Below are 144179 nucleotides of genomic sequence, written 5' to 3'. Positions count from 1 at the left end.
TCGGAGAGGTATCTCTGGGCCCTCTCGGTAATGCACATCACTATGAGCCTTGCAAGCAATGTGAAAAAATAATTAGTTGCGGGATGATGCATTATGGAATGAGTAAAGAGACTTGCCAGTAATGAGATTGAACTAGGTATGCTGATACCGATGATCGAATCTCGGGCAAGTAACATACCGATGATAAAGGGAAAAACGTATGTTGTTATGCGGTTTGACCGATAAAGATCTTTGTAGAATATGTGGGATCCAATATGAACATCTAGGTTCCGCAATTGGTTATTGAATGGAGATGAGTCTCGTTCATGTCTACATAGTTCTCGAACCCATAGGGTCCGCACGCTTAACGTTCGATGACGATCGGTATTATGGGTTTATGTGTTTTGATGTACCGAAGGTAGTTTGGAGTCCCGGATGAGATCACAGACATGATAATGAGTCTCGAAATGGTTGATACATAAAGATTGATATATTGGAAGACTATATTCGGACACCGGAATAGTTCCGAGGTGTATCGGGTATTTTCCGGAATACCAGGGGGTTACCGGAACCCCCTGGGGGGTTATTGGGCCTCATGGGCATGTTGGTGGAAGAGAGGAGGCAGGCCAAGGCAGGGCCCCCCTAGCCCAAACCGAATTGGACTAGGGGGGCTAGCCCACCTTTCCTGCTCTCCTCCCTCACCTCCCCCCTTCTCCTTGTTGGAATAGGGGGGATCCTACTTGGAGTAGGATTGCCCCCCCCCCCATGGCACGCCTCCTCCCCTTGGCCAGCCTCCTCCTCCCTCCCCCCTTTATATACGTGGTAAGGGGGCACCCCAAAGGCACACCAAAGTTTCTCTTAGCCATGTGTGGTGCCCCCCTCCACAGAAACACACCTCGGTCATAAGGTTGCAGTGCTTAGGCGAAGCCCTGCGTCGGTAACTTCATCATCACCATCACCACGCCGTCATGCTGATGAAACTCTCCCTCGGCCTCAGCTAGATCAATAGTTCGAGGGACATCACCGAGCTGAACATGTGCAGATCGCGGAGGTGTCGTACGTTCGGTACTTGATCGGTTGGACCGCGAAGATGTTCGACTACATCAACCGCGTTGCTTAATGCTTCCGGTTTCGGTCTACGAGGGTATATAGACACACTCCCCCCTCTCGTTGATATGCATCTCCTATATAGATCTTGTGTGATCGTAGGAATTTTTTTGAAATACTGCCTTCCCCAACATTTAGTTGGTCTTCACCAACAATAGTACCACCAACCTTATCGAGCTGGAAAATTTTCTTTTTCTTATGTTTACCATTGGTGATGAGTTGGAAATATTTGGTGTTTCCCCCTTCTAGACATCTCACACCTTGGCACGCTTGAATCCATTTAGTTTCCTACTGGTGCATAAGCTTGGCAAAAGCCATATGCCTCTCTCTTAGCGGCACATTGCTTGATTGAGGGGAGCAGTCTCTGCCTTCACATCTAAGGCATCAATTAGAGCGATGACCCTATCTTTCTCTTGCTTATACTCACCAAACTCACGTTTACCCCAACCTTCTAGGAATTGTCTCAAGTGGTGGATCTTATTGTGTCATATTTCAATGTGAGTGCATCCTTAATTTTCCTTCACCCTCTCCGCAGCGACTCTTCTTTGTGAAACCATGAAAGTTTGAAAGAAAACGATGACTTATTGCCCACATGAGCGGCTGCTGCTAAGTCCATCAGGAGAGGTGTGTGATCAGAAAGTCCCCTACTGTAACTAGGGGAAACTTATGTTCCCACTCGACACTTGTAAGAACCCTATCAAATTTCTCATATGTGGTTGCTGAAAGATTATAGCCAAAGTAAATTGACGCCCTAAGAGAGCAATTTCCCTCAAGTCAAGATTTTCAATCATAGCATTAGAAATAAAGGGCCACCTAGCATCAAAATTATCATTGTTCTTCTCTTCTTGGTGTCTAATAATATTGAAATCTCCCCTACAAACATAGCGAGAGTTTCCGAAGAACAAATGTGAACAAGTTCTGCTAAAAGGGCGGGTTTGAGTTCTATTTAGCATCCCCATAGACCGACTTAAGTAACCATTCAAAACTATCATGCTTAGAACAAACTTGGAATTTAACACAAAAATCCCCATCATCAATCCCTTGGACATGGAGAAAACGTTCGTTGACACCCAACATAATTCCCTCACATTCGTCGTGAGGAGGAAGACAATACCCAACAAAATCAAGACCACCATAGAGGTGACTCAAAAAGGGGGCTGCCAAATTAGTTTTACAATCACTAACAAGGCAATAAAGTCCAAATTTTTCTCAGAAAAAAATTCTGCTAAAAATGATGCTCAACCATGTCCCCAAGACCATTGCTATTCCATAAAATGCCTCGTATTAGCCAAACTTTTCCTGCAAGCGATGACATTTGTTGTGGCCTATCACATACATATCATACTATTTTAGTTGGCTTTGGCGATATCTTAACAAAGTGTGACACCCCAAAAATTTGGCCTTGTTTTAATGAATTAAAAATTTTGCCAGGAATTAAAACCTTGAATTTCTAAGCTCCATTTTGATTTTTAAATCATTTCCTTCCCTGTTATGATGAGTTTTTCCCAAAGAGAAAACTTTTCAAATATGTCATTGGACATATTTAACCTCTCAAGAAAAACTTTTCTTTCATCAGTATAACTAATTACCTAATTAAATTGCTTGATCTTTATTTTCTTGAAAAATGGTTTTTCAAGGTTATATGGCCATATTTGAACTACAACCATTTGATAGATTCACTTAAAATTCCCACAAAAATTTGGAGGTGTCATGTGATGTTATTCAATAACTTTTGTGCAAAAACATCTTTATTTTATGAAATATTTTGAGCTCTGCATCAATTTTTCCTTCTCTGGTCCAGAGTGCAATTTGCACTACAACCCATTTAAATAATTCTTTCTAGCCTCCACCAAAATTATGGGATGATGGTAGTAGCATATGATTCAACATTATGCAAAAACCTAGTGCTGTTCTTTGAAAAATTTGAGTGAATCAACCTCATTTTCATTCTGGACCAACTTGATGGTTTGTGCTGCAACCATATTTTTGTTTGCTCTTTAACCCTTGATTCTTTCTCCTACTTGTAGTCCTCCATGTCAAACCCTTAAGTCCAGGAGCATGCATCTTTTGGATCATTTTTGGTTCATGAAATAATGCCATTTATTTCCTGTCCAGAATTGAAGTTTTGTAAAACTTGCACTAACAAGTTGCTGCAATTGACCAACTAACCTCACCACCCCCTTGTTCATCTAAGGAGACCTTGATCTGGAAATTTTGGCCACCCCAAGACTTGCCTAAGTGCCCTTGGCATTTTATCAAACACCCTGTAGGCATGACCAGTTTTGACATGAGCTTTGGCATTGCACTGTGAGCTTGCACCTTGGATCAATCTAACCTGTCCACTATATTCCCAGTTTCTCCTAACCTCGATCTGGTAAACCCCAACCTCACCTGCGACCTGTAGCATGCTGCGGCATTGTGTCGAACATCTCCCGTGCGTGCACTAGACGCGCCCAGAGCGCGCGTATTGCACGATGCCGCGCCCGAGCCGACACGCTGGCCCCCTGGCTTTGGCCCACACGGCAGCACCTCGCCACGCACTCCCCGCCTCGCAGCAACGCGCCAAGCCACCCTGGCATGCTACAGCGCCGCCGCCAGGGCATTTTGGCGGCACACCGGCGTCCGCAGCGGCTCCTGCCACGGGCAGCGCCGCCCAAGCCCCTCCCGCTCACCATCTGGCCCCTGGAGCAGCGCGAGCTCATCCGCAGCCTTGTCCGCTAGCGCTCGTTGCCGCCACGATGCTCTGCAGCTACAGAAAGACGGTCGCCAACGAGCTCATCCACGGCCGCCGCTGAACCGCCTCGACTCGCCTATTTAAGGAGCCCCGAGCTCATCTCCGCACGCAGGCAGTCCCAAGCCACCTCCCGAGGACCCCCATTGGCAACCAATCGACCCGGGGAGGCCTCCTTCCTCATCTCCGGCAGCCGCAGCCGCCGCCACTGCCCCGGCCATTCCGGCACCACCAGTGCCTCCCCCTCTCCATTCTCTTCGCCAGACACTTCCTCATCCTCCCGTGAACCCATCCCCCTACTCAATCTTGATCGGGAACCACCATAGCCCCAAATCCATCTTGCACCCGAAGCTTCCCTCCGCCGTGGAGCTCGCCGCCGGCGATATCCTCCACCTCCGACGACCCCACGACTACCGGAGTGACCACCTCGGCCCCCTGAATCCGCTGGTGGCCTCAGCTTTCCGAACGGAGCCACCGTTCGCCGGCGATGATCGCCGGAGCCCCGCTCCACTCGGGCAGAGGAGGGAGACGACGCGGGCGACTGGTCAAACCTGACCAGTGGGCCAGGCGGGCCCACCGTCAGAGACCCAACGCCGGTCCACGTGGTTAAGTGAAGGCGTAAAGGGCATGAATACGTTTTCTCTGCACCTAAAGCGTAATCTCGTATGAAACGTTTTCTTTTCTGTTTTAATTTAAAAACAGATTTTGACCAAATCTTTGACTGGCTATAACTTTTTAAATATAACTCCAAATGAATTAATTCTTTTTCCTACATCTCTTAAATATTGTCTAGTTTATTTTAAGATTTATTTGAAAATTTTCCAAACAACTTTTTTGTACTGTTTTTGAAATGTGTGTTAATTCAAATATATTTTAAAATAGGATTTTGGAGAGAGAGAAGAAACTTTCAAAAGTTTTGGAGAGCACCTCACCCCTCCACAACTTAAAGGCAAGCATTTCTGAACCCTGGTATAATGTTTTTGGTGTGTTATTTGACACGTTTATAACACCACCTTATATCGGAGGACTTGTTATTTCATGTGACATGATCATATGCATGGAAGCATATTAGTGATTTCCTTGCTGTTGGAAATGAATATAATTGTGATGGTAATCATCCTCATGTGCCTTGCATGCATGCCGGAAAGGAATCCGGGAAAGCCTCGGCCTTGGGTAGGCGTGAGCTTGTTGCCGGTCCCCGTCGGGACGGTTATGTCCGGTATGGCATGGTAAGGTATATTGAGTGGTGATTTTGTTGATTGAAATATATTTGTTTACATGTCATGCAGGGAACTTATAAACCTCCTGAGTCGACCGTAGACCGAGTCCTGTTTCCAGTAACCCCCATACTTGCTATGTACTACCACTTGTCCCTGCCGCAGGTACGGTATGGTTCAGTAAGTCGTCAACCCCTTTCAAGCACACACCGTACAGAGAGGCCATGGTGGAAGATATCGGTTGTAGCCGGTAGGCATGCCACCTGGTCCGGGGGCATGGGTGTTTTCCGGTTGGGACCGAGAGGGGAGGCCACCCCTTAGAGCGCGCGATATAAATTTGATCCCATGCTACGCGAGGTTGTAGCCTCCCCACTTAGAGTTTTGCTTAACAAGTGTCGTGGGTGATTCCAGACACCGATGAGTTAAGCTGGTGTGTGCAAGTTAGGCGTGTTTTCTACTAAAAGACCGTAGACGGAATTAGTCCCGATGGACTAAAGGAACCCGTTACTCGTGGGTAAAGAGTACACCCACTGCAGAGATTAAACCTATTCGAATAGCCGTGTCCATGGTTAAGGATTACAGTCTGGGATGGGTCAAGTGTTGGTCTTAGTGTCGGTCTTCGGAGGAGATATTGTTAAACCAAACTTGGATATCGACTGATTACTTGTGAGAACCATGATTATTATTTTATGATGGACTAACCCGTTGCATTATTGTATTGTTGAGTATCCCTGGGACGGTTCTACCTCCTGGATATTCATTGTGATTATTCTTTTAAAGCCCTTTATGTGGTGTCGCTCAGACGCCCGACTGTGGCATTTCTTTTAAAGCCCTTTATGTGGTGTCGCTCAGACGCCCGACTGTGGCATTTCTTTTAAAGCCCTTTATGTGGTGTCGCTCAGACGCCCGACTGTGGCATTTCTTTTAAATCCCTTTATGTGGTGTCGCTCAGACGCCCGACTGTGGTATTTCTTTTAAGCCCTTTATGTGGTATCGCTTAGACGCCCAACTGTGGCATTTCTTTTTAAGCCCTTTATGTGGTGTCGCTCAGACGCCCGACTGTGGCATTGTTTGTTATTTATTTATTTACTACGGCATATTATTTCTCACTCCATTATTGCTTATTCATGTTGCATGATAATAACCTGCTTGCATGCATAAAAGATGTTTTATTTGTGACTGACGATGTGATCATAGAATATTTCAGTGCATGATTATCAATTATATTATACCTGTGTTCTTAATGTTTGCGAGTACATTCAAAGTACTCACTGGCTTGTCCCTGGCTATTGTCTTGGCCAGATTGCTTGCTTGGAGAGGAGCGTGGCGATTGACAGCCTCGAGACCTAAGCAATGGTGATAGCAGCCTCGCGAAGATAGGAGTTAACCTGGTCAGTTGTTCCTGTGGGAAATGGAGTCCCATAGATATTGATGTCTCACAAACCGCTTCCGCCATCAACCACTAGAAAACCATTTGATGTACTCATAGGCCACAATGGTCTTGTACTACACATTTTGTACTTTTGCTTGGAATTTCTGTAACAAGTTGGTGCCTCATCAGCTAACAGTAATCCTGGGGCTGGTGAGCACAACGGCCATTTTCTGGAAATTTATGTCCGGAAAACCCGGTCGTGACAGACTTGGTATCAGAGCCAGGCTGACCATTGGCTAATCCTATCTTAGCCGGGTCTGTAAACTTAGGCAAACCGACCCACCAAACCATAACCAAACCCCAGCCAAGCTCCTCATGCAAGATAGCCACACAGTGACCCAACACCTTTTTGGCAGTCGGTGCCCATCCTATCAACCTAACCTGTCACTCATGCGCCAGTGACCGGCCCCTAAATAGTCCTTTCTCGCAAGCATGCGAAGGAAGACTCCGTCCCCTTTTCTTATAAAAAGGGGCACACTAGTCCCAACACAGCACAGCACAGCCTCTACCCCAAACCAAGCCACAATGCCTGGCCCTGTCGTGCACAATGAGACCATAGCAACCAACCTTGGAGGTTTTGTGACCATACTCGCAAACCTCACCCGCCGTGCCTATGCGTTAGAAGAGCCCCCAGAATATGTTGTATACCAAGGACCCATGAGCGGTGAGAGCCGTCAATTCTGGGCCACTGTACACATCTACGGTAGGGGTCTAGAGCCCGAGCGCCCCTACAGGTTCACCGGAAGAACAACTTCCTTTGAGCTTCAAGCCATCCAACTAGCTGCTCGAGAGGCTATAGTTCATCTCCGGCACTTGTCGCCCAGAGTTAACTGTCGCTCGTTCCACTACTACCCCAGACATGAAGGGTATGGTAGACCACCCCGAGTTGCCAACGGAGATCACGAGACGGATCCTGCATTGTTGCACCTAGTGCGCTATGTAAGTGCACTAGAGGAACTGTGCGATCAAATCACTATTGATCTAATCGCAGCTCGTGGAGAGCTGGTTCGTCGAGCCCCGGCGAGAGAAGAAAACGAGCCCAACGCCGACAACCCAGTCGTACTGTTTGGACACCCGATCGAGTCCCTGAGGCCTGCCCCAGCCATAAGCTAAGGTGCTGCGATAACCCCAGAGGTGCTTCGTCGCATATTGGGAGCACACTCCAACAGGATTGTGGCCAACAATCCCCGAGATGGTCCTCATCGCTACCCCGAACCTGCAGCCCCTCAACCCACTCCAGCTAATTCCGACGACGAGACCCGTGGAGGAGCCTCAAGGCACGCCCGCTTGGATGTAAACGAGGTAGACTAAGTCACCCGAGTTGTATCGAGTTCCAGTGTACCCTCGCCTTGTAATCGTGTGGCCTTGTAAGTAAGCGCCGCCTGTTGTCGTGCCTCTGTTCTAATGGTAGCCTTGCCTGGATACGCCAGTATGCGGTAAAAGATTCCTATCCCGGACACAGTTACCAAAAATCACCCCGTCAACCCCACAGTAACACATCACTATAGTGAAATGTTGAGTCTGTGACTTGACTCTGACCCTTGGAACAGAACTGAAAATTTTCTTTACCATTCACCACGGTAAAAATGACCCAGCTCCGGTGCTATAAAAAGGCCACCGCGTGACCTTGCCAAGCACCCCCACCTTGTGCACCACCCTCACAACCATTTCCTAGCCATGACGAGCCCTAGCATTTATCTGAGAACCCCAGATGCAAGCCCAGGTAGTTTCGTCAAGATATTGCGGGATTTTACCTGCAGTACCATGGGCGCTACCCAGCCACCCCAGTACGAGCTGTTCAAATCGAGGATTACCCCTTCCACCTCAAGATATTGGGCAGCAGTACACATCCATCCCGTAAACTCAAACCAAGATCCAACGGAAGTCTCCTTCGTGGGGAAATCTATGCCAACCCCACATATGGCCATAGAAGCTGTTGCATACGAAGCGCTTGCTCACGTTCGATTCGCGGTACCCTATGCCAGCGAACGAGGGTATTATTACTTCCCGAGCCGTGCAACACCCGGAGGAGTGACATCTTTTCCCGGTGGACGCATTGAGAGAGACCCAGTCCTGGCCAACCTTGTCCAGTATGTCATCGCTCAAGAGCATTTATCCCAACGTGTGATGGGTTATCTCCAGAGCCTTGCAGATTTAAATCCTCAGATCGCCATCGGCAGAGCACTAAGGCCCGACCAGGAGAGACACGTGCATCGACTGGTCAATCCACTTCCCCCGATAGAAGAGGAGTGTATCCCAGTACCAGAAACGTTTTCTAGGGACCCCGTCCAGTTACCGTTTCCATTTTAGAACATCGCTACGGTGTTCATTATTGCAACATTTATTTATGTGTGTGACTTATGCGTGCTATCCTGAGTTTGTACGACGAGTCAATTAATTGGTTTCTACTAATGTGTGTAGTTTTTGTTGTGGTTTATGCTCTTTTAAAATTAACTGTTTTCCCTCGCAAAATCCCGGAGTGAGATTTCTTTTCCCTGAGTTGCTACATCTACACTTTCTCACGACATGGATTATTTAATTTCACACAGCACCACGTCAGCAGACTCACAACCATAATCTTTCAAACACATACACTGTTTGCAAAACTTTGCAACAGTGTTGCATCCAGCTAATCACCCCCTAACAACGGTTAGCACCCGGCACACCTCACCTACTCCTCGTGATCACCACCATCGCGGAGAGCCAACCCCCGAGCAACAGCGTCGCGACGCTCATCGAGGATCATCGCGCACAGGAGCACGGAGAGCCCCAGCAGTGTCGCCAGCCCTACGCATATCAGGATCGCAAACCAGTCCGGCATCGCCTCCGCCATTAGAGCCTCACCCGAGCTTCTGTAAGCGGTAATGGAGGAAGAAGGAGGAGGAGAAGTGAGGCCAGGTGTGAGGAAGAAGAGGAGAACACCCCGGCCGTTTTATAGCTCGAGCTCGGTGTACGGTGGGCGAAGTCCACCAACGCCGCTCATCGCCGATCGCCGGTGTTCGGAGTCGAATCCGCGAGCAGTGCCGACAGCGCGCTGGCCCGCGAGGTGAGTGCACGCTGCACCGGCAGCTAGCACGCCGCGCACTACCGCGGTACGGCCTAGATGCCCTACGCGCTAGGCGTCACCGGTGGAGAAAGTGCGCGGGAGAGAGGAAGAAGAGAGAACCAGAGGGAGAAGAAGAGACTGGTAGTGGACCCCGGGTCCACCTGTCAGCCAGAGAGAGCATTGTGCTCTCGGGTACGACCAGCGTATATTTAAAATTTAGAAATTATTCTAAATTTATATCTAGCGTAGAATCTCACGATTTTGTCCTGGACCGTAGACTTTTCCACGCAGCACCAGTTTTCACAATGTGGTTTTTCACCACTTATTGCCCTCTCATTGTAGCCACATTTTTATTGCGTATAGTTTTTCTTAAAACAGCTTTTAACAAATCTCGAGGACGAGATTTTTCTTAAGGGGGGTAGTGTTGTGACACCCCAAAAATTTGGCCTTGTTTTAATGAATTAAAAATTTTGCCAGGAATTAAAACCTTGAATTTCTGAGCTCCATTTTGATTTTTAAATCATTTCCTTCCCTGTTATGATGAGTTTTTCCCAAAGAGAAAACTTTTCAAATATGTCATTGGACATATTTAATCTCTCAAGAAAAACTTTTCTTTTATCAGTATAACTAATTACCTAATTAAATTGCTTGATCTTTATTTTCTTGAAAAATGGTTTTTCAAGGTTATATGGCCATATTTGAACTACAACCATTTGATAGATTCACTTAAAATTCCCACAAAAATTTGGAGGTGTCATGTGATGTTATTCAATAACTTTTGTGCAAAAACATCCTTATTTTATGAAATATTTTGAGCTCTGCATCAATTTTTCCTTCTCTGGTCCAGAGTGCAATTTGCACTACAACCCATTTAAATAATTCTTTCTAGCCTCCACCAAAATTATGGGATGATGGTAGTAGCATATGATTCAACATTATGCAAAAACCTAGTGTTGTTCTTTGAAAAATTTGAGTGAATCAACCTCATTTTCATTCTGGACCAACTTGATGGTTTGTGCTGCAACCATATTTTTGTTTGCTCTTTAACCCTTGATTCTTTCTCCTACTTGTAGTCCTCCATGTCAAACCCTTAAGTCCAGGAGCATGCATCTTTTGGATCATTTTTGGTTCATGAAATAATGCCATTTATTTCCTGTCCAGAATTGAAGTTTTGTAAAACTTGCACTAACAAGTTGCTGCATTTGACCAACTAACCTCACCACCCCCTTGTTCATCTAAGGAGACCTTGATCTGGAAATTTTGGCCACCCCAAGACTTGCCTAAGTTCCCTTGGCATTTTATCAAACACCCTGTAGGCATGACCAGTTTTGACATGAGCTTTGGCATTGCACTGTGAGCTTGCACCTTGGATCAATCTAACCTGTCCACTATATTCCCAGTTGCTCCTAACCTCGATCTGGTAAACCCCAACCTCACCTGCGACCTGTAGCATGCTGCGGCATTGTGTCGAACATCTCCCGTGCGTGCACTAGACGCGCCCAGAGCGCGCGTATTGCACGATGCCGCGCCCGAGCCGACACGCTGGCCCCCTGGCTTTGGCCCACACGGCAGCACCTCGCCACGCACTCCCCGCCTCGCAGCAACGCGCCAAGCCACCCTGGCACGCTACAGCGCCGCCGCCAGGGCATTTTGGCGGCACACCGGCGTCCGCAGCGGCTCCTGCCACGGGCAGCGCCGCCCAAGCCCCTCCCGCTCGCCACCTGGCCCCTGGAGCAGCGCGAGCTCATCCGCAGCCTTGTCCGCTAGCGCTCGTCGCCGCCACGATGCTCTGCAGCTACAGAAAGACGGTCGCCGACGAGCTCATCCACGGCCGCCGCTGAACCGCCTCGACTCGCCTATTTAAGGAGCCCCGAGCTCATCTCCGCACGCAGGCAGTCCCAAGCCACCTCCCGAGGACCCCCATTGGCAACCAATCGACCCGGGGAGGCCTCCTTCCTCATCTTCGGCAGCCGCAGCCGCCGCCACTGCCCCGGCCATTCCGGCACCACCAGTGCCTCCCCCTCTCCATTCTCTTCGCCAGACACTTCCTCATCCTCCCGTGAACCCATCCCCCTACTCAATCTTGATCGGGAACCACCATAGCCCCAAATCCATCTTGCACCCGAAGCTTCCCTCCGCCGTGGAGCTCGCCGCCGGCGATATCCTCCACCTCCGACGACCCCACGACTACCGGAGTGACCACCTCGGCCCCCTGAATCCGCTGGTGGCCTCAGCTTTCCGAACGGAGCCACCGTTCGCTGGCGATGATCGCCGGAGCCCCGCTCCACTCGGGCAGAGGAGGGAGACGACGCGGGCGACTGGTCAAACCTGACCAGTGGGCCAGGCGGGCCCACCGTCAGAGACCCAACGCCGGTCCACGTGGTTAAGTGAAGGCGTAAAGGGCATGAATACGTTTTCTCTGCACCTAAAGCGTAATCTCGTATGAAACGTTTTCTTTTCTGTTTTAATTTAAAAACAGATTTTGACCAAATCTTTGACTGGCTATAACTTTTTAAATATAACTCCAAATGAATTAATTCTTTTTCCTACATCTCTTAAATATTGTCTAGTTTATTTTAAGATTTATTTGAAAATTTTCCAAACAACTTTTTTGTACTGTTTTTGAAATGTGTGTTAATTCAAATATATTTTAAAATAGGATTTTGGAGAGAGAGAAGAAACTTTCAAAAGTTTTGGAGAGCACCTCACCCCTCCACAACTTAAAGGCAAGCATTTCTGAACCCTGGTATAATGTTTTTGGTGTGTTATTTGACACGTTTATAACACCACCTTATATCGGAGGACTTGTTATTTCATGTGACATGATCATATGCATGGAAGCATATTAGTGATTTCCTTGCTGTTGGAAATGAATATAATTGTGATGGTAATCATCCTCATGTGCCTTGCATGCATGCCGGAAAGGAATCCGGGAAAGCCTCGGCCTTGGGTAGGCGTGAGCTTGTTGCCGGTCCCCGTCGGGACGGTTATGTCCGGTATGGCATGGTAAGGTATATTGAGTGGTGATTTTGTTGATTGAAATATATTTGTTTACATGTCATGCAGGGAACTTATAAACCTCCTGAGTCGACCGTAGACCGAGTCCTGTTTCCAGTAACCCCCATACTTGCTATGTACTACCACTTGTCCCTGCCGCAGGTACGGTATGGTTCAGTAAGTCGTCAACCCCTTTCAAGCACACACCGTACAGAGAGGCCATGGTGGAAGATATCGGTTGTAGCCGGTAGGCATGCCACCTGGTCCGGGGGCATGGGTGTTTTCCGGTTGGGACCGAGAGGGGAGGCCACCCCTTAGAGCGCGCGCTATAAATTTGATCCCATGCTACGCGAGGTTGTAGCCTCCCCACTTAGAGTTTTGCTTAACAAGTGTCGTGGGTGATTCCAGACACCGATGAGTTAAGCTGGTGTGTGCAAGTTAGGCGTGTTTTCTACTAAAAGACCGTAGACGGAATTAGTCCCGATGGACTAAAGGAACCCGTTACTCGTGGGTAAAGAGTACACCCACTGCAGAGATTAAACCTATTCGAATAGTCGTGTCCATGGTTAAGGATTACAGTCTGGGATGGGTCAAGTGTTGGTCTTAGTGTCGGTCTTCGGAGGAGATATTGTTAAACCAAACTTGGATATCGACTGATTACTTGTGAGAACCATGATTATTATTTTATGATGGACTAACCCGTTGCATTATTGTATTGTTGAGTATCCCTGGGACGGTTCTACCTCCTGGATATTCATTGTGATTATTCTTTTAAAGCCCTTTATGTGGTGTCGCTCAGATGCCCGACTGTGGCATTTCTTTTAAAGCCCTTTATGTGGTGTCGCTCAGACGCCCGACTGTGGCATTTCTTTTAAAGCCCTTTATGTGGTGTCGCTCAGACGCCCGACTGTGGCATTTCTTTTAAAGCCCTTTATGTGGTGTCGCTCAGACGCCTGACTGTGGCATTTCTTTTAAAGCCCTTTATGTGGTGTCGCTCAGACGCCCGACTGTGGTATTTCTTTTAAGCCCTTTATGTGGTGTCGCTTAGACGCCCGACTGTGGCATTTTTTTAAGCCCTTTATGTGGTGTCGCTCAGACGCCCGACTGTGGCATTGTTTGTTATTTATTTATTTACTACGGCATATTATTTCTCACTCCATTATTGCTTATTCATGTTGCATGATAATAACCTGCTTGCATGCATAAAAGATGTTTTATTTGTGACTGACGATGTGATCATAGAATATTTCAGTGCATGATTATCAATTATATTATACCTGTGTTCTTAATGTTTGCGAGTACATTCAAAGTACTCACTGGCTTGTCCCTAGCTATTGTCTTGGCCAGATTGCTTGCTTGGAGAGGAGCGTGGCGATTGACAGCCTCGAGACCTAAGCAATGGTGATAGCAGCCTCGCGAAGATAGGAGTTAACCTGGTCAGTTGTTCCTGTGGGAAATGGAGTCCCATAGATACTGATGTCTCACAAACCGCTTCCGCCATCAACCACTAGAAAACCATTTGATGTACTCATAGGCCACAATGGTCTTGTACTACACATTTTGTACTTTTTCTTGGAATTTCTGTAACAAGTTGGTGCCTCATCAGCTAACAGTAATCCTGGGGCTGGTGAGCACAACGGCCATTTTCTGGAAATTTATGTCTGGAAAACCCGGTCGTGACACAAAGCCCTCTGGATTTTTTTTGAAAAGGAGGATGTACCCCCGGCCTCTGCATCTGCACGATGCATGCAATCATATTATTAATTATTCCCAAAGACCTTACAAGGTAATACATCAATAAGCCTGAAGCCACCATCTTAGCAATGCCTGTTGCTACTCCTATCCCTTGATGAAGGGGTACCGAATGGACATCGCTCCAAGGCCTAACATCTAAAGCCAGATGCCCCATCCAAGCCACTACCTAGACTGGGTCACACACCGGTCAGGCATACTCCCAGTGAGCATGGCACGCTGCAAGGGTCCACTACTAGAGAAACAATTATTAACGATGATGGAAAAAAACTATTGGTCGTTAAAAGAACTAAAGCAAACCCCGCACGATAAAATCAGGCTACCAAATACTATACTCGTAACAGCCACCGAACTACTCGTGGCTTAAAAATCTCCTTTAATTATCTCTCCTTCCTAACGTGACCTTATCTCGTTTCATCTCCCACATGACCCGCCGGCTCTCTCTCGTTTCCTCTTCCACCCAATCCGCCGCCGCGAGCATGACCTCCACCTTCTGTGTTGCGCCTCGTCCATCCAGCCTCATCAAGATGCGACACATCCATGTCCTCCCCCATCCACGGCCATCGGAGAGCAGGAGAGGTAATAGCTAACCCTCGACCGGCCTCCCGCATGGTGTAGAGGCTGAGGTGAGGAGGATGGAGAGGCGGCGGGTGGAGGGGATGAGTGGTCTTCCCTAGGATGTGCACGGGGAGAAGGATGCGCATGTGTTGCCGCAGCAGGAAGGAAGTCCCCACCCTGAAGATGTTCCTTGCTGCAGATTTATGGATAGATGTGAATTAGGGAGAGCGGTGAGTACAAGCTCTTATTTACATGTTTTTCTTTTATGATCTTTCTCCAATTAAGGTATTTTAGGAAGGTAAAAATCGCTTAAGTTGTTTTCTTCAGAGAAGATGGTTCCGCATTTGCCTGTTTGCTCTTGAATCAGTTCCAACAAAGATGGTGCTGATTTTGTTCTTTTTGTTTCTACATGTTCGAATACTACCATCAGAAAAATATATTTGAGAATCACAGTTTTTTCTGGTCTCAAAAAATGTATTAAGTTCAATCTGAACTTTATTTTCAGAGAAGATGGTGTTTGTTTCCTGCAGACCGTCTGCCAATACCCGAGGTATCATCTATGCCCAAATTGGTTTATAGGATACATAAGATAGTATGGTGATCCATGGAAAGGTTAAGTTTACATTGCCGGGTGTAGGCAATAGGATGTACTTATATGCAGAGGAGTTGGTATAAGAGAACAAGCAGCTTGATTCCTGCCCCAGACTGTTTGAAGCAATGCATTACAAAGTTAGCATCAAGTTAATTGATTCTAGCCTGATGAAACACACACGTACAAAGCTCCTGATATATCTTTGCATTGATCGATCCTCACGGCTGAAAACATACTAGTACACGTGCACACACAAAACGGCATATTGCTACATGCTTGTATCAAGCCTGGTTCTTTTCGTTTATTTCCTCTCACTATTAAATGTTTACAAATGGATATACATACGTATATGTAGCAGCTAGGATTAACACAAGCTAACCTACTTGGTTACAAGTTCTGATCCTAAAATACTAGCTCATTGTTCTGTATTTCCAGCATATACTCTTTGTGTACTTTAATTAGCTTTAGCAAAACAAAAAACAAAACAAAACATTTTTGGCACCACGGTGGTTCCTTGTTTCATTATATATTGTGTTTCTAGCTGCTCCCGACAGTAGGTGCTATTGTCTGATTTGAATAAGAGCTGTGGATGTTTGCATTTGAATTCTGTTACGATCATTCATATTAGTTCATATTGATGCTCTCTATGCCTATAACCATTGATGCCTTCTAATTACGCTCAAGTTAGTTGTTTTCGTACACTGATTTTATCTGGTATTATACTTTGTGCCAACTTATTTACATTGACTGACTTTCAGAAATTTCCCAACATTTTTTAGGACTGATGATCAAGCTTATAGTATATAGAAGAACGAGGAGGCATTGTAATCGCTGCTGAAGAATTATATCCATTCAAACAAGGATGGTGCCTCTCGATTGAAGATTTAGAAATATTATCACATTTTCCAATTAGAAATGAGGTAGTACCGTGGTCATGTAAAGAGTGATTTTCACCCAAATTTCTTAAATGGTATACTAATTGTAGAATTGTATGGTGGAATTTTGTCAATTTCTCTCTTGTCTATTAATAAAAGAGGCTTTTGTCAATTCAAATGTTGGATGTCGCATAATGTGATCATTTGCGATTCTAAGGTGGTTGATCGGAAACGGTATATAACGTGGTATGATGCTTTGATCACCATGAAAAATTAGCGATCACCATTCGAACATTATTAGCGACGAAAAAAATGGCCGTTAATACTATAATTGTGGTTGTTATTGACTTGGGATTTACGACAACACATCATCCCGTCGTTACGAGAATAACGACCACGAAAGCTATGTGGTCGTTATACTTTTAATGATGGAGCCTACTACGACCAGTAGACTGTGGTCGTTAATGAACTTAACGACCACGATCTGACTTTTAACGACTGCATATACCATCGTTAAAAACCGTTTTCCTAGTAGTGGTCGTCATCTCCATCTTCCATCGATCCATCCTCAGAGCAGAACTGATGCATCGATCTTACCAGGCCTCTCTGTCATCGACGCCATCACGACACCAGACAGCATCGCCCTCCTGCACGAGTCTGTCAACCCACATCGGACGTCAAGCCTCCACTGCGCCACGCGGCCAAGACCTGCCATCATCGATGTAGAAGATGAAACCCCGCTCCGCCTCTAGGCCCTTCCAATCAGCACCTTCTCGAAAATGATGCCCTCAAGAGGCAAACGGCACCATAGTTTCCATCATCATCCGATCTGGGAGACCTAGATCCAAGGTTTCCCCCGAAGCAGATGCCTCCTGGAGGAAGAGGGGCACGCCAACTGCAGCTGCCCATGAACACGAGTTGTGCCCATGACCACTTAGCTCTCTCGATGGCGCCTTCAAGAAGGACATGATGTCATGAGCGCCGTCGCCGCCCTAGGGTTTTCATCCGAGAAACCGTGGAGTGGGAAAAGGTGGGGAGAACCCGAACAACGTCTCCAGGAGGAGAAACGACACCCTCGGGCGTCGCCGCCGTCACGGCCGACAGGAGCCTACCAGGGAATTATCCCAATCCGAATCCCCACCTCCCTCTCCGCCCCACCCGGTGACTGCCAAGCAGCGCAGCCATGTCCGTTATGATGGAGTGCACAATACAAGTATTGGAGGAAGAAGCAGCTCGACGTCGTTGGCCGCCGAGGCAACAAGCCGCGACACCAACCCACCGGTGGATCGCCGGCCATCCGACCTGATCCCCGGCAGCCCGCTCGCCCCGCCACGCCACCCGACAGGAAGGCCAACCTCTTGGTCACCGCCTCGGATCCAAGGCCCTCCTCCCTAGACCGGGAGGAGCAGCGCCAACACTGCCACCACATCCGCCAATAGGACACCGGCTAGCCGCCACACCGCTAAAGTCCAGATCTGGGCCGTCATGAACCAGATCGACGCCGCCACAGCCCAAATCGGGGTCACACCCTCGAGCGAGGGAGCCTCGCGTCACCCTTTGACCCGCGAGAGGGAGGAGTGCCTCCACCGCCGCTGGCACACGCAGAGGCTAAGCCCGGCACCTACCACCGGCAGCGATGGAAGGGAGGGAGAGGAAGGAATGGTGACCCGGCGGCTAGGGGTGGAGCCCCTCAGTCGCCCGCGCGGGGAGCGACGGAGGGCAGGGAGAGGGGAGATCGATGGAGGCCACAGTTTTTTCCCCTAGTTCCGTAGTAGGGTTACTTGACTAGGACATATGTCGGTCCCCACAAGGCCCTCCGGATAGTCCATCTGGCTGTTTGAAGGCCCGGCTTCGCATCGAAAAGAGTTTCCTCAGGTGCAAGGCCATCACGACAACCTTGCAGTGAGGGTACTGATGGGCCATTAGAACCTTCATCCTCCATGAGCATCGCAAATGCAATTTGTTTAAGAATAATAATCACTCTATCTAACTTTGTTATACTTTGTTTTTATTTTGGTTCACTAACAGTATGAAGTATAAGGCCCCTCCCAATGCTCCATCTTGTATAGGTGCTAAGCCTTCCACATAGGCAAAAAATCTGATGTGGCGTATTATTAAAGAAGAGAGAGATGAGTGTGGTGACCCCAGGAAGAAACGATGCTAAGCACGTGAACCTAGGAAAAATATTTAAAGGAAGGAATCCCACCAATACATGAAGAGCTTTAGTTGCTAAATCATTAAATGAAACAAGCTTAGCAACCATAAGCTAAGAACCTATGCATTGGGGAGTATTGTTGCCAAGCTATTTAATGTGCTTAGCACCTCATCTAAGCACCCATGCATTGGCAGCAGCCTAACAGGGGTTAGCTATCCTGAGACAGGCAAGGCAGGTTGTATGTCTGCGTGGTTTATTTAGCCAACACAAACTTTGTGCTCTATCTTCCTTTTCCTGTGCTACATTCACCAATGGAGGCATGGTTAATTAAGTGATGAGATTCTGGTGTGAGAGCATTAGGACCAAAACCTGAATATTCGGTTCAGCATGGTCCTACAATGTTTAACTAAAAGGCTAAGACACTGGTATGCTGATTTGGTCATTTTACAAAACCTAGTGGTAGCTCCCTAGCTTCAAGTTCTTCTCCTGAAATCTGAATATAATGCTTAGATATTTACTATACATAACTGATCAACTATACAGCAGCGTCATGGTTCAGTTTAGTATTTTCTTTATTGTACACTTTACACAGCCAAGCATGTAATCAGAGCACCAATTCACAAACCGAAAGATCTGTTCTTTGCTATCAGAAGTAAGGTATATTTATTTTATTTTTATAGATTTGCATGTGAACTTATTCAGCCATCCAACACTAATCTAGGCACTGACAGGGAGTGCACGGGTCACAAATCGTGCATCTCTACAGAACATTGCAGTTTCTTTCTAAGACTGCGGTTTCTTTCTCTCTGTTTTGAGAATAGCATGGTTCAGCCTATCATTTATTTACAAAGCAAACACAGTACCACTTCCATACTACCAAGAATTGAGTGCTCAATATAATTCTTGGTTTGTGTATTTATGTATTGGCCTAACCTGCATCTGCACATAGGCTTCACAGAATATATGCAATGTGTTTGCTTGTTTTGAAGTTGTCATGATGAAGGGCTCTGAACCTGTTGCTCTGGTTAGAATGTGTTGTTGCAAATACAGTAAAAGTACTACTGTGGCCGATAAGTTAGACGTGCCACAAGATACAAGGTTGCCACAAGATACTTCCACCCATAAAGCAAAACAGAATATCAGTTCAGATATATGCATGCATACATTATTCAGTAAATCAATCACCGCAATAATTTGTTGTGGAAAGAGACAGAATGAATGGAAATCATTCCCTTTGCTTTAACCATTTGACAAATGCTTTAACCGTTCGACAAACAGATCTGACATTAACTTAAATTTGATGGGATCTGTTGATCCAGTGGGCATGGGGATTCTGGTAGTGGTATGGGAGTATTACCTTTTCCTTGTGGCTCGAGGAGCCACCGGTGCCGGCCATGGTGACGGTGGCCGGTGATGGCAGAGAGTAGTGGGCGAGGTGGTGGCGGCGCTTCCCATCAGCACTGCACTAACCCTAGATGGGTAGGGGATTAGGTGGGGTGTACCGCATTGCGACGAACCTCGTGGTGCAAGCCGCTGACCCCCATCTCTTTATATAGTGCAGGTGACAGGGGGCCGTCAACCATAGTGGGTTGAGCGCCCCCGATTAGGGCGCGGATCTAAGGGCTCGGTGGGCCATTGGTCCCACACGGTGGAGATCATCCTAACATTCTCCCCCTTGATCTCAACTTTTACTTTTGACCTTATACTTTTACTTTACTCGTTTCATAACAGATCAATACATAGAACATGTTTCATTGTCACAGCTCAATTGCCGATAGAATCAGACAGCCACAACGTACCTCTCTATTTTGAAACAAATTCTTTAACCTTGGGCCCTTTATTGTCTGGAAATCTTAGACTATACCATAAAACCCATGTTGACTGTGTGTCCTCCGAACACACTAGGCGGTAAGCCTTTAATAAGCAGATCTACAAACACTTATCTGTTTCTTTTATGCTTCAAGCATTACTACATAATTCCGGACTTTCTCCTTTACAACGCATAACTCTATGTCAGTGTGTTTGGCATCAACACTTGACTTGTTGTCATAGGAGCGAAAAACTTAAAATGGTTATCGTTGTTATCAACCATTATCAACTCCGGGTACAGGTCTTCATAACCATTTTGCCTGTCCCTCAGCCTCATATCATGCTATAACATATATTTGAATCACATTGATGATAGTTGTTTCATTCTTTGGAGCATTTCCACACCAAAACTCCAAGTGTGGAAGTTAGCAACAATTGTCGATTTTGCTATACATTTCACAAGTCCTGTCTTTGTACTCACAATATTTTGAGAGCACTTATTTCTTTCAGCATGAGGCCGATATCTTTGACTCCATTCCAGTGGTCTATATATGGACTGGACATTGCCAAAACAACCCGGATACGTGAACTACGTTAGGGTAAAATCATACTTTTGCATTCATTAAACTTCCAACAGCTGAAGCATATGGTACCATATCCGTTTTCAATCTTTTCTCATCAACTTTTGGAACACCATAGTTTCCAGTTCCATTACCCTTGACTATAAGAACGGGCGTAGGTTTTCTCGCATGCATACTTTAGAGACCTTTCTTAGAATGTCCATGCGACATTCCGAATACCCCCTTTTATTCTTTTCTTGGTGAATCTCGATAATTATAACGAGAGACACTCTACCGAGAACATTGTTTTGAACTTTGAGGACAAGAACTTCTTTTTTCCTCCTGCAGTAGATTGACATGACCACTAGCAAGTATGACACCATCCACATGCACAGGATTAGGATGAATTTCCTATTCTATAACTTTCCATGAATACAATTGTCCTCTCATTTTCTTTAACCCAAAATAACATCTGATTCTTTTAACTTTAAATGCCACTGTCTAGAGACATGCTCTAGTCCATAAAAACTTCTTGAAGTAGTATCCCTTATGTTCTTTACTTTCATCTGATGTAACTCAGATCATGATGTCGATCATGATGTGCCACTAACACTCATTGTAATCTATTCATTCTCTTTGCACAAAATCTTTCCTTTGGAAACACATTGACCTTGTAGACCTTTTATAGCCTACTGTTTATGCACCATTGGAAATTACTTATGAGTCCCAAACATCGTTGGGATTCACCAATTTTATTTCATCTCATATAGTCTCTTATCATTTAGACAAACATACACTTCTCAAAGATCGATTGAGCACTTTAAATGAGGTGGAATCAATCTCCATTTGAATTTCGCTAACATAGACTTTATAGTAATCAGAAGTATCTGATTTTCTCATTCCTTGAGACCATCTGTGTCTCAGGTACTGGCACTTCTTTCATATGTGGTTGTTGTTGCTCTGTCATTGCCAAGAGGCAAATTTATTCTATAGTCTTTGGTATTTTCATACCATGCTCCCCCAGATTACTCCATCTTCACTAAAATGGGGTATCTTTAAACTTTATTATTTGGGTTTATTCTGTTAAAACTTTCTTCTTTATGGCACTTTTAAGCACCGTCTTAGTATTCCTTAGTCTGCTGTCGAAACTATAAAAGATCCATGAATACAGCTATTTCTGTTCTTTAGGGGTATTATTACGACCGTCGTACTCCCCCAGATGATCACATTCTTCATTAATGGATCACTTTAGATGCATAATGTGCATCACATCATCTAAAGTATAGGGGAGTTTCATCATTCTTAATTTATCTAATATTTCTTTCTCCCCCTCAAAATGTGGCAAGCAATTTTCTGCCACAATTTCGAAAACCATTCATAACTTTTGTGAATTGAGGAAACTTCAATATATTTCATTCATCTAATTACTTCATGCGAAATGAAGTTATCTGTTAACTGATATGGGAGTACTTTTTCCTCATTCCATTTTAGAAACTCAACAGAGTTCTTTATTATTAGTACTTTTGCAAGTCACACTTGCATATCAATCTTATCTTTAGGTTCGACTCTCACTTTTATTCTCTTTGGATTTATTGAGTGGTTAACGACCGTTACACATAAGGTGTACAGTCGATACTAGGAAAGCATAATAGCTACTCCATACTTTTCTCCCGGAGTGGGACACATTAAAAGCACATGAGTCATCATATCTTTCTCCTGTCATACAGGATAAGTCCTTTGCCAGAATTTCTCCCTCCATAAGAGATTTTGACATAATATTATGTCAACTTTACCCCGTTACACACGTATTTTCCCAGACTTTTCCCGCCATGCGGGTTTTATCATAATCATGTTTTTCCGCCATGTGGGTAATTCCCTGTAAGGGACATAAATGCCAGAATTGGCTCTTTTGACTGCATTATTCAATCATCAAATTTAGGAATAAATCCTAATGCTCTTTGACACACATGCTTGATCCGACGTTGGTCAAATTAAACATGCATGTTGCTTGTTTTATCTGAAATCATAAAGAGTACATGAAAGACATTCGTCAACCAAGACTCTCAATGATCTATCTCTTTTCTTTTGAAACCATTCTTTAGAGAGAACATACTATCTCACGTTATGACCTTTCTTGATCATCTTTCGGGTCACAAGTACCCAACCATTCGCTTTCATGAATGAAAGCATGGAAAACTTTTAGTCTGAGAGAACTTAGCCAATAATCAACAATAATGAGCATAAAAATAACCCTATGTAACATCCCAAATTTTCAATTTGGAATTTTATACATTAGATCATCTATGCATATCATATTTTATTTTGCATTTTGGTTGATCCTAGAAATTCTACGCAACTCAAGGACCCACGGAGAGAGTTGGGGATTTCGTTATTTTCGTATTTGAGTTTTCTCAAATTTTGAGCATAGGATAATTTGATTTTATTTATTTTATCATCAATTATTTCTATTACAAAAATATAAGAGAGGGAATAAAATGACTTTCCCAAAATAAAGAAATATTGAGGATTTAATAATAAAATCAAATAAGATTTTATTTTGGAGTTTTTCGTTATTTTATTTGAATTTAGGAAAAATGTGCGTTTTTCAAAATTGCATTTAGGCCCTAAATAAATGTTCACCTTGTGCGGCTTGATTTTAGAAGCCCCTGAAAATTTATTTCGGAATTTTTAGAGTCCGTTTAGTATTTCTTTTTATTTTTTTCCTTCTGCGCGTAATATATAAAAAACGATCCGACCTAGGGTCGTGTCCGACTAGGACTCCCGGCCCGTTAGGATATATAAGCCGGGGCGGGAGAGGCCCAGCCCCAGCCAAACCCTAGCCGCCCCAGCGCCGCCCGCCACCCCAGCACCCGCCGCCGCCAGACGCCGCCGCCGCCGCACGCCGCCCGAGGTCTGCCGCCGCCTCATTTTCCATGCCGTTTTTTTTGTTTTTTTTCAAAAAACCATTCGGTTTTTCCATCGGTTTTTCGTCGGTTTTTTTGTTTCGGTTTTTTTAAATAGATCGGTTTTTTCGGTTTATTTAAATAGCAAGCGTTCGTCCGTTCGTTCGTTCTAGCGAACGTTCGTCATTTTTCTTTTCTCTGATTTAATCCGCGATTTTTCTGATCGCGATTCCTGATCCGATTTTCTTTTTAGTATAACTTTTCGCTCGTTTATCAGAATCAGGCGATTCAAGCGCCTGGAGTTTCGTCTTGAAACCCTCTATCCATTTAATCAACTTAAACAAGTTTTTGCTACTGTAAAATTTTCCCTAGATCCAGATTAGTAGAACGAAGTTGTTTTCTTTCGCCGTTTGACTTTCGTTGCTTCGTTCGATTTGATTCTTTTTGCAAACCGGAGTTCTTAAGTTGAACCTTCTGGTTAGATATCTTATTTGAGTTTTACCCGTGCATTAGATGAGTACTTATTGTATGCTTGTTTGTTTGTTTGCGATAGAGTACCCGGAGTGCGCCGCTTGTTATTTCGAATCGCTAGGTTTCCCGGATCATCAGCAAGGCAAGTAACACTTTGATCATACCTTTCCTACTACCCAGTTTTATTGCATTAGATCCATTCTCACACATTGCATGATTCGGATCTAATTAAATTGTGGGGTGGGAAGTAGTTGAGGTAGTACCTATTACCTGTTTATTATCAAACCTTTGGGAGTTGCTTCTACCTTTGCTTATTATGCCATGCTATGCTAGTAGACGTGGATTGGGTGAGTGATATCCATGATAGATGTGAGATTGTTAATTAATGGTTTATCTAAGGTGGCAACTTAAACACACATCTGGGTGGATTGAGGCACCTGGGTATTCCAGGACTTGCCTGTTTTCTTTTGGACCGCCACCCAGGCTCAAAGGGATCATGAGACTATTCATACTAGAAATTTCTGTGTGCAGCCACAAGCTATTATGGGCTCTAGCATAGTTGACTAAGTCATGCGAACTCTTAAAGTGGTAGACTAGTAGATGTAGGGGATGTAGGTGGTAAGGTCTACCCGATCGTAAGGTGCTAGCGCTTCTGAAAGACTATGTCTCGGTCATTCGTCTTCTCAAACACCATGTAGTGCGAGAAACCAAACGGAGGCGATCGAGTCTTGTGAGGAAAAGTGCGCAAACCTCTGCAGAGTGTAATAAACTAATCATGGTTAGCCATGTCCCCGGTTATGGACATCTTGAGTATCTAGTACCTGGATTTTCATGTGAATCTCAACATTTTACCCTAAATTAATTTTGCTGGGCTTTGTTTAATGATGATGCTTAATTGGGATTGAGAATGCTGTCAACCATTCTCAATGTTTAACAACCACCATGATAGTAATTAAATTTATTCCTTTGTAGTAGGGAAAATTTGGCTTTTCGCAAAACTGTAACCATAGAGCTTTCCACCAGCCAAATATGCATATAGTATAGTTGTTTCATTCCATTATTCTCTATGTGTTATCTTGCCAGCATATTCCATGTGCTGACCCATTTTGGGCTGCAACATTAATGTTGCAGACTTTTCAGACGACGATTAAGGAGTTTTTAGGTCGTGGTTCTATACTCAGTGATGCCGTTGGAGTTGATGGACTCACTTATCTTCCAAGCCTTTCGCTGTTATCGTTATAGATGGCCTTAAGCCATATTTATTGTAATAAGTTATCTATGGAGACACTCGATGTAATAAGTGTGTGATTGATACTCTGTTATAAATCCTCCGAGTACTGTGTGGTGTCAGCATTACTGATCCAGGGATGACACCACAGCACAGAGATCAGACTGTTTGAGGTATGGTTGCTACAGAGATGGTATCAGAGCACACGCTGACTGTAGGACACGACCACTAAGCTAAAGACCTAGAACACTATTCACCCTCTTCTCTTCTGACTCCTCATCTTTTCTACTCTTTTAGGATGGCGGATGCAAGGAACAAGTTCACGCAACCGGATGAAGATACACCCTTTGGACGACACTTGAAGGAAGTCACTAGATACCTGAACATAGGAGTACCAAGCTTCACCAGAACCTACAACGCCACTTTACCTGAAGAAGAGCGCTGGATGATTCAAGTTCAAGTTCCAGGAAGGATGTGCATGCCAGTCACTGAGCCCATAGAGTTTTCTTTTGATGCACCAACTTGGAGTCTAGGAAAGAGCATGGCAGCTCACATCGCCATGGGACGCATTGGAGAAGTCTACAGCAATGATCTCAAGGATACTATCTACCAGATTTATGGACGCCGAGATGAGCACTGGGAGATGATCAGCACCCGGAAGGATAGATCAATTGCTACTTTTATCCAGGAGTTAAACCATCACATTCGACGACTGGTGCGCCGACATGATAGATCTGAAGAAGGCTAAGACAAGAATCAAGGAACTGGAGGAAGAACTCAAGGCTACACGTGAAAATTATGAAGATGAAATTGAAGTATTGGTGGATAAGAATGCCGACCTAACAAAGAAGATCGGGATATTTATGGGAGGCCCTACACCAGTAGATGAAGATGAAGAACCCAAGGAGATTCGCTCAGAAGACTACATCATCATCGATGACACAGAATTCAAATCCAGACGATAGCGATGATGATTATGTTGATGAAGCTGGAGCAGATATCATGGAGTCTGCAACCGAAGAATATTTCTAGTAGACCACCTCATCAGTAGTAGTAGTCCACCATGTAAATATAGTAGTCCGAGCACTTTTGCGATAGTTAGATCGATTGTATGCCCTTGTTTGATTGAATGAAGTGAATTGTTTGCTTTTGCCTCATGTGCATATGGGTAGTGTTTTCTCTTTAGACCCCTCTATTCTTATATCTCATCTTTTCTAAACCCTCAGATGCCTCCGAGACATGACCCTGGATTTGCCTTTCCACCGGAGCTCACCCAGTTGATCCAGCAGCAGAACACATTGATGCAGTTGCTAGTCCAGAATCAGAATCAGGGGAACAACAACAACAACCCACCACCACCACCACCACCTGTTGATCACTTAGCGCGTTTTCTTAGGCTGAATCCGCCGGTGTTTTCCAGTAGCACCGAGCCGATAGTAGCAGATGATTGGCTCCGCAAGACAGCTAGAGATTTGACCACAGTAGGATGCACGGATGCGGAGAAGGTGAAGTTTGCCGCACATCAGCTTGAAGGACCCGCAGCATCATGGTGGGAGAATTTCACAGCCACTTTCCCTGTCGACACTATCACATGGGACCAGTTTCAGCAGGCCTTTCGTACTGCCCATGTTTCAGCAGGAGCTATGGCCATGAAGAAGCATGAGTTTCACAACTTGCGCCAAGGAGGACGGACAGTTGGCCAGTATGTGGAGGACTTTAGTAAGTTAGCACGTTATGCCCCAGATGACGTTGCTACGGATGCAGCGAAGCAGGAGAAGTTTCTAGAAGGACTGAATGATGAGTTGAGCATGCAGTTGATGGTAGCAACCTTCAACAACTATCAGGAGTTGGTAGATCATGCTCTTATGATTGAAGGCAAGCAGCAGCAAATTGAGAACCGCAAGAGGAAGTATGGACAAGGGAAATACAATTCAGGAGCTCAGCAGAAGCCACGTTTTACCCCTAGACCGGGAGGACATTTTCAGCATACCCATGGAGGAGGTAGCTCGCACAATCACAATGGCACCAGGAATGGTAATGGTAATGGAGGAAGCAACGGCCAGAATCGCACCAACCCATCAACCCCAGCCAAGAAAGACCTGAGCCAAGTCACTTGCTTTAAGTGTTCGAAGATCGGACATTATGCCAATGAATGTCCTGAATTACAAAATGGAAATGGCAATGGAAGCTCTGGGAAGAAGCCGAACCCTTTCAATAGGGGACATGTGAACCACGTTAATGTGGAGGAGGTTGAAGCTCAGCCTGATGCAGTAATAGGTAAGTTTTTGGTTAAGTCATTTACTGCACTCGTTCTTTTTGATACTGGCGCATTGCATTCATACATCTCAAGGGGATTTGTGGATAAGTATAGACTGTCAACCCAAGCCCTTAGGTCACCCATGTTAGTAACCTCGCCTGGAGCGGAGTATATGGCTAGTCGATGGTGTGATCGGTTACCATTAAGGATAGGTAACTATGTTTTTCCCTCAGACCTAATAGTATTGGAATCCCAAGGATTGGATGTGATATTAGGCATGGATTGGTTATCAAAGTATGAAGGGAATATTGAATGTGCTAGTAAGTCAATTTTGCTTACCACACCAGAAGGGAGAAGGATCAAGTATGTATCCCGACATGTGCCAAAGAGGACACAAGTAAATTGCTTAACAGGAGCTGTGCAGGAGGAAGTACCAGTGGTAAGGGATTTCCCTGAAGTATTTCCAGAAGAGTTGCCAGGCATCCCACCGGATAGAGATATTGAGTTTTTGATTGAGCTATTGCCAGGCACAGGGCCAATATCAAAGAGACCATATAGGATGCCAGCAAAGGATTTGATGGAAATTAAGAAGCAGATTAAGGAGTTACTGGATAAAGGATATATTCGCCCAAGTTCTTCGCCTTGGGGATCGCCAGTACTTCTAGTGGAGAAGAAGGATGGATCGTTAAGGATGGTTGTTGATTATCGAGGATTGAATGAAGTAACGATCAAGAACAAGTACCCACTACCAATGATCAATGATCTGTTTGATCGATTGCAAGGAGCTAAGGTATTTTCCAAGATCGATTTGCGATCAGGGTACCACCAATTGAAGATTCAAGAAGAGGATATTCCTAAGACAGCTTTTACCACCAGGTATGGGCTGTACGAGTATACTGTTATGTCATTTTGTCTGACTAACGGACCTGCATATTTTATGAACATGATGAACAAAGTGTTTATGGAGTTTTTGGATAAGTTCGTCATGGTGTTCATTGATGATATCCTGGTTTACTCGAAGAATGAAGAGGAGCATAAGGAGCATTTGTGTTTGGTACTTGGAAAGCTCAGAGAACATCAATTATATGCCAAGTTTAGAAAATGTGAGTTTTGATTGAAGGAAGTAGGATTCCTCGGACACGTTATATCCGGAGAAGGAATAGCAGTGGATCCCGCTAAAGTTGATACCGTGACCAAATGGGAAGCACCGACCATGGTTGGAGAGATACGGAGTTTTCTGGGACTCGCAGGATACTACCGGACATTTATTGAGAATTTCTCAAAGATTGCGAAGCCTATGACGGAGTTGTTGAAGAAAGATACCAAGTTCATATGGACGGAGGAATGTGAGGCTAGTTTCCAGGAGTTGAAGAAACGTTTGGTTACTTCACCAGTGTTGATTTTGCCAGACCAGACCAAGGATTATGAGGTGTATTGCGACGCTTCACGTCGAGGACTTGGAGCAGTGCTTATGCAGGAAGGGAGAGTTGTTTCATATGCCTCAAGACAACTGAAACCTCATGAGTTGAATTATGCTACGCATGATTTAGAGTTAGCAGCCGTAGTGCATGCATTGAAAACATGGAGACATTTCCTCATTGGAAATCATTGTAAGGTGTACACGGATCATAAGAGTTTGAAATACATTTTCACGCAGAAGGAGTTAAACCTCAGACAGAGGAGATGGTTGGAGCTCATCAAGGATTATGATATGAGATTGCATTATCATCCCGGAAAGGCTAATGTAATAGCTGATGCATTAAGCCGTAAGAGCCACGTCAATACATTAATGACGGGAGGAATACCAAGGGAGTTAGAAGAAAATCTTCATGAACTATGTGTGGAAATAGTTCCTAGAGGCTATGTAGCAGCATTGGAGATTCAGTCAACCTTGATGGATAGAATCAGAGAAGCTCGGAAGACTGACAAGGAGATTGCCTCTATTAAGGAGAAACTGAGCAAAGGAAAGGCTAAAGGATTTCGTGAGGATGAGCACGACACCCTATGGTTTGAAGACCGTGTTTATGTGCCCAATGACCCGGAGATTAGGAAGTTGATTCTGCAAGAGGCACATGATTCACCATATTCGATTCACCCAGGAAATACCAAGATGTATTTGGATTTGAAGGATATTTTCTGGTGGACCGGAATGAAGAAGGATATTGCGGAGTATGTAGTAGTCTGTGATGTATGTCAGAGAGTAAAGGCAGAGCATCAGAAGCCAGCAGGATTGTTACAACCATTGCCAATACCCGAATGGAAGTGGGATAAGTTAGGCATGGATTTTATCATAGGATTACCCAGGACTCGTTTAGGCTATGACTCGATTTGGGTTATAGTCGATCGGTTGACGAAAGTAGCTCATTTCATCCCGGTAAAGACCACTTACACCAGTACTAAGTTGGCAAAGATATACATGACCAGGATCGTATGTTTGCATGGATTTCTGAGGAGTATCGTATCAGATAGAGGAACCCAATTTACCTCAAAGTTCTGGAAGCAGTTGCATGAAACTTTGGGTACCAGGCTAGAATTCAGTACAGCTTTTCATCCACAGACAGATGGACAGACCGAGAGAGTCAATCAGACTTTAGAGGATATGCTGAGAGCTTGTGCGCTAGATTATGGATCTAGTTGGGACGACAATTTCCCATATGCAGAGTTCTCTTACAACAACAGTTATCAAACCAGTTTAAAGATGGCCCCTTTCGAAGCTTTGTACGGAAGGAGGTGCAGGACACCGTTGTCGTGGGACGAAGTTGGAGACCGCCAGTTGTTTGGACTGGACTTGATTAAAGAGTCTAAACAGAAGGTAAAGTTGATTCGCGACAGGCTCAAGATAGCCCAGTCCAGACAGAAGAGTTATGCAGATTCTAAACGGAAGGAGACAGTTTACGAATTTGGAGATAGAGCTTATCTTCGAGTATCTCCACTTCGGGGAACAAAGCATTTTGGAGTTAAGGGAAAGTTAGCGCCACGATTTGTAGGACCATATCGAGTTTTGGAGCGTATGGGATAAGTGGCCTACAGGTTGGAATTGCCTGAAGGATTGTCAGGAGTTCATGATGTGTTCCACGTTTCCCAGTTGAAGAAGTGTCACACTGAGATGGCTGACATACCCTTGAGAGACACAGTGCCGTTGGAAACAATTCAGTTGGATAACGATTTGACCTACGAGGAGAAACCAATTAAGATCCTCGAATTTTCCAGCCGAGTCACTCGCAGCAAGGTTATCAAGTTTTGCAAAGTTCAGTGGAGCAACCACACGGAGGATGAAGCCACCTGGGAGCGAGAGGAAGATTTGCTCAAGGACCACCCTCACCTATTTTCTAGCCAACCCGAATCTCGAGGGCGAGATTCATCTTAAAGGGGGTAGGTTTGTAACATCCCAAATTTTCAATTTGGAATTTTATACATTAGATCATCTATGCATATCATATTTTATTTTGCATTTTGGTTGATCCTAGAAATTCTACGCAACTCAAGGACCCACGGAGAGAGTTGGGGATTTCGTTATTTTCATATTTGAGTTTTCTCAAATTTTGAGAATAGGATCATTTGATTTTATTTATTTTATCATCAATTATTTCTATTACAAAAATATGAGAGAGGGAATAAAATGAATTTCCCAAAATAAAGAAATATTGAGGATTTAATAATAAAATCAAATAAGATTTTATTTCGGAGTTTTTCGTTATTTTATTTGAATTTAGGAAAAATGTGTGTTTTTCAAAATTGCATTTAGGCCCCAAATAAATGTTCACCTTGTGCGGCTTGATTTTAGAAGCCCGCGAAAATTTATTTCGGAATTTTTAGAGTCCGTTTAGTATTTCTTTTTATTTTTTTCTTCTATGCGTAATATATAAAAAAACGAACCGACCTAGGGCCGTGTCCGACTAGGACTCCCGGCCCGTTAGGATATATAAGCTGGGGGGGAGAGGCCCAGCCCCAGCCAAACCCTAGCCGCCCCCAGCGCCTCCCGCCGCCCCAGCGCCCGCCGCCGCCACACGCCGCCCGAGGTCCGTCGCCGCCTAGTTTTCCGCGCCGTTTTTTTTATTTTTTTCCGAAAAACCTTTCGGTTTTTCGTCTGTTTTTTTGTTTTGGTTTTTTTTAAATAGAACGGTTTTTTCGGTTTATTTAAATAGCGAGCGTTCGTTCGTTCGTTCTAGCGAACGTTCATCGTTTTTTTTCTCGAATTTAATCCATGATTTTTCTGATCGCGATTCCTAATCCGATTTTCTTTTTAGTATAACTTTTCGCTCGTTTATCGGAATCAGGCGATTCAAGCGCCTGGAGTTTCGTCTCGAAACCCTCTATCCGTTTAATCAACTTAAACAAGTTTTTGCTACTGTAAAATTTGCCCTAGATCCAGATTAGTAGAATGAAGTTGTTTTCTTTTGCCGTTTGACTTTCGTTGCTTCGTTCGATTTGATTTTTTTTGCAAACCGGAGTTCTTAAGTTGAACCTTCTAGTTAGATCTCTTATTTGAGTTTTACCCGTGCATTAGATGAGTACTTATTGTATGCTTGTTTGTTTGTTTACGATAGAGTACCCGGAGTGCGCCGCTTGTTACTTCGAATCGCTAGGTTTCCCGGATCATCAGTAAGGCAAATAACACTTTGATCATACCTTTCCTACTACCCAATTTTATTGCATTAGATCCATCCTCACACATTGCATGATTAGGATCTAATTAAATTGTGGGGTGGGAAGTAGTTGAGGTAGTACCTATTACTTGTTTATTATCAAACTTTTGGGAGTTACTTCTACGTTTGCTTATTATGCCATGCTATGCTAGTAGACGTGGATTGGGTGAGTGATATCCATGACAGATGTGAGATTGTTAATTAATGGTTTATCTAAGGTGGCAACTTAAACACACATCTGGGTGAATTGAGGCACCTGGGTATTCCAGGACTTGCCTATTTTCTTTTGGACCGCCACCCAGGCTCAAAGGGATCATGAGACTATTCATACTAGAAACTTCCGTGTGCAGCCACAAGCTATTATGGGCTCTAGCATAGTTGACTAAGTCGTGCGAACTCTTACAGTGGTAGACTAGCAGATGTAGGGGATGTAGGTGGTACGGTCTACCCGATCGTAAGGTGCTAGCACTTCTGAAAGACTATGTCTCGGTCATCCGTCTTCTCAAACACCATGTAGTGTGAGAAACCAAATGGAAGCGATCGAGTCTTGTGGGGAAAAGTGCGCAAACCTCTGCAGAGTGTAATAAACTAATCATGGTTAGCCGTGTCCCCACTTATGAACATCTTGAGTATCTAGTACCTGGATTTTCATGTGAATCTCAACATGTTACCCTAAATTAATTGTTGGGCTTTGTTTAATGATGATGCTTAATTGGGATTGAGAATGCTGTCAACCATTCTCAATGTTTAACAACCACCATGATAGTAATTAAATTTATTCCTTTGTAGTAGGGAAAAATTGGCTTTTCGCAAAACTGTAACCATAGAGCTTTCCACCAGCCAAATAGGCATATAGTATAACTATTTCATTCCATTATTCTCTATGTGTTACCTTGCCAGCATATTTCATGTGCTAACCCATTTCGGGCTGCAACGTTAATGTTGCAGACTTTTCAGACGACGATTAAGGAGTTTTTAAGTCGTGGTTCTATACTCAGTGATGCCGTTGGAGTTGATGGACTCACTTATCTTCTAAGCCTTCCGCTGTTATCGTTATAGATGGCCTTAATCCATATTTATTGTAATAAGTTCTCTATGGAGACACTCGATGTAATAAGTGTGTGATTGCTACTCTGTTATAAATCCTTCGAGTACTGTGTGGTGTCAGCATTACTGATCCAGGGATGACACCGGAGCACAGAGATCAGACTGTTTGAGGTCTGGTCGCTACACCCTATGTTGGTCTGGTTAAAAAATATGCACATTAAACTTTTGCAAAACTTCCCTTTTATACTCTAAATCATCGTTGTGGTAGAATTAGAATAAAACTCATTCTTCTACATTAATTCCATATCATCATTGGGCGGAAATGGAAATAATGCATATAACTCATAAACAATGTGATGATAGTATTTCTATTAAACAACTTTGCTCAGAAATAATAATCATCATCAACTTTATTGCAGCGGAAACTAGAAATATACATTTCTCTAGTTCAAGAGCATTTCTTTATCTTTAACTGTTCTCTGAAAATTGATCACTTTGATACAAAATTTATCAGAGATTTAAGCATTGAACATAAGACTCATAGAATTATAGTACTATTATCATCAACGTTGGTTAGAAAATAACAATACCATATTTTAACTTTAAAACAAATATCTTTCTTTTGTCATAGCGGAAGCTATCTGAATCTGATTTCACCCACAAGGGAAAACATTGCTAAGAACAGTTTTTCCAATTAAATTTTCCTGTTGGTTCCAATTTAATTGGAGGATAAAACTTTTTCTTTGCAGCAGAAACTTTCAATATTCTATGCAGAAACAATTCTGTACTCTTTTACTTTCTAAGCAATTTTAACCAGTTGCTTCAAAAAAGCATTAGAGAAGCAACAATTTCATCTTCTATTTTAGTTCTATTCACTTTTAAAGGAGCACTTTTATTTTTATTTGCAGCAGAAAAACATGAATAGAAAATTCATGAACCTATTATTCTTTACAGAAAAATTTTCCTTTTCTTTTAAAAGTGCACTTTTATTGTTTACATAAACTTTTCTTTTTGCCAACTAAATTCATGAACGTTTATTTTTCTGATTTTTTTTTTTTCATTTTCAGAAACTGTTCTACTTTTTTCTTTTATATATTTTCTAAACAGAATTTTCGTTGGAAATTTTTTTGAGTAGAAAAAGGAAACTGTATAAAATGGACTGGCCCTGCCTCGGTCTAGCGCGCAAGGCTGCTGGCCTCGGTCCAGCGCGCTGCTACGGCCACGGCGCAGCACGCAGCTGCGGCCAGACCCAGCGCTCAAGGCCCTCAGCGGAGGAAGCGGCCCATGGCCTGCTTCCCGCGCCAGGCCGCGCGAGCCGGCCTTCCTCGGCCTAGCCCACGTTCACTTTCGGCCCAAAAGGCCAGTGGGGAGGCTAGGGTTTTAATCCAAACCGTTCAACGCGGTCGGAAGGTGGACCGTCGTTCTCGCTCGAACAAAAACAGGAAAGAGTCCCAGACCCGAAACCTAGCGCCCCCATTGTTTTCTCTCGCGCCGTTCATCCTCTCTTGACCCGACGCTTTCCCGGTCGCCGGGCGACCGCGCCACGCCGGTCCGGTCGAGCCGCCGGCGATGGCGTCCACCACCGCGCGAGCCTGGCCGCTTCTCTTTCCTCATGTTCCCCTTCTCTTTCCTATTGCAGAGAGGGCAGGCCGTCCTCCGATCTGTCTCCGCGGCCGGGGCCAGAGGCCACCGACAAGCTAAGTCTGGCCGCCGGCGACGGCGACCTGAAGCCACCGCGCTGCGCGCCACCCTCTCCTCCCCCCATTTCCTCCTGTCCTCTCCTTTGTGTCTCCACCACCAACGCCTCCTCTTTTTCGATCTAGACGACGACTGCGGCGGAGGTTCCGACGGCGGCGCCGTGGCCTTCCCCCTCGCCGGCTGCGCGTCTACCTCGCGGTGAGCGCGCCGCCGTCGAGCGGTTTGGCTGCGGTGCCCCCCTTCTCCTTTTCCGGCGAGCCCTTGGGCTAACTCCGGTGGTTCTTCTTCCGGACGGCTCGGCGTGCCGATACCCGTCCGGATCGAGAGGAACGGCGCGGCCATAACGGCGGCGCTACTTTCTCCGGAGAGGAATTTTTCTTTGCCCTGTTCTAGGGTTCTTTGGGGAGGGAGGATTTCTGTTGCTACCGAAAATCCATAACGCCAACCTGGGCTGATACCATTGATAGGATCCGTTGATCCAGTGGGCATGGGGATTCGGGTAGTGGTATGGGAGTATTACCTTTTCCTTGTGGCTCGAGGAGCCACCGGTGCCGGCCATGGTGACAGTGGCCGGTGATGGCAGAGACTAGTGGGCGAGGTGGTGACGGCGCTTCCCATCAGCACTGCATTAACCCTAAATCTGTTCTTTGCTATCAGAAGTAAGGTATATTTATTTTATTTTTAGAGATTTGCATGGGAACTTATTCAGCCATCCAACACTAATCTAGGCACTGACAGGGAGTGCACGGGTCACAAATCGTGCATCTCTACAGAACATTGCAGTTTCTTTCTAAGACTGCAGTTTCTTTCTCTCTGTTTTGAGAACAGCATGGTTCAGGCCTATCATTTATTTACAGAGCAAACACAGTATCACTTCCATCCTACCAAGAATTGAGTGCTCAATATAATTCTTGGTTTGTGTATTTGTGTATTGGCCTAACCTGCATCTGCACATAGGCTTCACAGAATATATGCAATGTGTTTGCTTGTTTTGAAGTTGTCATGATGAAGGGCTCTGAACCTGTTGCTCTGGTTAGAATGTGTTGTTGCAAATACAGTAAAAGTACTACTATGGCCGATAAGTTAGACGTGCAATTGCCTGCTCTATGATCTTAAAAAGCAGTTTATTTCTAACCTATGCATTTTATTCAGAAACAAGGTTGCCACAAGATAGTTCCACCTACAAAGCAAAACAGAATATTCAGTTCAGAGATATGCATGCATACATTATGTGGTGTGCTACACGTCCCGCCGGTTGATCTTTTTAAAAGATCAGCCGGGCCGCGAGCCGTTGGATTACCGCATCACATGGACGAACGCGTCTTCATATTGCAACACAGGTCTTGTTGCGGAATTTATTTCTGCAATGCAGGTCTTGTTGCGGAATTATTTTTGCAACATAGGTCTTGTTGCGGATTTTTTTTGCAGCATCAGTTTTTTTTATATTTTTGCAACTGAAGTCTTGTTGCAGAGAAATTCGCAAGAGAAGTTTTGTTGTAAAACATAGACCCGTCGTAAAGTATTGCAATACCGCATATGTTTCAGAAGCATAGCTCCTGTTGCAAAAGCGAGTTTATTGAAGGATGGTCTGCGAGACGCGTGTCACGCATGGAAGGTGACCGATGCGGCCCTGTTATCGGCCGGTTGATGGTAAGTGTTTCCCATACATTATTCAGTAAATCAATCACCGCAATAATTTGTTGTGGAAAGAGACAGAATGAATGGAAATCATTCCCTTTGCTTTAACCGTTCGACAAACAGATCCAACATTAACTTAAATTAAAACATACGATGAGCCGAACTCACAGTCGGAAAAGAAGTCTCGAATCTAAATCGCCGCCTACAAAGCGGAAGAACTCTCAAACTCATGTAAAGAACAAATGACCGTACAGCTTGAAGTATCTGACTTTCTTGATCGCCCTCTCCGCGGCCACCTTCTCGTTGTCGCTCCAGCCATTCTCCTGCGGCGCCACCACCTCCCAGCCGCCCCCGAGTCCCCTGTCCTCTATGCGGCCGCCCTTCATCAGCACGACGCGCCTCAGCGCCTTGCACGTCTTCATGACGAGCCTGACCAGGCACGCCTGCGTCGGCGTCAGCTCGAACCCGACGATCACCAGCTCCTTGAGGTGACGGTGACGGTACTTGGACGGACGCCACATGATGTTGACGTCGCGCTGCGAGTCCTCGGCGCAGGGGGTGATGCTCACGTGGAAGACTTCGAGCGACGGCGCCGCCTCGAGGAGGAGGTACGCCCACGACACGTCCCAGTTGGAAGGCACGTCCGCCACCAGCAGCCTGCGCAGGACGGGGAACGTCGTCACGCCGTCGAGCCACGGCTCCACCCACCTGTAGGTACCCGTGAACCGGAGGATGAGGTCCGTGACCGTCACGGCCGCAGGGTTAACTGCCACCAGGAGCTCGTCGAGCGTATAGTCGCCGTACCGGTCGTCCCAGGGGTCGCCTTCCAGGATGAAGAATCCTAGGCTGAGGACTACGTGCGCCAGGCGCGGGATGATGCCGAATGCCAGACTGACGGGGCTGCCGCTGCACTCCAGGCGCTCCAGCGCCGGGAGAGCCAGCAGCCGGATCGCCTGGAACGAGCAGTTGTAGACGACGAGCTCAATGATCCCCGACGCCGGCGCGGCCACCTCCATGACGCTGGGTATGTTGTTGTCGGTTTCGGGGTGGCAGCGCCTGAGGTGCACGGACCGCAGCCCCGGGCACCTGGAAAACACACCGGCGTAGGCCGCCACAGGCAACGACGGGCTGATATCCTGAAGGACGAGCGCAGTGAGCTTGCCGTACCTGTGCAGCGGCGGGAGGAGGCTGCAACCTCCCAGAGTGAGGCTGCGGATGAATTGCGCCGACTCGTCGTCGAGGTAATGCTGTGGGAAGAAGTAAGCCACATGGCGTGCCACCGGCTTGACTATGACCTCCAGGTCCTCCACGCCCCAGCTTCTGACCGCTGTGCCGATCAGGCGGTCAACGAAAGCGGGTTCGTCTGGGTCGAAGAACTCGAGCCGGAGCCTCCTGCCGGGCTGGGGGATATAGCTACCGTCGGCGTGGGCCGCTTCCATGAATCTGTCAATGGCGTCGTTGTACCTGGCCATGACGGCCGGCGCGTATTGCTCCAGGAAGACGGGAGACTGTTGGTACACCGGCGGTGGGAACATGTCGGTGACCCTAAACTCGAGTACGCTGAGGAGGCGGGGGAGGTGCGTCCAGCGCTTGGCTAGGACGGTGGTGGCGAGCGCGGAGCGGGTGTCTAGGCCACCCAGGATGGTCACAAGGAGTTCGTCGGGCAGCGCACTGAGGCGGTCCACGCCCGGCTGCTGCCGCTGCCCAGGCGAGAGAGCGTGGCCATGGGAAGGTAGGATGGAGCATGGTAACGTTGGGACTCATATATATATGAAGTCCTCGCAGGCATACGGGTAAAAATGGCAGGAAACACAATTTGAAACAAATCAAACATAGAAGAGTGTTACACACTCACACTTGGATTGATTTCATATGTAGCAACATACGCGACAATTGTTACATGCTGGTAAAAATGGCCATGTAGGCAACATATGAGGCAGTTTACATGCGAGTAAAAATGTTAAGAATCACAATTAGGTGAACGGGTTTTTTTTTAGGAAAGGTGAATAAAGAAAGAAGTGTGCGAATATAGGCAACATACGAGACATGTGGATAAAAATGTTAGGAATCGCATTTTGCGAAATCAAACTAGAAGAATTCACACTTGGATTCATTTCATCTGTGAGAAACATATGAGATGGTTGTTTCATGTGGGTAAGTATGTTAGGAACCGCAATGCATATAAATGGGATTAAAAAAATAATGGAATATGTCAACAATACTAGTAAAGTGGTACGCATATACCTTATGAAAATTGGCATTATTCGCAAAATATAAATTACTTAGACTTTGCTAAAAAATGAAGCAAGCTTCCATACTAAAGGAATGGATGAATTGAGATGTTGCCCAAGCTCAAGTAGGGGTGTGTTCATATCTTAATGAAAGGTTCTTCATGTTACCTCGCAGACAAAAAAATTGGAAGTCCACCAAATACTTATTGATTTTCGATAATTTGTTTTTGTGCAAATGACCAAAGAACGGTTTTATTAAGGGCATGTACAGTGGTTGATAAGGCAGTCTTATCTTAAGCCTTGAATATAATTTAGAGATGACAATAAAAACATATCTATAATGGGTCATCTCTTAGTCTTATCTTCAATAACTAGTTATTTCTAAAAACGTGATGAGACATATGGTGTTAAGAGATCATCTCTTAAATAAGAGAAGACAAGCCTTTTTTAATGGTTTCTCTCTCCTCTACCTCAATGTTTATCCTACGTGGTACTCCTAACATAGGACCATTGTACATGCCCTAAGGTAGAGTCAAAGATCTAACTCAGGTTGTCGGGCCCACTGCTGGTGAGGCTAGTAAGCAACTCGGTGTCTTGTTTTTACTGGCAAAAGATCTATCTTACAAGAACAAGATATTATGTTAGGAATTGGTGCAACATGTTTGCCCCTTTCAATTTCTTACTCTATCCACTCGCATACTAGATCTTTTTTCACCGGTTTATTGATTTTATAATAACATGGTTGTAGTCATGCTAGTTGCTACAAAGGTTGGGGGTAATGAAGTTCCTAGTTTCTAAAGAAACACATAAGTTAGCTTTTACATGGTGGCTAGGGTTATGCGGTGGTCAACACTTGATATCACGGCTCGTCAACATGAATATAACAAAAAGAAAGAAAGGAAGAGAAGGCAACTATTGTACAGAGATGTGATGACAAGAACTACACATACATATAGATGGTAAAAGCTATTGAACACATGAATACTTTGTTTTGCGGGAAAAACAAGCAATTATAAGAAGAAGCAGGAGGAGGAGGAGGGAAGGAAGGAGGAAATACAACAATCCTACGGAGAGAAGGAGGAGGAGGAGGAGGAGGAGGAGCAGGAGGAAGGAAGGAAGGAAGGAAGGAGGAAATACAACAATCCTACGGAGATGTGAAAAATGTGTGATCTCTTGAATGTTACCAAACAAAAGGGATTAATCAGGATGTTGTTGCTGCGGTAAATGTTTATCCAAACAAATCAAGGAAACATAATTATAAGAACATCTTTATCCATGAAATACGACTAATATTTACACATATTGCTAAATATATTTGTATTTGTAAGGGTTTATACCTTCATTTTTTTCATGTCAACTTTTTCTTCGTCTCTCCAAGGAGTTTTAAGTTATGATTTAGGATTCAGTAGATCCTAGGAGTCAAAATAAGTGTTTTGATGGGTTAGCGTTGGATAGGAGAGGTAGCGAGAGAGACACCAAGAGGGGTCATGAGGAAAGCGCGATGGTGGCAATGACTATATGTGGGAAATTTTATCTTGGGAGGCAACAAATCCAAACCTAACGATGAACCAAGGGAGATGATGGCGATGGCAAATAGACGATGAGCAGGCAAGGAAAGACGAGGTGAAGTGTGGTGTTCGTGCTGCTCTTGGATTCAGAGGCCACAATTTATGAGGGGAGATCTTGCATGGTTGTACTGACACAAAGGGTAAGAAAAACTTGGCGATGGGGAGGACGCGAGCGTTGGGGGAGGGGAGAGCGAGTCTCTAGGGTTAGAGATTCATGATTGGCTTATATAGAGAATTTGTGGAGTGAATTGGGAAAATCACGGTCCATGACTCGATTTATATATGGAAACAAAGAACCAACGGTTATCAAATATGTGTGTTCATATCTAAGGGGAAATGTTCTAAAATGTACATGTACACCTAGAGATTACTCACATGATGCTTCTAGGAGATCGGTTGATGGATTATTAGTTTACAAAAATGTTCTTAGTGTTGGAAATATGCCCTAGAGGCAATAATAAAATGGTTATTATTATATTTCCTTGTTCATGATAATTGTCTATTGTTCATGCTATAATTGTGTTATCCGGAAATCGTAATACATGTGTGAATACATAGACCACAACACGTCCCTAGTGAGCCTCTAGTTGACTAGCTCGTTGATCAAAAGATAGTCATGGTTTCCTGACTATGGACATTAGATGTCATTGATAACGGGATCACATCATTAGGAGAATGATGTGATGGACAAGACCCAATCCTAAGCATAGCTCAAAGATCGTGTAGTTCGTTTGCTATAGCTTTTCGGAATGTCAAGTATCATTTCCTTAGACCATGAGATTGTGCAACTCCCGGATACCGTATGAGTGCTTTGGGTGTGCCAAACGTCACAACGTAACTGGGTGACTATAAAGGTGCACTACGGGTATCTCCGAAAGTGTCTGTTGGGTTGGCACGAATTGAGACTGGGATTTGTCACTCCGTATGACGGAGAGGTATCTCTGGGCCCACTCGGTAATGCATCATCATAATGAGCTCAATGTGACCAAGTGGTTGATCACGAGATCATGCATTACGGTACGAGTAAAGTGACTTGCCGATAACGAGATTGAACGAAGTATTGGGATACCGACGATCGAGCCTCGGGCAAGTAACGTACCGATTGACAAAGGGAATTATATACGGGATTGATTGAATCCTCGACATCGTGGTTCATCCGATGAGATCATCGAGGGGCATGTGGGAGCCAACATGGGTATCCAGATCCCGCTGTTGGTTATTGACTGGAGAGTCGTCTCGGTCATGTCTACGTGTCTCCCGAACCCGTAGGGTCTACACACTTAAGGTTCGGTGACGCTAGGGTTGTTGAGATATTAGTATGCGGTAACCCGAAAGTTGTTCGGAGTCCCGGATGAGATCTTGGACGTCACGAGGAGTTCCGGAATGGTCCGGAGGTGAAGAATTATATATATGAAGTCCAGTTTCAGCCATCGGGAATGTTTCGGGGGTCACCGGTATTGTACCGGGACCACCGGAAGGGTCCCGGGGGTCCACCGGGTGGGGCCACCTGTCCCGGAGGGCCCCATGGGCTGAAGTGGGAGGGGAACCAGCCCCTGATGGGCTAGTGCGCCCCCCTTGGGCCTCCCCCTGCGCCTAGGGTTGGAAACCCTAGGGGTGGGGGGCGCCCCACTTGGCTTGGGGGGCAAGCCACCCCCCTTGGCCGCCGCCCCCCTTGGAGATTGGATCTCTTGGGGCCGGCGCCACCCCTAGGGGTCCTATATATAGTGGGGGGGAGGGAGGGCAGCCGCACCCTAGCCCCTGGCGCCTCCCTCTCCCTCCCGTGACACCTCTCCCTCTCGCTAAGCTTGGCGAAGCCCTGCCGAGATCGTCGTTGCTTCCACCACCACGCCGTTGTGCTGCTGGATCTCCGTCAACCTCTCCTTCCCCTTGCTGTATCAAGACGAGAGACTACAAGGGTATCGTCCGTTTGGCACTAGGTCATCGGTGATTTGGATCACGACGAGTGCGACTCCATCAACCCCGTTCTCTTGAACGCTTCCGCTCGCGATCTATAAGGGTATGTAGATGCACTCCCCTCTCCCTCGTTGCTAGATGACTCCATAGATTGATCTTGGTGATGCGTAGAAAATTTTAAAATTCTGCTACGTTCCCCAACAGTGGCATCATGAGCTAGGTCTATGCGTAGTTTCTATGCACGAGTAGAACACAAAGCAGTTGTGGGCGTCGATATTGTCAATTTACTTGCCGTTACTAGTCTTATCTTGATTCGGCGGCATCGTGGGATGAAGCGGCCCGGACCGACCTTACACGTACGCTTACGTGAGACTGGTTCCACCGACTGACATGCACTAGTTGCATAAGGTGGTTAGCTGGTGTCTGTCTCTCCCACTTTAGTCGGATCAGATTCGATGAAAAGGGTCCTTATGAAGGGTAAATATAAATTGGCATATCACGTTGTGGTTTTGGCGTAGGTAAGAAATGTTCTTGCTAGAAACCTATAGCAGCCACGTAAAAACTTGCAACAACAATTAGAGGACATCTAACTTGTTTTTGCAGCATGTGCCGTGTGATGTGATATGGCCAAAAGGATGTGATGAATGATATATGTGATGTATGAGATTGATCATGTTCTTGTAATAGGAATCACGACTTGCATGTCGATGAGTATGACAACCGGTAGGAGCCATAGGAGTTGTCTTAATTTATTAATGACCTGCGTGTCAACATATAACGTCATGTAATTACTTTACTTTATTGCTAAACTGTTAGCCATAGTTGTAGAAGTAATAGATGACGAGACAACTTCATGAAGACACGATGATGGAGATCATGATGATGGAGATCATGATGATGGAGATCATGGTGTCATGCCGGTGACGACGATGATCATGGCGCCCCGAAGATGGAGATCAAAAGGAGCAAATGATATTGGCCATATCATGTCACTATTTGATTGCATGTGAGTGTTTATCATGTTTTACATCTTATTTGCTTAGAACGACGGTAGCTTAAATAAGATGATCCCTCGTAATAGTTTCAAGAAAGTGTTCCCGCTAACTGTGCACCGTTGTGAAGGTTCGTTGTTTCGAAGCACCACGTGATGATCGGGTGTGATAGATTCTAACGTTCGAATACAATGGGTGTAAGCCAGATTTACACACGCAATACACTTAGGTTGACTTGACGAGCCTAGCATGTACAGACATGGCCTCGGAACACGGAAGACCGAAAGGTCAAGCATGAGTCGTATAGAAGATACGATCAACATGAAGATGTTCACCGATGTTGACTAGTCCGTCTGACGTGATGATCAGACACGGCCTAGTTGACTCGGATCATGTTTCACTTAGAAGACTAGAGGGATGTCTATCTGAGTGGGAGTTCACTGAATAATTTGATTAGATGAACTTAATTGTCATGAACTTAGTCTAAAATCTTTACATTATGTCTTGTAGATCAAATGGCCCACGCTAATGTTGCCCTCAACTTCAACGCGTTCCTAGAGAAAACCAAGCTGAAAGGTGATGGCAGCAACTATACGGACTGGGTCCGGAACCGGAGGATCATCCTCATAGCTGCCAAGAAAGATTATGTCCTAGAAGCACCGCTAGGTGACGCACCCATCCCGGAGAACCAAGACGTTATGAACGCTTGGCAGTAACGTGCTGATGATTACTCCCTCGTTCAGTGCGGCATGCTTTACAACTTAGAACCGGGGCTCCAAAAGCGTTTTGAGCAACACGGAGCATATGAGATGTTCGAAGAGCTGAAAATGGTTTTCCAAGCTCATGCCCGGGTCGAGAGATATGAAGTCTCCGACAAGTTCTTCAGTTGTAAGATGGAGGAAAATAGTTCTGTCAGTGAGCACATACTCAAAATGTCTGGGTTGCATAACCGCTTGACTCAGCTGGGAGTTAATCTCCCGTATGACGCGGTCATTGACAGAATACTTCAGTCACTTCCACCGAGCTACAAGAGCTTTGTGATGAACTTCAATATGCAGGGGATGGAAAAGACCATTCCTGAAGTATATTCAATGCTGAAATCAGCAGAGGTGGAGGTCAAAAAGGAACATCAAGTGTTGATGGTGAATAAAACCACTAAGTTTAAGAAAGGCAAGGGTAAGAAGAACTTCAAGAAGGATGGCAAGGGGGTTGCCACACCCGGTAAGCAAGCTGCCGGGAAGAAGCCAAAGAATGGACCCAAGCCCGACACTGAGTATTTTTATTGCAAGGGAAGTGGTCACTGGAAGCGGAACTGCCCCAAATACTTAGCGGACAAGAAGGCCGGCAATACTAAAGGTATATGTGATATACATGTAATTGATGTGTACCTTACCAGTACTTGTAGTAGCTCCTGGGTATTTGATACCGGTGCGGTTGCTCACATTTGTAACTCAAAGCAGGAGCTGCGGAATAAGCGGAGACTGGCGAAGGACGAGGTGACGATGCGCGTCGGGAATGGTTCCAAGGTCGATGTGATCGCCGTCGGCACGCTACCTCTACATTTACATACGGGATTAGTTTTAAACCTCAATAATTGTTATTTAGTGCCAGCTTTGAGCATGAACATTGTATCAGGATCTCATTTAATTCGAGATGGCTACTCATTTAAATCCGAGAATAATGGTTGTTCTATTTATATGAGAGATATGTTTTATGGTCATGCCCCGCTGGTGAATGGTTTATTCTTAATGAATCTCGAGCATAATGTTACACATATTCATAGTGTGAATACCAAAAGATGTAAGGTTGATAATGATAGTCCCACATACTTGTGGCACTGCCGCCTTGGTCACATAGGTGTCAAACGCATGAAGAAGCTCCATGCAGATGGACTTTTGGAGTCTCTTGATTACGAATCATTTGACACGTGCGAACCATGCCTCATGGGTAAAATGACCAAGACTCCGTTCTCATGAACAATGGAGCGAGCAACCAACTTATTGGAAATCATACATACTGATGTGTGCGGTCCAATGAGTATTGAGGCTCGCGGTGGCTATCGTTATGTTCTCACCCTCACTGATGACTTGAGTAGATATGGGTATGTCTACTTAATGAAACACAAGTCTGAGACCTTTGAAAAGTTCAAGGAATTTCAGAGTGAGGTTGAGAATCAACGTGACAGGAAAATCAAGTTCTTGCGATCAGATCGTGGGGGGGAGAATACTTGAGTCACGAATTTGGCACACACTTAAGGAAATGTGGAATAGTTTCACAACTCACGCCGCCTGGAACACCTCAGCGTAATGGTGTGTCCGAACATCGTAATCGCACTCTATTGGATATCGTGCGATCTATGATGTCTCTTACCGATCTACCGCTGTCATTTTGGGGCTATGCTTTAGAGACTGCCGCATTCACTTTAAATAGGGCTCCGTCGAAATCCGTTGAGACGACACCGTATGAACTATGGTTTGGGAAGAAACCTAAGCTGTCGTTTCTAAAAGTTTGGGGATGCGATGCTTATGTCAAGAAACTTCAACCTGAAAAGCTCGAACCCAAGTCGGAAAAATGCGTCTTCATAGGATACCCTAAAGAAACTATTGGGTATACCTTCTACCTCAGATCCGAAGGCAAGATCTTTGTTGCCAAGAATGGATCCTTTTTAGAGAAAGAGTTTCTCTCGAAAGAAGTAAGTGGGAGGAAAGTAGAACTTGATGAAGTATTGCCTCTTGAACCGGAAAGTGGCGCAACTCAAGAAAATGTTCCTGAGGTGCTTGCACCGACTAGAGAGGAAGTTAATGATGATGATCATGAAACTTCAGATCAAGTTGCTACTGAACTTCGTAGGTCCACAAGGACAGGTTCCGCACCAGAGTGGTACGGCAACCCTGTCTTGGAAATCATGCTGTTAGACAACGATGAACCTTCGAACTATGAGGAAGCGATGGAGGGCCCAGATTCTGACAAATGGCTGGAAGCCATGAAATCCGAGATAGGATCCATGTATGAAAACGAAGTATGGACTTTGACTGACTTGCCTAATGATCGGCGAGCCATAGAAAATAAATGGATCTTTAAGAAGAAGACAGACGCGGATGGTAATGTAACCATCTATAAAGCTCGGTTGTCGCTAAGGGTTATCGACAAGTTCAAGGGGTTGACTATGATGAGACTTTCTCACCCGTAGCGAAGTTGAAGTCCGTCCGAATCATGTTAGCAATTGCCGCATTCTATGATTATGAGATATGGAAAATGGACGTCAAAACAGCATTCCTTAATGGTTTCCTTAAGGAAGAATTGTATATGATGCAGCCGGAAGGTTTTGTCGATCCTAAGAATGCTGACAAGGTGTGCAAGCTCCAACGCTCGATCTATGGGCTGGTGCAAGCATCTCGGAGTTGGAACATTCGTTTTGATGAGATGATCAAAGCGTTTGGGTTTACGCAGACTTATGGAGAAGCCTGCATTTACAAGAAAGTGAGTGGGAGCTCTGTAGCATTTCTCATATTGTATGTAGATGACATACTGTTGATGGGAAATGATATAGAATTCTTGGAAAGCATAAAGGCCTACTTGAACAAGTGTTTTTAAATGAAGGATCTTGGAGAAGCTGCTTACATATTAGGCATCAAGATCTATAGAGATAGATCGAGACGCCTCATTGGTCTTTCACAGAGTACGTACCTTGACAAGATATTGAAGAAGTTCAGTATGGATCAGTCAAAGAAGGGGTTCTTGCATGTGTTGCAAGGTACGAGATTGAGCACGGCTCAATGCCCGACCACGGCAGAAGATAGAGAAAAGATGAGTGTCGTCCCCTATGCCTCGGCCATAGGGTCTATCTTGTATGCTATGCTGTGTACCAGACCTGATGTAAACCTTGCCGTAAGTTTGGTAGGAAGGTACCAAAGTAATCCCGTCATGGAACACTGGATAGCGGTCAAGAATATCCTAAAGTACCTGAAGAGGACTAAGGATATGTTTCTCGTTTATGGAGGTGACGAAGAGCTCGTCGTAAAGGGTTACGTCGATGCTAGCTTCGACACAGATCTGGATGACTCTAAGTCACAAACCGGATACGTGTATATTTTGAATGGTGGGGCAGTAAGCTGGTGCAGTTGCAAGCAAAGTGTTGTGGCGGGATCTACATGTGAAGCGGAGAACATGGCAGCCTCGGAGGCAGCACAAGAAGCAATCTAGGTGAAGGAGTTCATTACCGACCTAGGAGTCATTCCCAATGCGTCGGGCCCGATGACTCTCTTCTGTGACAACACTGGAGCTATTGCCCTTGCCAAGGAGCCCAGGTTTCACAGGAAGACCAGGCATATCAAGCATCGCTTCAATTCCATTCGTGAAAGTGTTCAAAATGGAGACGTAGATATTTGTAAAGTACGTACGGACCTGAATGTAGAAGATCCGTTGACTAAACCTCTTCCTAGAGCAAAACATGATCAACACCAGAACTCTATGGGTGTTCGATTCATCACAATTTAACTAGACTATTGACTCTAATGCAAGTGGGAGATTGTTGGAAATATGCCCTAGAGGCAATAATAAAATAGTGATTATTATATTTCCTTGTTCATGTTAATTGTCTATTGTTCATGCTATAATTGTGTTATCCGGAAATCGTAATACATGTGTGAATACATAGACCACAACACGTCCCTAGTGAGCCTCTAGTTGACTAGCTCGTTGATCAAAAGATAGTCATGGTTTCCTGACTATGGACATTAGATGTCATTGATAACGGGATCACATCATTAGGAGAATGATGTGATGGACAAGACCCAATCCTAAGCATAGCTCAAAGATCGTGTAGTTCGTTTGCTATAGCTTTTCCGAATGTCAAGTATCATTTCCTTAGACCATGAGATTGTGCAACTCCCGGATACCGTAGGAGTGCTTTGGGTGTGCCAAATGTCACAACATAACTGGGTGACTATAAAGTTGCACTACAGGTATCTCTGAAAGTGTCTGTTGGGTTAGCACGAATCGAGACTGGGATTTGTCACTCCGTATGACGGAGAGGTATCTCTGGGCCCACTCGATAATGCATCATCATAATGAGCTCAATGTGACCAAGTGGTTGATCATGGGATCATGCATTACGGTACGAGTAAAGTCACTTGCCGATAACGAGATTGAACGAGGTATTGGGATACCGACGATCGAGTCTCGGGCAAGTAACGTACCGATTGACAAAGGGAATTGTATACGAGATTGATTGAATCCTCGACATTGTGGTTCATCCGATGAGATCATCGAGGAGCATGTGGGAGCCAACATGGGTATCCAGATCCCGCTATTGGTTATTGACTGGAGAGTCATCTCGGTCATGTCTGTGTGTCTCCCGAACCCGTAGGGTCTACACACTTAAGGTTCGGTGATGCTAGGGTTGTTGAGATATTAGTATGCGGTAACCCGAAAGTTGTTCGGAGTCCCGGATGTGATCCCGGACGTCACAAGGAGTTCCGGAATGGTCCGGAGGTGAAGAATTATTTATAGGAAGTCCAGTTTCGGCCATCGGGGAAGTTTCGGGTGTCACCGGTATTGTACCGGGACCACCGGAAGGGTCCCGAGGGTCCACCGGGTGGGGCCACCTGTCCCGGAGGGCCCCATGGGCTGAATTGGGAGGGGAACCAGCCCCTGATGGGCTGGTGCGCCCCCCTTGGGCCTCCCCTGCGCCTAGGGTTGGAAACCCTAGGGGTGGGGGGCGCCCCACTTGGCTTGGGGGGCAAGCCACCCCCCTTGGCCGCTGCCCCCCTTGGAGATTGGATCTCCTAGGGCCGGCGCCCCCTAGGGGTCCTATATATAGTGGGGAGAGGGAGGGCATCCGCACCCTAGCCCCTGGCGCCTCCCTCTCCCTCCCGTGACACCTCTCCCTCTCGCTAAGCTTGGCGAAGCCCTGCCGAGATCGCTGTTGCTTCCATCACCACGCCGTCTTGCTGCTGGATCTCCATCAACCTCTCCTTTCCCCTTGCTGGATCAAGAAGGAGGAGACGTCTTCCCAACCGTACGTGTGTTGAACACGGAGGTGCCGTCCGTTCGGCACTAGGTCATCGGTGATTTGGATCACGACGAGTGCGACTCCATCAACCTCGTTCTATTGAACGCTTCCGCTCGCGATCTACAAGGGTATGTAGATGCACTCCCCTCTCCCTCGTTGCTAGATGACTCCATAGATTGATCTTGGTGATGCGTAGAAAATTTTAAAATTCTGCTACGTTCCCCAACAGTTAGGGGGGTAGGCGACTACAAAATTTTAGCTTTTATTTGCAATAGGTGAATGTGGATGAAGTTAGTTATGCACATGTGCAAATACATGATACAAACCTGTATGACAGGATAACGCGAGGTACATTAGATGCGCAAGTAAACAAAGCTAGCAATAATTTACAAAAGAAATGGTGGAGGCAGAGATAACCACAAGTCAGAGATGAATGATTTATCCCAAGTTCACACTCTTGGGGGAGTTATAATCTCCGGTGGAGATTCATGGCGAAGACCAAGTACCACCAACAACACAAAGTCTCGCCTTCTTCTCTGTTGAGATTCCCACACAAAGTAGGAGCTCAAATCTCCAGTGGTAAACCTCGAGGTAGCCCCCAAATCTTCGCAAACTTCTGTGGATATCAATCCACCACTTGGAATACTTAAACAAGTGTGTCTAAACAAGCTTTCATGCTAAAAGAATGGATGAATTGAGATGTTGCAGTAGCTCAAGTAGTGGTCCGCTCATATCTTAATGAAAGGTTTTCTATGTTACCTAGCAAGCAAAAAAATTGGAAATCCACCAAATAGTTTTTGATCTCTGATAATTTATTTTTGTGAAAATGATCAAAGGACGGTCTATCAAGGTAGAGTTGAAGATCTAACTCAGGTTATCGATCTCACCATTGATGAAGCAAGTGAGACCCTCGGTGTCTTCTTTTTATTGCAAAACATTGATCTTACAAGAAACATATATTATGTTAGGACTTGGCACATCCCATTTGCCCTTTTCAATTCCTTGCTCTCTATTCACTCAAATACTCGATCTTTTCTTCCCGTTTTATTGGTTTTATAATAATATGGTTGCGCGCATCCTAGTTGCTACAAAGGTTGGGGTTAATGAAGTTTGAATTTTCTAAAGGAACACATATGTCAGCTCTTACATAGCGGCTAGGGTTATGTGGTGGTACACACTCGACATCATGTCTCGTCAATCGGACAACTCTTCCTCGTCAATGTGACTATAACAAACAGAAAGAAGGAAGGGAGGAAAAGAAACTATTGTACGAAGATGTGATAATAAGATCTACACATACATATAGACAGTAAAAGCTAGTGAACACGTGAATAGTTTGTTTTGTGGGAAAAGCAAGTGACTACAACAAGAAGAAAGAAGAAGGAAGGAAACACTACTACCCTATAGAGATGTGAAAAATGTGTGATCTCTCGAATCATACCAAACAAAAGGGATTGGTTTTGATGTTGCAGCGATAAATTTTCATCCAAAAAAATCCAGGGAACACAATTATATGGACATCTTTATTCGCAAACTCAAATTGATGGGATGACTATACGACTAATATATAAACATATTGCTTAATATATTATGTATTTGTAAGATTATATACCTTCATTTTCTTCACAACAACTTTGTCTTCATATCCACGGAGCTTTTTTTAGGGGCAAGCATAAAAGTTTGATTTAGGACCCAATAGCTTCTAGGGTTCAAAATAAGGGTCTTGATGGCTTAACATTGAGTAGGAGAGATAGCGAGAGAGACACCAAGAGGGTTCATGAGGAAAGCCTGGTGGTTGCAATGATAATAGGTGGTGAATTTTATCATGGGCGACGAGGAATCCAAACCTAACGATGAAGGTCACAAATAGAACGACGACGAGCAGGCAAGGAAGGATGAGATGAAGTCTGGTGTCATTGCCGCTCTTCGTTTTAGATCCCACAATTTAGGAGGGGAGATCTCGTGTGGTTTTACTAACATCAAGGGTAACAACAACATGGCGGCGGGGAGGATGTGCGCATAGGGTGCGGGAATGGGGAGTATCTAGGGTTAGGGATTCATGTTTGGCTTATATAGAGCACTGGTGGAGTGAATGGGGAAAATCAATGGTCCATAACTCAATTGATATGGCAACAAATATCAAACAATTATCAAATAGGCATGTTCATATTTTAGAGGAAAGGGTCTAAAATGTACATGTACACTTGGCGATAACTGAGATGAATGCTTCTAAGAGATCGCTCAATAAATTATTAGTTTGCAACACATGTTGTTAACTGAATGATCTAAGATGTCGAATCAAGGGGGGGGGGGTGAATAGGCGGCTACAAAGTTTATCTTTTATTTTCAAATTCAGGGGAATGTGGGTGAAATTAGATCTATAAATGTGCAACTATGTGATACAACCTATATGATAGGATAAAGATAGCAACACAAGATACATATATAAACAAAGCTAGAAATAATTTACGAAAGTAAAGGTGAAGGAAGAGATAACCACAAGTCAGAGACGAAGGATTTATCCCAATTTCATACTATTGTGGGAGTTCTATTCTCCGTTGGAGAGGCGTGACAAACTTCAAGTACCCCCAACAACACAATGTCTCGCTTTCTTCTCTTTTGAGCTTCCCACCCAAAGTAGGAGCTCAAACCTGAGGTAGCCTCCAAATCTTCACAAAATTATTTGGTCCAAAACTTGGATTCTTCCATAAGTATTCCAAATGTCTAGGAGTCCTCACAACTCCAAGAATAACAAGATCAATGTTACTTGTGAGCTGCGTTTGGGATTTTCTCCAAAAAGGGAGGTGAGATGCAGTACATTAGAGATAAGTATTTCCCTCAATGAGAACCAAGATTTATCGAACCAATAGGAGAATCACGCAAAGCCTCGTGAACATCGCCCACTGATACATCTCCAACGTAACTATAATTTTTTATTGTTCCCTGCTATTATAGTATCAATCCTAGATGTTTTATATGCAATTGTATATCATTTTTTAGGACTAACCTATTAACCTAGTGCCCGGTGCCAGTTGTTGATTTTTGCTTGTTTTTGGATTTTCAGGAAATCAGTACCAAACAGAGTCCAAACTCTATGAAACTTTTGGATGGTTTTTTCTGGACCAAGAGACCCCAGAAGGTTCGGGAGAAGACCAGATGAGCCACGAGGGAGCGACAAGCTCACCAGGCATGCCCCTGGGCTTGTTGGCTGCTACCTCTTGAGCTTGCATTGGTTTTTCCCTTGAAGAGGAAAGGGTGATGCAGCAAAGTAGAGTGAGTATTTCCCTCAGCTTTTGAGAACCAAGGTATCAATCCAGTAGGAGACAATGCAACAAGCCACCGAATACCTGCATAAACAAACAACAACCTTGCACCCAATGCGATAAAGGGGTTGTCAATCCCTTCACAGTTATTTGCGACGTGAGATTTGATAGAGATGGATAAACGGTAAAGTAATATTTTTGGTTTATAGATTGGAAAGTAAAAGATTGCAAAGAAAGTAAATCAGAAACTAAAATTATAGATTGGAAACTTATATGATGGAGAATAGACCCGGGGTCCATAGGTTTCACTAGAGGCTTCTCTCAAGATAGAAATTATTACGGTGGGTGAACAAATTACTGTCGAGCAATTGATAGAAAAGCGCAAAGTTATGACGATATCTAAGGCAATGATCATGAATATAGGCATCACGTCCGTGTCAAGTAGACCGAAACGATTCTGCATCTACTACTATTACTCCACACATCGACCGCTATCCAGCATGCATCTAGAGTATTAAGTTCATAAAGAACAGAGTAACGCCTTAAGCAAGATGACAAGAACGGAGTAACGCCTTAGTTTTTGGGGTATTTGAGAATATATAGGAGGAAGATCTAGGTCAGGGGGTCACCGAGGGGCCTGAAGGAAATATGCCCTAGAGGCAATAATAAAGTTATTATTTATTTCCTTATAATCATGATAAATTTTTATTATTCATGCTAGAATTGTATTAACCGGAAACATAATACATGTGTGAATACATAGACAAACAAAGTGTCACTAGTATGCCTCTACTTGACTAGCTCGTTAATCAAAGATGGATATGTTTCTTAACCATGAACAATGAGTTGTTATTTGATTAACGAGGTCACATCATTAGTTGAATGATCTGATTGACATGACCCATTCCATTAGCTTAGCACCCGATCGTTTAGTATGTTGCTATTGCTTTCTTCATGACTTATACATGTTCCTATAACTATGAGATTATGCAACTCCCGTTTACCGGAGGAACACTTTGGGTACTACCAAACGTCATAACGTAACTAGGTGATTATAAAGGAGTACTACAGGTGTCTCCAAAGGTACATGTTGGGTTAGCGTATTTCGAGATTAGGATTTGTCACTCCGATTGTCGGAGAGGTATCTCTGGGCCCTATCAGTAATGCACATCACATAAGCCATGCAAGCATTACAACTAATATGTTAGTTGTGAGATGATGTATTACGGAACGAGTAAAGAGACTTGCTGGTAACGAGATTGAACTAGGTATTGGATACCGACGATCGAATCTCGGGCAAGTAACATACCGATGACAAAGGGAACAACGTATGTTGTTATGCGGTCTGACCGATAAAGATCTTCGTAGAATATGTAGGAGCCAATATGGGCATCCAGGTCCTGCTATTGGTTATTGACCGGAGACGTGTCTCGGTCATGTCTACATTGTTCTCGAACCCGTAGGGTCCGCACGCTTAAGGTTACGATGACAGTTATATTATGAGTTTATGCATTTTGATGTACCGAAGTTTGTTCGGAGTCCCGGATGTGATCATGGACATGACGAGGAGTCTCGAAATGGTCGAGACGTAAAGATTGATATATTGGAAGCCTATGTTTGGATATCGGAAGTGTTCCGGGTGAAATCGGGATTTTACCAAAGTACCGGAAGGTTACCGGAACCCCCCGAGAACCATATGGGCCTAGATGGGCTTTAGTGGAAAGGAGAAAGGGGCAGCCCAAGGTGGCCGCGCGCCTCCCCCTTCCCCCTAGTCCTATTAGGACTAGGAAAGGTGGCCGGCCTCCCTTCTCTCTCTTTCCCCCTCAGGGAATCCTTGTCCAACTAGGATTGGGGGGGAGTCCTACTCCCGGAAGGAGAAGGACTCCTCCTGCGCCCTCCTCCTGGCCGGCGCCCCCCTCCCCCTTGGCTCCTTTATATACTGAGGCAGAGGCACCCCAGAAACACACAAGTTGATCCACGTGATCTATTCCTTAGCCGTGTGCGGTGCCCCCAGCCACCATATTCCTCGATAATACTGTAGCGTAGTTTAGGCGAAGCCCTGCTGCTGTAGTGCATCAAGATCGTCACCACGCCGTCGTGCTGACGGAACTCTTCCCCGACACTTTGCTGGATCGGAGTCCGGGGATCGTCATCGAGCTGAACGTGTGCTCGAACTCGGAGGTGCCGTAGTTTCGGTACTTGATCGGTTGGATCGTGAAGACGTACGACTACTTCCTCTATGTCGTGTCAGCGCTTCCGCAGTCGGTCTGCGTTGGGTACGTAGACAACACTCTCCTCTCTCATTGCTATGCATCACATGATCTTGCGTGTGCGTAGGAATTTTTTTGAAATTACTATGAAACCCTACAGTGGCATCCGAGCCTAGGTTATTTATGTTGATGTTATATGCATGAGTAGAACACAAGTGAGTTGTGGGCGATATAAGTCATACTGCCTACCATCATGTCATACTTTGGTTCGGCGGCATTGTTGGACGAGACGACCCGGACCAACATTACGCGTATGCTTACGCGAGACCGGTTCCCCCGACGTGCTTTGCACATAGGTGGCTTGCGGGCGATTGTCTCTCCAACTTTAGTTGAACCAAGTGTGGCTACGCCCGGTCCTTGCGAAGGTTAAAACGGAGTCTATTTGACAAACTATCGTTGTGGTTTTGTTGCGTAGGTGAGATTGGTTCTTGCTTAAGCCCGTAGCAGCCACGTAAAACTTGCAACAACAAAGTAGAGGACGTCTAACTTGTTTTTGCAGGGCATGTTGTGATGTGATATGGTCAAGGCATGATGCTGAATTTTATTGTATGAGATGATCATGTTTTGTAACCGAGTTATCGGCAACTGGCAGGAGCCATATGGTTGTCGCTTTATTGTATGCAATGCAATCGCGATGTAATGCTTTACTTTATTACTAAACGGTAGTGATAGTCATGGAAGCATAAGATTGGCGAGACGACAACGATGCTACGATGGAGATCAAGGTGTCACGCTGGTGACGATGGTGGTCACGACGGTGCTTCGGAGATGGAGATCACAAGCACAAGATGATGATGGCCATATCATATCACTTATATTGATTGCATGTGATGTTTATCCTTTTATGCATCTTATCTTGCTTTGATTGACGGTAGAATTATAAGATGATCTCTCACTAAATTATCAAGAAGTGTTCTCCCTGAGTATGCACCGTTGCGAAAGTTCGTCGTGCCCAGACACCACGTGATGATCGGGTGTGATAAGCTCTACGTCCATCTACAACGGGTGCAAGCCAGTTTTTGCACACGCAGAATACTCAGGTTAAACTTGACGAGCCTAGCATATGCAGATATGGCCTCGGAACACGGAGACCGAAAGGTCGAGCGTGAATCATATAGTAGATATGATCAACATAACGATGTTCACCATTGAAAACTACTCCATCTCACGTGATGATCGGTTATGGTTTAGTTGATTTGGATCACGTGATCACTTAGAAGATTAGAGGGATGTCTATCTAAGTGGGAGTTCTTAAGTAATATGATTAATCGAACTTAAATTTATCATGAACTTAGTCCCTGATAGTATCTTGCTTGTTTATGTTGATTGTAGATAGATGGCTCATGCTGTTGTTCCATTGAATTTTAATGCGTTCCTTGAGAAAGCAAAGTTGAAAGATGATGGTAGCAATTATACGGACTGGGTCCGTAACTTGAGGATTATCCGCATTGCTGCTCAAAAGAATTACGTCCTGGAAGCACCGCTAGGTGCCAGACCTGCTGCTGGAGCAACACCAGATGTTATGAACGTCTGGCAGAGCAAAGCTGATGACTACTCGATAGTTCAGTGTGCCATGCTTTACGGCTTAGAATCGGGACTTCAACGACGTTTTGAACGTCATGGAGCATATGAGATGTTCCAGGAGTTGAAGTTAATATTTCAAGCAAATGCCCGGATTGAGAGATATGAAGTCTCCAATAAGTTCTATAGCTGCAAGATGGAGGAGAACAGTTCTGTCAGTGAGCATATACTCAAAATGTCTGGGTATAATAATCACTTGATTCAATTGGGAGTTAATCTTCCAGATGATTGCGTCATTGATAGAATTCTCCAATCACTGCCACCAAGCTACAAGAGCTTCATGATGAACTATAATATGCAAGGGATGAACAAGACTATTCCCGAGCTCTTCGCAATGCTGAAAGATGTGGAGGTAGAAATCAAGAAGGAGCATCAAGTGTTGATGGTTAACAAGACCACTAGTTTCAAGAAAAAGGACAAAGGGAAGAAGAAGGGGAACTTCAAGAAGAACAGCAAGCAAGTTGCTGCTCAGGAGAAGAAACCCAAGTTTGGACCTAAGCCTAAAACTGAGTGCTTCTACTGCAAGCAGACTGGTCACTGGAAGCGGAACTGCCCCAAGTATTTGGCGGATAAGAAGGATGGCAAGGTGAACAAAGGTATATGTGATATACATGTTATTGATGTGTACCTTACTAGAGCTCGCAGTAGCACCTGGGTATTTGATACTGGCTCCGTTGCTAATATTTGCAACTCGAAACAGGGACTACGGAATAAGCGGGCACTAGCAAAGGACGAGGTGACGATGCGCGTGGGAAACGGTTCCAAAGTCGATGTGATCGCGGTCGGCACGCTACCTCTACATCTACCTTCGGGATTAATATTAGACCTAAATAATTGTTATTTGGTGCCAGTGTTGAGCATGAACATTATATCTGGATCTTGTTTAATGCGAGACGGTTATTCATTTAAATCAGAGAATAATGGTTGTTCTATTTATATGAGTAATATCTTTTATGGTCATGCACCCTTGAAAAGTGGTCTATTCTTATTGAATCTCGATAGTAGTAATACACATATTCATAATGTTGAAGCCAAAAGATGCAGAGTTGATAATGAAAGTGCAACTTATTTGTGGCACTGTCGTTTAGGTCATATCGGTGTAAAGCGCATGAGGAAACTCCATACTGACGGACTTTTGGAACCACTTGATTATGAATCACTTGGTACTTGCGAACCGTGCCTCATGGGCAAGATGACTAAAACACCGTTCTCCGGTACTATGGAGAGAGCAACAGATTTGTTGGAAATCATACATACCGATGTATGTGGTCCGATGAATATTGAGGCTCGTGGCGGATATCATTATTTTCTCACCTTCACAGATGATTTAAGCAGATATGGGTATATCTACTTAATGAAACATAGGTCTGAAACATTTGAAAAGTTCAAAGAATTTCAGAGTGAAGTTGAAAATCATCGTAACAAGAAAATAAAGTTTCTACGATCTGATCGTGGAGGAGAATATTTGAGTTACGAGTTTGGTGTACATTTGAAAAAACTGTGGAATAGTTTCGCAACTCACGCCACCCGGAACACCACAGCGTAATGGTGTGTCCGAACGTCGTAATCGTACTTTACTAGATATGGTGCGATCTATGATGTCTCTTACAGATTTAGCGCTATCATTTTGGGGTTATGCTTTAGAGACGGCCGCATTCACGTTAAATAGGGCACCATCAAAATCCGTTGAGACGACACCTTATGAACTATGGTTTGGCAAGAAACCAAAGTTGTCGTTTCTTAAAGTTTGGGGCTGCGATGCTTATGTGAAGAAGCTTCAACCTGATAAGCTCGAACCCAAATCGGAGAAATGTGTCTTCATAGGATACCCAAAGGAGACTGTTGGGTACACCTTCTATCACAGATCCGAAGGCAAGACATTCGTTGCTAAGAATGGATCCTTTCTAGAGAAGGAGTTTCTCTCGAAAGAAGTGAGTGGGAGGAAAGTAGAACTTGACGAGGTAACTGTACCTGCTCCCTTACTGGAAAGTAGTACATCACAGAAAATTGTTCCAGTGACACCTACACCAGTTAGTGAGGAAGCTAATGATAATGATCATGGAACTTCAGATCAAGATACTACTGAACCTCGTAGATCAACCAGAGTAAGATCCGCACCAGAGTGGTACGGTAATCCTATTTTGGAAGTCATGCTACTAGATCATGATGAACCTACGAACTATGAAGAAGCGATGGTGAGCCCAGATTCCGCAAGGTGGCTTGAAGCCATGAAATCTGAGATGGGATCCATGTATGATAACAAAGTATGGACTTTGGTTGACTTGCCCGATGATCGGCAAGCAATTGAGAATAAATGGATCTTCAAGAAGAAGACTGACGCTGATGGTAATATTACTGTCTACAAAGCTCGACTTGTCGCGAAAGGTTTTCGGCAAGTTCAAGGGATTGACTACGATGAGACCTTCTCACCCATAGCGATGCTTAAGTCCATCCGAATCATGTTAGCGATTGCCGCATTTTATGATTATGAAATATGGTAGATGGATGTCAAAACTGCATTCCTGAATGGATTTCTGGAAGAAGAGTTGTATATGATGAAACCGGAAGGTTTTGTCGATCCAAAGGGAACTAACAAAGTGTGCAAGCTCTAGCAATCCATTTATGGACTGGTGCAAGCCTCTTGGAGTTGGAATAAATGCTTTGATAGTGTGATCAAAGCATTTGGTTTTATACAGACTTTCGGAGAAGCCTGTATTTACAAGAAAGTGAGTGGGAGCTCTGTAGCATTTCTGATATTATATGTGGATGACATATTGCTAATTGGAAATGATATAGAATTTCTGGATAGCATAAAGGGATACTTGAATAAGAGTTTTTCAATGAAAGACCTCGGTGAAGCTGCTTACATATTAGGCATTAAGATCTATAGAGATAGATCAAGACGCTTAATTGGACTTTCACAAAGCACATAGCTTGACAAAATTTTGAAAAAGTTCAAAATGGATCAAGCAAAGAAAGGGTTCTTGCCTATGTTACAAGGTGTGAAGTTGAGTAAGACTCAATGCCCGACCACTGCAGAAGATAGAGAGAAAATTAAAGATGTTCCCTATGCTTCAGCCATAGGCTCTATCATGTATGTAATGCTGTGTACCAGACCTGATGTGTGCCTTGCTATAAGTTTAGCAGGGAGGTACCAAAGTAATCCAGGAGTGGATCACTGGAGAGCGGTCAAGAACATCCTGAAATACCTGAAAAGGACTAAGGATATGTTTCTCGTATATGGAGGTGACAAAGAGCTCACCATAAAAGGTTATGTTGATGCAAGCTTTGACACTGATCCGGACGATTCTAAATCGCAAACCGGATACGTGTTTACATTAAACGGTGGAGCTGTCAGTTGGTGCAGTTCTAAACAAAGCGTCGTAGCAGGATCTACATGTGAAGCGGAGTACATAGCTGCTTCGGAAGCAGCGAACGAAGGAGTCTGGATGAAGGAGTTCATATCCGATCTAGGTGTCATACCTAGTGCATCGGGTCCAATGAAAATCTTTTGTGACAATACTGGTGCAATTGCCTTGGCAAAGGAATCCAGATTTCACAAAAGGACCAAGCACATCAAGAGACGCTTCAACTCCATCTAGGATCTAGTCCAGGTGGGAGACATAGAGATTTGCAAGATACATACGGATCTGAATGTTGCAGACCCATTGACTAAGCCTCTTCCACGAGCAAAACATGATCAGCAACAAGGCTCCATGGGTGTTAGAATCATTACAGTATAATCTAGATTATTGACTCTAGTGCAAGTGGGAGACTGAAGGAAATATGCCCTAGAGGCAATAATAAAGTTATTATTTATTTCCTTATAATCATGATAAATGTTTATTATTCATGCTAGAATTGTATTAACCGGAAACATAATACATGTGTGAATACATAGACAAACAAAGTGTCACTAGTATGCCTCTACTTGACTAGCTCGTTAATCAAAGATGGTTATGTTTCCTAACCATGAACAATGAGTTGTTATTTGATTAACGAGGTCACATCATTAGTTGAATGATCTGATTGACATGATCCATTCCATTAGCTTAGCACCCGATCGTTTAGTATGTTGCTATTGCTTTCTTCATGACTTATACATGTTCCTATAACTATGAGATTATGCAACTCCCGTTTACCGGAGGAACACTTTGGGTACTACCAAACGTCACAACGTAACTGGGTGATTATAAAGGAGTACTACAGGTGTCTCCAAAGGTTCATGTTCGGTTGGCGTATTTCGAGATTAGGATTTGTCACTCTGATTGTCGGAGAGGTATCTCTGGGCCCTCTCGGTAATGCACATCACATAAGCCTTGCAAGCATTACAACTAATATGTTAGTTGTGAGATGATGTATTACGGAACGAGTAAAGAGACTTGCTGGTAACGAGATTGAACTAGGTATTGGATACCGATGATCGAATCTCGGGCAAGTAACATACCGATGACAAAGGGAACAACGTATGTTGTTATGCGGTCTGACCGATAAAGATCTTCGTAGAATATGTAGGAGCCAATATGGGCATCCAGGTCCCGCTATTGGTTATTGACCGGAGATGTGTATCGGTCATGTCTACATTGTTCTCGAACCCGTAGGGTCCGCACGCTTAAGGTTACGATGACAGTTATATTATGAGTTTATGCATTTTGATGTACTGAAGGTTGTTCGGAGTCCCGGATGTGATCACGGACATGACGAGGAGTCTCGAAATGGTCGAGACGTAAAGATTGATATATTGGAAGCCTATGTTTGGATATCAGAAGTGTTCCGGGTGAAATCGGGATTTTACCGGAGTACCGGGAAGGTTACCGAACCCCCCCGGGAACCATATGGGCCTAGATGGGCTTTAGTGGAAAGGAGAAAGGGGCAGCCCAAGGTGGCCGCGCGCCTCCCCCTTCCCCCTAGTCCTATTAGGACTAGGAAAGGTGGCCGGCCTCCCTTCTCTCTCTTTCCCCCTCGGGGAATCCTAGTCCAACTAGGATTGGGGGGGAGTCCTACTCCCGGAAGGAGAAGGACTCCTCCTGCGCCCTCCTCCTGGCCGGCGCCCCCCTCCCCCTTGGCTCCTTTATATACTAAGGCAGAGGCACCCCAGAAACACACAAGTTGATCCACGTGATCTATTCCTTAGCCGTGTGCGGTGCCCCCAGCCACCATATTCCTCGATAATACTATAGCGTAGTTTAGGCGAAGCCCTGCTGCTGTAGTGCATCAAGATCGTCACCACGCCGTCGTGCTGACGGAACTCTTCCCCGACACTTTGCTGGATCGGAGTCCGGGGATCGTCATCGAGCTGAACGTGTGCTCGAACTCGGAGGTGTCGTAGTTTCAGTACTTGATCGGTTGGATCGTGAAGACGTACGACTACTTCCTCTACATCGTGTGAGCGCTTCCGCAGTCGGTCTGCGTTGGGTACGTAGACAACACTCTCCCCTCTCGTTGCTATGCATCACATGATCTTGCGTGTGCGTAGGAATTTTTTTGAAATTACTACGAAACCCTACAGGGCCCACAAGGTCGGGGGGGCGCGCCCTCGACCCTTGTGGCTGCCTTGTGGCTCTTCTGACTTGCACTCCAAGTCTCCCGGCTTTCTTCTGGTACAAGAAAAATCATCGCGAAAGTTTTATTCCGTTTGTACTCTGTTTGGTATTCCTTTTCTGCGTAACTCTAAAACAAGGGAAAACCAGAAACTGGCACTGGGCTCTAGGTTAATAGGTTAGTCCCAAAAATCATATAAAATAGCATATTAATGCATATAAAACATCCAAAACAGATAATATAATAGCATGGAACAATCAAAAATTATAGATACGTTGGAGACGTATCATGGGCCCCTCATGGCACATCTTGACCTAATTCCGCCTCTATAAAGTCTCAAATATTCACAATACATCAGAGAGCCACCCGAAACACTTTTTCTACCGCCGCAAGTTTTTGTTCTTCCGAGATCCCATCTGGAGGCCTTCTCCGGTACTCTGCCGGAGGGGGAATGGATCACGGAGGACTTCTACATCATCCTTGTTGCCCTTCCGATGATGCGTGAGTAGTTCACCACATATCTACGGGTCCATAGCTAGTAGCTAGATGAGTTCTTCTCTCTCTCTATGATCTTCAATACAATGTTCTCCTCGATATTCTTGGACTTCTATTTGATGTAATATTATTTTGCAGTGTGTTTGTTGGGATTCGATGAATTGTGGATTTATGATCAGATTATTCATGAATATTAATTGAGTCTTCTCTAAATTCTTTGATGCATTATTGTTATAGCATTGTATTACTCTCCGATCTATCTGTTGGTTTGGTCAACTAGATTGATTTTTCTTGCAATGAGAGATGTGCTTTGTGATGGGTTCAATCTTGCGGTGCTCAATCTCAGTGACAGAAAGGGACATGACACGTATTCGTATTGTTGCCATTAAGGATAAAAAGATGGGGTCTATTCATATTTTGGGGTTTACTTTCTCTAGATCATGTCATCTTGCTTAAGGCGTTACTCCGTTTTTATAACTTAATACCCTTGATGCATGCTAGATAGTGCTCGATGGATGGAGTAATAGTAGTAGATGCAGGCAGGAGTTAGTCTACTTGTCTCGGACGTGATGCCTATATACATGATCATTACCATGAATATCATCATAACTATGCGATTTTCTATCAATTGCTCAACAGTAATTTCTTCACCCACCGTATGCTTTGTGTTCGAGAGAGAAGCCTCTAGTGAAAACTATGGCCCCAGGGTGGTTTTATCATATATAAAATCCAAAAATACTTTGCTGCAATTTTATTTAGCAATTTAATTTATCTATCTACCACTATGAGATCTAATCCTTGCAAATAACCGCCGAGGGGATTGACAACCCCCTTGTTCGCGTTGGGTGCAAGTATTTTCTTTTCTGTATATAGGTGCTGCTAACAAGGTTCTGTGAGATTCTCCTACTGGATTGATAACCTAGGTTCTTAACTGAGGGAACTACTTATCTCTACTATACTGCATCATCTTCTCCTGGTCAAGGAAATCTCAACGCAGCTCACAAGTAGTTGGGAGAATTTCTGGCACCATTGCCCGGGAGACATCACCAAAACCTATCAAGTACCTTTGCATAAACTATCATCTACCTGCTCTTACTTTTATTTGCCTTTCCAGTTGCCAGTTGCCTCTCGTTTTCATCTCCCCCACTTCTAAAACAATTTTACAAAAACACAAAAACATTTTTATTTTCCTTGTTTTCTTGCTTCGTCGCTATGTCTTGAGAACATTACTATGATAATTCTCACCATAAAAGTTTGGCAGAAATTGAGAATACCACTAAGAATTTTATATTTACACAACATGAACACAACAAATTCTTTGTTGAATAAGTTAAAGAACACTCTACTTTCTTGGATGCTATTGGTAAGCAACATGATGAAGTTAATAAAGAAGTTGCCAATCTTCAATCTCAGCTTGCTCATACAGAAAATTTGTTAGGAAAAATCTCTGATAAGTAGACTACACTAGTGAATAAAATGGCTGCTAAACCAGAGTTGTTTTCGCACAATAATCATGATGAAGAGATTAAAATGATTGGTCTCTCATCCATTGAGGGAGTCCTGGATTAGGGGGTGTCTGGATGGCCGGACTATACCTTCGGCCGGACTCCTGGACTATGAAGATACAAGATTGAAGACTTCGTCCCGTGTCCGGAAGGGACTTTCCTTGGCATGGAAGGCAAGCTTGGCGATACGGATATGTAGATCTCCTACCATTGTAACCGACTCTGTGTAACCCTAGCCCTCTCCAGTGTCTATATAAACCGGAGAGTTTTAGTCCGTAGGACGAAGAACAATCATACCATAGGCTAGCTTCTAGGGTTTAGCCTCTCTGATCTCGTGGTAGATCTACTCTTGTACTACTCATATCATCAATATTAATCAAGCAGGACGTAGGGTTTTACCTCCATCAAGAGGGCCCGAACCTGGGTAAAACATCGTGTCCCCTGCCTCCTATTACCATCCGACCTCGACGCACAGTTTGGGACCCCCTACCCGAGATCCGTCGGTTTTGACACCGACATTGGTGCTTACATTGAGAGTTCCTCTGTGTCGTCGCTTTTAGGCCCGATGGCTTCTCCGATCATCAACAGCGATGCGATCCAGGGTGAGACTTTTCTCCCCAGACAGATCTTCGTATTCGGCGGCTTTGCACTGCGGGCCAATTCACTTGGTCATCTGGAGCAGATCGAAAGCTACGCCCCTGGCCATCAGGTCAGATTTGGAAGTTTGAACTACACGGCCGACATCCGCGGAGACTTGATCTTCGACGGATTCGAGCCACAGCCGAGCCCGCCACACTCTCATGATGGGCATGATTTAGCTCTGCCGCCAAACAGTGCCCTGGAGGCCGCACCTGTGTCCGCTTCGACCCCTAGCTCGGAGCCGATCACACCAACCGAGGATGGTTGGTTAGACACTGCCTCGGGGGCTGCAATCTCTACGGAGATCGAGCCGAACACCAGCCCTATTCTCTGCGAAGCCCGTGACTCCAAGGAGCTGGACTCCTCTCCGGACTCCGAGCCCTCTGCGCCCCGACCGATCAAACCCGATTGGGCGCCGATCATGGAGTTCACCGCCGCGGACATCTTTCAGCACTCGCCCTTCAGCGATATTCTGAATTCACTAAAGTCTCTCTCTTTGTCAGGAGAGCCATGGCCGGACTATGGTCGGCAAGGTTGGGATGCAGATGATGAAGAAATTCAAAGCCCACCCACCACCCACTTCGTAGCCACTGTCGATGATTTAACTGACATGCTCGACTTCGACTCCGAAGACATCGATGGTATGGACGCCGATGCAGGAGACAATCAAGAACCAGCGCCTATAGGGCACTAGAAAGCCACCTCGTTGTATGATATATACATGGTGGACACCCCAAAAGAAGGCAATGGCGATGGAACAATGGAGGATGACCCCTCCAAGAAGCAGCCTAAGCGCTGGCGTCAGCGGCGCCGCTCTAAATCCCGCCAAAACAAAAATGGTGATTCCGGCACGGGGGATAATAACACCCCGGACAGTGCTGAAGACAACCACCTCCAGCAAGATTCAGCACGGGAGGATAGAGAAGCCAGCCCTCATGAGAGAGCGGCAGACAGAGAGGTCGAGGACGATAATTATATGCCTCCCTCCGAAGACGAGGCAAGCCTCGACGACGACGAATTTGTCGTGCCGGAGGATCCCGTCGAACAAGAGCGTTTCAAACGCAGGCTTATGGCCACGGCGAGCAGCCTCAAGAAAAAACAGCAGCAACTTAGAGCTGATCAAGATTTGCTAGCCAACAGATGGACTGAAGTCCTTGCGGCCGAAGAGTATGAACTCGAACGCCCCTCCAAGAGCTACCCAAAGCGCAGGTTACTACCCCAATTAGAGGAGGAAGCACCTAAATCACCAGCGCATGATGCGGCCGACCGGCCACCACGTGGCCGCGACAGAGAGGCCTCTCGGCCCACCACTCAAGCCGCACCCCGGTGCCGCTCAAAAAATACCAAGGCATGGGAAAATGCGCCAGACCTACGAGACATATTGGAGGACAAGGCAAGGCAAACAAGATCGATCTACGGATCACGTGGGCACCCCACGGCACGAGACGGTACTCGTCACGCCGGATATAGTAAATCCGGTCGGGCAGAACACAGTAGACAAAGCTCGTTTGAGCTGCGTTGTGATATAGCCCAGTACAGAGGCGCCGCACACCCACTATGCTTCACAGATGGAGTAATGGATTATCAAATCCCTGAGGGTTTCAAACCCGTGAACATCGAATCATATGATGGCACAACAGATCCTGCGGTATGGATCGAGGACTATCTCCTTCATATCCACACAGCCCGCGGTGATGACTTACACGCCATCAAATACCTCTGACTCAAGCTTAAAGGACCAGCTCGGCATTGGCTTAACAGCTTGCCAGCAGAATCAATTGGTTGTTGGGAGGACCTGGAAGCCGCATTCCTCGACAATTTCCAGGGCACTTATGTGCGACCACCAGACGCCGACGACCTAAGCCACATAATTCAGCAGCCAGAGGAATCGGCCAGACAATTCTGGACACGGTTCCTAACCAAGAAAAATCAAATTGTCGACTGTCCGGACGCAGAGGCCCTAGCAGCCTTCAAGCATAACATCTGCGACGAGTGGCTTGCACGGCACCTAGGACAGGAAAAGCCGAAATCTATGGCAGCCCTCACGACACTTATGACCCGCTTTTGCGCGGGAGAAGACAGCTGGCTAGCTCACAGCAATAACATGACCAAGAGCCCTGGTAATTCGGATACCAAGGACAGCAGTGGCAGGTCGCGTCGCAACAAGCAAAAGCGCTGCATTAACGGCGACAATGCTGAGGATACGGCAGTTAATGCCGGATTCAGAGGCTCTAAACCCGGTCAGCGGAAAAATCCATTCAAAAGAAATACTCCGGGCCCGTCTAGTTTGGACTGAATACTCGACCGCTCATGCCAGATACATGGCACCCCCGAAAAACCAGCCAATCACACCAACAGGGATTGTTGGGTGTTCAAGAAGGCAGGCAAGTTAAATGCCGAAAGCAAAGACAAGGGGCTGCATAGCGATGACGAGGAGGAGCCCCGGCCGCCGAACAACAATGGACAGAAAGGTTTTCCCCCACAATGCGGACGGTGAACATGATATACGCAACCCACGTCCCCAAGAGGGAGCGGAAGCGTGTGCTAAGGGACGTATACGCGATGAAGCCAGTCGCCCCAAAGTTCTTCCTGCCCAATCACTTTTGATCGAAGGGACCACCCCACTAGCATCCATCATGGCGGATTCGCCGCATTGGTTCTAGACCCAATTATTGACGGATTTCACCTCACTAGAGTCCTCATGGACGGCGGCAGCAGCCTGAACCTGCTTTATCAGGATACAATGCGGAAAATGGGCATCGATCCCTCGAGGATTAAACCCACCAGAACGACCTTTAAAGGCGTCATACCAGGTGTAGAAGCCAACTGTACAGGCTCAGTTACACTTGAAGTGGTCTTCGGATCTCCGGATAATTTCCGAAGCGAGGAGTTAATCTTCGACATAGTCCCGTTCTGCAGTGGCTATCATGCACTGCTCGGGCGAATCGCATTTCCCAAGTTCAATGCGGTGCCGCACTACGCATACCTCAAGCTCAAGATGCCAGGCCCTCGAGGTGTCATCACGGTCAATGGAAACACGGAACGCTCTCTCCGAACGGAGGAGCATACGGCGGCTATAGTAGCGGAAGTACAAAGCAGCCTCTCAAGGCAATTATCCAGTCCGGCCATTAAATGTCCGGACACCGTCAAGCGTGCCCGGAGTAACCTACAACAAGACCGCCTGGCACGTTCTGAGCAAGCGTAGCAATGCGGCCCCAACCCCAGCCCTCATGAACTTGCGAAACCAGTGCCGCGCGTACATAACTACGCTCTAGAAATACCATCGGCACAGGGGGAGGGGCACCATCATGGCACGCCCAAAACGCGTCTTAAACCGCACTAGGGGCTGTCGATTTCTTAATTTTTCTCTTATTTTCAGGACTCCATTCTTCGAAAGGCTTGTCCGGCAGTACAATTGCCGCACAAACGATACAACCAAGGAAGCAGAAAGCTACGCCGCACTACGGAACTCTAAGGTGGTCTCTATAACGAGCAGTATACCTGTTTCGCATAACATTCTGCAGCTCGCCCCTGGAAAGGACATATTTGATAGTCCCATCTTTTGCTTATTGCACTATTTGTATCGTTCTGCTTTGATGGCAGCTTTTTTAAATAAACAATGCATAGCTTCCGTCTATTATCGCATTACCTCTTTTTTATGAATATATGTTCATTAATGACATGTTGCACCCATACACTTTGGTACGGCCAATACGCCAGGGGCTTAAGTACCCCACAACATGGTGTGAGAAGTCCAAGCACTTTCACAAGTGCGGCACCCCGAACTTATATCATTATATGCATCGGCTCCGAATCATGTCTTGGGTCAATGGTTGGGTTTGCCCGGCTCCTATGTTTTGGTACCTTACGTTCCGTCATATCGACTAAGGTAGCACTAGGAGAACTACTGCGATTATGCCCCAGTTGAGCTGGGCTAAGCACCTCAGTAGAGAAAGCTAAAACTGACCGTCATGATGAGGCGAGAGCCGGTCGCTGTTTGAGAGGTTTTCGAGTCCCTAAAGACTTATGCCGCTTAGAGCGAGGAGTCGGCTTTGTCCGACCTAGGCGTGGATAGCGCCCCGAACTCGGTCTTCCGAACACTAGGGGCTTCACTGAAATTTAAAATTATAGAATTCTATGGCTAAGTGAGAGTGTTCAAGCATTATAGTCCAATTGCCTTGTTCGTTGTGTTGAGCGCCTCCCTCGAAGGACCCAAGAATGGGGAAAAGAGCGCTCATCTTTATCCCGAACACCCCAGCACTCGTGCCATGGGGGCAGAAGCCGACGACTCACCATCTCTCAAATTTGATAAACGGCCGCACAGAAGGTAATATTTTAAATTCAAAAAGCATTGCTTAGCGCACATGAACAAGTTTTCAGCGCACAGGACAAAATGAGCGAGTTCACTAAAAATTACATTCATGGAACATTCATCCGCCACAAGGCGGGCACCCTTCAGAACGCCCTCATAATACATCTCAGGCTTGCGATGCTCCTTGCCCGGCGGTGGCCCATCCTTCACAAGCTTCTCAGCATCCAGCTTGCCCCAGTGCACCTTCGCATGGGCAAGCGCCCTACGGGCACCCTTGATGCATACAGAGCGCTTGATGACTTCGAGCCTTGGACATGCCTCCACCAGCCGCCTCACCAGCCCGAAGTAGCTCCCAGGCATGGCCTCTCCAGGCCACAGCCGGACTATGAGGCCCTTCATGGCCTGTTCGGCCACCTTATGGAGCTCGACCAGCTGTTTCAGCTGGTCGCTTAAGGGCACCGGGTGTTCGGCCTCAGCATACTGAGACCAGAACACCTTCTCCGTCGAGCTTCCCTCCTCGGCTCGGTAGAAGGCGGCGGCATCCGACACGCTTCGGGGCAAGTCTGTGAATGCTCCTGGAGAGCTCCGGATCCGGGTAAGTGACAAGTAATTGACCTTTACGTGCTTGCTTTGCATAAAGAATGCCTTACCCGCCGCTATCTTTTTTATTGCCTCAACCTCCTGGAGGGCCTTCTGGGCTTCGGCCTTGGCAGACTTGGCATCTTCAATGGCCGCCGCGAGCTCAGACTCTCGCGTCTTCGAGTCAAGCTCCAAACTCCCATGTTTTTTCATGAGAGCCTGGAGATCTTGCCGCACCTCGCCAACCTACATCTCATGCTTCTCCCGCTCGGTGCGTTCCGTGGCCGCCCTCTTTTTAGCCTCAGACAGCGCTTGCTTAAGGGTTGCCACCTCAGTTGTGGCCCGTACAATAGCCGCGTTAATCCTGTCACTTTTTGCAATTGCACCTTTCACATATTTCAATAAGGTATTTCTTACCTTCCTTCTCCTCGAGCTGCTTCTTGGCTAGGCCGAGCTCTTGCTCGGACCGTTCGAGGTTCTGCTTCAGCGTATCCACCTCCGCAGTCAGTGTAGCGGAGGCCAGCAGCGAAGCCTGCATACACATATTGAATCGATTATGTTAGACTCCTGCGATTATTAGATCCTCTATTCGGCTTTTCTTTCCGAACGCCGAACAGAGCATCAGGGGCTACTGTCTATGCGGTAATATTTTTACATATTCTTTACTTACCTCAAAGCCTGTTAGAAGGCTGGCACAGGCTTCAGTCAGTCCACTCTTGGCGGGCCGAACCTTCTGGATCACCACACTCATAATAGTGTCGTTCTCCTCGTCGATGGAGGCGCCGTTAAGCATCTCCAGCAAATTGTCCGGTGCCTCCGGTTGGACGGAGGTCACCGGCTCGGTAGGCTTGCTCCTCTTGGAAGGAGGCTGCCTACCGGAGTCCAGAACCGTAGAAATACTAGGTTCAACTTTAATTTGCTCACAGGGTGTAGGTGTTCTAGCATTACTCTTACGAACTACAGTTGAAGCTTTAGCATGATCCTTTATTCTAACAGGGAAAGGTGGTTTCTCAATATAAGCAGTAGGAACAATAGGATCAACATTATAAGTGATAGTCTTTTCTTCAACTTTAATAGGTTCAACTACTTTTACTTCAATGGGAGTATGATATCTAAGCCAGTTCTCCTTAGGGAGATCAACATGAGTAGCAAATGATTCACAGAAAGAGGCTACTATCTCAGAGTCAAGTCCATATTTAATGCTAAATTCACGAAAAGCATCGGTATCCATAAATGATTTAACACAATCAAACTTAGGTGTTATACCTGACTCCTTGCCTTCGTCGAGTTCCCTATCTTCAGAGTTGCGTTTAATTCTTTCCAATAAATCCCAATTGAATTTAATAGTCTTCATCATAAAAGAACGAGTACAAGAAGTATCGAGCATGGAGCGATTATTGAGAGAAAGCCGAGCATAAATTTTTTTGAATAATAATTTCTCTTGAGACCTCATGATTGGGGCATGAATATAACATTGAATTAAGCCTCCCCAAGCTTGAGCGATACTTTCTCCTTCACGAGGCCAAAAATTATATATATAATTACAATCATGATGAACCAGATGCATAGGATAAAACTTCTGATGAAATTCCAATTTCAATCGGTTGTAGTTCCATGATCCAATATCATCACATAGCCTAAACCATGTCAATGCCTTTCCCTTCAAAGATAAAGGGACAAGCTTCTTCTTTATAACATCCTCGTGCATACCTGCAAGCTTAAATAATCCACAATCTTCATCCACATAGATAGGTGCATATCGGGATGTAATGTTCCATCTCCTGTAAAAGGATTAGCTAGCAGTTTCTCTATCATACCCGAAGGAAATTCAAAGTAAACATTTTCAGTAGGTTCAGTAGGTTGAGGAGCAACTCTTTCCTCTACTGGTCGGGGTGAAGATACCCCTAACAAGCCCCTCAAAGGATTATTTTCCATAGTAACAAGTGACAGTAAATTTCAGCACACTATATAAATTTTTCCTTACCAAATTCCACTTACCAAAGGCGCTTCACTCCCCGGCAACGGCGCCAGAAAAGAGTCTTGATGACCCACAAGTATAGAGGATCTATGGTGGTCCTTTCGATAAGTAAGAGTGTCGAACCCAACGAGGAGCAGAAGGAAATAACAAGCAGTTTTCAGTAAGGTATTCTTTGCAAGCACTGAAATTATCGGTAACAAATAGTTTTGTGATAAGGTAATTCGTAATGGGTAAAAAGTAATAAAAGTAAATAAGGTGCAGCAAGGTGTCCCAATCCTTTTTGTAGCAAAGGACGAGCCTGGACAAACTCTTATATAAAGGAACGCGCTCCTGAGGACACATGGGAATTATCGTCAAGCTAGTTTTCATCATGCTCATATGATTCGCGTTCGTTACTTTGATAATTTGATATGTGGGTGGACCGGTGCTTGGGTACTGCCCTTCCTTGGACAAGCATCCCACTTATGATTAACCCCTCTCGCAAGCATCCGCAACTATGAAAGAAGAATTAAGGTAAACCTAACCATAGCATGAAACATATGGATCCAAATCAGCCCCCTACGAAGCAATGCATAAACTAGGGTTTAAGCTTCTGTCACTCTAGCAACCATCATCTACTTACTACTTCTCAATGCCTTCCCCTAGGCCCAAACAATGGTGAAGTGTCATGTAGTCGACATTCACATAACACCACTAGAGGAAAGACAACATACATCTCATCAAAATATCGAACGAATACCAAATTCACATGACTACTTATAGAAAGACTTCTCCCATGTCCTCAGGAACAAACGTAACTACTCACAAATCATATTCATGTTCATAATCAGAGGGTTATTAATATGCATAAAGGATCTGAACATATAATCTTCCACCGAATAAACCAACTAGCATCAACTACAAGGAGTAATCAACACTACTAGCAACCCACAGGTACCAATCTGAGGTTTTGAGACAAAGATTGAATACAAGAGATGAACTAGGGTTTGAGAGGAGATGGTTCTGGTGAAGATGTTGGTGAAGATTGGTCCCCTCCCGATGAGAGGATCGATGGTGATGATGATGGTGACGATTTCCCCCTCCCGGAGGGATGTTTCCCTGGCAGAACAGCTCCGCCGGAGCCCTAGATTGGTTCTGCCTCGACACGGCAGCGCTTTGTCCCAAAAGCTTCCTTGTGATTTTTTCCAGGGCAAAAGACACCTTATACCAGAAAATGGGCATCAGGGGCCTGCCAGGTGGCCCAAGAGGCAGGGGCGCGCCCTCCACCCTTGTCGGCGGTGACTGGCCCTCCTCTGGTGCTTTCTTCGCCCAATATTTTTAATATATTCCAAAACTGACTTTCATGGAGTTTCAGGACTTTTGGAGTTGTGCAGAATAGGTCTCTAATATTTGCTCCTTTTCCAGCCCAGAATTCCAGCTGCCGGCATTCTCCCTCTTCATGTAAAGCTTGTAAAATAAGAGAGAAAAGGCATAAGCGTTGTGACATAATGTGTAATAACAGCCCATAATGCAATAAATGTCGATATAAAAGCATGATGCAAAATGGACGTATCATAGGCTCACTGGTCGGTCAGGAGTTGGATGAGATTCATCATGTAATCGAGTTAGTTTTGCTAGGGCTTGATCCCTAGTATCGACTATGTTCTTAGATTGATGTTGCTATGACTTTGCCATGCTTAATGCTTGACACTTCGGGCCCGAGTGCCATGATTTCAGATCTGAACCATTTATGAATTCATCATTATATCCATGTTTTAGATTCGATCTTGCAAGTTATAGTCACCTACTACGGTTATGATCTGACAACCCCGGAATGACAACAACCAAGCCCATCCCGGTGACGACCGTAGCTTGAGGAGTTCATGTATCCACTATGTGTTAATGCCTTGTTCTGGTTCTCTATTAAAAGGAGGCCTTATTATCCCTTAGTTTCCAATATGGACCCCGCTGCCACGGGAGGGTAGGACAAAAGATGTCATGCAAGTTCTTTTAATAAAGCACGTATGACTATTTACGGAATACATGCCTACATTATATCGATGAACTAGAGCTAGTGCCGTATTGCCCTAGGTTATAACTGTCACATGATGAATATCATCCAACAAGTCACCGATCCAATGCCTACGAACTTTTCCATATTGTTTCTGCTAAGTTACTACTGCGATCATCACTGTTACACTTGCTACAAATTACTGCTATCACTGTTACTACTATCAAAACTATCAAACTACTTTGCTACTGATCATATTGCTGCAGATAATTAATCTCCAGGTGTGGTTGAATTGACAACTCAGCTGCTAATACCTTCAAATATTATTTGGCTCCCCTTGTGTCGAATCTATAAATTTGGGTTGAATACTCTACCCTCGAAAACTGTTGCAATCCCCTATACTTGTGGGTTATCAAGACCTTTTTCTGGTGCCTTTGCCGGGGAGCATAGCTATATTTGTTGAGTCACTTGGGATTATTATCATATTATCACTATGAAGAATCTGAAGGATCCAAAGACTAAGATATATCCCTCTAAGACGAGGGGAGGTAAGGAACTGCCATCCAGTTATGCTTTAGATTCACCTTCTGTTATGAGTAAACTTGCAACACCGCCGCATGCTATCAATTCTGATATGTTGCAAATTATTGATGATGCTACTTCTACTATGAATGATGCTAGTACCTTGCTTGATAATGATGATGTGCCACTTGGTGAATTTCTTGATAAACAAATTGCTAGAGTTATACAACATGATGTTATTGAATCTGATGATGATCTTGAAACTGAATCTCCTAAAACACCTGCTAGAAGTAGCCTTTGTAGATATGAATTGCCTATGGTACCGGAAGCTTATGTTATGAGTGAAGAAACAACTAGAGATATTCTTGCTTGCAATGATAGAGATGATCTAGAGAAATGATTACACAAGTATAAAGAAAAATATCTGAATGCTACTTCACCTATCTGTATTGATGATAAGGATTATGAATTCTCTGTCGACCCAGAGTTAATTACTTTGGTTGAATCTGATCCTTTCCATGGTTATGAAACTGAAACTATTGTGGCACATCTTACTAAGTTGAATGATATAGCCACCCTTTTTACTCATGATGAGAAAATTTGATATTACTTTATTCTCAAATTATTTCCTTTCTCATTAAAGGGTGATGCTAAAGCTTGGTACAATAATATTGCTCCTGGTTGTGTGCATAGTCCCCACGATATGATTTATTACTTCTCAGAAAAATATTTTCTTGCTCATATGAAACAAGCTGCCTTACAGGAAATATTTAACTTTGTGCAAACTAAAGAAGAGAGTCTCCCACAAGCTTGGGGAGGCTTTGCCAGTTACTTAATGCTTTGCCTGATCATCCTATTAAGAAAAATGAAATACTTAATATATTCTATAATGGACTAATCGATGCTTCTAGGGACTTCCTAGATAGTTGTGCTGGTTGTGTTTTCAGGGAACGAACTATTGCTCAAGCTGAAGAGTTATTGAATAAAATATTGAAAAATTATGATGATTGGACCATTCCTGAATCACCACCTAAACCCACTCCGAAGAAGAGGGGTATATTATATCTTAGTCCCGAAGATATGCAAGAGGCAAAGAAATCCATGAAGGAAAAGGGTATTAAAGCTGAGGATGTGAAAAATTTACCTCCTATTGAAGAAATACATGGGCTTAATACACCACCATTGCCTAAGGTGGTAGAGGTAAATTCTCTTATGAAGTTCAATTAAAATGACAATCCTCACAATATCCATCCTAGCCAATGCCTTTATGAGTTTGAAAATTATATTAGAAAACAAGATATTTCAATGCAAATGTTATGAAACAATTGAAATATAATTCTGATATGATTGCTCGCTTGAGTGACTTGTTAATTAGAATATCAAATGATGTTAGAGGTGTTGAAAAACATGCTTCTATGGTTCAAACTCAACTATAACAAGTTGCTAAATCTCAAAGAGAATTTCTTGATGAAATGAATCATAATATGCATGACTTTGTTGTTAGAGTTGCAACTAGAGGAGGTAAAATGACTCAGGAACCACTTTATCCTGACGGACACCCTAAAAGAATTGAACAAGATTCACAGAAACAACACTAGTGCACCTAGTCCTTCTAGAAAGAAAAGGAAAAAATGATAGGACTTTGCACACTTCTAGTGAACCTGAAATAGAAAAAACTCCTGATAATGAAAATGAATTTTCTATCTTAGATGCTGAAACTCAGTCTGGTAATGAACACTCACCTAATGATAATGAAAAACATAATGATGAGGTTCATGAAGACTCTCAACTAACCAATGATAAAGAGCCAGATAATGATGTTGAGAGAGAACCACCTGTTGATCTTGATAACCCACAAGCTAAAAATAAAAGGTATGTTAAAAGAGACTTCATTGCTAGAAAACACGGTAAAGAAAGAGAACCGTGGGTTCAAAAACCTATGCCTTTTCCACCCAAGTCAACTAAAAAGAATGATGATGAAGAATTTGAACGCTTTGCTGAAATGCTGAGGCCAGTCTTTTTGCATACTCGCTTGACTGATATCTTGAAAATGCCTCCTTATGCAAAGTATATGAAAGACATCATCACGAATAAGAGAAAAATACCGGAAGCTGAACTCTCCACTATGCTTGCTCATTGCACTTTTAAAGATGGAGTACCTAAAAAACTTGGAGATCTGGGAATACCAACTATACCTTGCTCTATCAAAAAGAATTATGTGAAAACTGCTTTATGTGATTTAGGAGCTGGTGTTAGTGTTATGCCTTTCTCTTTATATAAAAGACTTGACTTGAATAAACTCACACCTACTGAAATATCTTTGCAAATGGCTTACAAATCAACTGCCATACCTATCGGTATCTGTGAGGATGTGCCCGTTGTTGTTGCTAATGTTACTATTTTGACTGACTTTGTTATACTTGAGATGCCTGAGGACGACAACATGTCGATTATCCTTGGTAGACCCTTCTTGAATACTGCAGGGGCTCTTATTGATTGCAATAAAAGCAAGGACACTTTTCATATTAATGGTAATGAGCATACGGTGCACCTTCCGAAGAAACAATTCCAAGTGAATGGTATTAATGTTACTGAAAAATCTTCGAAAATCACTATTGGAAGTTTTCAAATACCTCTACCTACTGTCAAAAAGAAATATGAAATGCTTATTATTGGGGAAATGCAAATCCCCATTGAGGTAACTTAGTGATTTACGAAAGTTCTTTGGTTTCATGCTAATCGAAAGTGGTTGTTAGTAAGACTTGACCAACCTTATTAATAAATCATTTTTGAACGGTATGAAGTTGAAGAATTTAGTAAGCACTACTTTCTGTCCCTACTTTTTATTCTATGTTTTTATTAGTTAAATAAAATAAAATTCCATGTTTTGTCTGTTTTCTGAATTTCCCGTGCAAGAAAAAAATGACCCAAAAATAAAAGTTCTCAGAATGCTCTGAAAATTTTATATGATTTTTCCTGAATATTTAAGAATTTTTGGTGCAAAAATAACCAGAGGGGGTGCACCAGGTGGGCACAACTCACCTGGGCACGCCCTGGGGGGTTGTGGTCCCCACGTGGGCTCCCTCACTTATCTCTTTAGCCCACATTCTCACCTACCTCCAGAAAAAAAATCACTCTTGCTCTCTCTCCCCTGTTCTTGAGCTCAAACCCGCGGATTTCAATCTCTTTGCTCAAAGCTCCGTTTCCGAAACTGTTTCGGGGGATTGTTGCTTGTTGCTTGGTATGTGACTCCACCATTTGTCCAATTAGTTTTTGTTTTAGTGGTTTATACTTTGAATAAATAGTTACTCTTGGTGCTATTGTAGATGTGCTTGCATGTTCAACTCTTAGTGTTCTAAGTAGTGTGAATGCTTGCTATGGCCTCTACGTATCCCTATGAGTAGTTGCTATTAGTTTTGTGAAGTTTTGTTGGAAAAAATTTGTGAACTAAAAATTCAGATTTTTGTTCATAGGAAAAATTGTACGCGGACATGAATATCTTCAGGAAATATGGCTCTAAGAAGAACTCCAAGGGTGTTATTGGGGAGTCTTCTGACAGTGATCTCCGCCCTCGGAGGTTGGCGGAGGTACGGCCGTGCGGATGGCCGCACACCCCGTTCCTGCGTGAGGCTGGGATTCTTGAGGAGTTCATGCAATATATTGCTAATGCCGGCCTCACCGGCTTCATCGCAGATGAGTGTGACCAGCACCACATCCTCACAAACATCTTTGTACAGAGCTTTACTTTCTTGCCTAGAAATAATCCTCCTGAAGAGAGCTTTAATTTATATGCTGAAAACATCACATACCACTTACTGAGTTTTGTGACATATGCATGATCTCGTCTTATGGGAGCTTGGCTGAGCCTAGGCTGGCTGGGTTTGAGGATTTTTATCGCACTATGACAGTGGGTGATGAGAGAGGAGTGTCAGCCACTACGGCTGCTAGCATACACTTTCCTGTCGTACATTATCTTGCTTCATTTGTTGCTAAGTGCTTGCTTGCTTGGGAGAAGGTGGGTGCACTTAGTTCACCAGACCTTGTTGTTTTACGTCGTGCAATTGAGGGTGACAACACGTATAGCTTGGGAGCTATCGTGGCTCGTCGCCTACACCTTAATAAATCACAGGGTAAAATACATGATGGGATTTTTGCTACTCATTTGGCGGCTCACTTAGAGGTTCAGATACGCCCTCATGACTACCCTCTGACCAAGGTTTACCTAGACCAGGCAGCCATGTATCACCATCACTTTGTTGCGCATGATCGTCCTGATGTTGCCATTTCTTATAACCTGGTCTATAACACTGACACTCGTGATGTTATCCCCTTGCCTGCACCTGCTTTTTTTGATTCTGTTGCCAGGGGCGGATACCGGATTATGCCTGCAGACATCCTCGCCTACTGGAATGCTCATGCTACTACAGAGGTTACACAGGCACCTCCACGGTGGGATCAGTGGATGCCCGCTCCTCAGGATCCCTACTACCCTCCAGGCTACTGACCGACTACCAAATTAGGCCAAAAGCCTAAGCTTGGGGGAGTACGTGTTTCTCACCGACATTATATTCATGCTCACATATCATTCTATTTGTCGGTGCTCACACTTTTTCATTGTATCATCCATGCTTAGATTTATTTTCTTGCTTTCTTCTTGTGTGTTTGAAAAACTTTAGAAAAACCAAAAAAATTAGTCGTAGTTAATTTACTTTCTATGCATGCTTAGTAGTAATACTAAAAAGAAAACCCAAAAAGATTTCCTTGTTCTTCTTTTGCTTGTTGGGGGCTTTCCCGTGTAAATAGTTTTTCTCGTTTTTGCCTTTTTATTTGCTTGCTTAAGAAAACCAAAAACTCCAAAAATGTTTTAGTGTCTTTCTCTGAATTTCTTTTATTTTATTCGGGTTGTACCGAGGAGAAGACCACGATGAAAATGTTGAGTGGCTCCCATATGAATAACCGTTGAACTAAAAAGAGCCCATTTTACCTTGTCTTCTCCTGTTGAATAAAATGTTTTGCGGATTCCAACTTAGTCCATGGCACTCTTGCACTATTATTATTTTCATATCATTCGGTCATGCAAGTGAAAGGCAATAATGACGATATTTAATGAGCTGGCTGTGGCAAGGAGAAACTGGTATGAACTCGACTTGTTTTGTCTGTGTGAATATGTTTAACCTAGTGCCTATGATTCAGCCCATTATGATTAAACATGTTTGCAATGACAATTAGAGATTATAGTTTCTCATGCCATGCATAAGTAGCTGGGAGTGGATAATGATTTATCTTGGATATCAACATAGCGTTAAAATGATTGTGATGTGGTATGATGATATGGTATCCTCCTCCGAATGTTTGAGTGGCTTGACTTGGTACATGTTCATGCATGTGGTTGAATCAAAACCAACATATCCTCTATAATTTTTATGTTCATGGTGTTCATATCCTACTCATGCTAGTGTCCAATGTTACTTATGAAAATAATGCCTCGTCATGATCGTTGTTGCTCTCTAGCTGGCCGTTTCCCAATCTTAATTGCTAGCCTTCGCCTGTACTAAGTGGGAATTCTGCTTGTACATCAAAAACCTTGAACCGTGAGTTATTCCAGATGAGTCTGCCATACCTACATATACGCGGTATTACGCTACTGTCCTAAGTAAATTTGCATGTGCCACCTTTAAAAACTTCTAAAAATTATCTGTTTTGTGTGCCTGGATTGTTCATGGAACGACAGGAGGTGGTCGGTATCTTCCGTGCTAAGCATGTTATCCTTAGGTCGAGTGTTTATTCACTCGCCATCAAACTAGGAAATGGGTGGTAATAGGGATGCCCAGTCCCAAACTGCAAAATACAAAAAGAGTTCATCTCTTAAATAATCAAACAAAAACTCCCAATAGAGTCAAAACCTTTACTTTCTGCTTGGGAACCGCCACTAGCGTGCTTAGCATGGAAGATGTTGATAGCTGATGGTCATGAAGTGAATGAGAAGGGTGCATGTCTCAAAATAATCATTTATCTTTGTTTTAAAAACTTGAGCTCTGGCACCTCTACAAACCACTGCTTCCCTCTGCGAAGGGACTTTCCATTTACTTTTATGTTGTGTCATCACCTTCTAAAAACAAGCCCCAGAAACTGAGTAGAGCACATATGTCATGATTTATGCATTGTGTATAGCTAATGTTGGGTGCATCGTGACTGGATCATTTCTAGCATGAATTACAATGTTTAGTCATTGCTTGAACATTGGAGGTGCTCTGCATTTATGTTTTGTGGTCTCAGAAAGGGCTAGCGAGATACCATTGTTGTCATATTATATCATGGTTGTTTTGACAACATGTTGCTGTTTGAGATATCTTATCATTGCTCGCTAGTTGATTATGTCATTGATATGAATCATTATAATCTTTAAGAGTTATTGTTGACATGGTTAGTTATAATGTTGGCTGAAAACATGGATGTTGTTTAAGCTTATTTATGCAAACAAGAGCAAAGTTTTTCTTTCTCACTTTCAGTTTATCAACTGAATTTCTTGAGGACAACCAAAGGTTTAAGCTTGGGGGAGTTGATACGTCTCCAACGTATCTACTTTTTCTCACACTTTTCCTCTTGTTTTGGACTCTAATTTGCATGATTTGAATGAAACTAACCTCGGACTGATGCTGTTTTCAGCAGAACTACCATGGTGTTGTTTTTGTGCAGAAATAAAAGTTCTCGAAATGGATGAAACTTTGCGAGGATTTTTTATACCAATAATAAGAATTTCTGGAGCCAAGACCCACCAGAGAGGGGCCCCTGGTACCCCGCTAACGACCCCCTGATACTATAAATTCACATATTTCCAGAAAAAATCAGGGAGAAATAATTATCGCGATCCACGAGATGGAGCCGCCGCCAGGCCCTATTCTTCCTCGGGAGGGCAAATCTGGATCAGTTCGTTTGGGGCTTCGGAGAGGGGGATCTTCGTTCTTCATCATCACCAACCCTTCTCCATCGCCAGTTCCATGATGCTCCCCGCTGGGAGTGAGTAATTCCTTCGTAGGCTCGCTGGTCGGTGAGGAGTTGGATGAGATTCATGATGCAATCGATATAGTTTTGTTAGGGCCTGATCCCTAGTATCCACTATGTTCTTAGATTGATGTTGCTATGACTTTGCCATGCTCAATGCTTGGCACTTTGGGCCCGGGGGCCATGATTTCAGATCTGAACCGTTTATGAATTCATCATTATATCCATGTTTTAGATCCAATCTTGCAAGCTATAGTCACCTACTACGGTTATGATCCGGCAACCCCAGAGTAACAACAACCGGGCCAACCCTCGGTGATGACCGTAGTTTGAGGAGTTCATGTATTCACTATGTGTTAATGCGTTGCGCTGGTTCTCTATTAAAAGGAGGCCTTAATATCCCTTAGTTTCTGTTGGGGATATATCTATCAGTTATGACCCGCCCAGGGGGGGCCGGGTCGGCCCCGATGGCGGGTTACAAAGGAAGCCCAGTAAACATTCAAGACGATAGTTTATCAAATCTTATAGAAGGCCTAAAAAGCCTAGAGGCAGCTTAAGGCCCAATATTGTAAAACTCCGTATGTAAGGAAATACTTGTAAAGAAAGGCTTGTAAAAGAAGTCACCGAGCGGGACACGATTTATGAGCCGGCCGGGACTCTGTAGGCCACCAGGCGTCAACCCATGTATATAAGGGGACGACTCGGTGGCGGCTTAGGGCAAGAAACAAGAGATTGATAACCAAGCCAGCGGATTAGCCTCTTGGTGATCGAAACCCCAGCAATTCCAACACAACTAGACGTCGGCTTTTACCTTCATCGTAAGGGGCCGAACTAGTATAAAACCTCTCGTGTCCTTTGTCCCGATTAACCCCTTTAAGCTTCCTAGTGGCGATGGCCCTATGACTAAGTCCTTTTGCTAGGACATCTGCCGTGAAAATTCAACGACAGTTGGCGCCCACCGTGGGGCCAGCGCACGGTGGATTTGAGTTCTTAAAGGGCAACTTCCAAGGGCTCAAGGGATACGCTGTGGGCTGGATGACCAAGAGTCGTCGCGGCAAGCTCTACATCGACGACGAAGGCTAGGGCCCCGAGGCCGGCTCAATCGAGTACAGGTACCGGGTCCCCTTCGGCGGAATTCATGTCTCCATCCGCCGGATCGGCGAGTCGGGCCCTGAGCCGAACGTCCACACCAACCTCGTCGAAACGGCTCAGCGCGCGAGGACCACCCGTGTTCAATCTGTCATGAAGCATGCTTTCGTAGGCTGCATCCACGGCGGTGAATACTCTGAAGGGTCGGTGGATGGCGCTGAGACGGCCGTTAGTTCTGATGCTACATCATCAACGGGTGAGAGGGACTCTTTGTATCAGCTGCAGGATGGCATGCTCGGGGGCTATTATGATGGCAGCAGTATTCCGGACCCCCTTGAGCCACTGAATTGGGCCGGAGTCTTCATGGCAGGAACACAGCCCGGGCAGAAGTCCACAGCAGCAGCAGCAACAACTACCGGGTCGGCCGCAGCCGGGTCAGGAGACCATGTGCGCCCCCTGGCTCAGATTCTAATGGACCTCATGGATAAACTGACGACTCTGTTGACTGACGTGGTAGAGCCGGCGGATAAAGCCCAACATGACGCAGAGGTGGCACGCGTACGTGAAGAGATGGTACAAGCTAAAGAAAATTTAGCAGCAGAGGAGGTCGGGATGGCAGCGGAGCGGGTGGCTTTGGACGTTCGTGCTCAACAGCTTCAAGCAGAGACTTTTCGGCTCTCGGTGGATCTGAACGCGTCAAACGAGGTCATGAGAAGAAGGCATCAGAAAACTCAGTCACGTCTACCTCTGACGCTTGATCCAAGGAACCTTTTTCATACACCCGGGGCTGGGGCAAGCAACCCGCCGGAGGCAAATCGGATCACAACGCCCGGGGCACCGGTTCAACCACGCGTGATGGAACCACCTCGAGTACATAACGCTCCGCCTCATTATGTACCAACACCGCCGGGTCACTTCTCTAATCCCTTGGAAAACCTCATTGCAGCGTCGGTCTGTTTGGCGGCTCTCCCAATGGAAGGCGACTCGCCGGCGGCAATCGAAACGCGAAGGGTGAGAGAACTTCTTCAAACAGCTCTGGCACAGTAGGATGCGTACTCCTACAGTCGAGACAGGATCCATTCAACTCCTCGCCCGAGCCGGAGCCCAAGCTACAGTAGGCATATGGACTCAGCTGACATGTCAAACAATGCTCAACGCCGCAACCAGCCGCACAGGCATGAGCCGGTACAGACTGGGGCCCTTAACTTGGCGGATCAGGAGAGGATCCGACAAGAGGCTGAGTGAGTGGTTCAACTGGCAGCGGAGTAGGCGACTCATCATACTTTTTCGGCTTATCCGACAACCTCGGTTGAGGCAGGAGTGGACACAAGAACCGGAGGTGTCCCTTGCCTGGTGCCAGCCATACGTAATGAGCGTTTGCCAAAGGACTTCAAGGGGCCTCGTAAGGTGCCTAATTACATGGCCGACTTGCAGCCTGGGGCTTGGATTGAGAGTTATGAGATGGCTATGGAGTTGTTGGAGGTCAGCGACGCGGCGATGGCCAGGTATTTCACTATGATGTTGGATGGAACAGCTCGTACTTGGTTGAAGGGGTTGCTGCCCAATTCTATCGGCTCATGGGCGGAATTGAAGGCCCGTTTCATTCAGAACTTCAAAGACACATGTAAACAACCTATGTCGATTGTGGACCTGACTAATTGTAAACAAGAGGACGGTGAATCTACAAACCATTGGGTGCGCCAGGTCAAGGATACAATACATTCATCTGATAAGATGGATGCCGGGTTAGCAGTCTTAATGTTGGAAAAAACTGCCGTTTTGAACCTCTGAAGCAGAAATTGGGGCAGCTCAAGCGTGACTGCAATGACATGGGCCAGTTGATGGCGGCTCTCGTGAAGTATGCTGATTCTGATAGTACCAAGGACCCGGTGTCTGACGAAGAAAAGACAGCGAAGGGAAAGAAGAACGGCAACGGCAAGGGTCACCAGCATAACCCGACAAATCAAGGAGGTAATAAGCGTAAGGCTGACGAATTTGTGGCTAATACCAATGCACAGGGCAACAATCAACAGCGCAAGGGTAGGCAACCCCCTCGGTCGGGCGGGTCAGGTCCCACCCTTGAGCAACTATTGAATGAACCTTGTCCAAGACACGGCACCCGGGAGAAGCCAGCCACCCACCTGTGGAAGGATTGTACAATCATGAAGGCGTTTAAAAATTCAAATGCATTTGATGGAGGTCACGGCCCAGGCTGCGGTTTAGGTGGGGGCGGTTTCCATGGCCCGGGCGCCGGTTCAGGTGGAGGAGGATTTCACGGTCAGGGCCAGCCAGGTAATCAAGGAGGCTATAATCCACAACCCGGCCAAGGTAATCAGCAGCAACAGTCCGGATATCAGAGCAACCCAAAACATTTGAATAGTGGGCAATAGCATGTGTTCACCACTAGTTTATGTAAGAGGAACCAGAAGCTTCACAAGAGGGCCGTCAATGCCGTTGAGCCGGCGATTCCACGTTACTTACGGTGGTCAGAACAGCCTATTGTGTGGAGCAGAGAGGATCATCCACCCCGGTTGATAATCCAGGTCACTTGGCCTTGGTAGTAGCGCCTCAGGTTGGTGGATATAAATTCACTAAGGTGCTCATGGATGGAGGCAGCAGCATCAACATCCTCTACTATGAGACGTTCCGTCGGATGGGATTGACTGATAAGAGTCTTAAGCAATCCAACACTGTTTTTCACGTTGTGGTAACTGGCAAGTCAGCATACCTAGTTGGTAAGATTGAACTGGAAGTAGCCTTTGGGGATGAGTATGACTCCAGAGCATAAAAATTAACCTTTGAGGTGGTTAAGATCAAAAGCCCATATCATGCTCTGTTTGGACGGCCGACTTATGCCAAATTCATGGCTCGACCGTGTTATGTGTATTTGCAGCTCAAGATGCCGGCTTATAAGGGCACCATTACAGTACATGGAAGCCGGAAAATAGCCCTGGAGTGTGAAGAAGGTGACGCTGCATATGCCGAGTCTGTTTGTGCAACAGAGGATTTAAAGTTTTATAAGGATCATGTTGACCCAGCAGACATGACGTCTTTAAAGAAACCAACAACGGAGCATGACCCGGTGTTGAAATTCAAATCAGCTGATGACGCCAAGATGGTTGACTTTGTGCTTGGCGACTCATCCAAGCAGTTCATCATCAGTGCCAACTTGGATCCAAAATAGGAAAGCGCGATCATCGAATTCATCCGTGAGAACCGGGACATCTTTGCATGGAAACCTTCCGACATGCCGGGTGTCCCGAGGGAACTCGCTGAGCACACTCTCACTATTGATCCAAAGTTTAAACCTGTTAGACAGTTTCACCGGCGGTTCAACGAGGAAAGGTGCAAGGCCATTGGTGAAGAGGTGGCCCAGCTCTTGGCGGCCGGGTTCATTGTGGAAGTCTTTCACCCAGAGTGGCTAGCCAACCCGATGCTTGTACTCAAAAAGAACGGCACCTGGCGTATGTGTGTGGATTACACCAATTTAAACAAGGCTTGTCCGGCTGACCCTTTTGCTCTCCCACGTATTGATCAGATCATCGATGCTATGGCGGGTTGCGCACGTTTGAGTTTATAGGATGCTTATTCAGGTTATCATCAGATCAAGATGGCAGTCAAATATCAGGAGAAGAAAACTTTTATCACTCCATTTGGAGCTTTCTGCTATGTGTCTATGCCTTTTGGGCTTAAGAGTGCCCAGGCGACTTACCAATGGTGTGTGTGCAGAATTGCCTTCACAATCAGATTGGGTGTAATGTTCATGCTTATGTGGATAATATAGTGGTAAAATCCAGGAAATAGGAAACCTTGGTCACAGATCTGAAAAGAAACCTTTGATAACCTCCAGGTCTACAAAATGCTGCTTAACCCGGCCAAGTATGTTTTTGGAGTCCCAGCTGGCAAGCTTTTGGGTTTTTTGGTGTCCAACCGAGGTATTGAAGCTAACCCAGAGAAGATTAAGGCAATCACATCCCTGGCCAAACCAACATGCATCAATGACGTTCAACGACTGGCGGGTCGTGTTGCTGCTCTGAGCCGGTTAGGGGAGAAGGCGATGCATTTGTATCAGATGATGAAGAAAACAGATGATTTTTTTGGAGTGATGCTGCGAACTCTGCTTTTGAAGATCTGAAGAAACAGCTTGCTGAGCCACCGGTTCTTGCTGCTCCAATTGAGAAGGAGCTGCTATTGTTATACGTAGCCGCTAACTCGCGGGCTGTTAGTGTGGCAATTGTGGTGGAGTGCAAAGAGGTTGGCAAGGAACATCTGGTTCAACGGCCGGTTTATTACGTCAGTGAGGTACTGATCGAGTCTAAACAAAGATATCCACATTGGCAGAAGCTCGTGTACGGGGTGTTCATGGCAAGCCGGAAGCTCAAGCATTACTTTCAGGGTCACCCGATCACTGTGGTTAGCTCTGCGCCTTTGGGGGACATCATCCAAAATAGAGAGGCCACTGGACGAGTCGCCAAGTGGGCCATTGAACTTGGATCTCATGGTTTGAAGTATGTGCCGCGCACTGCGATCAAGTCTCAGGCGCTGGTTGACTTTATTAATGACTGGACAGAGATGTAGATGCCGGAGGAGAAACCAGACAACACATATTGGAATATTCACTTTGATGGGTCCAGACAGTTGGAAGGCTCGGGGGCTGGAGTTATTTTAACCTCCCCTCAAGGTGACAAATTTTGTTATGTGTTGCGGCTAATGTTTCCTTGCACTAACTACGCAGCGGAATATGAAGCCTTGCTCCATGGTCTTCGTGTGGCCAAAGAGATGAGCCTGAGCCGGGTCCGGTGTCTTGGCGACTCAGATTTAGTGGCTCAACAGGTGTCAGGCAAGTGGGATTCCAAAGATCCTCTCATGGCGGCTTATCGCCATGAAGTTGATGTAGTTGCAGGACATTTTAAAGGATATCAGGTGGAACACATTGACCGCAGGAAGAATGAAGCGGCTGATGCTCTAAGCCGGTTTCACCTAACACCTTTTTGGATGTTTTGCATAACCTGTCTGTTAAGTTACCCACAGAAGAAGATCTAGCCGTTCCTGACCCAGAGGCACAGTTGGTGGAAGCTCTTCATGTCATCCCAGATTGGACAGTGCCATTCATGGCTTATATGACCCGGGGCGAGCTGTTAGCGGATGAGACCCTGGCCCGACAGATAATCCGGCAGTCTAAGTCAATGACGATTTCTGACGGAGAACTATACCATCGCAGCGTATCTGGAGCGTTTCAGCGGTGTGTTTCCCCTGAAGAAGGTCAAGAAGTACTTCGTGAGATCCATGAAGGCGATTGTGGTCATCATGCCGGGTCAAAATCTCTGGTGTCCAAGGCTTTTCATCACGGTTTTTACTGGTCGACGGCTCACGCTGATGCGGAGGATCTGGTCAGTAGATGTGACAGATGTCAAAAATTCGCACGACGAGCACATGTGTCGGCTCAAGAGCTATGGATGATTCCAATCACTTGGCCATTTGCGGTCTGGGGGCTTGACATGGTTGGACCTTTCAAAAGGTCTAAGGATAAAAAGACACATCTTTTAGTGGCAGTTGACAAATTCACAAAGTGGGTTGAGGCAGAGCCGGTAAGTGTGATGCAGCCATGGCGGTTCAGTTCATGAAAAAAGTGATCTTCCATTTTGGTTTTCCACACAGCATTATCACTGACAATGACACTAATCTATCCCAAGGGGCTACGGAGGAGTTTTGTCAATGTGAGCATATTCAGCTTGATGTTTTTTCTGTAGCTCATCCTCAATCCAATGGTCAAGCTGAGAGAGCAAATCAGGAAATCTTAAATGGTCTCAAGCCCCGGCTTATGGTTCCCTTGCAGCGAACGCCCGGGTGTTGGGTAGAAGATTTACCCTCGGTGCTGTGGAGTATCAACACCACCCCTAACAGGTCTACAGGTTATACACCTTTCTTCATGGTTTATGGAGCAGAAGCAGTATTGCCTAGTGACATCCGTCATGACTAGCCCCGTGTGGCAGCTTATGTTGAAGCTAATAATGAACAAGCCAGACAGGACACACTTGACTTGTTAGATGAGGAAAGAGACTTAGCAGCAGCTCGGTCAGCAATTTATCAACAGGACCTGCGCCGTTATCACAGCCGCCGGGTTAAATCCAGGACTTTTCAAGAAGGTGACCTGGTGCTCCGGCTCATCCAGGATCTGTCAGATGCACACAAGCTATCCCCGACTTGGGAAGGACCCTTTGTGGTTAGCAAGAACTTAAACAACAGGTCATATTACCTCATTGACGTTCGAGAGCACAAAGACTCACGTAAGTCGGAAGAGCAGACCCGCCGGCCATGGAACATTGCTCAACTTCGGCCATACTATACATGAGCCACTGACTCTCATCATGTACATACGTTGATGTTATATATATATATCATGATAAGTAATAAAGCAGGACCATCGGTCTCTTTTTCTTTTCAGAAAGATTACACATCTTCATCATTTTTTACTATTATTTTCAAATGACTATTAAGGAGCTGATCATATTTGAATCAGGTTTAACCTTTTTTGGTCCGTCTTATGATCGTATTCGAATCTAGCTGCAATTCTCATGGTCACTTGGGGGCTTCCTGTTCAAACATAGGTCGTATTCGAACCAAAGAGAACATGGTTGTCGTAACCCTTCTGATCGGCTCAAAGCCAAACTCACTAGGGGGCTTCTTGATCATATCTGAATCATAGCTTAACCCCTTTTGGGTCCGACTTGGATCGTATTCGAACCAGGGTCGTTAAAAACCTCTCAAGGTCATTTGGGGGCTTCCTGTTCAAACATAGGTCGTATTCGAACCAAAGAGAACATAGTTGTTGGTACCCTCTTGATCGGCACAACGCCAAAGCAACTGGGGGCTATATGGTCGTATACGAACCTTAGCTTAACCCCTTTGGTCCGGTTTACTGATCGTATTCGAATCAGAAACCCCCAATCTTTAGTTACAAGGCTAATGTTGTTTACCACCTATTATTTGTCTTATTGGTTTTTTGATGTCTCAATTTCAAAAATAATCAATCATGGTATTTTCACCGCCTTGACTATCTGACAACAAGCCGTCAGGGCATGATAATCATCAGGTATTCAGAAGCATCGACTTCTCGCAAATACTTGATTATCAACCTCATCACCCGGGTCATATAAACCGGTAGTCCGGAGGTCAAAAGATACAGGTATGGCTATTGTTTATGAACAGTTTACTTCTGTATTATTCAAAGGTTATTTCAACCATTGCTATCTTTTTACGTCTGGTTCTGTTTTCTAATATGATAAACATATTGGCTATAAACCGGGTGTTTTGACCCGTTCGGTACTAAGCCGCCAAGCAAGTTTTTTCCCTTTTTATCTACAGGACTAGAGTTCAAGTATTGCAGGGACAACCATAAATATGATGCATATATTAAACACAGAGTAACACACGGTGTCTTATGCACGATGGCATAGGCAGAATATGCAGTGTTTTCAAAACTAATATATTACAAGGCTTTTACAAGCCCATGAAGATGGTCGTCACTCCTCCCTCGTCGGTTCACCGCCATCTGCTGATTGGAAGCTGGGTTTTGACCAATCAAAACCGTTCATGGCAATAAATTCTTCTTCTTCGTCAATCAGGCCGGCCGGATCAACTTCCGGAGCAAATGTATGTTCACGAACAGGTGGGATTAAATCGGTTACTTTGTAGGAGGGAGTCGCCATCTTCTTATTATCCTAGTCAAAACCCGGCTGATATTTATCGATATTCATTTCATCCCCAAGAATGGTGGCCTGAGGTCGCACCTCCCTCATGCAAGCAACGAAGTCGTCCTGTTCAAATAGTGACCCGTCTTCCTTTACTGTGGGGTACCCTCTGGCTACATCAGTCAGGTCTAGATCTGGCACCCAAGCCTTGGAACGGCTCAGGGCAGTCAAAGCTCCGGCTCTGGCACAGGAGCGCTTCACTTCTTGGAACCTATGTAACGCCCTCGATGCAGCTATATCTCCTACGTGTCGAAGCACGACTTAGAGGCATAACCGCATTGAAAGCAATGTCGCGAGTAAGGAAATCTTCACAACATCCCATGTAAATAGATAACAAAAGGGAAGGTACATAGTTGGCTTACACTTGCCACGTCAAACAAAGTACATAAATAGCATTACATCATCCAATCACTCATGGCCCGACTACGGTGCCAAAATAAAAGATCAACCCAACAAGCGACATGGTCCCGATCGCCCCAACTGGGCACCACTACTGATCATCAGGGAAAGACACATAGTAACGGCATGAGTCTTCGTCGAACTCCCACTTGAGCTCAAGCGCATCATCTGGAACGGAGTCGTCAGGCCCTGCATCTGGTTTGGAAGTAATCTGTGAGCCATAGGGACTCAGCAATCTCGCACCCTCGCGATCAAGACTATTTAAGCTTATAGGAAAGGCAAGGTAATATGTGGAGCTGCAGCAAGCGACTAGCATATATGGTGGCTAACCTGTTCGCAAAAGAGAGCGAGAAGAGAAGGCAAAGCACGAACGAAGAACTAGAGAACAAACTACGGCAAGCATTACTCCAACACCGTGTTCACTTCCCGGACTTCGCCGAGAAGAGACCATCACGGTAACGCACACAGTTGATTCATTTTAATTAAGTTAAGGTTCAAGTTATCTACAGCCGGACATTAAAAAATTCCCATCTTCCTATAACCGCGGGCACGGCTTTCAAAAGTTCAAATCCCTGCAGGGGAGTCCCAACTTAGCCCATGACAAGCTCTCACGGTCAACGAAGGATATACCTTCTCCCGAGACATTCCGATCAGACTCGGCATCCCGGTTCTACAAGACAACTACAACAATGGTAAAACAAGTCCAGCAATACCACCCGCTGTGCCGACAAATCCCGATAGGAGCTGCACATATCTCGTTCTCAGGGCACACCGGATAAGCTAAGCGTACGGGAGCCAACGTAACCCAAGTTGCCAAGGGACGGCCCCGCACGGTGCTCTAGGTTGGACCAACGCTTAGAGAAGCACTGGCCCGGGGGTTTAAAATAAAGATGACCCTTGAGTCCGCGAAACCCAAGGGAAAAAGGCTAGGTGGCAAATGGTAAAACCAAGGTTGGGCATTGCTGGAGGAGTTTTATTCAAGGCGAACTGTCAAGGGGTTCCCATAATCACCCAACCGCGTAAGGAACGCAAAATCCAGGAACATAACACCGATATGACGGAAACTAGGGCGGCAAGAGTGGAACAAAACACTAGGCGAGAGGCCAAGCTTTCCACCCTTTACCAAGTATATAGATGCATTAAGATAACAAGATAATATAATGATATCCCAACAAGTAAACAATGTTCCAACAAGGAACGGTCTCCAATCTTCACCTGCAACTAGCAACGCTATAAGAGGGCCTGAGCAAAGCGGTAACATAGCCAATCAACAGTTTGGTAGGACATGGTAGGCATCGTAGCATGGGCATAGCAAAAGAGCGAGCATCTAGCAAAGCAAAGATAGAAGTGATTTCAAGGGTATGATCATCTTGCCTTCAAAGTTGTCAGAGTTGACTGGATCCTCGAAAGCAAACTCAACGGGCTCCTCGTTAGCGAACTCGTCTCTCGTCTCTACCCAAACAAGACAAACAAGCAAACGGAACACAATCAACCACGTGCAAATTCAAACAACATGATGCAAACGTGGTATGCTATGCGGGATGTGATATGTGATGCATATGCAAGCTTTGGCAAGGAATGAATGAACCTGACCTCAACTTGGAAATCCAAGTGTGCCACTAGAAAGGTGAGGTGATTTCGGTTGAAATCGATATAAAGATCGCCGGAATCGGAGATACGGTTTGGAAATGGCAAGCAAAACAAATATGGCACCGGTGTGCGATAAACAGCAAGTAGCCATCTAGATGCATCAAGATAATTATGCTAAAGCACTCAAACATGGCAACAAAATACATGGAGGGGATCCACTCATGATGCTTGACAAAATATGAACACTGAGCTACAACTAATTCATCCATTAACAGGTTCAAACAAGCATGGCAAAAGTGCAATTGATAAACAGGTTTCAGACTTAGTGAAATTAACACTAGTCTGGAATTTCAGATCAGGTAGCATACTTTGGAGCAAGAAAACTATATGCTACAGTAACTTAACATGGCAAAGTAAAGCATGTAACGGAGCTACTCAAAGAGCTTAACAAAAGTCCATTAGTGACCTTGAGCCAAAAGGGATCAGAAAATACAATTGCAAGCATGTGAACGTGGCAAAAACATCATCAGATCTCAGACTTGGTGAAAAACTGGAGCATGCAAATATGTTAACGAGTAGGCATGTTTGCGAGCTCGATGCACTCACTACAGAGCAAGGAATGACAAACTAAGAATACACCAATTTAGAATACACATTATACAAGCTAGACATGGAAAGCACAACAACATAGCATGCACGGATCAACAACAACATCCTCGGCAAAATCGCTAACAAGTAGACAATCTGCCTAGATTCACGAAATAGCAAAAATAGAGCTCGATTGACTCAAGCTAGTGTGCTCCCTAATTGCAAACAAAGACCTGGATGGATAGAGCACTACAAGATTAAAAAATCATGCTTACTGATCATCCTCAAAAGAGGCACGGATCACTAGGAAACAACATGCACATATAGCATATTGATAAAAACAGATCAAGGACTTAGTGGAATTGCTAAGTCCCTGAAATCAGCATTAACGAATGCACCACTTTGCAAGCTTGTTCTAGTCACCACACACATCACAAAAATAAATAGCTAGCACCTCTGTAAAGATGGCAAAGCAGATAACAAAACTCATGTAGAGCTCAGAAGCATATCATGCACACAATAATCATGGCAAAAATGACAAATAGCTATTTGGTGCAGCAGATCTGACAATTAACTCAAATAGCACTCTTCCAACAGCATTTAGGGCATCAAGATGAGCTCAAATGAAAATGATGCAATGAGATGAAATGATTTACTCTCTGAGACAAACATTTTGATATGCTACATGCCCAAAACGGATCTACGGATGCGGAGATATAGCATGATGAAAAATGCAAATTATTAGGGTTTCGGGGATAAAAAGTCAACCGTCCCAACTCAGATCCAGATCCGGCCAGGATCATGGTTCATGTGCGGAAGTCGAGGTCGCCGGAACTTCGCCGGAGAAGAGGTGGAGGAGGCCGGACTTGGCGTGGAGGAGCTCGCCGGCCCCGGGCGAGGAAGGTGGCGGCGGTCGCCGGGCGCGGCGGGGCGCCGGCGGCCGTCGGCGGCGGATCGGGCGAAGCCGGGCGGTGCGGCACGGCGGGGCTCTGCTGGCGGAGAGGCGGCGCGCGGGCGGCGGCGACCGGCCCCGAGGAAGACGGCGGCAGGGTAGTCGGGCGCAGCGGCCCGGATCGGCGCGGGAAGAGGGCCCGCCTTGGGCCCGGGCGGGCCGGCGGCGCTGGGCGGCGAAGTGGGGCTCGGGGGGGCCACGTGGCGCTCCCTGATAGGTCGGCGGCGGTGGGCGGACAACGTCCGGCCGGACCGGACGTGTCCGGTGCGGCGAGGAGCAGGGAATTAGGGTTTCGGGGAAGAAGAACCCGTGGATTTCGGAGGGGGATCTATAAATAGGCATAGGAGGAGCTAGGAGAGTCCAAATGAGGTGCGGTTTTCGGCCACGTGATCGTGATCGAATGCTCTAGATGATGGAGATGGTTTTGGTGGGTTTTGGGCCAAATTGGAGGGGTGTTGGGCTGCAACACACACGAGGCCTTCTCAGTCCCTCGGTTAACCGTTGGAGCATCAAACGAAGTCCAAATGGTACGAAACTTGACAGGCGGTCTACCGGTAGTAAACCAAGGCCGCTTTGCATGTCTCAGTCCAATCCGGAAATATTTAACCCCCACACATGAAAAGAAGGTAGAAAGGACCACCAGAGGAGAACGGAGCGCCGGAATGCAAAACAAACAACGGGGAAAATGCTCGGATGCATGAGATGAACACGTATGCAAATGCAATGCACATGATGACATGATATGAGATGCATGACAACGACAACAACACACGGAGACAAAAACCCAAACCCGAGGAAATAAAATAACTTAGTGTCGGAAACGGTAAGAGTTGGAGTACATATTGGGTAAATTACATCCGGGGTGTTACAACACTCCACCAGTACGAAAGGATCTCGTCCTGAGATCTAGGACTGGAATAACGTCGGGTACTCAGAACGGAGGTGATCCTCGCGTTCCCAGGTGGCTTCACGGTCGGAATGGTGTGACCACTTGACTTTGAGGAATTTGATTGACTTATTGTGAGTCTTGCATTCAGTCTCTTCAAGAATAGCCACGGGGTGCTCACGATAAGAGAGATCTTCTTGGAGATCAATGTCTTCGAAGTTGATGGTGCGGTCAGGAGTCTTGAAGCACTTGCGGAGCTGAGAGACATGGAACACGTCGTGCACATTTGCAAAGTTTGAAGGAAGCTCGAGTTGATAGGCGAGATCGCCTCTCTTGCTGACGATCTTGAAAGGACCCACGTATCTAGGGGCAAGCTTCCCTTTGATACCGAAGCGACGAGTACCTTTCATTGGGGAGACGTGGAGGTACACATGATCTCCGATCTCGAAGGCCAAATCACGGTGCTTACTATCATAGTAGCTCTTCTGGCGCGATTGTGCTGCTTTGAGGTTATCTCGAATGACTTTGCACATCTCCTCTGCCTCTGTGATTAAGTCATTTCCAAGAAGTTGACGTTCACCGGTTTCTGACCAGTTGAGTGGAGTACGGCACTTCCTGCCATACAGAATTTCGAATGGGGCCATGCCCCAACTTGCTTGAAAACTGTTGTTGTAGGAGAATTCGGCATATGGAAGACAATCTTCCCACTTCATACCGAAGGAGATAATGCAAGCCCTGAGCATATCTTCAAGAATCTGATTGACACGCTCGACTTGACCGCTAGTTTGAGGATGGAAAGCTGTGCTGAAGCGGATGTTGGTGCCCATGGCCTTCTGAAAAGAATCCCAAAACTTGGAGGTAAAGATGCTGCCACGGTCTGAAGATATCACCTGTGGAATACCGTGCAGAGAGACAATTCGAGAGGTATACAGCTCCGCCAATTGAGCTGCAATGATATACTCTTTGATTGGCAGAAAGTGAGCCACTTTAGTGAGTTTGTCGATGACAACCAATATAGCATCATTGCCACGCTTGGACTTTGGAAACCCAGTCACGAAGTCCATCTCAATGTGGTCAAACTTCCATTCTGGAATGGCAAGAGGTTGGAGGAGACCAGCTGGCCTTTGGTGTTCTACCTTCACTCTTCTGCAGACATCACATTCATTCACGAACTAAGCAATGTCGCGCTTCATTCGAGTCCACCAATAAGCCTGCTTGAGGTCTTGATACATCTTCGTACTCCCAGGCTGGATGGAGAGGAGTGAATTGTGAGCCTCGTTCATGATCACTTTACGAAGGTCGCCTTTGGGCAAAACAATACGATCCTCGAAGAAGAGAGTATCCTTGTCATCAAGGTGGTACCACTTGTACTTGGGTTGACTCTTGGCAATCCCAATCTTCACCTTCTTCACCATAGCATCAAGAAGTTGAGCCTCACGAATCTGGTCTTCCAAGGTAGGAGAGACTTGAAGGTTGGCGAGGAAACCTTGAGGAACAACTTGCAGATTGAGTTTGCAGAAAACTTCATAAAGCTCGGGTTGATAAGGCTTGAGAATCAGACTGTTGCAGTAAGCCTTCCTGCTCAATGCGTCAGCAATCACATTGGCCTTGCCTGGAGTATACTCGATACTCGGATTATACTCTTGAATCATTTCAACCCAACGAGTCTGCCTGAGGTTGAGATTAGGCTGAGTGAAGATGTACTTGAGACTCTTATGGTCAGTGAAAATGTCCACTTTTCTTCCCAATAAGAGATGTCTCCAAGTCAAAAGAGCATGCACAACTGCCGCCAACTCGAGGTCATGAGTGGGGTAGTTCTTCTCGTTGGGCTTCAACTGGCGAGAGGTATAAGCCACAATTGTCTTCTCTTGCATCAACACTACACCAAGACCTTGAAGAGAGGCATCGCAGAAGACCTCGAACGGTTTGGATTCATCAAGAGGAGTCAGAACTAGAGCAGTGACCAATTTCTCTTTCAAAGTGTTGAAAGCGATGTCACATTCTGGAGACCAAACGTACTTGACGTGCTTCTGGAGAAGGTTTGAAAGAGGCTTCGCGATCTTTGAAAAGTTCTCAACGAACCTTCGACAGTAGCTTGCTAGACCGAGGAAGCTACGGAGTTGCTTCACGTTCTGAGGTGGTTCCCAATTCACAATTGCAGACATCTTCTCAGGATTCACCGCAATGCCCTTGGCAGAGATGATATTCCCAAGATAAAGAACCTCATCGAGCCAAAACTCGCACTTTGAGAACTTGGCGTAGAACTGATGTTCCCTGAGCTTATCGAGCACCAAATGCAAGTGCTTGGCATGATCTTCCTTGTTCCTCGAAAAGACCAGAATGCCGTCGAGATAGACCAAAACGAAGTCGTTAGTGTAGGCGTTGAAGATGAAGTTCATCATGCGAGAGAAAGTCGGAGGAGCGTTGACGAGGCCAAAAGACATGACAGTGTATTCGTATGAACCATAGCTTGTTATGAAAGCCGTCTTGGGAATATCTTGCTCACGGATTCGAATCTGGTGATAACCCATACGGAGATCAAGCTTGGAGAATACTTGGGCACCTTTGAGTTGTTCGAACAGCTCGTTGATGTTGGGAAGTGGGTATTTGTTCCTGATAGTCTTCTTGTTCAATGGATGGTAGTCAACACAAAGTCGATCCGTTCCATCCTTCTTCATCACAAAAAGTACTCCACAACCCCACGGAGAAGAACTAGGTCGGATGAGACCCATTCTCTCTTGAATATCGAGTTGCTTCTTCAGCTCCTTCAACTCTTCAGGTCCGAGCTTGTAAGGACGCTTGCAAACCGGTTCCGTGCCAGGCTCAATATCAATGACAAATTCAACTGGCCGGTGCGGAGGCATTCCTGGAAGCTCTTCCGGAAAGACGTGTTGATATTTTCAAATGACTGGTATTTGAGAGATGGCATCCAGTTCACCCTTCTCATTTAGAGAAAACAGACGGATGGTATCGTCATTAGCGGCAAAGACAATTACATCCTCAAACGAATGAGTCAATTGAATCTACCTGGCACCACAATCAAGCTGAGCCTTGTGCTTAGAAAGCCAATCCATCCCGAGAATAAGATCAATATCCGAGTTACCAAGGACCATTGGAGAAGAAAGAAACTTGAAATCACCCATCATGATAGAAACATCCGGGACTATTGAAGAAGCCCTGATAGACTTAGCCGGAGAAACCACTCCCATAGGTTTACCCAACATTTGTGAAACGAAGTCATGCTTGGAAACAAATGATCTTGACATGAAACAATGCGATGCACTGGTGTCAAAAAAAACTTTTGCAGGAATAGAGTTAACTAGAAAGTTACCCATGATGACATCTGACGAGTCCTTTGCCTGAGCTGCATTCAGCAAGTTGACCTTGGCGTGCTTGGGGTTATGTTTGACCACAGCTGTACTTGCCGATCTCACGGGAGGAGGAGGAGGGAGATGCCTCTGATTGAAGCATTTGTTGGCATAGTGACCCTTCTGTTGGCACTTGTTGCACATGACCTCTCAAAGTGGACGGTGATACGGAGCACTCGATCTTGGAGCTTGAGACGAAGTCTTGTTCTGAAAGCCAGGGTTGGGTGCGTGGGAAGATCCACTGCCACCTTTGCTCTTCTGTTGATACGGCTGACGGAACGAAGGAGGAGCAAGCCAATACTTCTGCTGCTTATCCACTTGAGTAGAGGAAGAAGGAGTAGCATCTCTGACTCGCTTCTTGGAAGCATCACACTTCAGTTGAGCAGCCTCTTGCTTCAATGCCATGTTGTAGAACTCATCGTACCTCAAGGGCTCAAAGAGAACAAGAGCTAGCTGGATTTCCTCTCTGAGACCACCCCTGAACTGATATATCATGCTCTTCTCGTCAGGGACGTCCTGCTTAGCAAAGTGGGCGAGCTTCTTAAACAACTTGTTGTAGTCATAGACAGGCAAAGAGCCTTGCTTCAGGTTGCGGAATTCCTCACGCTTGCTTTCAACCACGCTCTGAGGAATATGATGAGCTTCGAAGTCTTGATGGAATTCATCCCAGGTAATCACACGGCCTCCTCTGGAATCTTTGTACTGCTGAAACCATTCTGCAGCTTGGTCTTTGAGTTGGAAGGAAGCGAACTTGACAAAGTCCTCAGGCCTGACGTTACTGCACTCAAAATGCTTGCACAAGTCCACAAGCCAATCGTCAGCATCAGTTGCCTCAACACAATTGCTGAAGGTCTTTGGCTGGTTAGCAAGGAACTGGTTGAGTGTAGCAAAGTGGTTCTGATTGTTGCCTTGGTTGCCTTGGTTCGCTTGATTGCGCTCTTGAAGAATTTGCATGATCAACTGCGTGTTTGCATTGGTTGCGGCCATCATAGCTTGCCATGCCTCCGGAGGAGGAGGTGGTGGTGGCGGATCAGGATTCGGAGTCGTGCGCGTTGGAGGAGCCATCCTGAAGAGGTTGACATCCATTAGCACGTTGAAAAATAAATATTGAAGCTGAATCCAACGGGATGAAATTGCAACATATAGTCTTCACATCCGAACAAAATGAACGAATGCATTCCAATTGAAATGGTCACATATCCATAAATTGAGAAGCCACTTAGAATTTAGGTGGAGGAATAAATCAACAAGGTACGGAGCAAGAATGAATACTCGGTAAAGATCACCCAATCTCAAACCAAATATCCGTGGAAGAAGAACTAGAGCTACAAGAATTCCCACCTATGGAACTCCCAAACCTTTCCGGTTATGCAATCAGGTGTTGGGGATACAGGGGAAGCATAATATCTCACCCAAATCTAGCAAATCCTGCATCCAGCTGTATCCATCCTTCAACACATAACTGAGAAAAACTTCGGAAACCACCTACCTCAACCTTCGAAAAGCATCCGTTATACAAGTTATGGCAATACTCCCGAACTCCCGCCCCAGTACTGGGTGGCGTCGAGCTTATCTCACCAACAACTGCATAAAAGAGTTTTCGATGTCGGCGAACTAAACTCAGGTATTCCAGAACTGCAATGATAAAATTGTGACGACAACACCTCAGAGCTCAACTCCCCGAGACACTTCCACAACCCCTAAATGACAGGAGGCACCAAGAACAATGTTCTTGTCACAAATCCATCGGAATGATTCCAAGATACCCGCGTGATCCTAAAAAAATTAGTGAAATTTCAGAAGAGAAGAGTCAAAACTTACGTCAGGATGCCTTACCAGAGCGATGAAGGGACTGGGGGGTAAAAAAGAATTCCTAAACTCTCCGATATATAATTCCTAAATGACTCAAAACATTTTTTCTAGACTCAACAACGGCTGCTAAATACGATCAAGCAGTGGGGGATCCTAAGGTCGGGGAAGGCTCTGATTACCAACTTGTAACGCCCTCGATGCGGCTATATCTCCTACGTGTCGAAGCACGACTTAGAGGCATAACCACATTGAAAGCAATGTCGCAAGTAAGGCAATCTTCACAACATCCCATGTAAATAGATAATAAAAGGGAAGGTACATAGTTGGCTTACACTCGCCACGTCAAACAAAGTACATAAATAGCATTACATCATCCAATCACTCATGGCCCGACTACGGTGCCAAAATAAAAGATCAACCCAACAAGCGACATGGTCCCGATCGCCCCAACTGGGCACCACTACTGATCATCAGGGAAAGACACATAGTAACGGCGTGACTCTTCGTCGAACTCCCACTTGATCTCAAGCGCATCATATGGAACGGAGTCGTCAGGCCCTGCATCTGGTTTGGAAGTAATCTGTGAGCCACAGGGACTCAGCAATCTCGCACCCCCGCGATCAAGACTATTTAAGCTTATAGGAAAGGCAAGGTAATATGTGGAGCTGCAGCAAGCGACTAGCATATATGGTGGCTAACCTGTTTGCAAAAGAGAGCGAGAAGAGAAGGCAAAGCACGCACGAAGAACTAGAGAACAAACTACTGCAAGCATTACTCCAACACCATGTTCACTTCCCGGACTCCGCCGAGAAGAGACCATCACGGTAACACACACAGTTGATTCATTTTAATTAAGTTAAGGTTCAAGTTATCTACAACCGGACATTAACAAATTCCCATCTGCCCATAACCGCGGGCACGGCTTTCAAAAGTTCAAATCCCTGCAGGGGAGTCCCAACTTAGCCCATGACAAGCTCTCAAGGTCAACGAAGGATATACCTTCTCCCGAGACATTCCGATCAGACTCGGCATCCCGGTTCTACAAGACAACTTCGACAATGGTAAAACAAGTCCAGCAATACCACCCGCTGTGCCGACAAATCCCGATAGGAGCTACACATATCTCGTTCTCAGGGCACACCGGATAAGCTAAGCATACGGAAGCCAACGTAACCCAAGTTGCCAAGGGACGGCCCCGCACGGTGCTCTAGGTTGGACCAACGCTTAGAGAAGCACTGGCCCGGGGGTTTAAAATAAAGATGGCCCTTGAGTCCGCGAAACCCAAGAGAAAAAGGCTAGGTGGCCAATGGTAAAACCAAGGTTGGGCATTGCTGGAGGAGTTTTATTCAAGGCGAACTCTCAAGGGGTTCCCATAATCACCCAACCGCGTAAGGAACGCAAAATCCAGGAACATAACACCGATATGACGGAAACTAGGGCGGCAAGAGTGAAACAAAACACTAGGCGAGAGGCCGAGCCTTCCACCCTTTACCAAGCATACAGATGCATTAAGATAACAAGATAATATAATGATATCCCAACAAGTAAACAATGTTCCAACAAGGAACGGTCTCCAATCTTCACCTGCAACTAGCAACGCTATAAGAGGAGCTGAGCAAAGCGATAACATAGCGAATCAACGGTTTGCTAGGACATGGTGGGTTAGAGGTTTGACATGGCAATTTGGGAGGCATGATAATCAAGTGGTAGGCATCATAGCATAGGCATAGCAAAAGAGCGAGCATCTAGCAAAGCAAAGATAGAAGTGATATCGAGGGTATGATCATCTTGCCTGCAAAGTTATCAGAGTTGACTAGATCCTCGAAAGCAAACTCAACGGTCTTCTCGTTAGCGAACTCGTCTCCCGGCACCCAAACAAGACAAACAAGCAAACAGAACACAATCAACCACGTGCAAACTCAAACAACATGATGCAAACATGGTATGCTATGCGGGATGCGATATGTGATGCATATGCAAGATTTGGCAAGGAATGAATGAACCTGGCCTCAACATGGAAATCCAGGTGTGCCACTGGAAAGGTGAGGGGATTTCGGTTGAAATTGATATAAAGTTCGCCGCAATCGGAGACATGGTTTGGAAATGGCAAGCAAAACAAATATGGCACCGGTCTGCGATAAACAGCAAGTAGCCATCTAGATGCATCAAGATAATTATGCTACAGCACTCAAACATGGCAAAAAAATACATGGCAGGGATCCACTCATGATGCTTGACAAAATATGAACACTGAGCTACGGATAATTCATCAATTAACAGGTTCAAACAAGCATGGCAAAAGTGCAATTGATAAATAGGTTTCGGACTTGGTGAAATTAACACTAGTCTGGAATTTCAGATCAAGTAGCATACTTTGGAGGGAGAAAATTATATGCTACAGGAACTTAACATGGCAAAGTAAAGCACGGCATGTAGCTACTCAAAGAGTTTAACAAATGTCCCTTAGTGACCTTGAGCCAAAAGGGATCAGAAAATACAATTGCAAGCATGTGAACATGGCAAAAACATCATCAGATCTCAGACTTAGTGAAAAACTGGAGCATGCAAATATGTTAACGAGTAGGCATGTTTACGAGCTCGATGCACTCACTACAGAGCAAGGAATGACAAACTAAGCATACACCTATTTAGAATACACATTATACAATCTAGACATGGAAAGAACAACAACATAGCATGCACGGATCAACAACAACATCCCCGGCAAAATCGCTAACAAGTAGACAATCTGCCCAGATTCACAAAATAGCAAAAGTAGAGCTCGATTGACTCAAGCTAGTGTGCTCCATAATTGCAAACAAAGACATGGATGGATAGAGCACTATAAGATTAAAAAATCATCCTTACTGATCATCCTCAAAAGAGGCACGGATCACTAGGAAACAACATGCACATATGGCATATTGATAAAAACAGATCAAGGACTTAGTGGAATTGCTAAGTCCCTGAAATCAGCATTAACGAATGCACCACTTTGCAAGCTTGTGCTAGTCACCACACACATCAAAAAAATAAATGGACAGCACCTCTGTAAAGATGGCAAAGCAGATAACAAAACTCATGTAGAGCTCAGGAGCATATCATGCACACAATAATCATGGAAAAAATGACAAATAGCTATTTGGTGCAGCAGATCTGACAATTAACTCAAATAGCACTCTTCCAACAACATTTCGGGCATCAATATGAGCTCAAATTAAAATGATGCAATGAGACGAAATGATTTACTCACTGAGACGAACATTTTGATAAGCTACACGCCCAAAACAGATCTACGGATGCGGAGATATAGCATGATGAAAAATGCAAATTATTAGGGTTTCGGGGATAAAAAGTCAATCGTCCCAACTCAGATCCAGATCCGGCCAGGATCCCTGTTCATGCGCGGAAGTCGAGGTCTCTGGAACTTCGCCGGAGAAGAGGTGGAGGAGGCCGGACTTGGCGTGGAGGAGCTCGCCGGCCCCGGGCGAGGAAGGTCGCGGCGGGGCGCCGGCGGCCGTCGGCGGCGGATCGGGTGAAGCCGGGCGGTGCGGCACGGCGGGGCTCCACCGGCAGAGAGGCGGCGCGCGGGCGGTGGCGACCGGCCCCGAGGAAGACGGCGGCGGGGCAGTCGGGCGCAGCGGCCCGGATCGGCGCGGGAAGAGGGCCCGCCTTGGGCCTGGGCGGGCCGGCGGCACTGGGCGGTGAAGTGGGGCTCGGGCGGGCCATGTGGCGCTCCCTGATAGGTTGGCGGCGGCGGGCGGACAATGTCCGGCTGGACCGGACGTGTCCGGTGCGGCGAGGAGCGGGGAATTAGGGTTTCGGGGAAGAAGAACCCGTGGATTTCGGAGGGGGTCTATAAATAGGCATAGAGGAGCTAGGGGAGTCCAAATGAGGTGCGGTTTTCGGCCACGCGATCGTGATCGAACGCTCTAGATGATGGAGAGGGTTTTGGTGGGTTTTGGGCCAAATTGGATGGGTGTTGGGCTGCAACACACACGAGGCCTTCTCAGTCCCTCGGTTAACCGTTGGAGCATCAAACGAAGTCCAAATGGTACGAAACTTGACAGGCGGTCTATCGGTAGTAAACCAAGGCCGCTTGGCAAGTCTCGGTCCAATCCGGAAATATTTAACCCCAGACACGAAAAGAAGGTAGAAAGGACCACCGGAGGAGAATGGAGCACCGGAATGCAAAACGGACAACGGGGAAAATGCTCGGATGCATGAGACGAACACGTATGCAAATGTAATGCACATGATGACATGATATGAGATGCATGACAACGACAACAACACACGGAGACAAAAACCCTAACCCGAGGAAATAAAATAACTTAGTGCCGGAAACGGCAAGAGTTGGAGTACATATTGGGTAAATTACATCCGGGGTGTTACAACACTCCACCAGTACGAAAGGATCTCGTCCCGAGATCTAGGACTGGAATAACGCCGGGTACTCAGAACGGAGGTGATCCTCGCGTTCCCAGGTGGCTTCACGGTCGGAATATTGTGACCACTTGACTTTGAGGAATTTGATTGACTTATAGCGAGTCTTGCGTTCAGTCTCTTCAAGAATAGCCACGGGGTGCTCACGATAAGAGAGATCTTCTTGGAGATCAATGTCTTCGAAGTTGACGGTGTGGTCAGGAGTCTTGAAGCACTTGCGGAGCTGAGAGACATGGAACACGTCATGCACATTTGCAAAGTTTGAAGTTAGCTCGAGTTGATAGGCGAGATCGCCTCTCTTGCTGATGATCTTGAAAGGACTCACGTATCTAGGGGAAAGCTTCCCTTTGATACCGAAGTGACGAGTACCTTTCATTGGGGAGACGCCGAGGTACACATGATCTCCGATCTCAAAGGCCAAATCATGGTGCTTACTATCATAGTAGCTCTTCCGGCACGATTGCGCTGCTTTGAGGTTATCTCGAATGACTTTGCACATCTCCTCTGCCTCTGTGATTAAGTCATTTCCAAGAAGTTGACGTTCACCGGTTTCTGACCAGTTGAGTGGAGTACGGCACTTCTTGCCATACAGAATTTCGAATGGGGCCTTGCCCGAACTTGCTTGAAAACTGTTGTTGTAGGAGAATTCGGCATATGGAAGACAATCTTCCCACTTCATACCGAAGGAGATAACGCAAGCCCTGAGCATATCTTCAAGAATCTGATTGACACGCTCGACTTGACCGCTAGTTTGAGGATGGAAAGCTGTGTTGAAGCGGATGTTGGTGCCCATGGCCTTCTGAAAAGAATCCCAAAACTTCGAGGTAAAGATGCTGCCACGGTCTGAAGAGATCACCTGTGGAATACCGTGCAGAGAGACAATTTGAGAGGTATACAGGTCCGCCAATTGAGCTGCAATGATATACTCTTTGATTGGCAGAAAGTGAGCCACTTTAGTGAGTTTGTCGATGACAACGAATATAGCATCATTGCCACGCTTGGACTTTGGAAACCCAGTCACGAAGTCCATCTCAATGTGGTCAAACTTCCATTCTGAAATGGCAAGAGGTTGGAGGAGACCAGCTGGCCTTTGGTGTTCTGCCTTCACTCTTCTGCAGACATCACATTCATTCATGAACTGAGCAATCTCGCGCTTCATTCGAGTCCACCAATAAGCCTGCGTGAGGTCCTGATACATCTTCGTACTCCCAGGCTGGATGGAGAGGAGTGAATTGTGAGCCTCGTTCATGATCACTTTACGAAGGTCACCTTTGGGCACAACAATACGATCCTCGAAGAAGAGAGTATCCTTGTCATCAAGGCGGTAGCACTTGTACTTGGGTTGACTCTTGGAAATCCCAATCTTCACCTTCTTCACCATAGCATCAAGAAGTTGAGCCTCGCGAATCTGGTCTTCCAAGGTAGGAGAGACTTGAAGGTTGGCGAGGAAACCTTGAGGAACAACTTGCAGATTGAGTTTGCGGAAAACTTCACAAAGCTCGGGTTGATAAGGCTTGAGAATCAGACTGTTGCAGTAAGCCTTCCTGCTCAATGCTTCAGCAATCACATTGGCCTTGCCTGGAGTATACTCGATACTCGGATTATACTCTTGAATCATTTCGACCCAACGAGTCTGCCTGAGGTTGAGATTAGGCTAAGTGAAGATGTACTTGAGACTCTTGTGGTCAGTGAAAATGTCCACTTTTCTTCCCAATAAGAGATGTCTCCAAGTCAAAAGAGTATGCACAACTGCCGCCAACTCGAGGTCATGAGTAGGGTAGTTCTTCTCGTTGGGCTTCAACTGGCGAGAGGTATAATCCACAACTTTCTTCTCTTGCATCAACACTGCACCAACACCTTGAAGAGAGGCATCGCAGAAGACCTTGAACGGTTTGGATTCATCAGGAGGAGTCAAAACTGGAGCAGTGACCAATTTCTCTTTCAATGTGTTAAAAGCGATGTCACATTCCAGAGACCAAACGTACTTGACGTGCTTCTGGAGAAGGTTTGAAAGAGGCTTCGCGATCTTTGAAAAGTTCTCAACGAACCTTCGACAGTAGCTTGCAAGACCGAGGAAGCTACGGAGTTGCTTCACGTTCTGAGGTGGTTCCCAATTCACAATTGCAGACACCTTCTCAGGATTCACCGCAATGCCCTTGGCAGAGATGATATTCCCAAGATAAAGAACCTCATCGAGCCAAAACTCGCACTTTGAGAACTTGGCGTAGAACTGATGTTCCCTGAGCTTATCGAGCACCAAACGCAAGTGCTTGGCATGATCTTCCTTGTTCCTCAAAAAGACCAGAATGTCGTCGAGATAGACCAAAACGAAGTCGTTAGTGTAGGCGTTGAAGATGAAGTTTATCATGCGAGAGAAAGTCGGAGGAGCGTTGACGAGGCCAAAAGACATGACAGTGTATTCGTATGAACCATAGCTTGTTCTGAAAGCCGTCTTGGGAATATCTTGCTCACGGATTCGAATCTGGTGATAACCCATACGAAGATCAAGCTTGGAGAATACTTGGGCACCTTTGAGTTGTTCGAACAGCTCGTTGATGTTGGGAAGTGGGTATTTGTTCCTGATAGTCTTCTTGTTCAATGGACGGTAGTCAACACAAAGTCGGTTCGTTCCATCCTTCTTCTTCACAAAAAGTACTCCACAACCCCACGGAGAAGAACTAGGTCGGATGAGACCCATTCTCTCTTGAATATCGAGTTGCTTCTTCACCTCCTTCAACTCTTCAGGTCGAGCTTGTAAGGACGCTTGCAAACCGGTTCCGTGCCAGGCTCAATATCGATGATGAATTCAACTGGCCGGTGTGGAGGCATTCCTGGAAGCTCTTCTGGAAAGACGTCTTGATATTCACAAATGACTGGTATTTGAGAGATGGCATCTAGTTCACCCTTCTCATTTAGAGAAAACAGATGGATGGTATCGTCATTAGCGGCAAAGACAATTACATCCTCAAACGAATGAGTCAATTGAATCTACCTGGCACCACAATCAAGCTGAGCCTTGTGCTTAGAAAGCCAATCCATCCCGAGAATAAGATCAGTATCTGAGTTACCAAGGACCATTGGAGAAGAAAGAAACTTGAAATCACCCATCATGATAGAAACATCCGGGACTATTGAAGTAGCCCTCATAGACTTAGCCGGAGAAACCACTCCCATAGGTTTACCCAACATTTGCGAAACGAAGTCATGCTAGGAAACAAATGATCTTGACATGAAACAATGCGATGCACCAGTGTCAAAAAGAACTTTTGCAGGAATAGAGTTAACTGGAAAGTTACCCATGATGACATCTGACGAGTCCTCTGCCTGAGCTGCATTTAGCAAGTTGACCTTGGCGTGCTTGGGTTATGTTTGACCACAGCTGTACTTGCCGATCTCACAGGAGGAGGAGGAGGAGGGAGACGCCTCTGATTGAAGCATTTGTTGGCATAGTGACCCTTCTGTTGGCACTTGTTGCACGTGACCTCTGAAAGCGGACGGTGATACGGAGCACTCGATCTTGGAGCTTGAGACGAAGTCTTGTTCTGAAAGCCAGGGTTGGGTGGGTGGGAAGATCCACTGCCACCTTTGCTCTTCTATTGATACGGCTGACGGAACGGAGGAGGAGGAAGCCAATACTTTTGCTGCTTAGCCACTTGAGTAGAGGAAGAAGGAGTAGCATCTCTGACTCGCTTCTTGGAAGCATCACACTTCAGTTGAGCAGCCTCTTGCTTCAATGCCATGTTGTAGAACTCATCATACCTCAAGGGCTCAAAGAGAACAAGAGCTAGCTGGATTTCCTCTCTGAGACCACCCCTGAACTGATATATCATGCTCTTCTCATCAGGGACGTCCTGCTTAGCAAAGCGGGTGAGCTTCTGAAACAACTTGTTGTAGTCATAGACAGATAAAGAGCCTTGCTTCAGGTTGCGGAATTCCTCATGCTTGCTTTCAACCACGCTCCGAGGAATATGATGAGCTTTGAAGTCTTGACGGAATTCATCCCAGGTAATCACACGGCCTCCTCTGGAATCTTTGTACTGCTGAAACCATTCTGCAGCTTGGTCTTTGAGTTGGAAGGAAGCGAACTTGACTCGGGCCTGACGTTACTGCACTCGAAATGCTTGCACAAGTCCACAAGCCAATCGTCAACATCAGTTGCCTCAACACAATTGCTGAAGGTCTTTGGCTGGTTAGCAAGGAACTGGTTGAGTGTAGCAAAGTGGTTCTGATTGTTGCCCTGGTTGCCTTGGTTCGCTTGGTTTGCTTGATTGCGCTCTTGAAGAATTTGCATGATCAACTGCGTGTTTGCATTGGTTGCGGCCATCACAGCTTGCCATGCCTCCGGAGGAGGAGGTGGTGGTGGCGGATCAGGATTCGGAGTCGTGCGCGTTGGAGGAGCCATCCTGAAGAGGTTGACATCCATTAGCACATTGACAAATAAATATTGAAGCTGAATCCAACGGGATGAAATTGCAACATATAGTCTTCACATCCGAACAAAATGAACGAATGCATTCCAATTGAAATGGTCACATATGCATAAATTGAGAAGCCACTTAGAATTTAGGTAGAGGAAGAAATCAACAAGGTACGGAGCAAGAACGAATACTCGGTAAAGATCACCCAATCTCAAACCAAATATCCGTGGAAGAGGAACTAGAGCTACAAGAATTCCCACCTATGAAACTCCCGAACCTTTCCGGTTATGCAATCAGGTGTTGGGGATACAGGGGAAGCATAATATCTCACGCAAATCTAGCAAATCCTACATCCAGCTGTATCCATCCTTCAGCACATAACCGAGAAAAACTTCGGAAACCATCTACCTCAACCTTCGAAAAGCATCTGTTATACAAGTTATGGCAATAATCCCGAACTCCCGCCCCAGTACTGGGTGGCGTCGAGGTTATCTAACCAACAACTGCATAAAAGAGATTTTTGATGTCGGCAAACTAAACTCAGGTATTCCAGAACTGCAACGATAAAATTGTGACGACAACACCTCGGAGCTCAACTCCCGGGGACACTGCCACAACCCCTAAATGACAGGAGGCACCAAGAACAATGCTCTCGTCACAAATCCATCGGAACGATTCCAAGATGCTCGCGTGATCCTAAAAAAATAAGTGAAATTTGAGAAGAGAAGAGTCAAAACTCTACGTCAGGATGCCTTACCAGAGTGAAGAAGGGACTGGGGAGTAAAAAAGAATTCCTAAACTCTCCGATATATAATTCCTAAATGACTCAAAACATTTTTTCTAGACTCAACAACGACTGCTAAATATGATCAAGCAGTGGGGGCTCCTAAGGTCGGGGAAGGCTCTACCAACTTGTAACGCCCTCGATGCGGCTATATCTCCTACGTGTCGAAGCACGACTTAGAGGCATAACCACATTGAAAGCAATGTCGCAAGTAAGGCAATCTTCACAACATCCCATGTAAATAGATAATAAAAGGGAAGGTACATAGTTGGCTTACACTCGCCACGTCAAACAAAGTACATAAATAGCATTACATCATCCAATCACTCATGGCCCAACTACGGTGCCAAAATAAAAGATCAACCCAACAAGCGACATGGTCCCGATCGCCCCAACTGGGCACCACTACTGATCATCAGGGAAAGACACATAGTAACGGCGTGACTCTTCGTCGAACTCCCACTTGATCTCAAGCGCATCATATGGAACGGAGTCGTCAGGCCCTGCATCTAGTTTGGAAGTAATCTGTGAGCCACAGGGACTCAGCAATCTCGCACCCTCGCGATCAAGACTATTTAATCTTATAGGAAAGGCAAGGTAATATGTGGAGCTGCAGCAAGCGACTAGCATATATGGTGGCTAACCTGTTTGCAAAAGAGAGCGAGAAGAGAAGGCAAAGCATGAACGAAGAACTAGAGAACAAACTACGACAAGCATTACTCCAACACCGTGTTCACTTCCCGGACTCCGCCGAGAAGAGACCATCACGGTAACACACACAGTTGATTCATTTTAATTAAGTTAAGGTTCAATTTATCTACAACCGGACATTAACAAATTCCCATCTGCCCATTACCGCGGGCACGGCTTTCGAAAGTTCAAATCCCTGCAGGGGAGTCCCAACTTAGCCCATGACAAGCTCTCAAGGTCAACGAAGGATATACCTTCTCCCGAGACATTCCGATCAGACTCGGCATCCCGGTTCTACAAGACAACTTCGACAATGGTAAAACAAGTCCAGCAATACCACCCGCTGTGCCGACAAATCCCGATAGGAGCTACACATATCTCATTCTCAGGGCACACCGGATAAGCTAAGCGTACGGAAGCCAGCGTAACCCAAGTTGCCATGGGACGGCCCCGCACGGTGCTCTAGGTTGGACCAACGCTTAGAGAAGCACTGGCCCGGGGGTTTAAAATAAAGATGGCCCTTGAGTCCGCGAAACCCAAGAGAAAAAGGCTAGGTGGCCAATGGTAAAACCAAGGTTGGGCATTGCTGGAGGAGTTTTATTCAAGGCGAACTCTCAAGGGGTTCCCATAATCACCCAACCGCGTAAGGAACGCAAAATCCAGGAACATAACACCGACATGACGGAAACTAGGGCGGCAAGAGTGGAACAAAACACTAGGCGAGAGGCCGAGCCTTCCACCCTTTACCAAGTATATATATGCATTAAGATAACAAGATAATATAATGATATCCCAACAAGTAAACAATGTTCCAACAAGGAACGGTCTCCAATCTTCACCTGCAACTAGCAACGCTATAAGAGGGGCTGAGCAAAGCGGTAACATAGCCAATCAATGGTTTGCTAGGACATGGTGGGTTAGAGGTTTGACATGGCAATTTGGGAGGCATGATAAGCAAGTGGTAGGCATCGTAGCATAGGCATAGAAAAAGAGCGAGCATCTAGCAAAGCAAAGATAGAAGTGATTTCGAGGGTATGATCATCTTGCCTGCAAAGTTGTCAGAGTTGACTGGATCCTCGAAAGCAAACTCAACAGGCTCCTCGTTAGCGAACTCGTCTCCTGGCTCTACCCAAACAAGACAAACAAGCAAACGGAACACAATCAACCACGTGCAAACTCAAACAACATGATGCAAACATGGTATGCTATGCGGGATGCGATATGTGATGCATATGCAAGATTTGGCAAGGAATGAATGAACCTGGACTCAAATTGGAAATCCAAGTGTGCCACTGGAAAGCTGAGGTGATTTCGGTTGAAATCGATATAAAGATCGCCGGAATCGGAGACACGGTTTGGAAATAACAAGCAAAACAAATATGGCACCGGTCTGCGATAAACAGCAAGTAGCCATCTAGATGCATCAAGATAATTATGCTACAGCACTCAAACATGGCAACAAAATACATGGCAGGGATCCACTCATGATGCTTGACAAAATATGAACACTGAGCTACGGCTAATTCATCCATTAACAGGTTTAAAAAAGCATGGCAAAAGTGCAATTGATAAACAGGTTTCAGACTTAGTGAAATTAACACTAGTCTGGAATTTCAGACCAGGTAGCATAATTTGGAGCAAGAAAACTATATGCTACAGTAACTTAACATGGCAAAGTAAAGCATGTAATGGAGCTACTCAAAGAGCTTAACAAAAGTCCCTTAGTGACCTTGAGCCAAAAGGGATCAGAAAATACAATTGCAAGCATGTGAACATGTCAAAAACATCATCAGATCTCAGACTTTGTGAAAAACTAGAGCATGCAAATATGTTAACGAGTAGGCATGTTTACGAGCTCGATGCACTCACTACAGAGCAAGGCATGACAAACTAAGCATACACCAATTTAGAATACACATTATACAAGCTAGACATGGAAAGCACAGCAACATAGCATGCACGGATCAACAACAACATCCTCGGCAATATCGCTAACAAGTAGACAATCTGCCGAGATTCACGAAATAGCAAAAGTAGAGCTCGATTGACTCAAGCTAGTGTGCTCCATAATTGCAAACAAATACATGGATGGATAGAGCACTATAAGATTAAAAAATCATCCTTACTGATCATCCTCAAAAGAGGCACGGATCACTAGGAAACAACATGCACATATGGCATATTGATAAAAACAGATCAAGGACTTAGTGGAATTGCTAAGTCCCTGAAATCAGCATTAACGAATGCACCACTTTGCAAGCTTGTGCTAGTCACCACACACATCAAAAAAATAAATGGACAGCACCTCTGTAAAGATGGCAAAGCAGATAACAAAACTCATGTAGAGCTCAGGAGCATATCATGCACACAATAATCATGGAAAAAATGACAAATAGCTATTTGGTGCAGCAGATCTGACAATTAACTCAAATAGCACTCTTCCAACAACATTTCGGGCATCAATATGAGCTCAAATTAAAATGATGCAATGAGACGAAATGATTTACTCACTGAGACGAACATTTTGATAAGCTACACGCCCAAAACAGATCTACGGATGCGGAGATATAGCATGATGAAAAATGCAAATTATTAGGGTTTCGGGGATAAAAAGTCAATCGTCCCAACTCAGATCCAGATCCGGCCAGGATCCCTGTTCATGCGCGGAAGTCGAGGTCTCCGGAACTTCGCCGGAGAAGAGGTGGAGGAGGCCGGACTTGGCGTGGAGGAGCTCGCCGGCCCCGGGCGAGGAGGTGGCGGCGGTCGCCGGGCGCGGCGGGGCGCCGGCGGCTGTCGGCGGCGGATCGCGCGAAGCCGGGCGGTGCGGCACGGCGGGGCTCCGCCAGCGGAGAGGCAGCGCGCGGGCGGCGGCGACCGGCCCCGAGGAAGACGGCGGCGGGGCAGTCGGGCGCAGCGGCCCGGATCGGCGCGGGAAGAGGGCCCGCCTTGGGCCCGGGCGGGCCGGCGGCGCTGGGCGGCGAAGTGGGGCTCGGGGGGGCCACGTGACGCTCCCTGATAGGTCGGCGGCGGTTGGCGGACAACGTCCGTCCGGACCGGACATGTCCGGTGCGGCGAGGAGCGGGGAATTAGGGTTTCGGGGAAGAAGAACCCATGGATTTCGGAGGGGGATCTATAAATAGGCATAGGAGGACCTAGGAGAGTCCAAATGAGGTGCGGTTTTCGGCCACGCGATCGTGATAGAACGCTCTAGATGATGGAGATGGTTTTGGGCCAAATTGGAGGGGTGTTGGGCTGCAACACTCACGAGGCCTTCTCGGTCCCTCGGTTAACCGTTGGAGCATCAAACGAAGTCCAAATGGTACGAAACTTGACAGGCGGTCTACCGGTAGTAAACCAAGGCCTCTTGGCAAGTCTCGGTCCAATCCGGAAATATTTAACCTCCACACACGAAAAGAAGGTAGAAAGGACCACCAGAGGAGAACGGAGCGCCGGAATGCAAAACGGACAATTGGGAAAATGCTTGGATGCATGAGACGAACACGTATGCAAATGTAATGCACATGATGACATGATATGAGATGCATGACAATGACAACAACACACGGAGACAAAAACCCGAACCCGAGGAAATAAAATAACTTAGTGCCGGAAACGGCAAGAGTTGGAGTACATATTGGGTAAATTACATCCGGGGTGTTACAACCTGGCAGGCAAGATTGACAGCTTCTTTAAAACATTGCTGAGCCGGTTGGGTCCTTGATTGGCAGGAGAGATAGCAGCGAGTGCTTGTTGTGCGCCAATGTACAACTGCTCTACTAAGGTATAGACTGCCTTCAGCTTAATCACATGGTCTTGACTCAGATTCTTGCTTCGAGGGCCTGCATATGTTTTGAACACGAAGGGTCAGCTAGCGGCTTGCAGTCCGGGTAAAAAGAAGGTAAAAAGTCAGTACAGATGGCTTACCAAAGATGGCGGACACCATTTTTGACACCCGGTTCTTCAAACCGTTCAGCTCCGTCGTAACCTCTTCAAGGGCTGCTTCAGCCTACTCGGCACGTTGTGTCAGAAGCGTCTTCTCTTCAGCCCAGGTTTTCTGCTTGGCAGTCAAGCTGTTTTTCAACTTTTCTATCTCACCAAGACTTAATTGAAGCTTGGAGTTGGCAGCCTTGATTTTTGCCTCATGATCCGCCAGCCGGGTCTTGGCGTCAGTCAGTTGCGAACCCAATTCAGATAGGGCATTCTGCAAGACATATACATGTGTATTAAAGCTCAAAATTCAAGATTTAAGTCTCAAGTGCCTTTGCACTGCAAAGCCACTTGATACTTGGGGGCTAATGTATGACAAAACAATTTTTTTATGATTCTATTATACTTCAATTCCCAAGTACTTTACAAAGTAACAGCACTTGGCACTTGGGGGCTAATGTATGATATTTAGCAAGTATCTCGAGGATAAGCCGGACTACGGTATTTGTTGAGTTCGGCACGAGACAGTTATGAAAAATCAAAGAACCGGCTTATTTACGGTCAAATGAACCGGCCCTTGGGGACTACAGGTGAAGCTTTGTTCTATTTTATTGAACTCCAGAAAAATCTAAAGGTAAAGTCTAAGCCTATATCATAAAGTCTACAGATCATTCCGGTTTTCTCATAATCTGAAGACTTGGGGCTGGAAGAATATATGTTGGAAGAACGTACCTCGTACTTCAGCTGCAACTGCTTGACCATTTCAATTTCCAAGTCACGGCTTGAGTGCACATGGCTGAGATAGCCGGATAATATATCATTGGCATTCAGATGGTCATAATGCGAAATATCAAAACACACTTTTTGTCGCTCCAGCGCCTCTTGGTTCGCAGTATGACGAGCCAACACGGTGGGATTCCCTGGCTCAACGAAGCGGCTCCGAGTGATCAGAACGTCTTGAGCAGACAGTGATGGCGGGTTAGCCGAGCTGGATGGCCCAATGGCAGAAGGGTTAACGGTGGTTTTGTCAAATGACGGCTCAGGAGGATTTGCTTCTGCATTGACAGGCGGGTCTTCTGGAGTATCAGTTAATGGAGGAGAAGATGGCATGGCCGGTTCAGGGACAGGAATTGGCGGGTCTTCCACCGGCTTAGTTGCCTTTGCCTTCTTGGACTTAGCTTGACCACTAAGAGAAATGTTATAGGACTGTCAGTACAAAGATACAGTTTGAAAAACACGAAGGAAAAAGGATTTTTTTTTCTTACCCAGGGGCAGTCTTAAAGGCTGGAAATTGGGTCTGAGATGAGTCGCCAGAAGAGCGAGACACCTCCTACAAGGATAAAGTAAAGTTAAGTAATGCAAGGGAAAGGATCCATTAAACAGAAAGTCAAAAACAAAGAAGTAAACCTCATTCCTGCGCTTTTGAGGAGTTTGTTGAAGAATAACAGGTGGTTCGTCTTCATTCCGGGCTTGACGGCGGCTTTCATGTTGCTGCTTTTTCAAAAGAAAGTGAGGATCCAGATAAGCCAAAGGGTGTGAAAACCTTACTTTCCGGGTTATGACTCGAAGTTTCTGTCTTGGCAAATGGGCTGAGTCGGAGGAAATAGTTACCTCTTCTTCCACAGCATGACTGGCCCCGGTGTCATCCTGGTAATGATCAGTGTTAATAAGATTATTAAAAAGTTGGCCAAGGGAGTCAAGGGCTACCTCCGACTCAGAAGTATCGTCAAGCTTCATCATGTCTTCAGCGGTGCTCTTCTTCTTCTTTTTGGACCTCCGGGTCGTTTTCTTGGCGGTTATGGCGGCGACTCTTGCTTTCTTGGCAGCTTCGTGGTCATATTTAACTTTCCAGAAATCAGATTTGGCCTGCAAACAAGTAAAAACAAGATGAAAGGTCAGGCAAGTATTAAATAATACGGCTGGGAAAAATACAAAGGAGAGAGATCAGAGTCTCCTTACTTCTGGCACCGGGTTAAGCTTGCAGAAGGGGTTTAACCCGACGGTATTGCAGTCTTCGTATTTTCTGTTCACCAGAAGGGTTGACATTGAAACAATATCTTCTTCAGTTAATTGAACGGATCTGTGACGAAGAGAGTCATCTGGGCCTCCACCATACTCGTACATCAATTTTGATCGACGGCTTAGAGGGATAACCCGCCATGAGATCCAGCAGTGGGTCAGGTCAACTCCGGTCAAGTCGTTCCCTAATAAGGCATTAATCCTTTTTATTGATGGGATCAGCTTCTTACATTCGACAGCCGTAAGCTTGTCAGGGAGCGCGAATTTGGAGTCAAGATGCTCGGCGCGATAACCCGGCAGTGGCTTCTCGTTTGCTGGTGAAGTGTCTTGACAATAGAACCAAGTCTGGTTCCAGTCTTTTGGATGACTCGGCAAGACTATGAGGGGGAAGACAGCGCCCTGCCGACGCTGAATTGAGATGCCTCCAAGCTCCAAGCTAAGGCCGTTAGTGCACTCGTTCTGCCGGTTCAGATAAAAATACTCTCTAAACAGTTCCACGGTCGGCTCTTCCTGAAGGTACACCTCACAGAGCACTTGGAAGTTGCAGATATTGGATATGGAATTGGGCCCAATATCTTGAGGGTGGAGTTTGAAAAAATGGAGGACATCTCTAAAGAACTTTGAGCCGGGCGGTGAAAAGCCATGGTTCATGTGGTCAGTAAACACAATGACTTCACCATCTTTTGGATTGGGCCGTTCTTCGTCCGGGTCAGGTGCACGGTAAGACATGACATTTTTTCCTAGAAAAAATCCTATGGAGAAGAACTCCTTCAAACGTTCCTCAGTCACGGTTGAGGGAACCCAGTTGCAGACAGTCGGCGTTTTGGACGGCATGGTGTTCAAAAACGCACTGAAAGGAAGGTAACATGCCGGTTCAATTCAATAAATATGATGAAAGTACAAGATGATACAGAGGAGTAATGGTGGCTTAATTAAGGGCTAATGTCATATAAGGAAAAGTAAGCCGGCACAGTAAGCCGCCATGACTACAGACATTTGAGAAATACCAGCGGCAGAATTGATTAAGTATGGAGACAAACAGGTTTCTTAACTTCTGTATATTACTATGGATCAAATGGCCGTTCAAAATGAGAAACTTCTTAGACCTAAAAATATAGTGCAGATGAGTTCATCAGCTCTAAGAAGATATCTGTGCAAAGGAAAGGGGTCTACTAACATCTAAAATGGATGAGAAACAGCTACCACTTAAGTTCTGCACTACTTTTAGATCAAAAGAGGGTGCGGTAAGAGAAGTTGCAACAAATCTACGATGAACAGCGAAGAACACAAGAAGGAAACCTCCTGAACCCTAATGCAGTATGGGGGTGAGAAGGTGAGAGCTTACAGGTGCGGAGTTGCTGCGGAGGATCGCCGCCGTTCTCTAGATAGAATCAGGGTGATGCAGCGGCCGAGCTTGAGGACGACGATGAGCGCTGCGGCGGCGGTGGAGCTCGAGCGACAGGAGGGTTGCGATAGGAAGGAGATGAAGAAGAGAGAAGAATGATAAAAGGTCGGGGCGTGCCTATTTATAAGGGAAAAGGTGAACAGACGGGCGCGAAAATCGAGGAAGACCCAAATAATGATTATCCAACTAAACGGACGCCTCGATTCTCGGGAGGCCTTAAAGATGAAGATCCGTTGAGGGATGATGTCATAAAAGTTTTTTGTATTTTCAAGAGGCGGCTTAAGGCCCAATATTGTAAACCGCCGTATGTAAGGAAAGACCTGTAAACAAAGGCATGTAAAAGAAGTCACCGAGCTAGACACGATTTATGAGCTGGCCGGGACTCTATAGGCCACCAGGCGTCAACCCGTGTATATAAGGGGATGACCTGGTGGCGGCTTAGGGAAAGAAACAAGAGATCAATAACCAAGCCGGCGGATTATACTCTTGGTGATCGAAACCCCAGCAATTCCAACGCAACTAGACGTAGGCTTTCACCTTCATCGTAAGGAGCCGAACTAGTATAAAACCTCTCGTGTCCTTTGTCCCGATTAACCCCTTTAAGCTTCCTAGTTGCGATGGCCCTACGACTAAGTCCTTTTGCTAGGACATCTGCCGTGACAATTCCACGACAATTTCCAATATGGACCCCGCTGCCACGGGAGGGTAGGACAAAAGATGTCATGCAAGTTCTTTTAATAAAGCACGTATGACTATTTATGAAATACATGCCTATATTATATGGATGAACTGGAGCTACTGTTGTATCGCCCTAGGTTATAAGTGTCACATGATGAATATCATCCAACAAGTCACCGATCCAATGCCTACAAACTTTTCCATATTGCTTCTGCTAAGTTACTATTGCTATCATCACTATTACACTTGCTACAAATTACTGCTATCACTGTTACTGTTACCATTGCTACTGTCACTACTATCAAAACTATCAAACTACTTTGCTACCGATCATATTGCTGCAGATAATTAATCTCCAGGTGTGGTTGAATTGACAACTCGGGTGCTAATACCTTCAAATATTATTTGGCTCCCCTTGTGTCGAATCTATAAATTTGGGTTGAATACTCTACCCTCGAAAACTGTTGTGATCCCCTATACTTGTGGGTTATTAGTTAACTCCTACCAACCTCCCCCTTACACTACTGGAATCAGCTTCTTTGCCGTCCACCATGGCGGACGGCAAAGGCATAGATCACGGACGGCAAACTTCTTAGCCGTCCGCTTTGTGGAAGCGGATGGCAAAGAGGCTCTTTGCCGTCAGCTCGCGGACAGCAAAGAAGCTGATTCCAGTAGTGTTAGGGGCATGCGTAGTAGTACTTTGCTTCAAGAGCTAATAGACTTTCGCAGTAAGTATGTGAGTTCTTTATGACTAATTTGAGTCCATGGATTATATGCGATCTCACCTCTCCACAATTTTCTAGCCTCTTTGGTACCGTGCATTACCCTTTCTCACCTCGAGAATTGGTGCAAACACCGTCGATGCATCCAAACCGCGTGATATGATACAGCCTATCACACATAAGCCTCCTTATATCTTCCTCAAAACAGTCACCATACCTACCTATCATGCCATTTCCATAGCCATTCCGAGATATATTACCGTGCAACTTCCACCATTCCGTTTATATGACACACATCATCATTTTCATATTGCTTTGCATGATCATGTAGTTGACATAGTATTTGTGCCTCAGCCGCCGTTCATCATTTTTTATACATGTTACGCTAGATTATTGCACATCATGGCCGTACACTGCAGAGGCATTCATACAGAGTCATATTTTGTCCTAGTATCGAGTTGTAAGTAAATAGAAGTGTGATGATCATCATTATTCATTATTAGAGCACTGTCCTAGTGAGGAAATAAAAAAAGAAAAAGAGAGGCAAAAAAGAGCCCACAAAAGAGAAAAATGAGAGAAAAAGAGAGAAGGGCAATGTTACTATCTTTTTCCACACTTGTGCTTCAAAGTAGCTGTTGGAAATATGCCCTAGAGGCAATAATAAAATGGTTATTATTATATTTCTTTGTTCATGATAATTGTCTATTGTTCATGCTATAATTGTGTTATCCAGAAATCGTAATACATGTGTGAATACATAGACCACAACATGTCCCTAGTGAGCCTCTAGTTGACTAGCTCGTTGATCAAAACATAGTCATGGTTTCCTGACTATGGACATTGGATGTCATTGATAACGGGATCGCATCACTAGGAGAATGATGTGATGGAAAAGACCCAATCCTAAGCATAGCTCAAAGATCATGTAGTTCGTCTGTTGTAGCTTTTCCGAATGTCAAGTATCATTTCCTTAGACCATGAGATTGTGCAACTCCCGGATACCGTAGGAGTGCCTTGGGTGTGCCAAACATCACAAACGTAACTGGCTGACTATAAAGGTACACTACAGGTATCTCCGAAAGTGTCTATTGGGTTGGCACGAATCAAGACTGGGATTTGTCACTCCATATGACGGAGAGGTATCTCTGGGCCCACTCGGTAATGCATCATCATAATGAGCTCAATGTGACCAAGTGGTTGATCACGGGATCATTCATTACGGTACGAGTAAAGTGACTTGCCGGTAACGAGATTGAACGAGGTATTGGGATACCGACGATCGAGTCTCGGGCAAGTAACGTACCGATTGACAAAGGGAATTGTATACGGATTGATTGAATCCTCGACATCGTGGTTCATCCGATGAGATCATCGTGGAGCATGTGGGAGCCAACATGGGTATCCAGATCCCGCTGTTGGTTATTGACCGAAGAGGCATCTCGGTCATGTCTGCATGTCTCCTGAACCCATAGGGTCTACACACTTAAGGTTCGGTGACGCTAGGGGTGTAGAGATATTAGTATGCAGTAACCCGAAAGTTGTTCGGAGTCCCGGATGAGATCCCGGACGTCACGAGGAGTTCCGGAATGGTCTGGAGGTAAATATTTATATATAGGAAGTCCAGTTTCGGCCATCGGAAAGGTTTCGGGGGTCGCCGGTATTGTACTGGGACCACCGGAAGGGTCCCGGGGGTCCACCGGGTGGGGCCACCTATCTCGGAGGGCCCCATGGGCTGAGTTGGGAGGGGAACCAGCCCCTAGTGGGCTGGTGCTCCCCCCTTGGGGCCTCCCCTGCGCCTAGGGTTGGGAAACCCTAGGGGTGGGGGCGCCCCCCACTTGGCTTGGGGGGGAAGCCACCCCTTGGCCGCCGCCCCCTTGGAGATCCATCTCCTAGGGCCGGCGCCCCCCAAGGCCCCTATATAAAGAGGGGGTAGGGAGGGCAGCCACACCCTTGCTCTTGGCGCCTCCCTCTCCCTCCGTAACACCTCTCCTCCCCGCTTGTGCTTGGCGAAGCCCTGCCGGGATCCTGCTGCATCCACCACCACGCCGTCGTGCTGCTGGATCTTCATCAACCTCTCCTTCCCCCTTGCTGGATCAAGAAGGAGGAGACGTCTATCCAACCGTACGTGTGTTGAACGCGGAGGTGCCGTCTGTTCGGCACTAGGTCATCGGTGATTTGGATCACGTCGAGTACGACTCCATCAACCCCGTTCTCTTGAACGCTTCCGCGCGCGATCTACAAGGGTATGTAGATGCATTCCTCTCTCCCTCGTTGCTAGATGACTCCATAGATTGATCTTGGTGATGCGTAGAAAATTTTAAAATTCTGCTACGTTCCCCAACAGTGGCATCATGAGCTAGGTCTATGCGTAGTTTCTATGCACGAGTAGAACACAAAGTAGTTGTGGGCGTCGATATTGTCAATTATCTTGCCGTTACTAGTCTTATCTTGATTCGGCGGCATTGTGGGATGAAGCGGCCCGGACCGACCTTTCACGTACGCTTACGTGAGACTGGTTCCACCGACTGACATGCACTAGTTGCATAAGGTGACTGGCGGGTATCTGTCTCTCCCACTTTAGTCGGATCGGATTCGATGAGCAGGGTCCTTATGAAGGGTAAATAGAAATTGGCAATTCACGTTGTGGTTTTGGCATAGGTAAGAAACGTTCTTGCTAGAATCCTATAGCAGCCACATAAAAACTTGCAACAACAATTAGAGGACGTCTAACTTGTTTTTGCAGCAAGTGTTTTGTGATGTGATATGGCCAAAGGATGTGATGAATGATATATGTGATGTATGAGATGATCGTGTTCTTGTAATAGGAATCACGACTTGCATGTCGATGAGTATGACAACCGGCAGGAGCCATAGGAGTTGTCTTAATTTATTTGTGACCTGCGTGTCAACATATAACGTCATGTAACTACTTTACTTTATTGCTAAACCGTTAGCCATAGTAGTAGAAGTAATAGATGACGAGACAACTTCAAGAAGACACGATGATGGAGATCATGGTGTCATGCCGGTGACAACGATGATCATGGAGCCCCGAAGATGGAGATCAAAAGGAGCAAATGATATTGGCCATATCATGTCACTATTTGATTGCATGTGATGTTTATCATGTTTTACATCTTATTTGCTTAGAACGACGGTAGCTTAAATAAGATGATCCCTCGTAATAATTTCAAGAAAGTGTTCCCCCTAACTGTGCACCATTGCGAAGGTTCGTTGTTTCGAAGCACCACGTGATGATCGGGTGTGATAGATTCTAACGTTCAAATACAACGGGTGTAAGCTAGATTTACACACGCAATACACTTAGGTTGACTTGACGAGCCTAGCATGTACAGACATGGCCTCGGAACACGGAAGACCGAAAGGTTGAGCATGAGTCGTATAGAAGATACGATCAACATGAAGATGTTCACCGATGTTGGCTAGTCCGTCTCACGTGATGATCGGACACGGCCTAGTTAACTCGGATCATGTTTCACTTAGATGATTGGAGGGATGTCTATCTAAGTGGGAGTTCATAGAGTAATTTGATTAGATGAACTTAATTATCATGAACTTAGTATAAAATCTTTACAATATGTCTTGTATATCAAATGGACCACGTTGTCCTCAACTTCAACGCGTTCCTAGAGAAAACCAAGCTGAAAGATGATGGCAGCAACTATACGGACTGGGTCCGAAACCTGAGGATCATCCTCATAGCTGCCAAGAAAGATTATGTCCTAGAAGCACCGCTAGGTGACGCACCTATCCCAGAGAACCAAGACGCTATGAATGCTTGGCAGTCACGTGCTGATGATTACTCCCTCGTTCAGTGCGGCATGCTTTACAGCTTAGAACCGGGGCTCCAAAAACGTTTTGAGAGACACAGAGCATATGAGATGTTCGAAGAGCTGAAAATGGTTTTCCAAGCTCACGCCCGGGTCGAGAGATATGAAGTCTCCGACAAGTTCTTCAGTTGTAAGATGGAGGAAAATAGTTCTGTCAGTGAGCACATACTCAAAATGTCTGGGTTGCATAACCACTTGACTCAGCTGGGAGTTAATCTCCCGGATGACGCGGTCATTGACAGAATCCTTCAGTCGCTTCCACCGAGCTACAAGAGCTTTGTGATGAACTTCAATATGCAGGGGATGGAAAAGACCATTCCTGAGGTATATTCAATGCTGAAATCAGCAGAGGTGGAAATCAAAAAGGAACATCAAGTGTTGATGGTGAATAAAAGGAACATCAAGCGGAGTACATGGCAGCCTCGGAGGCAGCGCATGAAGCAATTTGGTGAATGAGTTCATCACCGACCTAGGAGTCATACCCAATGCGTCGGGGCCAAACAAGCTCTTCCGTGACAACACTGGAGCTATTGCTCTTGCCAAGGAGCCCAGGTTTCACAAGAAGACAAGGCACATCAAGCGTCGCTTCAACTCCATTCGTGAAAATGTTCAAGATGGAGACATAGATATTTGTAAAGTACATACGGACCTGAATGTAGCAGATCCGTTGACTAAACCTCTCCCTAGAGCAAAACATGATCAACACCAGAATTCCATGGGTGTTCGATTCATCACAATGTAACTAGATTATTGACTCTAGTGCAAGTGGGAGACTGTTGGAAATATGCCCTAGAGGCAATAATAAAAGGATTATTATTATATTTCCTTGTTCATGATAATTGTCTTTTATTCATGCTATAATTGTGTTATCCGGAAATCGTAATACATGTGTGAATAATAGACACGAACATGTCCCTAGTAAGCCTCTAGTTGACTAGCTCGTTGTTCAACAGATAGTCATGGTTTCCTGACTATGGACATTGGATGTCATTGATAACGAGATCACATCATTAGGAGAATGATGTGATGGACAAGACCCAATCCTAAACATAGCACAAGATCGTATAGTTCGTTTGCTAGAGTTTTCCAATGTCAAGTATCTTTTCCTTAGACAATGAGATCGTGTAACTCCCGGATACCGTAGGAGTGCTTTGGGTGTGCCAAACGTCACAACGTAACTGGGTGACTATAAAGGTATACTACGGGTATCTCCGAAAGTGTCTGTTGGGTTGACACGGATCAAGACTGGGATTTGTCACTCCGTGTGATGGAGAGGTATCACTGGGCCCACTCGGTAATGCATCATCATTATGAGCTCAAAGTGACCAAGTGTCTGGTCACGGGATCATGCATTATGGTACGAGTAAAGTGACTTGCCGGTAACGAGATTGAACAAGGTAGTGGGATACCGCCGATCGAATCTCGGGCAAGTAGCATACCGATTGACAAAGGGAATTGTATACGGGGTTGCTTGAATCCTCGACATCGTGGTTCATCTGATGAGATCATTGAGGAGCATGTGGGAGCCAACATGGGTATCCAGATCCCGCTGTTGGTTATTGATCGGAGAGCGATCTCGGTCATGTCTACATGTCTCCCGAACCCGTAGGGTCTACACACTTAAGGTTCGGTGACGCCAGGGTTGTAGGGATATGTATATGCAGTAACCCGAATGTTGTTCGGAGTCCCGGATGAGATCGCGGACGTCACAAGGAGTTCCGGAATGGTCCAGAGGTAAAAGAATTATATATAGGAAGTGCTATTTCGGCCGTCGGGACAAGTTTCGGGGTCACCGATATTGTACCGGGACCACCGGAAGGGTCACGGGGGTCCACCGGGTGGGGCCACCTATCCCGGAGGGCCCCATGGGATGAAGTGGGAAGGGATCCAGCCCAAAGTGGGTTGGGGCGCCACTTCCCCTAGGGCCCATGCGCCTAGGGTGGGGAAACCCTAAAAAAGGGGGCGCCCCCTTGCTTGGGGGGCAAGCCCCCCACCCCTTGGCCGCCGCCCCCCCTAGGAGATTGCATCTCCTAGGGCCGCCGCCCCCCCCCTAGGCCCCCCTATATATAGTGGGGGGGATGGAGGACCTCTTACCTTTGCCTTTGGTGCCTCCCTCTCCCTCTCCAACACATCCTCCTCCTCCATAGAGCTTGGCGAAGCCCTGCCGGAGTACTGCAGCTCCATCACCACCACGCCGTCGTGCTGCTGCTGGAGCCATGTTCCTCTACCTCTCCTTCCCCCTTGCTGGATCAAGAAGAAGGAGACGTCACGCTGACCGTACGTGTGTTGAACGCGGAGGTGCCGTCCGTTCGGCGCTAGGATCTCCGGTGATTTGGATCACGTCGAGTACGACTCCCTCATCCCCGTTCTTTGAACGCTTCCGCTCGCGATCTACAAAGGTATGTAGATGCATCCGATCACTCGTTGTTAGATGAACTCATAGATGGATCTTGGTGAAACCGTAGGAAATTTTTTGTTTTCTGCAACGTTCTCCAACAGTGGCATCATGAGCTAGGTCTATGCGTAGTTCTCTATGCACGAGTAGAACATAATTTGTTGTGGGCATTGATGTTGTCAACTTTCTTGCCGCTACTAGTCTTATCTTGCTTCAACGGTATTGTGGGATGAAGCGGCCCGGACCAACCTTACACGTACGCTTATGTGAGACCGGTTCCACCGACTGACATGCACTAGTTGCATAAGGTGGCTGGCGGGTGTCTGCCTCTCCCACTTTAGTTGGAGCAGATTCGATGAAAAGGGTCCTTATGAAGGGTAAATAGAAGTTGACAAATCACGTTGTGGCTTTCACGTAGGTAAGAAAACGTTCTTGCTAGAACCCTATTGCAGCCACGTAAAACATGCAACAACAATTAGAGGACGTCTAACTTGTTTTTGCAGCAAGTGCTTTGTGATATGATATGGCCAAAGTTGTGATGAATGATGAATGATATATATGTGATGTATGAGATGTTCATGCTATTGTAATAGCAATCACGACTTGCATGTCGATGAGTATGACAACCGGCAGGAGCCATAGGAGTTGTCTTTATTCTTTTATATGACCTGCGTGTGATCGAGAAACGCCATGTAAATTACTTTACTTTATTGCTAAACGTGTTAGCCATAGTAGTAGAAGTAATAGTTGGCGAGCAACTTCATGGAGACACGATGATGGAGATCATGATGATGGAGATCATGGTGTCATGCTGGTGACAAGATGATCATGGAGCCCCAAGATGGAGATCAAAGGAGCTATGTGATATTGGCCATATCATGTCACTATTATTATTTGATTGCATGTGATGTTTATCATGTTTCTGCATCTTGTTTACTTAGAACGACGGTAGTAAATAAGATGATCCCTCATAATAATTTCAAGAAAGTGCTCCCCCTAACTGTGCACCGTTGCGACAGTTCATTGTTTCGAAGCACCACGTGATGATCGGGTGTTAGATTCCAATGTTCACATACAACGGGTGTAAGACAGATTTACACATGCAAACACTTAGGTTGACTTGACGAGCCTAGCATGTACAGACATGGCCTCGAAACACAGAAGACCGAAAGGTCGAGCATGAGTCGTATAGAAGATACGATCAACATGAAGATGTTCACCGATGTTGACTAGTCCGTCTCACGTGATGATCGGACACGGCCTAGTTAACTCGGATCATGTTATACTTAGATTACTGGAGGGATGTCTATCTAAGTGGGAGTTCATTGAATAATTTGATTAGATGAACTTAATTATCATGAACTTAGTCTAAAATATTTACAATATGTCTTGTAGATCAAATGGCCAACATAGTCCTCAACTTCAACGTGTTCCTAGAGAAAACCAAGCTGAAAGACGATGGCAGCAACTACACGGACTGGGTCCGGAACCTGAGGATCATCCTCATAGCTGCCAAGAAAGATTATGTCCTACAAGCACCGCTAGGTGATGCACCTGTTCTCCCTGTAGAACAAGACGTTATGAACGCTTGGCAGGCACGTACCAATGACTACTCCCTTGTTCAGTGCGGCATGCTTTACAGCTTAGAGCCGGGACTCCAAAAACGTTTTGAGAGACACAGAGCATATGAGATGTTCGAAGAGCTGAAAATGGTTTTCCAAGCTCATGCCCGGGTCGAGAGATATCAAGTCTCCGACAAGTTCTTCAGCTGTAAGATGGAGGAAAACAGTTCTGTCAGTGAGCACATACTCACTATGTTTGGGTTGCATAACCGCTTGACTCAGCTGGGAGTTAATCTCCTGGATGACGCGGTCAGAATCCTTCAGTCGCTTCCACTGAGCTACAAGAGCTTTGTGATGAACTTCAATATGCAGGGGATGGAAAAGACCATTCCTGGAGTATTTGCAATGCTGAAATCAGCAGAGGTAGAAGTCAAAAAGGAACATCAAGTGTTGATGGTGAATAAAACCACTAAGTTCAAGAAGGGCAAGGGTAAGAAAGCCTTCAAGAAGGACGGCAAGGGAGTTGCCGCACCCGGCAAGCAAGCTGCCGGGAAGAAGCCAAAGAATGGACCCAAGCCCGAGACTGAGTGCTTTTATTGCAAGGGAAGTGGTCACTGGAAGCGGAACTGCCCCAAATACTTAGCGGACAAGAAGGCCGGCATCACGAAAGGTATATGTGATATACATGTAATTGATGTGTACCTTACCAGTACTCGTAGTAGCTCCTGGGTATTTGATACCAGTGCGGTTGCTCACATTTGTAACTCAAAACAGGAGCTGCGGAATAAGCGGAGACTGGCGAAGGACGAGGTGACGATGCACGTCGAGAATGGTTCCAAGGTCAATGTGATCGCCGTCGGCACGCTACCTCTACATTTACCTTCGGGATTAGTTTTAAACCTTAATAATTGTTATTTAGTGCCAGCTTTGAGCATGAACATTGTATCAGGATCTCGTTTAATTCGAGATGGCTACTCATTTAAATCCGAGAATAATGGTTGTTCTATTTATATGAGAGATATGTTTTATGGTCATGCTCCGATGGTGAATGGTTTATTCTTAATGAATGTCGAGCGTAATGCTACACATGTTCATAGTGTGAGTACCAAAAGATGTAAGATTGATAGTGATAGTCCCACATACTTGTGGCACTGCCGCCTTGGTCACATAGGTGTCAAACGCATGAAGAAGCTCCATGCTGATGGACTTTTAGAGTCTCTTGATTACGAATCATTTGACACGTGCGAACCATGCCTCATGGGTTAAATGACCAAGACTCCGTTCTCAGGAACAATGGAGCGAGCAACCAACTTATTGGAAATCATACATACTGATGTGTGCGGTCCAATGAGTGTTGAGGCTCGCGGTGGCTATCGTTATGTTCTCACCCTCACTGATGACTTGAGTAGATATGGGTATGTCTACTTAATGAAACACAAGTCTGAGACCTTTGAAAAGTTCAAGGAATTTCAGAGTGAGGTTGAGAATCAACGTGACAGGAAAATCAAGTTCCTGCGATCAGATCGTGGAGGAGAATACTTGAGTCACGAGTTTGGCACACACTTAAGAAAATGTGGAATAGTTTCACAACTCACGCCGCCTGGAACACCTCAGCGTAATGGTGTGTCCGAATGTCATAATCGCACTCTATTAGATATGGTGCGATCTATGATGTCTCTTACCGATTTACCGCTATCTTTTTGGGGCTATGCTTTAGAGACTGCCGCATTCACTTTAAATAGGGCTCCGTCGAAATCCGTTGAGACGACACTGTATGAATTATGGTTTGGGAAGAAACCTAAGCTGTCGTTTCTAAAAGTTTGGGGATGCGATGCTTATGTCAAGAAACTTCAACCTGAAAAGCTCGAACCCAAGTCGGAAAAATGCGTCTTCATAGGATACCCTAAAGAAACTATTGGGTATACCTTCTACCTCAGATCCGAAGGCAAGATCTTTGTTGCCAAGAATGGATCCTTTCTAGAGAAGGAGTTTCTCTCGAAAGAAGTAAGTGGGAGGAAAGTAGAACTTGATGAAGTATTACCTCTTGAACCGGAAAATGGCGCAACTCAAGAAAATGTTCCTGAGGTGCCTGCACCGACTAGAGAGGAAGTTAATGATGATGATCAAGATACTTCTGATCAAGCTCCTACTGAAATTCGAAGGTCCACAAGGACACGTTCCGCACCAGATTGGTACGACAACCCTGTCTTGGAAATCATGTTGTTAGACAACGGTGAACCTTCGAACTATGAAGAAGCGATGGCGGGCCCGGATTCCAACAAATGGCTAGAAGCCATGAAATCCGAGATAGGATCCATGTATGAAAACGAAGTATGGACTTTGACTGACTTGCCCGTTGAGCGGCGAGCCATAGAAAATAAATGGATCTTTAAGAAGAAGACAGACGCGGATGGTAATGTGACCATCTATAAAGCTCGGCTTGTTGCTAAGGGTTATCGACAAGTTCAAGGGGTTGACTACGATGAGAATTTCTCACCGGTAGCGAAGCTAAAGTCCGTCCGAATCATGTTAGCAATTGCCGCATTCTACGATTATGAGATATGGCAAATGGACGTCAAAACGGCATTCCTTAATGGTTTCCTTAAGGAAGAATTGTATATGATGCAGCCGGAAGGTTTTGTCGATCCTAAGAATGCTAACAAGGTGTGCAAGCTCCAACGCTCGACTTATGGTTTGGTGCAAGCATCTCGGAGTTGGAACATTCGCTTTGATGAGATGATCAAAGCGTTTGGGTTTACACAGACTTATGGAGAAGCCTGTGTTTACAAGAAAGTGAGTGGGAGCTCTGTAGAATTTCTCATATTATATGTAGATGACATACTTTTGATGGGAAATGATATAGAACTCTTGGACAGCATTAAGGCCTACTTGAATAAGAGTTTTTCAATGAAGGACCTTGGAGAAGCTGCATATATATTAGGCATCAAGATCTATAGATATAGATCAAGACGCCTCATAGGTCTTTCACAAAGCACATACCTTGATAAGACATTGAAGAAATTCAATATGGATCAGTCTAAGAAGGGGTTCTTGCCTGTGTTACAAGGTGTGAAATTGAGCTCAGCTCAATGTCCGACCACGGCAGAAGATATAGAAGAGATGAGTGTCATCCCCTATGCCTCACCCATAGGTTCTATTATGTATGCCATGTTGTGTACCAGACCTGATGTAAACCTTGCCGTAAGTTTGGTAGGAAGGTACCAAAGTAATCCTGGCAAGGAACACTAGACAACGGTCAAGAATATCCTGAAGTACCTGAAAAGGACTAAGGAAATGTTTCTCGTTTATGGAGGTGACGAAGAGCTCGTCGTAAAGGGTTACGTCGACGCTAGCTTCGACACAAATCTGGATGACTCTAAGTCACAAACCGGATACGTGTATATTTTGAATGGTGGGGCAGTAAGCTGGTGCAGTTGCAAACAGAGCGTCGTGGCGGGATCTACATGTGAAGCGGAGTACATGGCAGCCTCGGAGGCGGCGCATGAAGCAATTTGGGTGAAGGAGTTCATCACCGACCCAGGAGTCATACCCAATGCGTCGGGGCCGAACAAGCTCTTCTGTGACAACACTGGAGCTATTGCTCTTGCCAAGGAGCCCAGGTTTCACAAGAAGACAAGGCACATCAAGCGTCGCTTCAACTCGATTCGTGAAAATGTTCAAGATGGAGACATAGATATTTGTAAAGTACATACGGACCTGAATGTAGCAGATCCGTTGACTAAACCTCTCCCTAGAGCAAAACATGATCAACACCAGAATTCCATGGGTGTTTGATTCATCACAATGTAACTAGATTATTGACTCTAGTGCAAGTGGGAGACTGTTGGAAATATGCCCTAGAGGCAATAATAAAAGGATTATTATTATATTTCCTTGTTCATGATAATTGTCTTTTATTCATGCTATAATTGTGTTATCCGGAAATCGTAATACATGTGTGAATAATAGACACGAACATGTCCCTAGTAAGCCTCTAGTTGACTAGCTCGTTGTTCAACAGATAGTCATGGTTTCCTGACTATGGACATTGGATGTCATTGATAACGAGATCACATCATTAGGAGAATGATGTGATGGACAAGACCCAATCCTAAACATAGCACAAGATCGTATAGTTCGTTTGCTAGAGTTTTCCAATGTCAAGTATCTTTTCCTTAGACAATGAGATCGTGTAACTCCCGGATACCGTAGGAGTGCTTTGGGTGTGCCAAACGTCACAACGTAACTGGGTGACTATAAAGGTATACTACGGGTATCTCCGAAAGTGTCTGTTGGGTTGACACGGATCAAGACTGGGATTTGTCACTCCGTGTGATGGAGAGGTATCACTGGGCCCACTCGGTAATGCATCATCATTATGAGCTCAAAGTGACAAAGTGTCTGGTCACGGGATCATGCATTACGGTACGAGTAAAGTGACTTGCCGGTAACGAGATTGAACAAGGTAGTGGGATACCGCCGATCGAATCTCGGGCAAGTAGCATACCGATTGACAAAGGGAATTGTATACGGGGTTGCTTGAATCCTCGACATCGTGGTTCATCCGATGAGATCATTGAGGAGCATGTGGGAGCCAACATGGGTATCCAGATCCCGTTGTTGGTTATTGATCGGAGAGCGATCTCGGTCATGTCTACATGTCTCCCGAACCCGTAGGGTCTACACACTTAAGGTTCGGTGACGCCAGGGTTGTAGGGATATGTATATGCAGTAACCCGAATGTTGTTCGGAGTCCCGGATGAGATCGCGGACGTCACGAGGAGTTCCGGAATGGTCCGGAGGTAAAAGAATTATATATAGGAAGTGATATTTCGGCCGTCGGGACAAGTTTCGGGGTCACCGATATTGTACCGGGACCACCGGAAGGGTCACGGGGGTCCACCGGGTGGGGCCACCTATCCCGGAGGGCCCCATGGGATGAAGTGGGAAGGGATCCAGCCCAAAGTGGGTTGGGGCGCCACTTCCCCTAGGGCCCATGCGCCTAGGGTGGGGAAACCCTAAAAAAGGGGGCGCCCCCTTGCTTGGGCGGCAAGCCCCCCACCCCTTGGCCGCCGCCCCCCTAGGAGATTGCATCTCCTAGGGCCGCCGCCCCCCCTAGGCCCCCCTATATATAGTGGGGGGGATGGAGGACCTCTTACCTTTGCCTTTGGTGCCTCCCTCTCCCTCTCCAACACATCCTCCTCCTCCATAGAGCTTGGCGAAGCCCTGCCGGAGTACTGCAGCTCCATCACCACCACGCCGTCGTGCTGCTGCTGGAGCCATGTTCCTCTACCTCTCCTTCCCCCTTGCTGGATCAAGAAGAAGGAGACGTCACGCTGACCGTACGTGTGTTGAACGCAGAGGTGCCGTCCGTTCGGCGCTAGGATCTCCGGTGATTTGGATCACGTCGAGTACGACTCCCTCATCCCCGTTCTTTGAACGCTTCCGCTCGCGATCTACAAAGGTATGTAGATGCATCCGATCACTCGTTGTTAGATGAACTCATAGATGGATCTTGGTGAAACCGTAGGAAAATTTTTGTTTTCTACAACGTTCTCCAACAGTGGCATCATGAGCTAGGTCTATGCGTAGTTCTCTATGCACGAGTAGAACACAATTTGTTGTGGGCATTGATGTTGTCAACTTTCTTGCCGCTACTAGTCTTATCTTGCTTCAACGGTATTGTGGGATGAAGCGGCCCGGACCAACCTTACACGTACGCTTACGTGAGACCGGTTCCACCGACTGACATGCACTAGTTGCATAAGGTGGCTGGCGGGTGTCTGTCTCTCCCACTTTAGTTGGAGCAGATTCGATGAAAAGGGTCCTTATGAAGGGTAAATAGAAGTTGACAAATCACGTTGTGGCTTTCACGTAGGTAAGAAAACGTTCTTGCTAGAACCCTATTGCAGCCACGTAAAACATGCAACAACAATTAGAGGACGTCTAACTTGTTTTTGCAGCAAGTGCTTTGTGATATGATATGTCCAAAGTTGTGATGAATGATGAATGATATATATGTGATGTATGAGATGTTCATGCTATTGTAATAGCAATCACGACTTGCATGTCGATGAGTATGACAACCGGCAGGAGCCATAGGAGTTGTCTTTATTCTTTTATATGACCTGCGTGTGATCGAGAAACGCCATGTAAATTACTTTACTTTATTGCTAAACGTGTTAGCCATAGTAGTAGAAGTAATAGTTGGCGAGCAACTTCATGGAGACACGATGATGGAGATCATGATGATGGAGATCATGGTGTCATGCTGGTGACAAGATGATCATGGAGCCCCAAGATGGAGATCAAAGGAGCTATGTGATATTGGCCATATCATGTCACTATTATTATTTGATTGCATGTGATGTTTATCATGTTTCTGCATCTTGTTTACTTAGAACGACGGTAGTAAATAAGATGATCCCTCATAATAATTTCAAGAAAGTGCTCCCCCTAACTGTGCACCGTGCGACAGTTCGTTGTTTCGAAGCACCACGTGATGATCGGGTGTTAGATTCCAACGTTCACATACAACGGGTGTAAGACAGATTTACACATGCAAACACTTAGGTTGACTTGACGAGCCTAGCATGTACAGACATGGCCTCGGAACACAGAAGACCGAAAGGTCGAGCATGAGTCGTATAGAAGATACGATCAACATGAAGATGTTCACCGATGTTGACTAGTCCGTCTCACGTGATGATCGGACACGGCCTAGTTAACTCGGATCATGTTATACTTAGATTACTGGAGGGATGTCTATCTAAGTGGGAGTTCATTGAATAATTTGATTAGATGAACTTAATTATCATGAACTTAGTCTAAAATATTTACAATATGTCTTGTAGATCAAATGGCCAACGTAGTCCTCAACTTCAACGCGTTCCTAGAGAAAACCAAGCTGAAAGACGATGGCAGCAACTACACGGACTGGGTCCGGAACCTGAGGATCATCCTCATAGCTGCCAAGAAAGATTATGTCCTACAAGCACCGCTAGGTGATGCACCTGTTCTCCCTGCAGAACAAGACGTTATGAACGCTTGGCAGGCATGTACCAATGACTACTCCCTCGTTCAGTGCGGCATGCTTTACAGCTTAGAGCCGGGACTCCAAAAACGTTTTGAGAGACACAGAGCATATGAGATGTTCGAAGAGCTGAAAATGGTTTTCCAAGCTCATGCCCGGGTCGAGAGATATCAAGTCTCCGACAAGTTCTTCAGCTGTAAGATGGAGGAAAACAGTTCTGTCAGTGAGCACATACTCACTATGTTTGGGTTGCATAACCGCTTGACTCAGCTGGGAGTTAATCTCCCGGTTGACGCGGTCAGAATCCTTCAGTCGCTTCCATCGAATCTCGGGCAAGTAGCATACCGATTGACAAAGGGAATTGTATACGGGGTTGCTTGAATCCTTGACATCGTGGTTCATCTGATGAGATCATCGAGGAGCATGTGGGAGCCAACATGGGTATCCAGATCCCGCTGTTGGTTATTGATCGGAGAGCGATCTCGGTCATGTCTACATGTCTCCCGAACCCGTAGGGTCTACACACTTAAGGTTCGGTGACGCCAGGGTTGTAGGGATATGTATATGCAGTAACCCGAATGTTGTTCGGAGTCCCGGATGAGATCGCGGACGTCACGAGGAGTTCCGGAATGGTCCGGAGGTAAAAGAATTATATATAGGAAGTGCTATTTCGGCCGTCGGGACAAGTTTCGGGGTCACCGGTATTGTACCGGGACCACCGGAAGGGTCACGGGGGTCCACCGGGTGGGGCCACCTATCCCGGAGGGCCCCGTGGGCTGAAGTGGGAAGGGATCCAGCCCAAAGTGGGCTGGGGCGCCACTTCCCCTAGGGCCCATGCGCCTAGGGTGGGGAAACCCTAAAAAAGGGGGCGTCCCCTTGCTTGGGGGGCAAGCCCCCCACGCCTTGGCCGCCGCCCCCCCTAGGAGATTGCATCTCCTAGGGCCGGTGCCCCCCCTAGGCCCCCCTATATATAGTGGGGGGGATGGAGGACCTCTTACCTTTGCCTTTGGTGCCTCCCTCTCCCTCTCCAACACATCCTCCTCCTCCATAGAGCTTGGCGAAGCCCTGCCGGAGTACTGCAGCTCCATCACCACCACGCCGTCGTGCTGCTGCTGGAGCCATGTTCCTCTACCTCTCCTTCCCCCTTGCTGGATCAAGAAGAAGGAGACGTCACGCTGACCGTACGTGTGTTGAACGCGGAGGTGCCGTCCGTTCGATGCTAGGATCTCCGGTGATTTGGATCACGTCGAGTACGACTCCCTCATCCCCGTTCTTTGAACGCTTCCGCTCGTGATCTACAAAGGCATGTAGATGCATCTGATCACTCGTTGTTAGATGAACTCATAGATGGATCTTGGTGAAACCATAGGAAAATTTTTGTTCTCTGCAACGTTCTCCAACAGTAGGTACGCAAATAGTTGACTAGTATACGATCTCCTTATTGAATGTTTTCTCAACTTGAATTTAATAGACATAAGTGTAGAATATTACTTAGTCGGTTAAGTATTGTTAGTTCTAGTACCTTTGGTAATGAGACTTTCTGAGTACCAAAAGTACTCACCTTTGCCACAACAACAACATCAATAATAGGTACATTCTACTACTTCAACTGGGATGCCGAGACAGAGTGTCACTACATGGAGTTCTGTGACAATGACGAGTAGTTAGCAAGACCCGGCCGGTAGCCTGGAACCAATGGGATTGGACCGCTGCTTTACGTTTTCTGCCTCTTCAACATCATTGGTTTTTCCCTGTACTCAGGCTATTTGAGACTTCTATTATGATGATGAATGTTGGACTATTTGGTCTCTTCGTATAATAAATTTGGATCTTGGCACTTGTATGCCCTATATATATTAGTGTGGATTTTTTAACACCCGGTGACTATGCCACCCCTGTGGGTGACAGTGCCACCCCATGTAATCTCCGTTCAATGCATGCCTCGTGATCTGTGCAAACACTGTGCTAACGTCATTCCTCCATCGGGATTCAGTTAATGAGCATGCTAACAATCACACTAATATGATCCTAGAAGAGTATGTGTCAAACTTGGGGCATCATAATGTGAGATCATCGATACTTAACCGAAAAGATTCCCTAATAGTATAAAATTATTATAACTTACTAACTTTCTGCAATAGTAAAAAAAGTTGGTTGGTGATTAGAACTTATATTACCTAAATGGAGTTCCCCATGAACTCAAAACAGATTCCCTGAAAATAGATCCATGCGTACACATAGTATCAACATTCAATCTTGGTACTATCTAGTACTAATGAACTCGTCTCAGTGTAAATAGACAACTGGAAGACTAGTCAATGGCAGACCTAGAAGATTCTACATGGATCTCAAAGCGAGATTAGACGGAAGCCAGGAGGGTGACATTGCCCCCAGGTGACAAAGACATAATAATCATATATATGTTGCCTCTTTGGTAGTGGAATTTTGGGGATATTCGAATTGTAAAGACCGTGGCATATGGCAATGAATGTATGACATGAACTCATATGCTTACGACGACACTATATGTGCTTCTATTCCAGAAATGGACTACTAGGGTCTATGTGTGGAATAGTACCGCATATGGAGCCTTATAGTGGATATTCCCTTCTTTGTCTCCGTAGAGAATCATGGCGGATTTGTGAGTTATGGTGCTCGGGATGATTTTGGCAGCCTCTATAGATCCATCGATAGCTTCAACCCTAGGATACCAACCCAACATGATGAAGTATTAATGATTTCCTATCCATGAAAAAACGGCAGGCCGGCTCTAGCAAAAGGAGAGAGGTGGATGTAGCATGCCATCTACTAGTTGTAGTGGTTAACAATAGATGGTTCCCCAAGGGCTTACTTGCATTATTTTTTTTGCTGGGGTGTTTCTGTAATGATAGATTTCTAATATATGGAGTCAGGTGCTCTTTTGCAAAGAAAAAGAAGTATCTCTATGTGTAGTCAAGAGAGGTTACATTGACACCTCCATGTGGCCAAGCCTACGAATACTTCGATGAAGACAAAAGAACATGAGTTTCAAAAGTTGTCTTTCCCGTTTAAGCATTTTCCGATGGAATATTCATTTGAATTTGCATGGCATGATGCATACATCTTGGTTATGTGTTTTCATATTTTTGGAGCTTTTTGAATTTTCATAGCATGTTATAGCTGGCCGCCGGGAGCAACGTGCTACCGGGTCTTGTCAGTAACTTAGGAGGTGACGTAGGGACATGTGTGTGTGTGGGGGGGGGGGGTGAGCTATGTGTAACTGATTTGGTTGCATACCACAAGGAAGGGTCCACACATGTGACCATTTTTTCTTTCAGCCTTTTCCCCGCAAAATAGTTCTAAAATTTGAAAGCTCCATTTTTTGAATTTTAAATTTTCGGAAGTTCACAATTATTTAATTTTGGGAATTCATAGTTTTGAATTTTAAATATCTCTAAAATTTCATACTCGAAATGTTAAATTTTGGAAAGTTCAAAATTTCAAAACTCATGAAAGTTTCAAATTCCAAAAATTGGGGCAAGATTTTTTGAAGTTGGTACCATAATTTTCAGAAGTCACCAAAAAGAATGAAAATCGCCAAAAATAGAGTTAGCATAAAAGGAAGGTCATAAATGTAGCACCACATATTTGTTGGTTTCGGCAATTAGCCCCCCCCCTCTCCACAAGATATAGGTGGTAGCACTGGAATTTTTCCTTCATATTATTTTCAATCTTGCTAAGTGTAGCTTGAAGGTTTATTCTGGTCAAGTTTGCATGACATTGCAGCATTATCTCTCTCCCCATTTGCAAGGAACCTACATAACCACTATTTGTACTAGAAAAACACACCGTCGAAATAGCAGTTTGCACTACCATACACTTAACCATGCCCACACAACAAAGGGATAGCGGTCATATTCTTCTTTCCCACATGCGCAACGCTCTTCTCCCCTCCTCACCGTGTATGCATTTGCCCCCTAGATCCGGCGAATGGTGACATCGGATCAGGCCACTGCCATGCCTCGGTCAGACATCTCCTTAGCCCGACTTGGAGCCTATCACCCCTTCAGCCACGATGCCTTGCCACCTTATTGTCGGCGCCACCACCTCGTGGATTGCTCCAAACGGTGGCCGTCATTGTTGGCTTTGACACGCAGGTAAGCTTTCTTCCCTCCTCCCTCTCATGTTTCTCCGTCTTTCATTCGTTTGCCTCCGCTTTCTTCCTTCCTCTCCTGGACATGTCATGCCATTGGATAGGAACCGAGTGCTTGCTTGTGTATTCCCAACAATAACATGGCAGGGTATAATTTACCAAATGGTCTGACCCACAACCCCTCTTTTTGGGGGGGGACCATTTAATCTACATTTTAGGATTGCACTAGAACATTTTTCTTGACCCATGTCCACCAAGCACTTGGTGTGCATTTGGTAACTTAGCAGACGGTTGGGTCACATTATCAAATAATCGTGTAGTTGGCTGTCCATGGTCTCGTTACCACCAGCAAAAGATGGATGCTAATTTGCATTTTACTTATGTGAGTGTGCGATGCGCTAGCAAACGAACGGTGCGTTTTCTTTTTCGACAAACGAAGGGCAAGTATTAAAGTATACAGCCAATGGAAACGAGCTGGCGAAAAACTTGAAGAAAAAATAATGCTGTAGCTAGCTGGACCTTGCCAAATCCCTGGCCCGGGCTTTGGCATTTTGGCAATGCCATCACTGTTCTGCTAGCCGTGCGACAACAAACGCAAAGGTGGCAAAGCGGCGCCAACACCCAGGGCTAACGGCCTCTTCGGCAGGCAGCCCACCCGGCCCCGCTCGTGCCCACCGAATTTTCCATTCCGCATTTCTTTCTAGTACTTTCTTTCTGCCCTTTCTCTCTCTCTCCCACCTTGGTCTCTCGGACTACAAATGCGGCGCTACCCGAGCCGCTGCGGAATCGAGTAGACAGCGGAGGAGCAGTGTTTCTGTCTGTCTCCCCGTCCACTAGAGTCAAAGGAGAGGGAGGGGAGGGGGGGTCCCGTCGCAACGGCTAGTCGGGGCAGGCCTTCCGGGGCCGATGGACCCGCGCCGCGACGGAGGCGGAGGCGGAGGCGGCGCATCCGGCGATGGCGACGGCAACAACCAAATGTGCGTGTTGCGGGGGGTGCGGGTTCCTGTTGTCGGTTGCGGTCGCGCCGGTTCTCGCGCTGTGATTTCTCGGGCGGTTTCGAGGATTTGTTGGATGGAGGGGATCAACTGGGGTTTGGTAGGGTCTTGGGACTAGCATGGGCATGAGGGACTAGAATCTGCTGGGCGTAATGGGGATTTCGGGAGTTCCGTGGCTGCTCCTTCTGCCGATCCGAAAATAGAGGGATCTTGCCGTCGATTTGCTAGATTAGAAGATCCTTAGGTGCCCCGTTGGTGTCTATGGAGTGTCGAACTCGATTTACTTTGTTCGATTGGGGCGTCCTCCTGCACCGATGCACGCTCCTGCTGTTGCTTTTGATGCAAATGAGATAATAGGAGGATTGTGTAAAGTTTGTGTGTTTAAAACTGGATCGAGATATTCTTGGCTCTGAGGGGTCGAAATGGGAGCATACTGATGCTGGATTGGTCATTCTTCGTGGCGTGTTTTTTACGTTTGTGCAACTGAAACTAAACCATGTCTCGACTGTCCACAGAACTGAGTACTCGTCCGAAATTTCACAACTATTTCAATGTATTACATTAGTTGAACTTATGCCTGATCTCATATTGCTTTCTGCAGTCTGTGGGATTGGCAAGAGAAGGAGCATGGCGAACCTAGTGATGGAAATCATGGTACATCGCTCAAACCCATAACCAACATCCATGTCAGAACTGCCGATTATTTTTTGGACTTACTGTATCATTATTATTATTTTCTCAAAAGATGTTGCTAAGTTCGTGTGGGATTGCCTCAACCGAGATGATGATGATGATGAGCTACTTGGATTACTGGGAAATCAAACTCCTCTGCGAGACTGCCGGGCCTTCTTTGATATTGGGGGTAGGAAACTTCTTTTTTCAGAGAATTATCGGCACTATATTACTCTTGAAGTTTTGCTTAAAGGAATAAGGTTACTTGTGCCAGATATCACTTGCAAGGAGACACTAGACCTGGAGGAGTCTCGGGAATCAAAGCGGCGACGCGTGTTGGAGTACCCTTCTGAGGTTAATCAGCCAGAAGTTGGTGATCATGAAATGTGTTCTAATTTTGTGACATCTGAGGTGGTTCACTACTAGCTGGCTATGTTCGAAGTTCGTCTATTTTTTGCTATTGCTTACACTATTGCGTCCTTTGTTGATCAATATCTCAGGTAGCAGAGACTTCATTGCTTTGCACTGATGAACCACAGAGTTTAAACTGGAATATGCAGCTCAATTCAGATGATTTAGGTTCATCCTTTTACCACATATGGCTTATTGTCCAGCAGCTACCTACTGCCATGCCTTTTCTGTTTGCTGAATGGATATTTTTGTATCAGATAAGTTCAGTTCCTTGTCTAATGGAGCATCCTACGAGCCATCAGATAATCAATTGGATAATTACTCTGAAGGAGCTACTATCTACTACACGCCTGATCAAATGTTAGTTCCTATCTGGTTCTGTTAAAGCCAATTTGCTTTTAGTTCACATTCTTTTTGAATCATGACAAGTTCATATTTTGTTTGTAGGCCTTCTAGCCAGGAGAGCGTTACATACATTGGTTGTCAAACCGATGTGCCAGGTCGGTACAAAGCACATTTTCTATGCCATCTTTGAGATCTTAAAAAAGTTTCATCCAATGTTTCTGTCAGGGTTTCCAGTCTATGCATATATTCGCCATATTGTCAGTATTTTTCCTAGAAATGTTTGTAAAGAGTATTCTGTTTGTATCTTCTTTGCAATTGGTGCAACTTGCTGTTGTTTGGCAATCATAGTGACTTGCTAAAACAAAATTTCTGTAGCTTTGTCCAGCTATTTACTTTTCTTTCTATCTATGACAGGAACAAGTGAGATTGCTCCGGTGACAGAAAGTCTCATAATGCATGAGACTAGGAAACTTTCTACACTCAAAGTATCTAAAGGTATTTAAGTTTTGGTAGTACCTTATTATTCATCAACTTACCTTACACACTTGAACCTCTAGTAATATATATGTTGATCATTTGGCTTTGCTTCCCTATTAGGAGGAAGCTCGATGATCAAGGCGAAGCAAAATGTAACTACATCTATAGCATACCCTTTTACCCTTATCAAACCATCTTGGGAAGAAGGAGATGTCACTCTCAAGGATATAAATCAGCGCATCCATGCTCCTCCAAAGAAGCCTCCAGAAATCCTGGAAACTTCAGCTTTCTCTGGGAAGCCCGTCATTGGCAAGACAAGAATCAGAACAGAAGGTGGGAAAGGCAGCATCACAATACTAAGAACCAAGGGCTGAGAATTATTACAACTTATTTAACAGCCATTCCCTCGATTGCTTTCAAGAATTTGGTCTTCTTGTGCAGGCCTCTATAGCATTTCGATTTTTCTTGGTCACAATTTTTGTGCCATGTGTTCAGAGTTACTGTGGATGGCCAACTCTTTGTTCCATGATTCAGCATTCATCTGTGGTGTATTTTAGTGGCATGCGGCTAATGATATATATATATATATATATATGGAAATTTGAGTTAAGAATTAGCTCCTACTTTTACTTCTCTTTCATGTTCTTATGGTCTCCTGAAAATTGCCTGATGGTTCAACATTCAAATTATGGTATCGGCTTGATCACTATGAGATCTTAAATTTGAGTGGCCCTGGTGAGAACCAGAATTGCACCGGGGGAATTAATTCGAAATAAAGTTGATTTCCAGTCATGAAAAAAAATGAAGCATGAGTACTTAGAGCATGTCTAGCTCTTCCCCCAAAAGTCATTAATCCCTAGAACAATATTTAATTTCACAAACATTGATATACTTTTGCACAAACATGGTCAAACTTTGAGATGGTTTGACTCTCCAACAAAGTTGGAAGTACACTCTTTAAAGGATGGAGTATTTTTGCTTTGAGAAAACACGAAGTCTCAACAAATTTAGGCTAACTCGAGCGTCCCTTTTGGCCTTGCGCCGTCATTTGCATCCCCACCCCCTCTCCCCAGCCTCACCGCCCTCTCCCCCACCTCATCCCTCATCGGTGCCAAAATTAATCGATTTTGTCGTCACCGCCAAGCCCCAATTTGGTCAGGATGGGGCCGTCCGAGCTCAGAGATGACGTATGAGCCCTGTGCGTGACCCCACGCTAGTCGAGGAGACCGGAATTAGCCTACTTTACCGCCGCCATGGCCAAACTTGTTGCTTCCTCCAGCTCCCATGCAGCATCGGCGAGCCCGGTAATTGCCGATGCAGATTGCTAGGGACCATCGCCGGCCTCCTCCGCGTCCAGTCCTAGTCGGGCACTCCGTCGCCGTGGCTCTGACCCCCTCCGCATGCAAGGTGTTCAACAATTGCCCTAACGGTATTTCTTTTTCCTTTTTCTCCATTTATTTTATCAATTACGGTCTCAAATTGATCATAGATGGCTCCAGTGTATAGATGGAGAGTGCCTGTTGTTCGTAAAAGGTTGAGCGTGCTCGGGCGACATCCCGTTCCTCGTCCAAGGCGTCAAGGTCATGTTGCCAAGCATACTAAGGCATAGCCTAGTGGTGGGAAGGGGTTGATGCCTTCCCACCCATCCAGGTTCAAGGCATGGTATTTGCAATTTGGGTTTGTTACACCAATTATACTGTAGGGGCCTCCCTTACAGTCTTTCTTTCAAAAAAAGGTCATGTTGCCAACTATGCTCGGCTTTCCTTTTCCTCATACATGCATACTCGAGGTGCGTCGTGAATGAGGTTGCTAGGGAGTATGGCCTCGGGCATCGTAAACCATGAAGAATGGAGTATAGCCCGTGGATCTTGTAGGTGTGTGTAACACCCATGATGCGGCTATATCTCCCACGTGTCGGAGCACGACTTAGAGGCATAGCCGCATAGTAGGCATGTCGCAAGAGGGGTAATCTTTACACATCCCATGTCGCAAGAGTTGGCTTACAATCGCCACTTCAAACAATACATAAATATATCATTACATCATCCAGAATACAATCAAGGTCCGACTACGGAACCAAAATAAAGACAACCCCAAATGCATAGATCCCCGATCGCCCCAACTGGGCTCCACTACTGATCGTCTGGAAAGGAAACATAGTAACGTCCTGAATCCTTGTCGAACTCCCACTTGAGTTCGGTCGCATCCCCTGTACTGGCATCATCGGCACCTGCATCTGGTTTTGGAAGTAATCTGTGAGTCACGGGGACTCGGCAATCTCACACCCTCGCGATCAAGACTATTTAAGCTTATGGGTAGGAAAAGGGGGTAGTGAGGTGGAGCTGCAGCAAGCACTAGCATATATGGTGGCTAACTTACGCAAATGAGAGCGAGAAGAGAGGCAAAGCACGGTCGAGAAACTATAAAGATCAAGAAGTGATCCTAAAACCACTTACGTTCAAGCATAACACGAGACCGTGTTCTCTTCCCGGACTCCGCCGAAAAGAGACCATCACGGTTACACACGCTGTTGATTCTTTTTAATTAAGTTAAGTGTTAGGTTTTCTACAACCGGATATTAACAAGTTCCCATCTTCCCATAACCGCGGGCATGGCTTTCAAAAGTTTAAAACCCTGCAGGGGTGTCCCAACTTAGCCCATCACAAACTCTCACGGTCAACGAAGGATATTCCTTCTCCCAGGACGACCCGATCAGACTCGGAATCCCGGTTACAAGACATTTCGACAATGGTAAAACAAGACCAGCAAGACCACCCGCTGTGCCGACAAATCCCGATAGGAGCTGCACATATCTCGTTCTCAGGGCACACCAGATAAGCTAAGCATACGGGAGCCAACGTAACCCAAGTTGCCAAGGGACGGCCCTGCACGGTGCTCTAGTTTGGAGCAACACTGAGAGGAGCACTGACCTGGGGGTTAAAATAAAGATGACCCTTGAGTCCGCGGAACCCAAGGGAAAAAGCTTAGGTGGCAAATGGTAAAACCAAGGTTGGGCCTTGCTGGAGGAGTTTTATTCAAGGCGAACTGTCAAGGAGTTCCCATTATAACCCAACCACGTAAGGAACGCAAAATCAAGGAACATAACACCGATATGACGGAAACTAGGACGACAGGAGTGGAACAAAACACCAGGCATAAGGCCGAGCCTTCCACCCTTTACCAAGTATATAGGTGCATTAAAGTAAACAATATATAATAGTGATATCCCAACAATAACCATGTTCCAACAAGGAACAAACTCCAATCTTCACCTGCAACTAGCAACGCTATAAGAGGGGCTGAGCAAAGCGATAACATAGCCAAACAATGGTTTGCTAGGAAAGGTGGGTTAGAGGCTTGACATGGCAATATGGGAGGCATGATAAAGCAAGTGGTAGGTATCGCGGCATAGCAAAAGAGCGAGCAACTAGCAAGCAAAGATAGAAGTGATTTCGAGGGTATGGTCATCTTGCCTGCAAAGTTCTCCGAGTTGACGTAAGCTTGATCCTCGTAAGCGTACTCAATGGGTTCCTCGATCACGTACTCATCTCCCGGCTCTACCCAAGGCAAGAACACAAGCAAAGGAAACAACAATCAACCACGGTGCAATGCGCAAGCAACATGATGCAAAACATGGCATGATATGCGGGATGTGATATGCAATGCATATGCATGCTCCGGAAGGAAAA

General features: G+C 45.6%; 2 protein-coding genes across 2 annotated transcripts; one reads left to right on the top strand and one right to left on the bottom strand.

The window, feature by feature from the left end:
* Positions 1-36925: 36925 nt before the first annotated feature.
* Positions 36926-103257, bottom strand: LOC147985429 (putative FBD-associated F-box protein At1g55030). Its single transcript, XM_087541566.1, has 2 exons — positions 102988-103257; positions 36926-38398 (listed from the first exon to the last, which is right to left on the bottom strand). The coding sequence occupies exons 1-2, from the start codon at positions 103255-103257 to the stop codon at positions 36926-36928; spliced, it is 1743 nt and encodes a 580-aa protein (XP_087397692.1).
* Positions 103258-138287: 35030 nt separating this feature from the next.
* Positions 138288-141046, top strand: LOC125537811 (protein XRI1). The gene is made up of 9 exons (XM_048701117.2): positions 138288-138567; positions 139187-139239; positions 139331-139447; positions 139532-139668; positions 139758-139836; positions 139926-140028; positions 140116-140168; positions 140428-140508; positions 140611-141046. The coding sequence occupies exons 1-9, from the start codon at positions 138497-138499 to the stop codon at positions 140862-140864; spliced, it is 948 nt and encodes a 315-aa protein (XP_048557074.1). The 5' UTR covers positions 138288-138496; the 3' UTR covers positions 140865-141046.
* Positions 141047-144179: the final 3133 nt, after the last annotated feature.

Source organism: Triticum urartu, chromosome 2A (genome assembly GCF_056163025.1).
Source record: "Triticum urartu cultivar PI428250 chromosome 2A, HENAU_Tu73, whole genome shotgun sequence".
Lineage (NCBI taxonomy): Eukaryota > Viridiplantae > Streptophyta > Magnoliopsida > Poales > Poaceae > Triticum > Triticum urartu.
The sequence above is the reverse complement of the archived record's forward strand: the minus strand, read 5'-3'. Positions and strand labels throughout refer to the sequence as shown.

Excerpts from the sequence above, each read along its gene's own strand:
- LOC147985429 (XM_087541566.1), bottom strand. The coding sequence starts at position 103,257 with ATGGCCCGCCCGAGCCCCACTTCACCGCCCAGTGCCGCCGGCCCGCCC. Across the intron at positions 38,399-102,987 it reads GGCGAGCTCCTCCACGCCAA|CGGCAGCAGCCGGGCGTGGA; the intron begins GTCCGGCCTCCT and ends TCGCCTGGGCAG.
- LOC125537811 (XM_048701117.2), top strand. The coding sequence starts at position 138,497 with ATGGACCCGCGCCGCGACGGAGGCGGAGGCGGAGGCGGCGCATCCGGC. Across the intron at positions 139,240-139,330 it reads ACCTAGTGATGGAAATCATG|ATGTTGCTAAGTTCGTGTGG; the intron begins GTACATCGCTCA and ends TTTTCTCAAAAG. Across the intron at positions 140,169-140,427 it reads TTGTCAAACCGATGTGCCAG|GAACAAGTGAGATTGCTCCG; the intron begins GTCGGTACAAAG and ends TATCTATGACAG.